This window comes from Phaseolus vulgaris, chromosome 10 (assembly GCF_051622355.1).
Source record: "Phaseolus vulgaris cultivar YP4 chromosome 10, ASM5162235v1, whole genome shotgun sequence".
NCBI lineage: Eukaryota > Viridiplantae > Streptophyta > Magnoliopsida > Fabales > Fabaceae > Phaseolus > Phaseolus vulgaris.
The window spans coordinates 23,058,177-23,202,355 of record NC_143507.1 but is presented as its reverse complement, the minus strand read 5'-3'; the positions used below and the strand labels follow the sequence as shown (position 1 = coordinate 23,202,355).

At 36.3% G+C, this 144,179-nt stretch overlaps 1 protein-coding gene across 1 annotated transcript; it reads right to left on the bottom strand.

Annotated features, from left to right (window-relative positions):
- Positions 1–28,986: 28,986 nt before the first annotated feature.
- On the bottom strand, positions 28,987–29,475 carry LOC137817870 (uncharacterized). The gene has a single exon (XM_068621096.1). The coding sequence runs from the start codon at positions 29,473–29,475 to the stop codon at positions 28,987–28,989; it is 489 nt and encodes a 162-aa protein (XP_068477197.1).
- Between the last annotated feature and the right edge of the window lie 114,704 nt (positions 29,476–144,179).

The window sequence follows — 144,179 nt, the reverse complement described above, 5'->3', positions numbered from 1 at the left end:
AAAGAAGTGGAAAAACAACCTGTTATTTTATCGTTTCAACCAGTTGTTTTACACTTACAGTTTTTAAAACAGGTTTTGACAAAGTTTGAAATTTGTTCACCTTGTTGTCAAACCAATTCAATCGGTTCTTTCGACATTTCAACCAATTGTTTTTTGAAAATCCTTAACAAAATTTATTAAGTTTGGTAAATTTGTTTTAATTGATTCAAAACTGATTTGGCTCCTGCATTAAATGTTTTTAACAGCCTTTTGGAGTTTAAATAATTTGTTTTACGCTTCTGGTAGTGATGATATAAGATTAAATCTTTCAAATAAGTTTTCTCCAAGATAGCTTCAAGCTTTGGATTTTTCAAAGAGTGGAATAAGATTACTTTGTAACTTTTGAATTCAATCTGTATCGGGTGTGATCATTCCTTTTCTCTCTTGAATACTGTAATTATGTGTAAACGTGTTATGTGCAGATTCAGAGGGTGTTCTTTGATTTGTGGTTTGTTGTTTGCCAAAGGTGGTGTGAGTTCTTGAAGGATTCAAGATCATCTCTTTGGTGTGTGGTTTGTAGTCAAGGTGATTTGATTGCTTAGTGGAATACCAGTGGTTTCTGGGGACTGGATGTAGCTCTTGGATAAGAGTGAACCGGTATAAATATGTTGTGTGATTCTTTCTATCCTTAATCTCATTTATATCTATTTTGGTTTGTTTTTATTAAATACTAATAAAAAAAATCGGTAGAATCGCATAAACAGCCGGTTGATTTTCTAGAAACATAATAAAACATATTTGTTTCTTGGATATCTGGGTTTCTTTCTCTTTGATTCTTCATTGGATTTTTCTATGCCTTCAATATTTGCGAAAATCTTTTATAAACAATTCACGCCCCCTCTTGTTTAAGGTCTAGAATTCTAACAATGGGCATCAAGAGCTAGGTTCTAGAAAGTCAGTCAAGTTTTGATCCAAAAATCTTTTTTCATGGTTGATAAACTATCCTTTGGGAAGGGTGCATCTATCAATAGACCACCTCTGTTTTGTGGTGTAAATTACTAGTTCTAGAAGATAAGGATGAAGATCTTTGTAGAATCAATTGATATAGGAATTTGGGATGCAATTAAAAATGGTCCTTTTATTCCTATGCTTGAAAATGATAAAGTGATTTCTGAAAAACCTTGGTCCCAATGGACTGAGCATGAAAGCAAAAAGACTCAATATGATTGTATTGCAAAGATTATTATTACATCTACCTTAAGTTCTAATGAGTTTTTCAGGGTGTCACAATCTAAATCAGCAAAGGAAATGTGGGATACTCTAGACGTCACTCATGAAAGAACAAATGATGTGAAAGCATGCTCTCATTCAAGAATATGAGATGTTTAGGATGTATAAAGGGGAGACAATTGCTAAAGTACAAAAGAGGTTTATCCATATTGTCAACTACCTCATGAGTCTTGGGAAGATGTTTGAAAAAAAGGAACCCAACATCAAAATCCTCCTCAAGTGCCTTGACAGATCTTGGCAGCCTAAGGTCACAACTATCTCTGGGTTTAAGGATTTAACATCTAGACCACAACCTTAATGTTTGGAAACCTCAGAGAACATGAATTAGAGATGATCAGGCTGAATGTTCAAGAAAATAAGGATAAGCATGTGAGGAACATTGCCCTAAAGGCTGTTGGACACAAAAACTGTCAAGACTTCAGTGATGACAATGAAGGAGAACACTAAGCTTGTTGACCAGAAAATTCAGCAAATTCCTGAAGAAAAACATCAACAATAATCAATCTTTCAACAGGTATAATAGCAAGAAACTCAATGATTTTAACTCTAACAAATATACCTGCTTTGATTGTGGTGAACAGGGACATATTAAAGCTAATTTCCCCAACAATGAGAATAAATAAAGAGGAGCAAGAAAGAAAGACAAAGCCAATAAATCCTACACTGCTTGGCAAGATAAGGAAGGTTCTTCCTCTAACTCATCTTCAGGAGATGAAGAAGCAAATCTTTGCTTGATGGCAAAAGAAGAAACTGATGTAAGTAGTGTAAGCTCCAACACTTCAATTAATTTTGGAAACTACAACCAACTTCTTGATGTTTTCAAAGAAACTCACGAAGAAGCTAATAAGTTGGCCCTTTCAAATAACCGGTTGAAAGGCTTGAATAATTGGATGGAAAATAGAGTCCAAGCATTGGAAGAAGAGCTGGATAACTTAAAAAATGATTTTGAAAATCTGGAACTGATTTACAAAAACTCTTCTTGCAAATGTGACTCAAGTGTTTGTGAAAATTGTGAATCTCTTGAAAAGAAGGTTTATTATCTTGTGAAAACTGTGGACAAGCTTTCTAACGGCAAATCTAACTTTGAAACTATTCTTTCTTCTAAAAAATTTGTCTTTGGTATAGCTAGTTTGGGTTTCAATCCACAAAGTAAGAAAAGTGGTGTTTCAAAGCCTTTTTCAACCTTCTTTGAAAAACAACCGATTGAAAAGTCGAAACAACCGATTGTTTCATGCTTCTATTGTATGAAAAAGGGTCACTCTGTCAGATTTTGCAGAGTTAGGAAGTTTTCTATTCCCAAAGGTATTCTTAAATAAGTTCCTAAGAATTCTAAGAATTCTAAGGATTCAAGTGATCCAATTAATGCCAATGAACCCAAATTTGTAAGGGGACCAAACCTTGCTACTTGATCTTGTCTCTTGCAAGGCTCTTTGATGGAAAATCAGCACATGTGGTACATGGATAGTGGCTGTTCTAAGCATATGACAGGGGATAAAACTATTTTTTTTAATCTTCTCCTCAAGCATGAAGGTCATGTGAGTTATGGTGATAACAACAAAGGGAAAATTCTTGGAAGAGGAACCATTGGTGACAAGAACTCCTTCTTGATTCATGATGTACTGTTTGTGGAAGGACTGAAGCATAATCTTCTTAGCATAAGCCAACTGTGTGACAAAGGTTATCAATTAACCTTCAAGCCTAACATGTGTGATATACGGTTGCCCAAATCATAGGAAGTATTGTTGATTGGTAAAAGAATCAATAATGTTTATCTTCTTGATATCTCACATTTTGCATCTATTGGCTGCCTTCTCACCAAACATAAGGAATCATGGTTATGGCATAGAAGGATAGCACATATTCGCATGCATCATCTAAATAAGCTGATCTCTAAAGATCTTGTGGTGGGTTTATCTAAACTCAAGTTTGAGAAAGACCATATATGTGAAGCATGTTAAAAGGGGAAGGAAATCAAACATTCTTTCAAAGTGAAAAATGTTGTTTCGACTTCAAAACCCCTTGATCTGCTGCACATGGATTTATTTGGTCCTTCAAGAACCATGAGTCTTAATGGAAACTACTATGCTCTTGTCATTATTGATGATTTCTCTAAGTTCACGTGGACATTATTCTTGGAATCCAAGAGTGATGCATATTTTGCATTCAAAAAGCTTGCCAAGAGATTACAAAATGTGAAAAACAGTAACATTTGTTCCATTCTAAGTGATCATGGAGGTGAATTTCAAAATGAAAAATTCAGTGTTTTTTGGTGAAAAATTTGGAATCTTTCATAACTTCTCTACTCTTAGAACTCCCTAACAAAATGGGGTTGTGGAAAGGAAGAATAGGTCTCTTGAGGAACTTGCTAGAACCATTTTAAGTGAGTCCCCTTTTCCAAAATATTTTTGGGTTGATGATGTTAGCACAACGTATTATGTGATGAATAGGGTCCTAATTAGACCAATTTTTAAGAAAACTCCTGATAAACTGTTTAATGGGAGAAAACCCAGCATTGGTCATTAAAAGTCTTTGGCTGCATGTGGTACATTTTAAACAATGGAAAAGAAAACCTTGGCAAGTTTGATGAAAAAGCGGATGATGGTATTTTTTCTTGGTTATTCCTTAACTAGCCATGCATATAAAATGAATAACAAAAGGCTTATGATTGTAGAAGAGTATGTTCATGTTGTATATGATGAGACTAACCACGCAGAACAGAATCTATGAAGAATTATATAGAAGAAGATTATCGGAACATCACTCTGTAGAAACTGGAATCCTGCCCAGAAAAACAACCGACTGATTCTACGAAACAACCGGTTGAAATTCTGCAACAGAGTGATCTTCTCAAAGATCTTTTTGTGGAGGATATTATTGGGCAGATTAATAATGGAGTTTCTACTAGAACCTCTGTCTCTAATTACTGCAATCATATGGCATTTGTGTCTCACATCGAACCTAAATTTGTAGGTGAAGCACTCAAGGATGAGAGCTAGATTGTTGTTATGCAAGAAGAGCTGAATCAGTTCACCAGAAATGAAATATGGACTTTGGTTTCTCAATCTGATAGCATGAATGTAATTGGAACCAAGTGGGTATTCAGAAACAAACTAGATGAAGTTGGAGTGATTACAAGAAACAAAGCTAGGTTGGTTGTCAAAGGTTACAATCAAGAGGAAGGCATAAACTATGATGAAACCTTTGCACCTGTGGCCATATTGGAAGTTGTGAGATTGTTACTTGCCTTTGCCTACATGAGTGCTTTCAAACTATTCAAAATGGATGTGAAAAGTGCCTATTGAAATGGGTTCATTAATGAGAAGGTTTATGTCTCACAACCACCCGGTTTTGAGGATCATCAACATCCCAACCATGTTTATAAGCTAAAGAAGGCTTTGTATGGGTTCAAACAAGTTCCACGACAATTGTATGAGAGACTTGGCAATTTCCTCTTGTCTCATAGCTATGAGAGAGAAAAAATTGATAAGACTCTTTTCATTAAAAAGTCTAAATCTGCTATCATTTTAATTCAAATTTATGTTGATGATATCATATTTGGTGCGACTAATGATAGTTTATGTGAAGAATTTGTGGCAGCAATGCAGGGGGAGTTTGAAATGTCTATGATAGGAGAATTATCCTTCTTCTTAGGGTTGCAAGTTAAGTAATCAAAGGATGACATCTTCCTTAGCCAAACCAAGTATTACAAGGAGATTCTTAAGAAGTTTGAAATGGAAAACTGCAAAGAAACATCCACACCAATGTGCACAAGCTGTTATATGGATGTTGACTTGGCTAGAACAGTAGTAGATCAAACCAAATTCCGAGGATTGGTTGGTTCTTTTCTTTATCTTACTGCAAGCAGGACAAACATCATGTTTGTAGTTTGTCTTTGTGCTAGATTTCAATCCAATCCAAAAGAATTTCACTTCAAAGCTGCAAAACAAATTCTAAAATATCTCAAGAGCACAACCACTATTGGACTATGGTATCCCTCTCACTCTTTGATGAAGAACAGATAAGAGAGGCTTTTACCAAAGGAGGAAGAGGTCATTCACCCACACATTTGAAGTTCTTCCTTCTAGTCTTCTCATATATTAAATAAGAATTATAATAAAGAGAGGACCAAGCCTAAAGCCAAAAGAAGACTCAAGAATAGGCTTCAATTAATATCTCTCTTTATAGTTTCTTTTAAATTTGTAAATAATAGAATAGTTTTTAGGAAGGTGCTTAGAGGGAAACATTAGATACCTCTTTTGTAAAGCATCTTTAGGCTTTAGTTTAGAATTTTCTAGAAAGTGACTCTTCATGAGTTACTATAGGCGTTAGCTTAGGAGACTCTTGGGTAGCTTGTGGTACAAGCTTTGTAGTATCATGACCGGCCCTTGCTCCTATAAAAGGAGGGCTTGGGTCCTTCTAAATTCAGAATTGGAATTTGTAGTATCAAAACTCTCCCAAATTGGTGATTGAGTGTAGTGAGAACTTGTCTTCTCCTCTTCCTAGTCTCATCTTGAGAGCCTTGGTTCCCTCAAGTGGCGGCAAATCACACTTATCTTGGAGCTTTCACACTTCAAGTGGCGTGTTCATCAACCAAGAACTACAACCACATAAGTCTTCTTTCTTCTCCATCTTCTCCTTCCATTTTCGTGCTTATATGAACTCCTAAACATGTCTTAGGTTCCTTTCTTGCTTTCTATTCGGTGTTCTAGCTTAGTTTCATGTTTCAATCGGTTCATCTTCTTTCTTCCTTGTTTTGTTCGGTGCATTTCATTTGTGAAGCATTTCAATCGGTTCCTTTCATTTCTTAAGCAATTTAATAAGTTCATTTGCATTCTTGCACATTTTAATCGGTTCAATTGACAAGAAATGGAACTTCCATGAGATTTGGTGTTTGGTGCAAGTTTTGGTGAGTTCTTGAAACATAGAACATTGATCCATTTCTATAAAAGTGCCTATTCAATCTCCAACTCAAGTCGATTCCATAAAATGTCAAAGAATCATCTATATCTTGCTATTGGAATCATATCATGTGGTATCTAGAGTTTAGGTTTGTTCTTGTTTGTGTTTTGAGTTGTTTGTAAGCTCTTTAATTCAAGAACTCTATATTCTTGTTGTTTCCTTTCTGTTTTTAGGTTGTTTTTTAGTTTTCTTGCTGTTTTCTTTTGATATTACATTGTGTTTGTGTCATTTTAATTTTTGAATTCTTACAAGTTTTGTCATAGTCATGTTTTTCCAAGAATGTTATCAATTCCTTGTGTTCCTTTTGTTGTAATTTTTTGTTTCTTCCTTTTGTGTAATGCAGTTTTCTGAGTTTGTTTCTTGTTCCTTTGGTGCATTTTCTTTTTAGTATTGAGTTCATAATTGTATTTTAGATCTATACAAGTTCTTACACATCATTTCCATTATGTCTTTGCTAGTTCTTAATTCTGTTTTTCATTCCTGTTAGGATTCCTCTGTTTTCCTGCAAATGTGCTGTTTGTTTCGCCTTATTGCAATTGATTTACTTGCTGGAAATTTCTGAAATTCTGGATTTAAGTTCTTCAAAGTGTTATAAAAAATTAGAAAAAAGAATTACTTCAAAATTCAAAGTACAAAAAATATGATAAATAAAATACGAACAGTGTGTAATTCTGCCGCGAAAAATACGGTAATCTGGCAGTGATTTTAGAAAATTTATCACAATTAATTGGCTTACTGTTTTTGAGTAATTCCAGTGCCATTATTGAGATAAGATCTTGAACTTTCTGTGGTTACAATTTCATAATCCAGTTCGCTTTATATCATTCCAGATAAATCTGTAAACATCACGCACAGTTTGCACAAATTTTTTTCCAGTAGTTCTGTTTTTGTTTTATTCATCTACTCTAGTGCTTTTCTTTAGGTCTCTTTTGTGTGCCTTCTTTTTCATTGAGTACCTTATTTTCTTGCTTGTCTTTTCTTCATTAATCTTTGAGTTTGTCATACATCTTGTATTCCTTTTGTTATAGCCTTTTATTGTTTATACCTTTTTCTTGTTTGTCCTTCATTGTTTCTTTGGTTTTGTGGTGATTTGGCTTTGAGATAAGAGTGCTTATGCTTTGACATCTTTCATTTGAGGTTACTAAAGGCCTCAAGATCAGATTGGTAAAGAGGAGTATTCTTCTTTTGGAGTGCTTTAAGTGACACTTCACTTCGGCAGTTTGTTCTATTTGGTTGTTCCTAACTTTGTTTTTCTTAACATTGTTTGTTCTTGTGTTTGCTGTTTTTTTTTCTTTTCTAATGGATACCTATTCAAGTGTTGAATCTTCAAAGCCACGCTCTACTCATAGAGCTTATGTTCTTAATGAGTTGAAAGAGGCAAAAAAGGCTCTTGCTCAAAAGGATGAAGAATTGCAAAGATTAGAAGCACGTTTGGCCAAAATTGAAATGAAGCAAGAAGGAGTTGCCAATTCTTTGCATAGTAGACACATTTCTCCTCGGCATTCTTCCAAGAGCTCTTCAAATGTTCATGGCAATGGAGAGGATACTAGAAGAAGGAGGCATCATCATCCTTCCAATGGGGGAAGCCACCACTGTGATCAAAGACATCATCAAGAGACCAAGCCCCAAGTTCCTTTTATGAAAATTCCTAGCTTTAATGGGGATAGTGATCCAAATGTGTACTTAGATTGGGAGGCTAAATGTGAACAAATTTTTTATTTCCATGAGGTCAAAGAAGACCAAAAGGTTAAGCTAGCCTCCTTAGAGTTCATTGATTATGCCATGAAATGGTGGCATAGTGTTGTAAAGGACATTATCTATAACAAGAGCCCTCTCGTGGACTCTTGGGACATTTTAAAGGAACGTATGCGCCTTAGATTTGTGCCACCACACTTTAGGAAAGACCTCATGTTGAAGCTCCAACGGTTTCAACAAGGCACGCTGAGTGTGGATGCTTATTTTAAGGAGTTAGAAACGCTTTTACTTAAAGTTAATTTGAAAGAAAGTGAGGAAGCTATGATAGCTAGGTTTGTGAGTGGTCTAAGAAGGGATATTCAAGATATTGTTGAGCTTCAAGAGTATTCATCCTTGGGTTCTTTGATTCATCTTGCAATGAAGGTGGAAGCCCAACTTGCAAAGAAAAATGCTTTTAAAAATGATCCCAATGATGGTTACTACAACAACTCTTGGAAAAATAAAAAGTCTTTTTAAAAAATTCTTTCTAAAGATTCTTCTTTCACACCTAAGGAATCTAAGCCTTCTACTTCTACGCCTAGATCACCAATTAAATCGTCTAGTAAAAAATGTTTTAAATGTTTGGGATATGGTCACATAGCTTCTAATTGCCCTTCTAAAAGGAATATGTTTGTGCATAATGGGGTAGTCGTTAGTGAGCATGACTCCAATTCATCTAGGCATTCTTCACCTTCTAAGCCATCAAGTGAGATTGAGAGCGAAAGTCCTTGTGAAGGTGACTTATTGATGATAAGGCGTATGTTGGGAACAATTCCAAAATCTTTGAATGATATCCAAAGGGAAAATATTTTTCACACCCGCTGTCTTATCAACAACAAGTTATGTTCCTTGATTATTGATGGGGGTAGTTGCACTAATGTGGCTAGTACAAGAGTTGTGGAGAAGTTAGCCTTACCCACTATCTCTCATACCAAGCCTTATAAATTGCAATGGTTAAGTACCAAAGGTGAAATAATGGTTAACAAACAAGTCCTCATTAACTTTGCAATAGGAAAGTATAAAGATGAGGTTTTATGTGATGTTGTACCCATGGAAGCAACTCATCTTCTTTTAGGAAGGCCTTGGCAATTTGATAGACATGTTTTACATGATGGCCTATCCAATACAATGTCTTTTTCCTTCCAAGGGTGCAAGGTTATCTTTAAACCCCTCTCTTCCAAAGAGGTTCGTGAGGACCAAATAAAAATGAAAACTAAAAGAGAAAATGAGAAAGAAAAAGAAGTAAGTACTAAACCGAGTCACACCACTTTCTCCACTAAATCCATCATGTTGACTCGTGCTATGCCTCAAGTTGAACCTCCAAGGTCTTCTTCTTCTTTATCTTTTTCATTACCCAAGGTTCCTATTTCAACACCAACTTGGTTAAAGAATGTTAGGGATGATTTTTTCATATCTCCTAATGGTTTTCACCATTTAAGAGGACTTTTTCCAAAAAATATCATCATTCCCAAACAAATTTTTCCAACTTGGTCTGTTTTTAGGACTTCCTTTTCTAAACTCCCACAGCTTCCAACTTCTAAGTCATGTTTGCCTTTTTCTTCAACTTTTAATTGTAAAATTAAACTGACTTTGTTATATGCAGGAATTCAGAATTCGCGGTCGAATTCTCTCCAACTCGAGGAGTATGATGAAGAACAGATAAGAGAGGCTTTTACAAATGGAGGAAGAGGTCATTCACCCACACATTTGAAGTTCTTCCTTCTAGTCTTCTCAAATATTAAATAAGAATTATAATAAAGAGAGGACCAAGCCTAAAGCCAAAAGAAGACTCAAGAATAGGCTTCAATTAAAATCTCTCTTTATAGTTTCTTTTAAATTTGAAAATAATAGAATAGTTTTTAGGAAGGTGCTTAGAGGGAAAAATTAGATACCTCTTTTGTAAAGCATCTTTAGAATTTAGTTTAGAATTTTCTAGAAAGTGACTCTTCATGAGTTACTATAGGTGTTAGCTTAGGAGACTCTTGGGTAGCTTGTGGTACAAGCTTTGTAGCATCATGACCGGCCCTTGCTCCTATAAAAGGAGGGCTTGGGTCCTTCTAAATTCAGAATTGGAATTTGTAGTATCAAAACTCTCCCAAATTGGTGATTGAGTGTAGTGAGAACTTGTCTTCTCCTCTTCCTAGTCTCATCTTGAGAGCCTTGGTTCCCTCAAGTGGCGACAAATCACACTTATCTTGGAGCTTTCACACTTAAAGTGGCGTCTTCATCAACCAAGAACTACAACCACATAAGTCTTCTTTCTTCTCCATCTTCTCCTTCCATTTTCGTGCTTATATGAACTCCTAAACATGTCTTAGGTTCCTTTCTTGCTTTCTATTCGTTGTTCTAGCTTAGTTTCATGTTTCAATCGGTTCATCTTCTTTCTTCCTTGTTTTTGTTCGGTGCATTTCATTTGTGAAGCATTTCAATCGGTTCCTTTCATTTCTTAAGCAATTTAATCGGTTCATTTGCGTTCTTGCACATTTTAATCGGTTCAATTGACAAGAAATGGAACTTCCATATGAGATTTGGTGTTTGGTGCAAGTTTTGGTGAGTTCTTGAAACATAGAACATTGATCCATTTCTATAAAAGTGCCTATTCAATCTCCAACTCAAGTTGATTCCATAAAATGTCAAAGAATCATCTATATCTTGCTATTGGAATCATATCACTCTTCTATTCATTTGGTTGGATATTCTAATTCTGATTTTGTAAGGTGTAAACTAGATACAAAAAGCACAAGTGAGACTTGTCATCTTTTTGGTTCAAGTCTCATATCTTGGCATAACAAGAAGCAAGCGTGTGTGGCACTTTCCACTGCAGAAGCTGAATATATATCTACTGGTAGCTGTTGTGCTCAAATTCTCTGGATCAAACAACAATTATAGGACTTTAGTTTGAAGGTTAACAAGGTGTCTTTGCTTTCTGATAACACAAGTACTATTACTCTCACAAAAAATCATATTCAGCATTCAAGGACAAAGCACATTGAGATTCGCCATCATTTTATAAGAGATCATGTGAGTAACGGGATTGTGAAGTTCAATTTATTGAAACTGGAAGACAACTTGCAGATATCTTCACTAAGCCACTGCCCAGATAGTTTTTTCTTTATAAGAAATGAGTTGGATATTCTTGATTCTCATATTCTTACTTAATTATGTTCTTATCAACTTGTCTCACTCTATTTGAGAAGACAAATAGGGAAAGAATTATCTGGTTTGTATGTTGCTACATATCTGTTTGAATCTGGTTTAAACTGGTTTAGTATGTTGCTGTAAAAACTCTAATTATGTACCTAATTCACACTAGTTTTTCACACTGATTTTTCTGGTTTTCTTTATGAAAATCACATGGTGAAATCTGGTTCATTGGTGCAAATGAAACCTGGATATGAGTGCTCTCTGGTACATGAACATTTATTATTTTGCAGGTGCTTTACAATTCAAACATAACAACACAAGCAAACCAGAGATTTGTCTTCATCAAATAGGGGGAGATTGTTGAAGATAGGCTTTGATGTCTCCATTATTGGTTGAAGGTTTTGTAGCTGTTTATGTGTGTGGGTTCTGGGTAGTTTGAATTTTTAATCCACTCTTAGTTAGGATCCAAAGTTGGTTTAAATCAAATTCTTTTGAAAAAAAGTGTTTTCCAAAGAAGTGGAAAGACAACCTGTTGTTTTATTGTTTCAACCTGTTGTTTTACACTTAGTGTTTTTGAAACAGGTTTTGACAAAGCTTGAAATTGGTTGACCTTGCTGTCAAAACAATTCAATCGGTTATTTCGACATTTCAACCGATTTTTTTTTAAAAATCCTTAACAGAATTTGTTAAGTTTGGCAAATCTGTTTTAATTGATTCAAAACTGATTTGGGTCTTGCATTAAATGTTTTTAACAGCCTTTTAGAGTTTAAATAATTTGTTTTATGCTCCTCGTAGTGATGATATAAGATTAAATCTTTCAAATAAGTTTTCTCCAAGATTGCTTCAAGCTTTGGATTTTTCAGAGTGGAATAGAATTGCTTTGTAACTTTTGAATTCAATCTGTATCAGGTGTGATCATTCCTTTTCTCTCTTGAATACTGTAATTCTGTGTAAACGTGTTCTGTGCAGATCTAGAGGGTGTTTTGTGATCTATGGTGTGTTGTTTGCCAAAGGAGGTGTGTGTTCTTGAAGGTTCAAGATCATCTCTTTGGTGTGTGGTTTGTAATCAAGGTTATTTGATTGCTTAGTGGAATACCCAGTGCTTTCTGGGGATTGGATGTAGCTCTTGGATAAGAGTAAACTAGTATAAATCTGTTTTGTGATTCTTTCTATCCTTAATCTCATTTAAATCTGTTTTGGTTTGATTTTATTAACTGCTGATATAAACAACCGGTTGAATGCATAAACAACCGGTTGATTTTCTAGAAACATAATAAAACATATTTGTTTCTTGAATAATTGAGTTTCTTTCTCATTGATTCTTCATTGACTTTTCTATACCTTCAATATTTGCAAACATATTTTATAAACAATTCACCCCTCTTCTTTAAGACCTACAATTCTAATAACCTTGAGTAGGATTTTTATTTTGATTAGGATTAAGGTTTTTCCTTCGATGAAGGTTTTCACCGGCCATTGAAAATAGAACTTCAACACTGCAAAAACCTTGTCAATGAAAAAGAAAAGAAGATCAGAAATTATAAAAGGACAATATATAAAAAAACGCAAAAAGAACAAAAAGAGTGTGGAAGAAAGAATCAGAGCGCGCGCAAAGAACAGTGACAACAATGACAATTTGCAATAAAGAAGAGAGAATAGCTTTAAAATCAAAGAAGTACCCAAAAATTAATTATTTTAGAGATAAAATAGGACATACGATGAAAATTCTTAACAAAATAGTCATTGCTTTCCTTATTTGACTACTACTCCTAATAAAATTGTTGTTGTTTCAAAATACTGTGTCAAAATGTTATATTTATTTATAAAAATTGTCACGGTACTCTTTTTTTTTGACAAGAGGACTATAAATCGTGCTATTAAGAATTGTCGTAAATAGTTTAAATTGAACTAGTGAAAGGGGTAATTTGAATTGTATTAAAAAAACATTTGAAATGGAAAGAAAACTTATTAAGTTCAATTAATAATCCAACTAAATTGTAATTTTCACATATATTGTTTAAATAATTAGGGTATCTTGAGCAAGTTTCAAACAGTTCTATGATAAAATATTTTGTTCAAACGTTTATTTTGATATTGAGGAATATAATTTCTCATTGAAATCCTAATTTTTAAGTGAAGAGGAAAGAAAAAAAAAAATATTTTTTATTCCAACATTTGGTTACAAATACTATAATATATAGGTTTTGAAAAAGAAATTTCATATTGAGTGTTTTAAGATTTTATATTAAGTAACTAAACTATTTTTCTTACCAATTTACTCATGAAAAAATTAAATAATTTTATTGTTTTGGACGCAACTTACTTTTATTTTTCATTTTCTAAAGTGTTCCAAGACACTTTAGTGAACTAGTTGTCTTTCTTAAGACAGAACTCATATTTATTTATTTGTGGTGCATATTATTTTTGTATTTATGTTAAAACGAATATGCCCCCATATTCTTTTCCCTCAAATACACACTTTAATTCGTTGATTATAATAGGATAAAAATAATACATAACTTCCTGACTCATCAAAGAAGAAAAAAAATTGCATACATGAAAGTTACAATGCATCGACATGGATAATAATATATTGCTTATAATCATATGTAACTCATTATATCATTTTTATTCTCTCCCGTAATTTAATAATAATAAGGTTCAAATATTATTATTGACTTTGCAATGCCTCCCATAGACCCTTTAACACTTGTTCTTTGTGTATTTTTTTGTGAACGCAAACCTTATTATTTAACTTTTAAGGTGCCACCATATATAACTATAAAATAAGCAAACAACCAAAATTTATATAATATTGTCAGAATATAAAATGTGCTGTTAGCAAAGTTAATAAAACTGTGCTAAACAAATTTAAGTCAAAATAAATGTAAGAGCGTGATGTTGACTACAACCCTATATAAATTTTATTTTTTAAGATAATTTTACTTGCAATGTTAAAAATTCAAATATGGAAAGCTTTGTGAAATAAACGTTGCTGCTTAATTTGTGAAAAATAATTAAGCCAATTATATTTATGAACAAAAACTGATAGAATTTTGTAGTTTTAGCCATGTGGATCACACAACTTACTTATAATCTATTTAGATATATTTTTTTCATAAAGATTTTAAAAGAAAAGAAAATAATTAAAAAAAAATATCCGTATAGAGTATTTGTGTCTTCCATATAACTTTCTTAAAATTTTAAATTTTATAAAAAGTTAATTTCAATGTTTATTTCTTTTGAAAGTCCTTTTATACAAGTTCTCCTAAACAATACAATTTTTTTTATAAAAAACTTTTAGAAAAGAATAAAATAAAAGGAAAATTTAAACAAATTAAAAATAAAAATTTAGAAAAGTCATATAAGAGAATTTATATAAGTTAGTTTATAAATAAACTAATTTTAACTTTTGACATTTCATTTCTTTTTTCGAGAAGTCTTTATGAAGAAGTTTGTTCTAACATGCTTTTAATTTAATATTTGAGAGGATGAAATAATCCTTTTGACAATAAATATTTTCATTTAAAAATTATTCTGAATCTTCTTAATTCTTTTCTTAATTATGTTTCTAAATAAAAAATTAAACCGAATCAATTTGTAAAGTAATTAAATCTTTATGTTTTTTATTCAATTTTGTTTGAACATCCGTTTTAAATTTGTGTGATTCGATTTTTCTAAGGACCGAACTCATATAAACCAAATTGTTTTATAAAATTGATTTTATATTTACTAGGTCGTTTTCAAAATGTGAGTTGATTCAGCCTTTTTTAATAATTCAATTTTTTTACTATTGATTACTTCAATAAAGAAATAATTTATTTTGGTGTTTATTCACACTCTTATACTTACAATATTTTATATTGTCATTTAACTAAATTATCAAATTTAATAATTATCACAAAAAATATACCAATAACTTATGATTTTAAATGCTTAATATCGTTCAAACGAATTAGTAGGACTGAATTGACACCTAACAAAAAAAACATTAAACTTAAAAAATAGATCAAGCAAACCAAGTTCACATATTGATCCATATTAAAATTTTATGTTATTCGTACATAATCACAATAATTATCTTATTTTATGGTCTCGATAAAATTCAATTTTTTTATGACAATCATGGGAAAGGAAAATCCTAAACACCCATCCATATAAAGTTTTTATGTCCTATATATTAACCAATCTTGTGTAGTTGGCAATTGGTAAAAAATATTTATTTATTAATGAATATTTGATTATTACCTACGAATTTTCCAGTCAGAAATTACATTTTATTTTTTGTAGTATATATTAAATATCTTAGGTAAAAATTTAAATTCTAACAATTTATTACTATCATTGTATATTATTTAAAATATGAAGCTCTTGAGTAGATTTGTGTAGAATGAATGTAAAAGAAACAAATTTTGAATTTGTAGAATGAATGTAGAAGATCTTCTTTGATATGCTAAAGTTTTGAATTAATTTAATGTCTGATTTTTTAACATTAAACAGTTCATTTTTTATTATAAACTTTTCTTCTCTTCATTGAAGGAAATCACTATAATAATTTTACATATAATCTTAATTATCTTCCTAATATTGATAAAAGATTGGACTTTGTGGTTTTCTTTTGTAACGAGTATAGAGTTTTTTAATAATAGATTCCTTTTACTTATTTTGTATATTTTTTAGTAAATTTGATTTGGTTCCTATTTTTTGTTTTTTTTAATAGATTATTTATGTTATAACATGTGATTATTGAAGTTTGAGATGTAAACTTAGTTGACATGTCATAATTTATAATTAACTCATAATGATATCTAAGATGATTTTTTTTAAATATAGCTCTGAATTACTTGGAAATTAAAAAAATACTAATAAATACAAGAACTATATATTTTTTAATTTATGTTATCATCTAAATATAGACAAATAAATCATTGAGTCGAAAATCAATTGAATCAAGATTATTTTAATTTATTTTTAATCTAAGCTTTAAACCTTTGTATACAAATACTAAAGGTTTTGATAAAAAACTTTTTCATGAAATATATGATTTCCTGAATAAAAAAACGAAGAAACTTAATGTTTTAAATTTATTTGACAACAACATATATTGTGATATTGGATTGAATAATTCACACACACACACATATATATATATATATATATATATATATAATCTTTTGAAGACGTTGATAAAGACGTTAAAATGATATATACTGAGCAAGGCTACTTAGAAATAGTCTCATGCACTATATATTTGATTCTTATCATTGTTCTGTTTGTAATTGTTGGTCACGAAATGCAACCACTTTTTCAAGAATCTTAAATTGATGACATATATAGTAAAATTTACTCAACGGGTTTGAAAGGAAAAAAAATAATTACTTAGTTTGTTCAGCTGATTACTTAAACTATTTTTTTTCTCTCTTTTTATCTTGTTACACTATTTTAATTTAAAATAACTTGATAAGATTACACTTTAAGAAATGCTATTTTAATGTAAAATAATTTAATATATTTGTCATGATTATTAAATTATTGAATTTATTTATGATAATAAAAAAAATGAGATGATTGATATGATGTAAAGATTGATGTAAGAGTTATTATGAATTATTAAGTTACGAGTGAGATATTTAAATTTTTATTAATAATCTTATTGAGAAAAATATCAGGATATGAAAAGTTAATAAAAAATACTACATGTTAAAGATTATGTTATATTTAAAAATATATATATATTTTGTTCTTGTCGGTTGAACTAGTCGTCGGTTGACTCCAATTCCAAGCTCTGTCTCCGTCTATCTCTAGTGGAATTTGTTATTCCCTTTCTAATGCTAGAACGCGGTTCCGTTGAGACAGAGGGTGATGGAAACCGTCCAGCCTCACACAACCATATAATAAGGAGGATGAAAACCTAGAGGTTGTGTATTGATTTAATTGCAAATATGGGTCTAATTGAGCTTTTGTTTATTTTTGTAGGCCCAATCAAGAGGACAACCCTAGGTTGAAGGAATGTACAAACATATCCAAAAAGACATCCAACTGATCAAAACATAAACAACTACTAGAAGAGGCCCAAGCACAAGCCCAAGTGCAAGCCCAACAACTAGAAGATCAAGGCCCACACCTAGGTCTATGGTAAAGGAGATACAAGAGGACTAGGATGTTGCTACTGATGGTAGAGAAACATTTCTCCATATGTTTGAAGAAGCCTAGATCCTAGTTTAAATAGTGCAAAGTAGATCCTAGATCCTTGTTAAAATTACATTAGGAACTTTATTTGTAATGTTTTTAAATTGAAGTTCGGTACCTAAACACCAACCTAGATTGAATTAGGGTTTCTAAAACACCTAATTTAATCAAGGTCGGTCATGAGAAGGCCCATTAGGAAGTGAACATCCAAAAGCTTCATCATGCCTTCCATGTGCTTCATTTAGGTGCCAACTTCAAAGCTAGGATTGATTTGAATTTGCCTCCAATTCTCTTGTTCAAATCCAGCTCTCACTAGCTATATAATGAGGTGCTTGGGTCATGTAAATTGAAGATTAATGAATGAGTGAATTGCTGATCAAATTGCTAGCCAATTTCACTCTTGTCTCTACCTCTTTAGGATAGAAACTTAGTCTTCAAATTTCCACTAGATCAAGTGATTAGGCCTCACCTATCACTCTCCATACTTAGCCTTCACCTTCAAGGAATCCACAAGCTCTACGTGAGCTCCTTGTACATTTCAATCCATGAAGCTTTCGCATCTCTCCACCAAGAAAATCCAATCGGAATGAAGGCACAACTCCATCAAGTGGTATCTAGAGCCAAGGTTCTTCAAGAGCTAAGTGTGCCTTCTTCTTTTCATTTTAATTTTTGTGTTTGATTCTGGATTCCGTGTTGTTCTTAATCTCCATATTGTCTTGTTGTTTTTGAATTTCTAATTTGATTTGGTGTGCTGTTTGGAAATTCCAATCGGTGCATTGTGCGTAATTGTTCTTGAGCATTCCTTGTGCAATTTTGTTTAAGATTCCATATAGTTTTGTGTTGCTGTTTTAATTTTGCTTTATTTAAGTCTTTCTTGATGTTTTAATTGGTTCATATTGTGTTGATTTGAGTCATTTTGATTTTTAAATCCAATTCTGTTTTGTCAAGTCATGTGCATCCTAAAATGTCATCAATTCTATGTAGTCCTTTTATTGATAATTTTGGTTGTTTGATTTTAAAATTGAGAACAGTTTTGTAATCCTGTTTTTTAGCCTTTGGTGCATTTTAAATTTAGATTTGAGTTCATACTTGTGTGCTAGATCCATACAAGTTCCTATACATCCATTCTATTGTGTCTTTGAAGTTTATTAGTATAGTTTTTTAATTCCAGATTAGGTTTCTTGAAATTGTGTTGGCTGAGTTTGTTTATGAAAATTAATTTCGTTGAAAAAAAATTGTGAAACTCTGGATCTGAATAGATTGAAGTGTTAGAAGAAAAGTGAAACAAAATTCCAAATACAGAAAAAATGATAAATAAAAAACAAACAGTGTGCAATCTGGCATGAACAGAAACGGTGAAGTGGCAACAGATTTGAAAAATTTATTACAATTAATTGGTGCATTGTTTTGGTGTGATTCCAACGCCAAAATTGAGCTAAGATCTTGAACAGTTTGTCATTTAAATTTCAATTTCAGTTTTGAATTTTACAACTCAGCATATATTGTTTAAGTCTCGCATTTTATACCTCAAAATTCCAGTAGTACTGTTTTGGTTTTATTAATCCAATTCTAGTGTCATTCTTTAGGTTCAATTTGTGTGCCATCTTTTGTTGAGTGCCTTATAATGTTTGTTTGTCATATTCATTCAATTACTCTTTCAAGTTATGTCATATACCTACTCTCCTTGTTGTAGTCCTATTACAAATTGAATTTTTGCTGCTTTAAATTTTGTTGACCTCTTTCTTGGTGGGATAATTTTAAAGGTGCCTTGATAAGTTTGGGAGCTAACATGATGAAAGAAGTGCCTTCATGTGTCACGAAAGTTGAATGATGGTGGCGGAAGCATATGAAAGAGGCGCGCAAGGATCTCCTAAGAGGTGTGGTATCCTTGAAGGTGCATGAGATGTATGGTGAGTGATAGGTGAGCCTAATCACTTGGAGGGTGAAAATTGAAAGATCAAACGTCTATCCTAGGGAGAGTAGGAGACAAGAGTGTAATTGGCACAAATTTGGCAGCAATTCACTCATATGATTAATCTTGCAAATACATGAACCAAGCCACTCATTATAAAGCAAAGGAGGGCCGGTTTGAATCAAATGAAAAGGAGGGAAATTCAAACTATCATAGCTTTGAAGTTGGCGCCTAAATGAAGCACATGGAAAGCATGCTTCCTTGCTTGGAACGTGCACTTCCTAATGGGCTTACCTAGGACCAGCCTAGGTTAAATTAGGAGTTTTAGAAACCATAATTTAATCTAGGTTGGTATTTAGGTACCAAACTTCATTTTAACAAAAATTACAAATAAAGTTCCTATGCTAATTTTAACAAGAAATTAAATTCTAATCTACACTAAAGCTTGCGGCATTTTGAACATGTATAAGAAGGTTTCCCTGCCATCAGTAGCAGCATTCCAATCTTCTTGGCCATGGCTCTAGTGGTTGGCCCAAATATACTCTTTGGTGGGCTTGCATTTGGGCTTGTGCTTGGGCCTCTTCCATCATCCCCTCTCTCTTGAAAAGGATTTGTCCTCAAATCCAATGCTTCTTCTTCTTCATTATTACCTACAAAAGGAGTTAAATCAATGACATTAAAGGTATCATGTACTCCATACTCCACGGGTAAATCAAGTTTATATGCATTGTTATTGATTCTTTTGAGGACTTGGAAAGGTCCATCACCTCGGAGACTAAGTTTGGACTTTCTCTTAGTCGGAAACCTATCTTTTCTAAGATGAAGCCAAACTAAGTCTCCTTCCTCAAAGATGATCCCTTTCTTTCTCTTATTGCTATGTTTTATATATTCTCTATTTGTTGTTGTATTTGTTCTTTAACCCTGTCATGCATTTTCTTAACAAATTCAGCTTTTGTAGCTCCTTCCTTATGCACAAAGGTATGTGGATTAGGAAGGGGCAACAAATCCAAAGGAGTAAGAGGATTAAACCCATATACAACTTCAAATGGAGAAATATTAGTAGTCTTGTGGACGACCCTATTGTATGCAAACTCAATATGGGAACAAACTCATCCCAAGATCTATGGCTACCCTTCATGACCGCCCTAAGCACAGTAGAAAGAGATCTATTGACTACTTCCATTTGACCATCCGTTTGAGGATGACAAGAAATTTAAAACTGTATTTTAGTGCCAAGTTTTTCCCAAAGGGTTCTCCAAACATGACTTATAAACTTTGGATCTCTATCCGAAACTATACTTCTAGGTAACCCATGAAGTCTTACCACTTCTTTAAAGAAGAGTTTAGAAACATTTTGAGCATCATCCACCTGTGGCATGGAATGAAATGTGCCATTTTACTAAATCTATCCACAACCACAAAGATTGAATCAAAACCTCTTGCGGTCCTAGGGAGTCCTAGAATAAAATCCATGCTAATGTCTTCCCATAGAGCACTTGCAAAAGGTAAAGGAGTATAGAGTCCATGAGGCATGGTTTTAGACTTAGCTTTTAAACATGATATACATCTAAAACAATGTCTTTTGACGTCTCTTCTCATATGTGGCCAAAAAGAATTCCCCTTTTAAAAGCTCAAGAGTTTTATCAACTCCAAAATGGCCCATGAGACCTCCTTCATGAGATTCCTTTACAAGGAGTTTTCTATAGGTTCCTTGGGGTATACAAAGTTTTCCTTCTTTAAAAAGATACCCCTCAGACACATAAAATCCTCCTTGTGCTCTATGTTCACACTTAGCAAAGATGGATGCAAAATCATGATCTTCTTTGTAAAGTTCAATTATGTTGTCAAATCCAAGAACTTGGGCTCCCAATTTCGAAAAGAGGGCATGTCTCTTTGAGAGAGCACCAACCACAATGTTTGTACTACCCTTCTAGTATTTGATAACATAAGGAAATTGTTCAAGGAATTCCATCCATTTTGCATTGTGTTTGTTCAACTTATGTTGACCTTTCAAATATTTTAAAGACTCATGATCACTATGAATGACAAATTCTTTAGAAACTAGATAGTGCTCCCAAGTCTTTAAGGCCCTCACAAGTGCATAAAGCTCTTTGTCATAGGTGGGATAGTTGAGGGTGGCTCCATGAAGTTTTTCACTAAAGTAAGCAATTGGATGTCCACCTTGCAACAATACAACACCTATGCCCACTCCCGATGCATCACACTCTAGCTCAAAAGTTTTTGCAAAATTTGGTAAAGCTAGAATGGGTGCATTAGTGATTTGAGCTTTTAGCCTCTTGAAGGCTTGATCTTGCTTCTCAGTCCAACAAAATGGAGTGTCCTTCTTCACTAACTCATTGAGTGGTGAAGCTAGACTTGAGAAGTTAGGCACAAATCTTTTATAAAAACTTGCTAAACCATGAAAGGTCCTAACATCTCCTACATTTTGTGGTGTTGGCCATTCTTAGATGGCTTTGATTTTCTTGGGGTCAAAATGTACCCCACTTTTGTTAGCTATAAAACCCAAAAACACTACACTATCAACACAAAAGGTACATTTATCACTATTAGCAAACAAACTATTAACTTTAAGCACTAAGAGAAATTCCCTAAGGTGTCTTAGGTGGTCTTCTAAGACACCTTAGGGAATTTCTGTTCGTGCCAGAATGCACACTTTTTGAATTTGATTTATCATTTTTTTCTATTTTGAATTTTGATTCACTTTTTTTTCACTTTTTTTTAACACTTCAAACTATTCAGATCCAGAATTTCATAATTTTTCTCCAACGAATTTTTAATTTCATAAGCTAAAACAGTCAGCACAAAACAAAAAATGGGGGAAGCCTAATTCTGGAATTAAAAATAGTTTTAAGAAACTTCAAAAGCACAATGGAAGTGATGGTGAAAGCACATGGTGGAATTAAGGATGGTACTCTTCGATCTTAAGAAATCTTTTTAAATGTCTGGCCTGGATTAACTCTTCGATCTTGTCCTTTAGCACGTAACACTCTTCGATTGTATGACCGAAGTTACGATGGTGCCTACATTCCTTTCGGGTGTCAACATTTGGTGGGGTAGGAACGTTACGTGGGATCGAAATGAGCTCGGTGCTCAATGTCTTTTCCAATATGAAACCCCGATTGGCGTTTAGTGGTGTGTACCGGGAAAACTTGGGGAGTCTATGTTTTGTTTTAGGTGTGGGTGGGGGCCTAGGGAACTTATCGGGCTCCCTTTTTTTAGGTGCTGCCTTTGTTCGATCTTTGTTTCTGAATTCACACAACTCTTCTAACTACATGAACTTTGCAACTTTCTTCTATAGCTCATCTAGGCCTGTTGTGGGTTTCTTGCATAAATTGTCTGCAAATGGTCACGGTCTCAGTGTCGTGACCATATAATGTAAAGCCACTTTGGGGCTTAAACTTCGAATATTGAGGGCTACCTTCTCGTATCTTTCCATAAAGGTTCAGAGAGATTCTTCCCTCTCTTAGCAAATGTTGACCAAAGCGATGGACGTCAGGTGATGAGACCAACTGAGTGCCAAACTTAGCGACTAGTGTGTCAAAATATTTGATTAATTGGGTCATTATGTGAGTAAACCAACTAAGTGCCCCATCTTTTAAGGAGGTATGATCATTTGTTCCATCATATTTGTCAATGCTCAGCCCTTTCCAACTCGACGGTAGTTGGACTTTGATGATTTCATCAATAAAAAGGTGTCGGTGCGCTCCAACGACTATTCTAGACGTATATATCGTGACATAGGGGCTTGGACTTATTGTTTTGACTGACGACTTCCATTGGTCAGGTCGTTGTATACGAGAACAAAATCGGTGTGGTCTTGGGAATTTCTTCCTGTTTGACTTCGTTCCTTTGAGGTGTTAGTGATATTTTGGTTAATCTTCTTCTCCTTTCCATGTTCTCGTTTTGGAGGACTCAAATTTCCTCTTCACTCCTCCTTTGTATCACGACCACTTCGTTTTAGAGGGTCGTGAGCAGGGCTACATGCTTGTGTTTTCATTGCTCCTTCTGGTCTGTTGGCTCGACTTCTCATAGTTACCATAACATTTTCTTTGCTCCCTTTCGGTCCCACGGTGGACGTCAATTGTTTTTGTATGGGCCGGAAGGCGTACTTTTGCGGCTGCTAACTGCACTTGTCGTTCTCTATAGCACTGTATTCAGTCTTGGACAACCCGGGTGTAGTGTATATTTATAGGGTCGTAACGTGCCTTCAGTTTTGGGCCTGTATTAGAGTAGGTCGCAAAGCTAATCTCGGTGTTAAAATACGATTTTGTACCTTTGATGAGGTTAATTGCATCCTGCAAAAAAATAGTTGTTGGTTCCCTAATCATCAAATTAGACCATATTATCCGTGTAGTTCGATCTTCCAATCAAGTGGACATTCGCCAACGTCGCCTAATAATGTCATTTGGTCATTGGTACCGATGATACAACTTTCTTTCATTATTTTCAGTTATTAATACATTTAATTTTATTTTTTTTACGTAAGCCTACCGTTGCTTCGAATTTAATTCACAATCGTATGTTCAATCTTGCATACTTAAGTTCTTTCCACTCCTCAATTGCTATGTCTATAGATATTAGAGTAATAATAGTTGTAACAACTTTCTTAAAACATTCCATCCCCATAGAGATTTTAGAATCCCTTACATCTCATATACGTCCTTCCATTTCCAAAACTAGTATGTTTGTTCCATGTTGTAATTGAGTCAAACATGTTTGACATCCATCCTTGATTTTCATTTATATCCTTTTCAATACTTTGTTTCCCTTCATTCGTTAACAACATTGCATTGTCTCCCACATACCTTAGGAATACAGAATTCAAAACCATCGAGAATGAAGTTTTCTCTAATATTGTCTATTTTTTGTTCATCCTCCCAATATAACTTGGTGTAAGCACATTCTTTCTCCTCCTCCTTCACGAGTATTTTCATACCATTACACCTTTTCCTTATTATTTTCACTATCTTTTCCTCCCTTCACCACTTAAGCATACATTTGATCTTTTTTTCTCTACACTTTGTTATAGGAACATATGAAGAAGTGGACTTTAAGCCTAAGTCAACCTCATAAAATCGACTTATAAGGTGAGGTTTGCAATCACTTATATACTATGAAATATCATAATCTCTAGTCTATGTGAGATTTCCAGCACACCCCTCTCATGCCGAGAGTGACAGCTCGTGCCGGAAGAAATGATGGCTTAAACAAGAGGGGGGGGGGGTGAATTTTTTTATAAAATATTTTCGCAAATACTTGGTTTAGAATGAATCTTTAACAAACAACTCAGATAAGCACTTAAGGAAGGCAATCAAACAATCCAACAAAAATAGATATCAGAATTTTAATCGGTTAAAACAGAATTATCAAACAGTTTGAGAGAAAGAGAGATTTACACAATGGTTTTATACTGGTTCACTCAATCCCTGAGCTACATATAGTTCTCAGACAATCCTCTGAGTTTCCACTAGCAATCAACACAAATTACAACACACACCACAAAGAGGTGACTTTGAATCCCAGAAAGCCTACTCACCCCCTTTACAACACTTAACACCTTAAGACAGATCAACCTCTGTCTTTACAGGATTTCAATCACAAACAGTATGTAAACAAAGTACAATTACAAGATACTAAGCAAGGATAGAAAACACCTAGATTTACAGAACCAAAGATCCTATGATCAGCACTTGTCACCACAACTCTTTTTGAAAACACTTTCAAAAACCAAATCTCTTTCTCAAATCGGAATGAATACTTGTTGTATTTGTTATATATTTTGATTTGAACGCAAGCTTTATTTATAGCCTTTGAAAAGCAGTCGTTGTAGGCAGTTTTGAACAACCAAATCAATTAAAACAAGTTTTCAAAAAACTATTATGAAAACACACATTTAACCATTTGAAACCACGATTTAACCAGTTGAATGAGTCAATCAGTTACACAACTGATTCAAAAAACAGTTTCAAAACTTCCAGCCAGCTAAGTGACAAACAACTGATTATTTCGACAAATTATTTAGTTGTTTTCCCTTTGCTTGGAGAAACACATAGTGTAGGCTTCAAGGACTGATCTTAACAAAGATTCTAAACATCCTAATCTAAACCAAACCTAGAAAGCAGCACAGCTTCAGACTTCATGTGGATTTGAAACATCAAAGCTCTCATGTTCAACAATCTCTCCTTATTTGATGGAGACAAATCCTTGTGATGCTTTTAGGAATGTTTTTTGTTAGAATTTGTTCAACCTGCATTCATTAAACAAACACAGAAACACAGGGTGATCTAATCCAAAACAAATAAGCACCAGAAACCAAATCTCTCTTGGTGATTTCCAAAACAGCAACATCAGCCAAATCAGTTGAGAAACCAGCAACACACATACATAGGTGCAGAACAGATAAACAATCGGTTATATCACAGGAATAACCGGTTGAAAAAATATGTATATCAGAAATAACAATTTAACATACTTCAAATTTAAACCAGTTAAAGTAGTTTATAATAACAATGTTCAAACCAGAATAAGTGCTAAACATTATAGAACATTATAGACCAATACTTCTCCCCCTATTTGTCTCATCAAATAGACAAATGGTAGGATTAAAAAACAACATAAGGAAAAAGAAATTTGAAAGCAATGAACTAGAATGAAGTACTATCCTCCCTTTTAAATTGTAGTTCCAAAATCTGTCTCTGGACTTCTTCAATTTGCTCATCCATTGTTGAAAAGCGTGTATCCATGTTGCTAAACCTTGATTCACAAATGTCACAGAGGTTCATTTGATTCTCAGCAAAGGTGTCCATACAATTGATCATAAACCTTTCAAAAGGTGACATTGTAGTCATCCTTTCTCCCATGTTGGTGTCATTATGATCATCCTCTTTAGTCGAAGCAGCTGGTTCATATTACATTGCTGCCTCCTCAGGTTCATCACCCTCATTCGTTCCACTTGGGCCAGTTTGGTCACCATCCTTGCTTACCCAACTTCCACCAATTTTAGTAAATCCCATCTTACATAGGGATCCACTATTGATCTCACTAGAGGGCTTGATTACCTCAGCTAGCTTTCCTTCTATATTCACTTCAAAATAATGAAGAAACTTAAAGATCAAAATAGCATAGGGATAATGAAAATCACATAACCTCGTGGACTTTTGAATGTTCTCTTTGATTGTGTGGATCCAATTGATCTTCACTTTGTTCATGATACCGTAGATCAGCAAGAAATCTTCTTTAGAGAGAGTGGAGTGATTGCTCCCCCTAGGTGTGAGAATCCATGAAATTATGAAGGCTACAAGCCTTTCATCAAGCTTTAGTCCACCAACAGAAAAATTCCTCACTTTGGAGTGGGGATTCTTGAGACAACCTTTGTAGAACTGTATTTTGTTGAACTCTTCAACAACTCCAAGGTTTCCTCTATTGATCCTCAGTCCAGAGGATTTCAGCCTAGTCACAACAGCCCATACATCACTTGTGATGACCATATTTATACCTTTTACATGTGAAACAAGTGAGTCACCATTAAATTGAAGGTTTGTGTAAAATACCTTCACCAAATTTGGATATATGTTGCTAGTGAGCTCTATGAGTCTTTTCAGTCTTCGCTCCTTGAGGATACTTCTCATAGAGCCCAACTTTTGCTGCTTCATCCAAGTGAAGGAGACCACCTTGGGTGTGTTGACACTCTTTCTACTTGTTTCAATTAGATACTTGTTTATGAGATCAACATCACTTGAAAACCACCCTTCAAGTTTTACACTACTCTTAACACCCCTGGATTTCATTCTCTTAGCTAAGGGAGGAGTTCCAGCCATTGCTCAATTCAGAAGAAATTTTTGTGTGTGTGAGAAACTGCAGCTGAATGCACTTATTTTTATAACTAAAAAACCTGGTCAAAGCTGGCTGTTTTCAACATAAAAAATGAATCAAATCTGAACCATAAAGCTGACATTGTCAATCAAATTAGAAAGGTACAGATTCACATGTGATTTTGATCAAACATTAAAGGCAATTTTGATTTTCAAGATTTGAGGAATCTGATTCATTAAACGCAAATGTGGCAGAGGTGAATTGTGTTTAAACAGGCAATTAAAGAAATGTTGACCATAGTTATTACTGGGTTGAACAAAATCTCAAATCAGAATTTAAAATTTAAAAACAGATTTGCCCAGTGTTTGTTATAGAGAAAACAATCTATTGTTTCGAAGAAACAATCTATTGTTTCAAAGAAACAATCAGTTGAATTTTTGTACTGATGAAAACAAATAGTTTTTCAATTTCTCATGTTGTATACAATCATTATTGCTTACAACGTTCACAAGATATCAATTTTATAAGAGACAGATGAAGTACAGAGTAATTACAATCCAGACAAAAGAGTATAATCAGTGAATTGGATTTAAGAACATTTTTTTTTAACAATGAAAAGAATAAGAGCTACATTCTCAGATTTTAGAATACACAAATACAGGTAGTTCATGAAATCAACACTAGACTTTGATATTTACAGAAATCCTCTTGAGGTCTTATCCTTACTGAACCTTCAAGCAAAGTCAAAATTCTTCAAAACAAAACTTTGTCAAATTACAAGATTTGATCCCTTAAAAAATTTGGGACCTTCTGTGTTAGATTTGTCTTTTGAACCAACAATACATCTAGGAATCCATTTAAAGATGCCTTTAGGCACAAGGGATTTATAAAACCTGCAGTACTTGACAAAGTGACCTTTCTTCATGCAATAGAAGCATGTAACAATCGGTTACAACCGGTTGAAATGTCTTTTTAACCAATTGTTTTTGTGGAACATGCGAAAAAGGTTTTGAAATCTTATTTTTCTTGCTCTGATGATAGAAGCCTAAACCAACTTTTCCAAAAACACATTTTTGAGATGCAAGAACATCTTTAAAATTGGACTTTCCAGTTGTTATTTTGTCCAAGGTTTTCAAAAGATAGTGAATATTTTTCTCAACAATTTCACAATTTTCACAAATATTTGACTCACAATTGCAAGAAGAATTTTTGTAAACTAAATCAAGGTTTTCAAAATCTTCTTTTGATTTTCTCAGCTCTTCCTCTAAAGATTTAACTTTGTCTTCCAACCAGTTATTCAGACCTTTCAACTGGTTGAGAAAAAGTGCCAATCAGTTGGCTTCATCATGGGTTTCATTAAAAGCATCAAGCAATTGATAGTAAGTGTTACCTTTACTCGATGAAGTAAAAATCATGTTACTTGTTACTGAAGCTTGAAGGCACAGATTAGCTTCCTCATCATCTGAAGAACTTGAAGATGAGACATCATTGTCATCCCATGCTACACAGGCCTTCTTAGCTTTTCCCTTTTTTCTCCTTCTTGAAGTCTCCATTTTCTTTGACATCATTGTTGGGACATTAAGCCTTGATATGACCCTGTTCTCCACAGCCATAACAAGTATATTTATTTGAATTAAATTCACTAGGTTTCTTTTAACCATACCTTTTAGAAGCTTGTCTTTTCTTCAAGAATTTGCTAAATTTTCTTGATAACAAACTTATGTTTTCCTTATCACTTCCACTGGAATCTGGTTGTTGTTTGCAAGCCTTAAGAGTTATGCTCTTGTTGTGCTTGTCTTCACTCTCTTAGATAGCAAGCCTATTTATTTCAAGCTCATGTTCTCTAAGCTTACCAAAAAGAGATGCAACAGACACTGAGGTGAGATCCTTTGATTCAGAGATGGCAGTGAGTTTTGGCTGCCATGTTCTATCAAGACACTTTAGTATCAAGACGTCTTAACAAGACTTATAAGATGGTTAACAATATGAGAAAACCTTTTATGCACATCATAGATGGATTCTCCCTTTTGCATCCTGAAGAGTTCATACTCTTGAATCAGAGCATGCTTCCTAGCTCGCTTGACATCAGTTGTACCTTCATGTGTGACTTCTAAGATGTCCCACATTTCCTTGGCAGAGCTGCACTGTGAGACCTTGAAAAATTCATCATAGCTTAAAGCGTATATTATTATGTTCTTGGAAATCCAATCAAACTTAGATCTTTTGCTTTCAGCCATAGTCCATTCAGATGAAGGTTTATCAATTAAAACCTCATCTCTTTTGACTTGAGGTATAAACGAACCATTTTCAATTGATTCCCAAATACCCTTATCAGTTGAGTGCACAAAGATTTTCATTCTTACCTTCCAAAACTGGTAATTAACCCCACAAAACAGTGGTGGTCTGTTTATGGAAGCACCTTCCTCAAAAGGCATTTTGTCAGCCATCAAAAAGATTTTTCATAAAAACAGAAACAAAAACTTGAGTAATTTTCTAGAACCTAGCTCTTGATGCCAATTGTAAGAAATTATGGCTTAAACAAGAGGGGGGGGATGAATTGTTTTATAAAAGATTTTCGCAAATACTTGGTTTAGAATGAATCTTTAACAAACAACTCAGATAAACACTTAAGGAAGGCAATCAAACAATCCAACAAAAACTGATATCAAAATTTTAATTGATTAAAACTGTGTTTTAATCGGTTGTTTATAGCAACAAAATTATCAAACAGTTAGAGAGTTTGAGAGAAAGAGAGATTTACACAATGGTTTTATACTGGTTCACTCAATCCTTGACCTACATTCAGTTCTCAAACAATCCTCTGAGTTTCCACTAGCAATGAACACAAATTACAACACACACTACAAAGAGGTGACTTTGAATCCCACAAAGCCTACTCACCCCCTTTGCAACACTTAACACGTCAAGACAGATCAACCTCTGTCTTTACAGAATTTCAATCACTAACAGTATGTAAACAAAGTACAATTACAAGATACTAAGCAAGGATAGAAAACACCTGGATTTACAAAACCAGGGATCCTATGGCCAACATTTGTCACCACAACAAAGTTTGAAAAGCACTCTTTCTCTTTTTGAAAACACGTTCAAAAACCAAATCTCTTTCTCAAATCTGAATGAATACTTGTTGTATTTATTATATATTTTGATTTGAACAAAAGCTTTATTTATAGCCTTAGAAAAGCAGCCGTTGTAGGCAGTTTTGAACAACCAAATCAATTAAAACAAGTTTTCAAAAAACTGTTATGAAAACACATATTTAACCGGTTAAAACCACGATAACCGGTTGAATGAGTCAATCAGATACACAACTGATTCAAAAAATAGTTTCAAAACTTCCATCTAGCTAAGTGACAAACAACCGATTATTTCGACAAATCAATCGATTGTTTTCCCTTTGCTTGGAAAAACACTTAGCTTAAAACAGTTTTGATCAAGCTTTGTGTGAGCTTCAAGGACTAATCTTAACAAAGATTCTAAACATCCTAATCTAAAACCAAACCCTGAAAGCAGCACAGCTTCAGGCATCATGTGGATTTGAAACATCAAAGCTCCCATGTTCAACACGTGTGTTGGACAATATACTTATTGGTGTTCCGATAACGACCCGATAGTGAGTGGCACAATAGGCCCAACAAACTCTCGCTAGGATAGGCTTTAAATGGCTCTGATAACATATTAAGAAGTGGACTTTAAGCCTAACTCAACCTCATAAAATTGGCTTATAAGGTAAGGTTTGCACCCACTTATATACTATGAAATATCCTAATATCTATACGATGTGGGATCTCCAACACTCCACGGTTCCTTGATTTTAACTCTTCCATTCTCTCTACTTTCCCTTCTTACTCATTATGATTCCTTTGCATTCTTTGATATTTTGGCTTCTTACATGAATCTTCGTATTTCATATCTAAATGTTATTCAATTGTTTTCAAGGAATTCTGAATCATTCATTTTCACAAACTTTACAAAACCAAATATTTAACCTGTTTGTGCAGAAATAGTATTTTACATCGGTTTTATGAGGCATTTTACACCAGTCCTGCTACCGGTGTTGATGTGGGTGTTGTGAAATGTGAATTACATATAGCACCGACTCCTCAACCGGTGTTATATGTGGTCATATATTACACCGGTTACTCGAGCCAATCAGTGTAATATAGGGGTTTATTTGTGCAGTTGGTAAGCCCCTCTATTACACCGGTTGACTCGAGTAACCGATGTAATATAAAGCCAGTTCTGATTGATAAGTGAGGCCAATAATACACCGGTTATTCATAACCGGTGTAATATGGGCCTCTGGAGCTCATTTTTAAGTGAAATATTCTTTTACCCAAATTTATAACCTGTAAATATAATAAAACCAAAATACCAGGCAAATTGATTTGTATATGTAGAGAAATATAAATATTTCTATTGAAACTAATCAAAATTGTATAACTTACATCTAATGAAAATGTACATATGTTAGAAAGTAACAAATCATTGCATGCTTTGATTACTAATTTGTAGAAAGTACTTGGCCCATTCCATATGGATTTTTTCAAGATTTTGAGTGCTCAGTGGCTCAGAATCTTCAAAAGGCTGAGAAATATAAGAATATATATTAGTGTTCGTACTAACTTTAAATATCTTGAATGGGAAGTTAAAGCATTTATAATCACATAACACCTACTCCCAAGACTCTATAATCCTCGCACGTGGTATGGTCCACAATGCATCACATAGTAACCACATTCAAAGTTCCCTTGTTGCTTATTGCACTATTATGAAATATAAGTAACAATTAATTTAATTGAACTAAAAAAAAGTAAAACTTAATAGTTTTAATGAAGAAGTGAATAACCTTAGGATAAATCCAACATAGATTTTGTGATGATGAAATGGACCTACCATGTAAGACATTGCATACATTGATTGCACTAAAAAGAGAAAAATCATTAGTAATTCACAATAAATTATATAATTTACATTAACATACCTTTGTACTAAACAATCTTTATATCTTGACCCGACTTCCTATGCAGTGAACAAAACCAGATAACAATGTTGTCTATGGGGGAAATAAGCATCAATTGTCAGTGAGACCTAGTATAAAACATTTCATTAGTCATTTTTATAATTATGTAAACTTTAAATGTAACAAGTTTTACTTACCCATTTATAAAAGGAGCAAAATAAATGCTTCTTTTATGATTGAATCCATCTTTGAATGTAAGTATGACAATCAAGTTTTCAATTCTCAGACTTCTATATGGATTGAGGCTCAAGGAAACAATAAGTATCAAAATTTTCCATGTTGATAATTATTTGATTTACATTGTTAATATAAATATGAGTGACATGATTCATGAAACATCATTCGAATAAATAACATGTAATTATTAAGGTACTTACATCATCCATAGTTGAATAACTGTGATGTTCAATAATTGATTACCTTGGATGATTTTGAAGACATCTTGCATGGTTTTGTACAATGGTATACCACCATTATCAACCCCAAATAATGTGGCATCCTGATGTGAGTTGATTTTTAGATGTTTTCATTTATGGTGACACTTTTACTTAAGGTTGAGATTTTAACAATTAGAGGTGAGGACCTAAGGAAGATTCCCACTGGACACGAACTTAACCAAGTGGTTAAGTAAGTGTGAAGGTTCACTTTACAGAGGCAAATATGAAAAACAAGATATGGTGAGAATGAAATGCAGTTGCGAAATTGAAAATGTGGGCAAGGTTAACATCAATGGTGGACATAGCCTCCCAAATGATGCACCATACTTATATTCATGAGGCAAAAATCGAGAACAACAATTAAGAGAAAAAGAGAGAAGAACATAAATGAAATGGAGAAGTGGAAGGAGAATGGAATGAGTGTGGGTGAGAAATATCACGCCACTTGGAGGGTGCTCCAAGATGAATGTGTGTTGGGCGCCACTTGGAGGGTGATGTGCTCCAAGATGAATGTGTGTTGGGCGCCACTGGAGCTTCCTAATCACTCAAGATAGGACCACAAACCTACGAGGGCATAAGCCTCACTAAGAGCTCACACAATTTGTGCAGAGTTTCTTTACTTCATTGAAATTCAACTTGTAAAATACAATGGGTAGACCTCCTATTTATAGGTGAAAGAGCCTTGGAAAACAAGCAAGAGGGGTAGGATGGGAAAAGGGAAAAAATGGGCAGCCCTAGGGTTTGACTAAGTCAAACCCGTACCCTAGGCTTGTCCTTCTAGAAACTAGGTCAAATTGTTTTCCTAAAGGGCTAGGAACAAGCTAAAATGATGCCTACACCCCCTATTATGCTAAAGGAACTTTATTCTAGCCTATCTCTGCTATTTGGACCCCTAAAGAGAGTCCAAATTATTTAGAACATATTTGTATCTTATAAGAAGACCAAAAGGAAGAATAGTTGGTGTGTTGGTTTATGCTTAGCTCCTCTGGTGAGGTCCATGTGATCCTTGGTGGGGTTATGAATTGTTCGCTGAGATGACTTTTCACCATGTGCTTTGTCTTTTTATGTGAAATAAACTAGGTGTGGCACAATAAGTACCAAAATAAGGAGGCTTAAGGAAACATCAATAAAGTTCAATGCCTTCCAAATGATGAACCAAACTCTTGAACATGAGTGTCATCTCCTTACACAACAAAATACCGAATAGGAAACTATAATAGAATGCAGAATTTGAAAGGAAAGCAAGAACAACACATTAAACCGAATAGAAACACAATATAAAATAAATGAACTGATTGAAATGAAGAATTAAGTGTAGAATTGAAAAGGAAACACAAGAACAACAAGAACAGTCGGTAGAATTGAAGAACAAGACAACACAAGATATTTTGGAATTGAATGGAATGGAAAAACAGAATTAGAAGATGAATGGTAGGAAGAACTTATGTGAATGAAGCCATGGAATGGAATAACACCCCACTTGGATGGTGATTGATCCAAGATAAGTGCAAGATGCCGCCACTTGAGAGCTTCCAAAACTCATAAGATAAGACTAGTAGAAGGAGAACAATTCTCACAACTCACACAGTTTGTGTATAGTAACTGATCCTGCCTGTTGACCGGAGCGCTGGAGAATGCCTCGTCAAAGGATCGACGTGCGCGCCGCTTCCCACCTCCGTTCCTCCCCTGGATCTGTCTCAAGAACCTGCAAAGAAATGATACGGCGCCGCTGCGGCCGATCGCACTCCGACGCTCAAGTCAGTGGCGGTATCACCAAATACTAAGAACTGGAACCGTGCAAATCTCTCTCACAAACAGCTCTGTCTCTCGCAAGCGTAAAGTGTATGAACTGAACGCGCGTACCTTAGGAAATCTGTTAGGAACTCTTATATACCTGGTGATTTTCTCTCTCCTGGCAGTTACTGACTTGGACACGTGGCTCGTATCCAACCGTACACGTGCCATCATCTGGAGGCTCCCTGACTTGGCGCTACTTCTACTCTCATTTTGGCTAAGTTACCTATGCATGGTGCTGCCCAGTGCATAGCTAACTCAGGAGTGCGATCCCTACTGAAACTGGCGAGGTAGGGCCTTCATACACCTTCCCTGTGGTCTCGCCGGCCGCCTTCATAATCTGCTTCTCCTTTAACTTCGGCGATGTGCTTGTTCTGGCGATCTCCGACTGCCTGGTCGCCCGAGTCTGCATCCGGCGACTTCGTTCTCAACCTGGCGATCGCCTACTCGGGTAAGCTGGAGATCAGAACACGCCAACTAAACTATCGACGACTACACGTGCCTCCCGACTTCCTTCCCAACTGTCAACCTGGCGCCTTGTCGACACGCCTACACTGTAATAGGATGCCACGTCATCGCATCCGACCACCAGGGCGGTACACAAGCCCCCCAGTCTTAAGCGAAGACTTGTCTAGCGAAAAGACTGAAAAAACCTTCGTTAACACCGGTCTACGTGGCATGGGCGCAGAATTCCAAGTGGTGGTACTTTCTGCTGCTCTGACGCTCCACCAAACTCTTCGCGCATCACTCGACACGTGGCTCTCATCAACGGCCATATTCATCTGCCGTTAGCGCTTCCCAAAACCGTTCGAAAACCCTTAAACCCCTTACGCTCCTACTGTTCCATCACTTTCTTCACACTTGCATACACTCTCCTTCTTTTCTGCGAAAGCTCTCGACGTTCCTCGACGCTCTAGATCACCAACTCCCCTTAACATTCTCCCGATCATCGAAAGGTAACTACTTTCCTTTATCTGCTGGGTTTTCTTGCATTTTCACCGATTTGCATCATCCTATAACTGTCTGGTGCATACGTTGTGGTCTGTTTTTCCATTTCTCCTTCTGCGTGACTTAGGGCTTTGCCGATTGTCGCAACGAACTCGCATTCGTTCGTCTTTCACCTTCCATTCATGATTGAGTCAGCCTTCGTAACCCTCCTGATCATTTTTCCTTCCTCCTTCGTTTGCAGTTGCTACCATGACTCGCACGAAGATCACCCCGAACCCCCCTCCGTCAGCGCGAAACCCCCCTTCACAAGCACACGACTCTTCGCAAGTTCGTGGTGCTCCCTCTTCGCAGGTTGTGAGGCCCGTGTCTTGTCAAACCACTCTGGCCCAGGCGACTCCACCAAACGCTGGAGGAGCCCCCACCCCACTGCCAGACTTCAAGACGTTATACTCATGGGCTAACTCAACCCTCTTAAAGGAAACGTCGTCGGTGAACACCGCGGGAGCGGTTCTGCGATTGACCAATGGGGACGAGGCCCACCAATCATTCCACAAGGAGCACGATGAGAGAATGATGGTGCTACCTTGCCCAGCCACTCTGCCAGTGTGCGTAGATGATAAAGTGAGCGCCGACGGGCCCTTCTGCTTCGTCTACACCACTCTCTTCAAGAAAGTTAAACTCAGGTTCCCTCTCACTCGATTTGAGAGGGAACTCTTAACCGAGCTCAATATCGCTGCCGCCCAGCTTCATCCCAACAGCTGGGCGTTCGTCTGAGCTTTTGAGGTAACGTGCGCCCACCTGGGGTTGCCTGCGTCAGTGGACGTATTTTTATTTCTGTTTGAGGCCAAACACCCAGGCGATCGCCTGTGGGTCAGTCTGAACGCCATTGCTGGGAGATCCATCTTCACCATCTTCCAGCAGTCGTATAAGGATTGGAAGGGGAAGTTCATCCAGGTCCGCGCAAACGACAAAGACCCTTCCCTTCTCGACGGTTTCCCCTTGTACTGGGTGGACAAGGGGAAAAAAGAGTCCAAGAGCTGCTTCAGGAGGCCCAGAAGTCCTGATAGCACGGGAGCTTTGGACAGAGACCTTTGTCTCTTCTGGAAGAGGGTGGCGGATGCCCACATAACATTCTTGACCCCCACCCTGATTTCCTTCGAGTTCTTTGAGGACCAGTTGGAATTTCAAATAGGTTAGGACGCTACATCTTTGTCTTGTCATTGCTTCCGATATTGTTTCTGGGCGTCTTGTGCAATACACACAAGACTTTGGTTTTATCTTTTCTGCATATGCCTGCTTTGCTGTCTTATTGTCTTGTATACTTACCCCTTTCTCCTTTGAGCTAACTTATGCACTTTCATTTCATGCAGACACCATGTTGGGTAAGAACATGCTCGCCGATTTAAAGGCGCTCGCCCGCAATCATGGGTTGGCGACCGGCTCCCAGACGGTTCCCAACTCAGCGGTCGAGAAGGCCATCATCCAGGGGCGATCACCGCCTAAGGCGCCCGCCCAACGAAAGAAACTGGTCCTTAAGAGGCCAAAGCGGAAGGCCCCCCAAGTTGTCCAAGAGGATGAGGAAGAGGACGACGAGGTCACGGAGGACGGCCTTGTCACAAAAAGGAAGAGGGTGGCAACATCTTCTCCACCTGCCCCGCCCCCTCTTCCATCTTCAACACCACCATCAACACCCGCTCCTCCTCCTTCACCACCAGCACCACAAGCCCCTTCACCACCAGTCCAAGCAGTTCCATTGGCCACTACGCCACCTGCAACTGGGGCTCAAGAGCCAAACTTCTTAGAGGACCCCCCGAGCGCCTCTACTCCACATATATCAGCAGGAGGGGGCCCTCCTTCCAACGCCTCAGCTGCAGGAGTCGTTCCAATCGGGGATGAGGTCGCTCACACCTCTCCAATCCTAATCACCGAGTCCCCGATTGCGTCGCCACGCCAAGAAGCAACCACTGAAAATATCGCTAAGGAAGGCGGCGACGAGAACCCTCAACAAGCCCCCCTGGCGCCTCTCCAAGCTGCAAATCTATCCCTCGAGGTCACGAGGATGTGGGAACCTCTGACTGCTAAACTCAAAACCATTGCAGAGGATATCCCATCAATCATAACGAAAGCTGTGGAGAGCTCCACCAGGCGGCTACAGGATGACATCTACAACCTCAAGACCGAGAACAGCACAATGAAGGTCGAGGTGGAGAAGGTGTCATTCAGCCTAACGCTCGCGGAAATGGAACATTCTCGAGTGGAGGATGCCCTAAACACCGAGCTTAGGCTTGCGCGCAAGGAAGCTGTTGACCTTCGCCGCAAAGTCCATGAACTTGCCCAAGAAAAAGTCGAGCTTGAAAGCAGAATCGTGCCTCTACGTACCAAGGCGAGCGACCTGGAGGCTCAAATTCAAGCCAACGCCGATAAGGTACAGAAGTTGGAGCAAAGGTCGATCGACCGTGAGAAGCTGCTTGGGCAAGTAGAGAAAGCACGAGATGACGCCATGGCTGATCTCTCCGAGGCCAACAGAGAGAAGGTGAAGATGGCTGCCGAGTTGGCTCAAGCCCAAACAGAATCCAAGAAGGTGGCTGACGACCTTCTTGAAGCTCAAGAGACCAACAAACAACTCCGAAAACAGGTCGAAGAGCTGGAGCAGCAGAACAAGGAGCTTAAGCAGCAGGTCGAAGGATCTCAGAAGCAAATTGAAGAACTTAAGCTAAGCTTCGCTCAGATTCTGGTTGCCGGGTTTGATGCCGCTCGAGAACAGTTCGCATGCCTATTCCCTGATCTCGACCTCAGCATGGTGTCATTAAACAATGAAGTAGTAGATGGAAAGGTCGTTCCCGCCGAAGGCTCAACCAATTCTACCCCATCTGCTTCTTTATAAATTCACTTGTATTTACTTTGTAAAAAACTCTCGCACACGTATTTTGAACAGCTTCTTATTTCAATAGCGAAACTTGGACATTTCTTCCGACTCCTTTTGAGCGCTTTACTTTCTTTGTATGTTTAACTCTGCTGCGTTTAACTTAGCGATTTTGCAAACATGACCTTTGGCGTAACTGCTTCGAGCCAATTCAAACTTAAGCAATAATCGCTTTAAACAACTTGTACCCCTGAGGCACTAACCTGATCGTAAGAAAAGTTCTAAGCAACGAACTGTGGTTCGATCATTGGTTCAAACAACGTCCCACTTGACCCGCTTTAACAAACAAGTCTTCCAACCTTCTCGCCGTGTTTGAAATTTTCGTGATCACCTAGACCTCTTGGCAACACCAGCTTTCCTTAGCCTCAGGCTTTGGCAGTCATTTCTTTATCTGAGGCAGAAATGCCTTTTGGGATCTTCCTTTGCCTCCCTGAACCCTAGAGCTTAAAGACTGGCTGGCTAGGCGTTCTCTTCGAACCTACCTTAGCCACCTTTCAAGCTTCTTCCACCCTTTTCGCCATACCTGAACTCGTTCAGGACGAGAAGGATTTTATCTTGCCCATACTCGCGCACAGGCGAGAAGGTCTTTAAACTCGCCTGAACTCGCTCATCGGCGAGAAGGACTTTTACTCGCCTGAACTCGCTCATCGGCGAGAAGGACTTTAAACGGCCTTAACTCGCTCGACGGCGAGAAGGACTTTGTCAGGTGCCTCAACTTGCCCAGGGTGTACATCTCCTCCCCCCTGGATGCACTGAGGACCTTTTCTTTCTCACGCCTGCACTCGCTCGACGGCGAGGAGGTCTTTGATGGGCCTTAGTTCGCACAACGGCGATAAGGACTTTATTCGGTGCCTCAACTTGCCCAGGGCGTACATCTCCTCCCCCCTGGATGCACTGAGGACCTTTCTCGCCTGCGCCCGCACAACGGCGGGGAGGTCTTTAACTTGCCTCTACGTTGCCCGGGAGTTACATCTTCTCGCTCCCAGAAACACGGAGGACCTTTTCTCTTTCTCGCCTGCACTCGCTCAACGGCGAGGAGGTCTTTAACTTGCCTCAAAACGCGCGAGGGCGTTGAGGTCTTCCATCTGATGCCTCCGATCGCCTAAATACGATGAGGACTTTAAAACTTTAACTGGTGCCTCTAATCGCCGAAAAACGATGAGGACTTCAAAACTTAACTGGTGCCTCTAATCGCCGAAAAACGATGAGGTCTTTAAAACTTTAGAAAATACGCGACATATCTTTTCGTGCCTTGAATCATGTACAAATGACAAGGTCTTTCTTCGAAACTTTTGGAAATAACACATATGCAATCTGAAAACACCTTATACTTTCGAAAACTCTTCTTTTACTGGGTGGCCTCATTAAAAACCCTCTTTAGGGAAAAAAGAGTGCCCCCTTGAAACTGTTTTAACAGAGACATTGTAATATAACATTTGTGTTTGTCTTTACTTACAAAGCTCTCAACTATAGTACAACTTCAGGTGTGTGGCGTTCCAGGTACGAGGGATCGCCCCTCCTTCCAGCGTCTCCAAGCGATAGGCTCCGTTCCCGAGTGCCTCGGTTATTCTGAACGGTCCAGTCCACTTGGGTGAAAGTTTGTTCTCCATCTCGTACTGGTGGGCCTTCCTCATCACCAGATCGCCTTCTCCAAACTGCCTTGGCATCACCTTAGAATTGTACCTCCGCTCGACCCTTCTCTTCACCGCCTCAGCCTTCAGCCTTGGCTCCTCCCTGACTTCGTCCAGCAGATCCAGGTTCAGTCTTCTCTCTTCATTCGAGTCTTCCTCTACAAAGTTCTGGAATCTCGGCGAGCTCTCCTGAATCTCAACTGGAATCATGGCATCACACCCATAGACCAAGCTAAACGGGGTCTCATGGGTTCCTGACTGCTCGGTGGTGTGGTACGCCCAAACTATACGGGGTACCTCCTCAGCCCAACCTCCCTTGGCTTTCTCGAGCCTTCTCTTCAAACCTCTCAACAACACTCGGTTAGCTGATTCCACCTGGCCATTAGTCTGAGGGTGCTCGACGGATGCAAACACTTGCTGAATTCCGACCTCTTCGCAAAGCTTCTTCAACAGGTGGCTCGCAAACTGAGTCCCATTATCTAATACCAGGCGCTTAGGCACTCCAAACCGGCACACAATATTCTTCCATACAAAGCCTTCGATCTTGTGCGCGGTGATCTGGGCCACTGGTTCTGCTTCAATCCACTTGGTGAAATACTCAATCGCAACCACCAAGTACTTCATCTGCCTGACCGCCAGTGGAAAAGGTCCCAGGATGTCGATTCCCCAAGTATGAAACGGCCAAGGGCTATAGATCGACTTCAACTCCTCGGGAGGTGCCTTGTGCCAATCGGCGTGCTGCTGGCATTGTTTGCAGCACTGGGCATACTTCTTGCAATCTTCTCTCATGGATGGCCAATAGTAGCCTGCACGGAGAGTTCTTGCGGCCAGAGCTCGACCCCCGACGTGACTTCCACATATTCCTTCGTGGAGCTCTGCCATAATCCTCGTGCACTTCTCGCCGTGTATACATTCCAGGAGTGGGTGAGTGAATCCAAACCTGTACAGATCGCCATCAATCAATGTATACTTGCTGGAATTTTTCTTTACCTTCCTAGCTTCTGTTGGATCTAGCGGGAGGAGGCCGTCCGCCAGGCACCGCTTGTACTGTGTTATCCACGTGTCTGGCTCATGGGTGGCGCAGACCTGCATCACGTCCACCTTCTTTCCTCGACATGCTCTAATCCTTGGCGATCTCAGAGTTTCTTGCGTCAAAGATTTATGGCTTCTCGCTGCTCTCTCCGTCGACCTGCTTATCTGAAGGACCAGGTGATCTGCTACAAATGCCCTCGGCGTCTTCAAAGTTTCTTGAATCACTGTCCTCTGCCTACCCCCCTTGCCTGAGCTAGCGAGCTTAGCAAGCAGGTCAGCTCGGGCATTCTGTTCTCGGGGCACATGCACCACTTCGAAAGAGGCAAAGGAACTCTTCAATTCCTGCACATACACCAAGTAAGCCGCCATTTGTGGATCTTTAGCCTGGAACTCGCCTGTTACTTGCCCTGTGACTAGCAGCGAGTCACTCTTAGCCATCAGCACTCTGGCTCCCATTTCTTTAGCCAGCAGAATCCCGGCGATCAGCGCCTCATACTCTGCTTGATTGTTGCTGGCTTTGAAGGCGAATCTCAACGATTGTTCGATCAGCACGCCGTTGGGTCCTTCCAATATGACTCCAGCACCGCTACCCTGCTGGTTTGACGATCCATCCACCGAGAGTACCCAACGGAAATCATCTCCCTCAACCCGCGTCGCCTCTGAAGAGAGCTCGACTACAAAATCTGCAAAGATTTGCCCTTTGATCGGGCCTCGAGGCTCATATTTAATGTCAAACTCCGACAACTCGACTGCCCACTTCACCATTCTTCCTGCAACGTCAGGTTTCTTCAAGACCTTCTGGATGGGCAGGTCAGTCATCACCAATATCGTGAAACTGTGGAAATAGTGGCGCAACCTCCTCGCCCGAAAACACCACAGCCAATGCAGCCTTCTCCAGGGCCTGATATCTCGTTTCTGGGCCCTGCAACACTTTACTCACGAAATAAATAGGCTTCTGAGCCTGATCCTGGTCCTGGGCGAGCACCGCACTCACCGCCCTCTCAGTCACAGCGAAATACAACCTGAGAGGGATTCCCGCCAATGGTCTGCACAGAACCGGCGGGCTCGCCAAATATTCCTTCAGCTTGACGAAAGCTTCCTCGCACTCTTTCGTCCAAGCGAACTTGTTATTGCGCCGCAGACACTGGAAATAGGGATGTCCCTTTTCTCCGCTCGCCGACACGAAGCGGGATAGGGCCGCCATCCGACCCGTCAGCTGCTGGACTTCTTTCACTGTAGTCGGGCTTCTCATCGCCAAGATGGCGGCACACTTGTCCGGGTTGGCCTCTATCCCTCTTTCAGTCAAGAGAAAACCCAAAAATTTTCCAGCCTCCACGCCGAAAATGCATTTCTCCGGGTTGAGCTTCAACTTGAACTTGGCGATCGTTGTGAACAATTCTTCCAAGTCTGCAACGTGCTTGCTTTTCTCCTGCGAGGTCACGGCCATGTCATCGACGTAAGCTTGCACGTTCCTTCCCAGCATTGGTGCAAGTACTCGGTCCATCAGCCTCTGGTACGTGGCCCCCGCATTCTTCAGCCCAAACGGCATCACCTTATAGCAGTAGCACGACCTCTCCGTCATGAAGGCTGTTTTTTCTTCATCCATGGGATGCATCTTGATCTGATTATAGCCCGAGAAGGCGTCCAGGAAACTCAGCAGCTTGCACCCTGCAGCACTATCAACCAGGGCATCAATGCTTGGTAAAGGATACGAATCCTTTGGGCAAGCCTTATTCAGATCGGTGAAATCGACGCACATGCGCCATTTCCCGTTGCTCTTCTTCACCAGCACGACATTCGCCAACCACTCAGGGTACTGGACTTCCCTGATGTGTCCGCGGCGAGGAGTTTCTGGGTCTCATCCTTGATCGCCTGCCTCCTCTCTTCATTAAATTTCCTCCTTCTTTGCCGCACCGGTCTCACCATGTTGTCCATCGCCAGATGATGGCACAAGAAGTCGGGATCGATCCCGGGCATGTCCGAAGCGGACCAGGCAAACGCGTCCAGATGCCGTTCAATCACCTTGGTGATCTGGTCCTGGAGATCGACCTCCAGAGATCTTCCGAGCTTGAAAACTTTCCCCCCGATCTCCTTCTCGAGCCACTGCTCGACAGGCTTGGGCCTTGATTCTCTGGCGATCACCGCCTTGGTGATTCCCAGCTCCCTGGCTTCCTCCGGTCGATTCCGCGCCTCTTCTTCCTCCAGGCCAGCATTCCTCTCCCCCAGCTCAGCATCTACCATCTCCACGTCCCTTCCGGCGGCCTCCTCCATCACCGGCGGTCTGGGCTTCACACCGGGAGGTGGGGTGGTTGTAACATAGCTGACTGATCTTTTGTTTTTCAGGCTATTTTCATAGCACTTTTTCGCTTCCTTCTGATCAGACTTTATCGTGATCACCACCCCTTCCATGGACGGCAGCTTCACCTTCATGTGCCGAGTCGATGGAATTGCGCCTATCCTGTTAAGGGTGGGCCTTCCCAGCAGGATGTTATATGCTGAAGGGGCGTTTACGATGAGGTACTTGATTTTCTCCGTCCTTGACCCAGCCTCATCGGTAAACGTGGTTCTCAGCTCAATGTACCCCCTGACCTCCACCTGGTCGCCAGCGAACCCATACAAGCATCCTCCATAGGGCCTTAGCTGGTCAAGGGGCAATTCTAGCTGCGTGAAAGTCGGCCAGAACATCACGTCTGCCGAACTTCCTTGGTCCACCAGAACTCGGTGAACCTTCCTCCCCGCCGTGATCAACGAAATAACAATGGGATCGTTGTCGTGAGGCACAACGTCCCGAAGATCCTGCTTGGTGAACGTAATGTCCACTTCGGGCGAGTGATCTTCAAACATGTCTACTGACATCACCGATCGCGCGTACCTTTTCCTCTGCGATGCGGTGCATCCACCACCCGAGAAACCCCCTGCAATGGTGTGGATCTCCCCATGGATAGGCATCTCGTGCTGCTGGGCTTCTCCCCCTGCCGGCTGGGAACTCGACGCTCCTCCGGTCCTTCTGTCCAGCAGATAGTCGTTTAGGAACCCGCTCTTAACCAGATCGTCGAGCTGGTACCCTAAAGACAAACACGAGTCCAGGTTGTGGCCAAAGCACTGGTGGAACTCGCACCAGACATCCGGCTTCGACCCTAGCACCTTGTCGCCCACCTTCTCGGGCGCCTTCAATCTAGCAGATATGTTAGGGATAGCGATCAGGTCCGCTAGTCCCATGACGAATTTGTGCTTAGGCGGGCGGTTGTATTCCCGGCGTGCTGGTTGTTGGCGTGCTGGCGGTTGGCGCGCTTGGCTTCTTCCCTTGTTTCTCCTATCGTAAGGATAGCGAGTCCTTTGATCCTTTCTGGCCGTCGCTGCCGTTTCCAGCACCCTCTGTGGCTGGATCCTGGTCTGGGCGCGTGGCCTGACGGGAGCCACACTGCCTCTCTTCTCGACGACCTCACTCTCGTCGGCGATGTGAGCCACCGCAAGTCGCCTGACCTCAGCGAACGTCGCTGGATGAGCCCTGATCAAGGCTTCGCAGAATGGCCCTGGCTGCACGCCCTTCTTGAAGGCATAAACCAGCATTTCTTCATCCTTGGCCGGCGATCTGACCATCTGTGCTCCGAAGCGATTGAGGTAGTCTCTGAGGGACTCCCCCTGGTACTGCCTTATATCAAACAGATCATAGGACACCCTGGGCGGTGCCTTGTTCACAATATACTGCTCGACGAAGATTTTCGAGAATTGCTGAAAATTAGTTATGTGGCCATTAGGCAGGCTCACAAACCACTCCATCGCCGTTCCCTGGAGCGTGCTCACGAACATCTTACAATAGACAGCATCCGACCCCCCTGACAGCATCATCTGTGTGTGGAACGTGGTCAGATGAGCCTCTGGATCTTCCACGCCAGTAAAAACAGCTTTAACCGGGACCACGCTCATAGGAATTGGCGTGTCGGTAATCGCCTGAATGAAAGGCATTGGGAAAACACGAGGCGGCGTTGACGGTGCCACCTCCTCAGCGGAAGAACGAACCTGCTGCTCCTGAAGAGCTCGACGTAGCTCCTCAGCTACCTTGCTGAGCTCCTCGTTTCTGGCGCGAGAGGCGACCAGGTCTTCATGTATCCTGGCCTGCTCGACGCGCGAGGCTTCTACAGTAGCCTGCAATGAGCGCATCATTTCTGCCATCTGCGTCATGGTCATGGCGGCGTCGCCTTCAGCTGCGACGGGAGCCACGGGACTGGAACGATTGCTCCTCATCTTTCTCATCAACTTCAGCGAACCACAGAAATACAGCAAATAACACTTCAACCACGAACGAATCAGCGACCGAACGGAGAAGATTCAAGAAACTGCGTAAGAACTTCAAGAACACCGCAAACCTTCGAAGAAAACCGCAGCTTCACCAAAAACCACCGTTTCCCCGCGAACCAAACAACCACTCGAAAGAACTCGAATCCACCGATCGAAAAACCAAACGAACGGTTTAAAACACAAACTTCACCGAACGAAACTCAAAGAAGCCAAGAACGACGGTCGCACCAGCACACAATACGCGCAGAAAACCTCAAAACCTCCACGAACTCACGCAGTGGATGGGAGCACGTTTTACACGGCCCCACGGTGGGCGCCTGATGATCCTGCCTGTTGACCGGAGCGCTGGAGAATGCCTCGTCAAAGGATCGACGTGCGCGCCGCTTCCCACCTCCGTTCCTCCCCTGGATCTGTCTCAAGAACCTGCAAAGAAACGATACGGCGCCGCTGCGGCCGATCGCACTCCGACGCTCAAGTCAGTGGCGGTATCACCAAATACTAAGAACTGGAACCGTGCAAATCTCTCTCACAAACAGCTCTGTCTCTCGCAAGCGTAAAGTGTATGAACTGAACGCGCGTACCTTAGGAAATCTGTTAGGAACTCTTATATACCTGGTGATTTTCTCTCTCCTGGCAGTTACTGACTTGGACACGTGGCTCGTATCCAACCGTACACGTGCCATCATCTGGAGGCTCCCTGACTTGGCGCTACTTCTACTCTCATTTTGGCTAAGTTACCTATGCATGGTGCTGCCCAGTGCATAGCTAACTCAGGAGTGCGATCCCTACTGAAACTGGCGAGGTAGGGCCTTCATACACCTTCCCTGTGGTCTCGCCGGCCGCCTTCATAATCTGCTTCTCCTTTAACTTCGGCGATGTGCTTGTTCTGGCGATCTCCGACTGCCTGGTCGCCCGAGTCAGCATCCGGCGACTTCGTTCTCAACCTGGCGATCGCCTACTCGGGTAAGCTGGAGATCAGAACACGCCAACTAAACTATCAACGACTACACGTGCCTCCCGACTTCCTTCCCAACTGTCAACCTGGCGCCTTGTCGACACGCCTACACTGTAATAGGATGCCACGTCATCGCATCCGACCACCAGGGCGGTACAGTAACTTTTCTTTGAATTCCAAATCTGCATTTACATGAGCATGACACGTCTATTTATAATGTAAGAGTGCTGAAATTAAAGTGGGAAAATTCAAATGAGAAGCATTTGAATTTGGCGCCAATTACATGTCACAAGGGAGGTGTGACTTAGTTTCTTTCTTTGGCACCTCCTAAAACTACACCCACACCTTCTTTTTATGTCACATGGAAGGTGTGACTTATCTTTGTACATTAGCACCCCTTACATCTATATCTACACCTTCCTTTTATGTTCTACTAAAAAACTATTCTACTTTTGTTTATTCTTTTCTATTTGGACCCTTTATGTGAGCCCACTTATTTACAACATTTTGCTAATTATTTTAAGAAGACTAATAGGAACAACTTCAAGTGCTTTGGCCCTTGTCCATTCCTCCTTGTGATGAAGTCATTCTTTGCTTGTTGAGATGACCCTTCAAGTATAACATCCTTGGTCATCTTCATGTATTTTTGGTTCTCATTACTTTTGCTTTCGTGGTCATCTTTGTAGCAACTTGGGTTGTATCACATCCCAAGGAATCACATAAGAATTTTGAAACATTTGAATTGAAACCTTGACCAACTCTTGGATTGGGTTCACATATGTTTGGACTTGTGGTTGGATTTGAGGGATTAAAGGAACACCAATTGGTGCATTCTATCTCATAGCAGAGTCTTGTAAAACATAATAATAAATATAAAGTATAAATCTAAAAATCACTCGAACACTAATAGCCCTTAAAGAAATATACCTGATAATTTTTTGAAATGGTCTTTATCTGATGTGTAGGACATGCAATAAATGTTCCAAGTGCCTCTCCCACTATATTAACCTCTGACGTGGGCACTGGAACTGCAGCATATGCATCTCTAACTATTTCAACCACCACTCTAGAAAAATCACTTTGCATGGGCACGGTGTGGATGGTTGAACCTCCTGGATACACTCTGCCAATGACCACTACACGAGGAAGATTCCCATAATTTGGGATTTGTCCAACTCTGAACAAATTGAGACCATGTCTCTTTATCTATTGAATATTTTCCACAAGGAGACTTGTCCTTGTATTGAGCACATATGTAATGGATTTTCATATTTGTCTTGAATTGCCTCCATTTTGTAGTTACTGAGGACATTATTTTGATCTAAACCAAATTCGAAGACTCTAACTCAAAGTTTGCCTACAAATTATAATAAATAAATCATTAAAATGTAAATTGAATAGACAAATTATTTAATAACAATTAAATAAATAACTTACACAAATATCCCTCCAGATCAGATTCTTATCTACTTATGATACATGGTCTCAGTCAAGGGTCAAGCTAGAGACCTTAAATCAAGCTAAACCTCCCAAATAACTTACAAATTGAGCCTGATTAGGGCCTGATGCCCTGCCCGTCTGAGGATCTATTTGAACTGGAACCTTACTACTACACATACACCTAATCACAAGATTTCTGAGTCATGTAGGGCCCCTAGTCTTCCTTGATGACTTAGCCATGTGATCGACCTACAAAGAATAAAAACATATTTAAGATATATCTTTAAATTAAATAAAAAAAATTAATTTTAAATAGAAAAGCTAATAAAAAATACTTGATTTCTATTGTGGAAGTGTTAAAATATTCTCCCATATTCCTTCATTATGATCATGGTGTGTAACATGTACTTCATCTACATCATTTTCGTCATTGAAAGGAGGTATTTGCCCTGAGAATGAAGATTTCTCTATAGAATGGACCCTTGAGTCATCCTGTGGATTAACATCATGTTCAGTTCTCCCATGTATGACAACTGACAAACTTTCATTAGAAGGATCTTTCACATAGACAACTTGTTTTGCTTGGTAAGCCATAATGAAAGGATATTCCTTCCACGCTATCTTTGTAAGATCAACCAAAGTAAAACCCAAGTCATCTACATGCATTCATGTGTTACAACCAACCCATTTACACTTAAATATAGGCACTCTAAATTTGGCATAGTCAACCTCCCAGATTTCTTCAATTACTCCAAAGTAGCTTAGAGTAGTCACAATAGGATTATTGTATTTTGAACTAGCAAAGTGCATAAAATCTGCCTCAAAGGTAACATTGCTATTCTGCATAGTACTTTTATTAGTCTTTGTATGAAAAGACATCATATTAATATCGTACCCACTACATGTTATGACATCAAAGTTAGGTCTCATGCTAACCATTCCAATTCCTCAATATCAGAATCTTCTTGACCAATTTTATCTTTAAACCATTTCAAGAAGGTCTTGTTATGCTCAGTCAACAACCATTTCTCATTTGCACAAGGGTTCATTGACTTTAACACCATCTTGTGTACATCTATATAAGGAAGAACGTCATCGATGTCGTTCAAAATATACAAATGTGCTTAAAGAACTTCGTGTTGATCTTTTTGAACCACCCTCACACCTTGTGTGCCTTTACCTTCACACATTTCTTCATGCTTGAACTTTGGAACTCCTATGGCTTCTACTTCTGACATATACGTTGTACAAAACTTAATTGCTTCCTCGACAATGTATCTATCAACAATAGATGCTCCTGGACAGTACAAATTCTTCACATACCCTTTGAATATCTTCATGCATCGCTCAACTGGGTACATCCAACGTAAAAAAAAGGACCACATATTCTAATTTCCCTCACTAAATGAACAATTAGATGAACCATGATGTCAAAGAATGAATGAGGAAAATACATCTCTACTTGACACAAGATAATGATAGCTTGATTTTCTAATTCAACCAAGCTATTAGGATCAATAACTTTTGATGTGATTCCAATAGCCACATAGAACAAGATTCTTGACATTTTTAGGAATCACCTTGAGCTGGAAAATATAGAGGCACTTTCTTAGAAGTTGGATCATGGTTCTAAGTCAAGAACTCACCAATAACAAGTACCAAATCCCAAACTCATTTGGATGAACCAAATATTGTCAAATTGAATCAACAAAGGAATTATAAAATGGATTGACCGAACAGAATTAGGCAAGAACACATATGAACCGAACATAAAAGGAATTGAAAACAAAAACAGAACATAGGTGCTGGAAAATGGAATAGCCGAACCAAAACAAATCAAAAACACAAGGCAACATGAACAATTGAAAAAGAGGAAAGGAAGGAGAAGAGAATGCTCATGAAGATGGAAGAATGGTTGGATGATCACGCCACTAGAAGTATGGATGCTCCTAGATGAGTGTGCAAGCCGCCACTTGAGGAAACCATGGTCCTTCAAGATAAGACTAGAGTAGAAGCTCAAAAGCTCTCCAAATGCTCACTCCAATTTTGAGTATAGTTTCTTTAGATGAATTCAAATCTGAAAAATACAAGGAGAGCACCTCTATTTATAGCCTAAGGTGCTGAAAAACAAAGCTAAGAGAATTCAAAATTCCCTCCTAAACTTACTCAAAACCGGCGCCTAAACCTATGCATGAGGAAGGTGTGATCCCTTCCTTCACTTTGGCACCTCCTATTCTACTCCTACACCTACCTACTAATACACCCCCCTAAAGCTCCTAACTAAAGCCTAAAAGATGCTATAACAAAAGAGGTTTCTAAAGTTTCCCTCTAAGCACCTTTAACTAAAGAAACTACAAAAAGAGAAAATAAATGTCCTCTAGCTCCCAAAGCTTTGAACATGCTTCTTGTAATCCTTTGAGGTGGACTTTGACCTCCATGGGCGTCCTCCATTTGTGCCTCCACCTCTTCTTGAGCTTGATGAGTGGCCTCCATGTTCTCTTGAGCTTGATCTCCATCAACTTTTCTACAAATAGCATTGAAGAATATGCATAGGCGAGTGATCACTTGTCTAACATTTTTTGGTAAAATTCCATTAAGAAACTGGGAGAAGGTCTTGCATGAGAACATGACAATCATGAGATTTTAGGCCCATAAGTTTCAAATCTTGTATCAACACAAGACTTTTAATATTTCAAGAGTATCCTTGTGGTACTTTAATGTTAAAGCTAAGTGAAGATTCTACTCAACTTTCATGAAGAAGTGTTTGATGAAGACAACATGTTTGAAGGTGTATGAAAATTATATTTCTTGGTCTTAGTTAGGTTAGAGTTGTTTAAGTGGACTTTTGCACTTTGATTCAACCTCATATCTCGTAGTTATGGTGATGAACTTAAGCAAAAGAGTCTCTTAAAAAGAGTTTTTAGAATCTGCTCAAAGTTTTTCAAAACTATTTTACTGCACTAAAAATTTAATGTGTTGTTTGATAAAATAATTGATTCATTTGCACAACATCAAAACTGTTTAGGTATTTTTAAAATTCTGTTTTCTCTTCAAAATCAATTTTGCTCACATATTCAGTTTTTAATTGACCATAGGTTGGTTATGTTACCACCAAGTGTTTTTTCAAAATACAGCCTGTTCTTTCAAAATTAAAATTGTTGTTTTATAAAAGTTTTCAAAATAGTTTTCAAAAATTGTTTTGGTATGCATCCTATAAAAAAGGAGCTTTATCTCAGTTCAAATTATCCCTAGCAATTACAAAGTGCTTACATTTTTCAAGTGATTTTCATTGAGGTTTTAATGTGAGCTTAGTTTTTTTTTGAAGTTTTTCTTAAAAAGTTTAAGAGTTCTTATGTTGATTTCTTTTGCTTGGGAGTTGAAGTTCTATCAAAATTCTGTAGCAGTGAGGATTTGGGTTGGAGTTCCTTAGTCTGCAAATAAGGTGTTCTCTTTCTTAAATTATTTTTCCTTGTAAAAGTGTTTTTGTATGTACTTCTTGATAGGTTTCTAGAAGTATAGCGCTGCTAAAATAGTGTTTTGCATCCTATGTTATTGGTTCTTGAAGGGTTAAAGAACTGAGTTGTTTGTAAAGAATGCTTTATTTTCAGTGGATTCCATCTTGGTGTAACATGGAACTAGATTTAGCTCTTCTTGAGTGAACCAATATAAAACTGTGTGTGCCTTTCTTCTTCCTTAATCACTATCTCTAAAACTAAAATCAGGAGATCCGTGATAAAATAAATATGTTGTTTTAGAATTTTATCTGTTGTTTCTAACTACAGTAGTGCTCTAAATCATATTTTGTTTTCAATTTTTTTATAAGATTTTAATCAAACTTAAAACTCATGGAATCCTTAATCACTATCTCTAAAACTAAAATTTGGAGATCTGTCATGAAAGAAATACGTTGTTTCATAATTTTATCTGTTGTTTCTACCTGCAGTAGTAGTCTAAATCATATTCTATTTTCATGTTTTTTTTATAAGATTTTAATCAATTTTAAAACTCAAGGAATCCTTAATCTTTGACAAATTTACTCTTAAAATTTGTCACCTGTAATCAATCTTGATTTAGGAACTAGTTTAGAAATCATCATACCAAATCAGTTTTTAAAAGGAAAGTGTTTACCGATTTAAATTGATTTGTTCTTAATTAATCTTTTGCAGAACTGGTTTGAATATTTTTTTAGAACTGTGTGTTTCAAAGCTTGTGTTTTTAAATCTGAAATAAATATCTTAATCTCATTTGATTCAAGATCTTGGTTTTAAAACTAAATTGAATCCTTGATAACTCATTTTATTCAAAAAATTTATTCTTGATTCAGTTTTGAGCATTCCCTGTGTATAAAGATAAAAACTGGTTTAGATAGAATACTTAAGTCAGAAATAAAATCTGTTATTCTTTAAATTAATATGTTGCATTTCTGATTTACACTCTGAACAGAAAATCAATACTCTTGAACTTAGACTCCCATAAACTCAACAGTTGGTATCAAGAGCTAGGACTTGTATTTTAATAAAGTTTTATTTCAATATGGCTGAGTTTAAGTTGCCTTTTGCTGAGCGTGCGTCTATTAATAGACCTCCTATGTTTGGTGGTATGAATTATGCATTTTGGAAAATTAAAATGAAAATCTTTATGGAATCAATTGATATGGGAATTCGGGATGATGTTGTGAATGGACCTTTTGTACCTATGCATGTTGTTAAAGATTAAACTGTAAAAAAAGGCTTCTGAATGGAATGACAGTGAAAAGAAAAAAGCACAATATGATTCTCTAGCAAAAAATGTTATCACTTCTGCCTTGAATATGGATGAATTTTTCAGGGTATCTCAGTGCAACTCTGCTAAAGAAATGTGGGAGATATTAGAAGTTACTCATGAAGGCACAAATGATGTGAAGAGGGCAAGAAAGCATGCATTCATTCAAGAATATGAGATCTTTAGAACACATCCAGAAAAGACCATTGTTGATGTACATAAGACATTTACACATATTGTAAATAATCTAATAGGTCTTAGAAAAGTTTTTGATGAAGAAGATTTAAATATCAAGATTCTAAAGTGCCTTGATAGAAGCTGGCAGCCCAAGGTGACTACAATCTCTGAGTCCAGAGATTTATCAAAGCTCTCCACTACTGCATTGTTCGGGAAACTCGAAGAACATGAGTTAGAGCTCAACAAATTGAAAAAGCAAGAATCAGTGGAAAGGAAAACTAAAAACATTGCTCTGAAGACCAATGTGCAAAATGAACTAAGTGAAGAAGAATAGAATTCATGACAAGATGAAACTTTAAGTCTTCTCACCAGAAAATTCAGCAGATTCCTAAAGAAGAAAAGTCGGGAAAGAACACAACCAAAGAAGAGGTACTCTGAATATAATTCCTCTAACTACATTTGCTTTGACTGTGACAAACCAGGTCATATAAAAATTGATTGTTCAAACAACCAAAACAAAGACAAACAAGTCAACAAGAAGGTTGAAGCAGAGGCAATAGGGCATATATCTCCTAGGAAGAGAATGAAGTATCTTTATCAAGTGACTTGATAAGTGCCTAATTTCAATAATATTTCATATTAAAATATAGGCACTTATGAGTATTAATTTCTAAAATATATATAAAACAATCCTTAATTTATGAATTTATACATTTTTATGTATTTTATGATCTTTATTTGAATAAGAACATTCTATTGCCAAATTTGGTGTTAATTTCAGGTTTTTAGGGAAGAATGGAGATGACTAGGCTAAAGAGGAATAAAAGGAGAAAGTTGGAAGGCCCCAGAACACACAAAAGCACAGAAAGCCCAAATCAGCATCAGAGCATCTCGCTCAAGCGAGCTATATCTCGCTTAAGCGAGAAAACGCCAGAACCATTGGGCCATTTTATGTTTTAATGAACAAGCCCATTAACACGACGTAAGAAGTCACCTAAACTTAGAAAATTAGGTTAAATAAGGGGCTTGATGCTCGATCCTAGTGTGCACGATTGAGAGGAAAACACCATTGAGTGAATTGTAATCCAATTGGGAGAATTGAAGGTGTTAGGAGATGTGTGGTAATTTTACCCTTTAGGGACTAATCTGTTCAAACTCTTATGTATTGAGGTGATCCCAGAACATAATATTATGTTCTTGATTTATTATTGGTATTGTTGTTTTGTTTCTAATTTTTCATCATAGAATCTTAAATTTGAATGGAAAGTATTTTTATGGTTATGACCTTAAGAATAATACTTAACATATTTGAGTGTTAGGAATAGACTTGAAATGTTAATTGCTATTAACATTTGAGTGTGACTCTAAGTTGTTTTTATAAATATGCGAGGAATCGATATTTAGGAGGCATCTTAAAAATTTTATATGCGAGGAATCGATGTAAATGGTTTTTATACGGGCATCAATATTAATCAAAGGACAGATTATTATCAAGCTAATCTAAATACAAAAGAGTGGGAAAGATAAAACCCAATTTCGATTTTTCCAATTGAAGCAAAAACTCTTTGATTTGTTTTCTTGTTAATTCTTTCCATCATAACAATTCACAAACCAACTTTTATTTTGTTTTATATTTAGTGAATGTTGTACTTGAATATTCAACTGTTCCTTGTGGGTTCGATATCCGTCCTTAGGGACACATTATTACTTCTGAAAATGCGGTGCACTTGCCGTAAAAAGTCATCATGAGTCATCAACTGAAAGTGAAGAAGCAAACCTATGCTTTATATTGAACAATGAAGTATCAAGCTATGATTCAGTTAGTAATTACTGAACTGATTCATAAAGCTATGATCAACTGTTAATTGCTTTTAAAGAAACACATGATGAAGCAAATAGGTTGGCTATTATATGCAATAAACTAAGAAGTGCAAATAATCAATTTGAACCAAAGGTTAAATGATTAGAAAAGGGATTGTATGAAGCTAAAACAAAGTTGGTTAACCTTGGATTAACATGTTTGCATGCTTCTATTAAAACCTGTGAAAATTGTAAGGGTTTAGAAAAGAAGGTTGAGTATCTGTTAAAAACTTAATCTAATTTCACTAAGGGTAGGGAAAACCTTGAAACACTTTTAGGGTCATAAGAATGGAATAAGATACAATCAAGGAAGAAAGACCAATTTAAAAAGTTGTCAAGTTTTATTTTCCAGCAAAAACAGTGATGAAAACCCATCTAGCCTCGAAACATTTGGCTTAGAAGATTGGAAGTAGAAAGAGAATCTCAGAAGACTCTCATATCAGGGAGAATTATTTGTTGTCTGCTTTACCATTTTTTTAATCTAGTTTTATAAACATTATACAAAGTAGTATAGGATTTATTTTGGGTCATGTATTGGGCCAATTAGAGTTGCGTGCAAATAGAAAAAGTCTAGCTAGAGTTACAATTTGGCCTCCTTGGACCCAATGCAACTCTAGACCATATGAAGAGTTTTTAGGGTTAAAGCTTGCACCGTGGCTGCCCATAGCACTATAAATACAGGTGTTAGTCGCCATGTAAATCAGATTGGAATTGATAAAGAAAGGTTGCCCAAGTTGCTAGCTCGTTTGTCTTCCAATTGTCACTCTCAAGTTTGCACTAGTGTTTTGCTTGAATCTTCTTAGAAGTTGGCCTAACCTCTCTTAAGTTTCATTATCATTCTCTATACACCATTACTTCATAGTTTCTTTCACCCATTTTAACCACCCAATCCCACCAAATTTCGCACCCCAAAATACAAAACAAAAGTCTCATAACAATGCAAGCTAGGATTGCATCATTTGGTATCAAGAGCTTAGGTCTTCAAGAGATAAGTTGTTCTAACTTTTGTTCTTCTACTTCCATTTTGTTCCTCATTTTTTAGAATGTCTTGAATCTGTTTTAAATGTGTTTCCACCATTTAAATGTGTTTTTGTTTAGTTTAATCGGTTCAAATAGCTTGTTCTTTCTTGAACCATCTATATTGATGTTTAGAAGTTCTTTTTGAGTTTATCTTGTGTGCTTTTGAATTTTGTTGAGTCTTCTTTCTTTTTCTTTCTGTAAAAATAGTTTATGTGGGTTTCATTTTTATTTTATGATCTATTTCTAGTTGTCTAAAGTCATGTTGTTTCAATATATGTCATAAAATCAAGTAGTCCTTTGTTTGATTTTTTTGTTTCTTGTTTTTACAATGAATATCCATGTGGTTTGAGTCTTTTTTGTGCCTTGTGCTCTTCTTATATTTTGAGTCTCTTATATTGTTACTAGATCATTAACAAGTTCATTAGAGTTAGGTTTCTATTATGTCTTGAGTTTCAATTTTTTTTTTCAAATCCCTTATGTTTCTTCTTTTCCAGTTTTTGTGAAATTTTGTCTTTGTTGGGAGAATTTATTGTGGGTTTTTTTTTGGTAAAAAATATGAAAAAATTCATAGAACCCTATTGATATTTTTTTGGTATCCAATTAAATCAGAACGTCCACAAAAAAAATAGAAAAAAAAAGTTATAAACAATAAATGTCAAGATGTTTTCAACCCAGAAAAAACAATTTCAGTATGGTGTTGCTCTCAGTACAAAATTTACTGCACCTTATTCCTTGGGCTTTTTGACTTGAAAATTTTACCACACCTTTCTTGATGTGTTGTGGAGTTGGGATAAAAGTTTAAGATTCAAATTCATTATAATGTTTCCCTAGTAAAGTTTTGAATCATACATGTCAGTGCTGAAAAACAATTTCAATCTCTGAATATTGATACTGCAGTGTTTGATTTATTTCTTTCATAATACACATCCGTTTGACCTAAAAATTGTTTCGTTTGATCAAATATTGTGTTTCGATTCTCACGTAAAAGGCTCATACAAAAAATGTTTCTAGATGAAGTTTAACAAATTTTGGAAGTTTCAGTGTCGGTTTCATTCTAGAATTTTTCTTTTGAAATCTATTCTAGTGTTATTGTTAGGTTTCCTATTTGAATGCTCACTATTTTTGTTAGCTTTAAATGTTGATTTGTGTCTTAAAATAATCCTTGCAGTTTTCAAACTAAATCCATTTGAGTTTAGCAATTTTAATTGAGCTTTTCTTGATTTTTTACTTGTTGGCCTCATAAGGTGAAATTCATATTGAGTGGAAGTTTGGTTTTGAAGTTGTGAAGCTAATTTATACTTGATGATTCATAGCTAAAGGCTAAAAACATTGATTATTTGGAGAGGGTAGCAATTGAAGACAAGAATCAAGTTCATATAAAGAGAAGGAAGATTTGACAACTCGAAGAAAAGAAATTCATAAAAAAAATTATTTTATTTTTAGCTTTGTATCTCGGAACCTTTGTGTTCAAGTTTATTTTCCTTGCTTAATTTTGCTTACATTAGTTGGTGGTAAAAATTCTTTCAAAGAAATCCCATTAAAAACTTTGTAATAGTTAAATTTGTTCATTAGTAGTGAAAGTGTGTCAAGGGGCTCCAAGTGTCACTTGCACTTTCACATAGGACACGTCTAGTTTACTTTTCCTCCTTTCCTTCTTTATTTTCTTTGTCTCTAATTCCTTCTTGTTTAATTTCTTGCTTTCCTTTATTTTTCTAAGTCTATGTGATACCTAAGTGATTGCTCTTCGTTTGTATTTGATCTTCCTTTGATCACTAGGACGCCTTGCATACATCACATTTAGGGAAAATTTGTTTTCAAGTTTCTTTTGAGGAAAAAATTTGTTAAGACTATCTGAGGTAAGCTCTGTCTAAGGGAAGACTCGGTACTTAAGTAGTCCTAGTGACTCACCTCTCTTTCCTGGGAGTGAACTTGGAGATAGTTTGACTAGTTGACCTTGATTGAAACTTCACCAACTTTAAAACCTATTTGTGAAAATATTTTTATCACTCATTTGAAATAAATTTTTTGTGAAAATCATTTATTTTTAATTTCAAAATGAGTGATCATTTACATGCATCAAGTACAAGGAAGTAATAGGGAACAAGAAGATGTCTATGGATGGATAGAGAAGAATAGAACTTTGAAAGAAGATAAAGATAGAAAATGGGATGAGATAAAAAGAAATGTTTGGCAAAATGGTTCTCAACCAAAATAAGGACAAAAGGTTTGGAAAAGAAATACCTATTCATAGAAGAAAGATTTATAACTCCATTATCAAAGAATTGTAGGGGTGTGTTTTGAGCCTAGAAGTTTATATTATTTTATAGAGCTTGAAGTATACATTTCATACTTTGATGGAAACAAAAATGTTGAAGAATATTTAGACTGGAGATTAAGCTTGATCAAACTTTTAAGAAATACATATTGGATGAACATATTGGAATGCTCATTCTTCTTCACAAAAATCTCAAAAGCAACACTTTGTGATGTTATTGCCTAATCCGGGCAATAAACAACACAAAGTGAACAAAAATATTTTTGAAAAAGGCATTATTTTTTTACTTTCAAAATATTTTTAAAAGACCTTATTTCTGTTCTATTTTTTTTCTTTTAATAAAGAAAATGATCTCATATTTTTTTATTTCTATTGTAGAATGACATTTGATCATAGAGGTTGATGTAATTGAGCATCATTTAGATTTCAGGACAGATCTTTCTCCAGAGGGAGGGAATGATGAAAACCCATCCAACCTCGAAACATTTGGCTAAGAAGATTGGAAGCAAAAAAAGGATCTCAGAAGACATATCAGGGAGAAATAATTGTTGTCTGCTCTTCCATTTTTTTAATCTAGTTTTATAAACATTATACAAATTAGTATAGGTTTTATTTTGGGCTTGTATTTGGGTCATGTATGGGGCCAATTAGAGTAGGGTGTAAATGGAAAAAGAAAGAGTCTAGCTAGAGTTACAATTGGGCCTCCTTGGACCCAATGCAACTCTAGACCATATGAATAGTTTTTAGGGTTAAAGCTTGGACCTTGGCTGCCCATAGCACTATAACTACAAGTATTAGCCCCCTTGTAAATCAGATTGGAATTGATAAAGAAAGGTTGCCCAAGTTTCTAGCTCATTTTGTTAGAACTAATGACCTTAACAAGAGAGGGGTGAATTGTTTAAGGAAAGATTTTCACAAATACTGGCTAAGAATGAAGATTAATGATGATTTACAGATCAAAGAATCAGATCAACCAAGAAAACAAACTGATTAAATATTTTTAGAAAAAAACAATCGGTTGAAAATACAATTTAATCGATTATTTTTGGCAATAGAGATAAAATCACAAGACAAACAGTTTTTAAATGAGTGAGAGAGAGAAGATAACACAAACAATTATACTGGTTCACTCCTTACCAGAGCTACATCCAGTCCCTAGAAAACCACTAGGTATTTCACTAGGTAATCAAAAACAGATTACAACACACCACAACCTCAAAAGAGGTGATCTTAACCACTCAAGAACACACTCCCTATTTCAGTTCTTACACACACAGTCAGAACAACCCTCTAACTTTACAGATACACAGATTACAAGTATTCAAACAGAAAAACAATTACAAGAGAATATGGAACAGATTACACCTGATTACAAAAAAATCACAGTTGCTCCTAATCCACTTTTTAACCAAAGCACAACCCAAGACAATCTTGCTTTCTTGAATTCAAACTTTCACAAAAATGTATTCTGAATCACTTTTTTTCTCTCTTCAAATAGGGAGGGTAATCCCAGCTTTATAACTCTTTAATCTAATTGTTTTAAGCAGTTAAACATGAGCCAAAACAACTGAAAATAGATATAACAGATTTATGAAAAGCTGTTAGGAAATTCAAAAATTAACCAGTTGAAATGTCGATTTAACCGGTTGAATTGGTTTGACAATTAAGTCAACCAAAGTCAAAACAGTTCAAAAAACTTTTCACATAGGTTGAGGGAAAAACAACCGATTAAAATAAGAAATCAACATGTTGTTTTTTCACTTAGCTTTGAAAAACACTTTTCTTTTTAAAACCAGATTGATTTAGTTGTGAAATTGATTAAGAGTGGATCTAGCAAATTCTAAACTACCTAGAACTAAACCCTAAACTCAAGAATAAAGTCTTCAAGCTGTTTTCATGGATTTGGAGGCATCAAAGATTCATTTTCAACATTCTCCCTTTATTTGATGAAGACAAATCCCTAGGTTTCTTTGGGAAGTTTTGTTTAGAATTTGGCACAACCTACAATCACAAAAAATGCAAGTACAAGAGGTAATCTATTCCAGATATATCAAGCATCCCAGAACCAGTTTTCACTAGGTGATTTCCAAAGAGGAAGATCAACCAAATCAGTGTGAAAACCAGTTACAAGCATAGATGCAGCGGCAGAAAAACAACTTGTTAAAAAACAGGATTAACCGGTTAAAATATTTAGAGTGCAGGAATTTAACATTTATCTAAGCAGTTATCAAACAGAATAAGTGCGGGAATTAGATTATTACAACCCCAAATCTACTTTTCCCCCTATCTGTCTTCACAAATAGAGTGTAAGAAGGGATAAAAACAGCATAGATTAAGGTAAACCTTGTGAATCAATGATTCCTAACTCATTCCTTAAGGAGAAAAACCTGTCTTTCAGTGGCAATGAATTGTACTTCACAATCACCATTATTTACACGATCTTAGATAAAGTGATGTCGGATCTCAATGTGTTTCGTTCTAGAGAGCTGAACTCTATTTTTTGTGAGATTGATTGCACTTGTATTGTCACAGAATAAAGGAACCTTGTTGACTTTTAACCCAAAGTCTTCCAGTTGTTGCTTGATCCACAAAATCTGAGCACAACAGCTCCCTGCAGTTATGTACTCTGCTTCAGTTGTTGCTTCTTGCTATGCAATGATATCAAACTTGAGCCAAGAAGATGACAGGCTCCACTAGTATTCTTCCTGTCTAGCTTGCAACCTGCAAAGTCAGAATAAGAATACCTAACAAGTTGTATAGGGGAATGAGAGGGATACCATAACCCAACAGTAGATGTTCCCTTCAAATATTTTAGAATCCTTTTGGAAGCTTTTAGATGTGATTCCTTTGGATTTGACTGGAATCTAGCGCAAAGGCACACACCAAACATTATGTTTGGCCTGCTAGTTGTAAGGTAAAGCAAGGATCCTATTAACCCTCTATATTTTGTTTTATCTACAGCAACTCCAGCCGCATCAACATCCATATAGTAGTTGGTAGGCATTGGTGTTGAGGCTTCTTTGCAGTTCTCCATTTCAAATCGTTTGAGTATCTCCTTGCAATACTTTGATTGATTTAAGAAGATGCCCTCTTTGGATTGCTTGACCTACAGTCCAAAAAAGAAAGAGAGTTCCCCCATCATCGACATCTCAAACTCCCCATGCATTGCTGTCACAAATTCTACACACAATCTATCATTAGTTGATCCAAAAATAATATCATCAATATATATTTGTACTAAGATAACAACAGAATTTGACTTTTTAATAAAAAGGCTTTTGTCAATCTTCCCTCTTTCATAATTGTCAGATAGAAGAAAGTTTCTTAACCTTTTATACCACTGTCTAGGTGCTTGATTGAGACCATACAAAGCTTTTTTCAATTTGTATACATGATTGGGATATAGATGGTCTTCAAATCCAGGTGGTTGTGATACAAATATTTCCTCAGAGATGGTCTTCACGTCCATTTGGACCAGCTTGAAACCACTCATGCAGGCAAAGGCTAGTAATAATCTCGTAGCCTCTAATCTTGCCACTGGTGTGAAAGTTTTGTCATAGTCTATCCCTTCTTCTTGATTGTACCCTTTTGCAACAAGTCTTGCCTTGTTCCATGTGATTATTCTTGTATCATCTTACTTGTTTCTGAATACCCATTTTGTCCTAGGAACCAAAAGCAACACATTATTCCTTATGAATTGGTTAAGTTTCTCATGCATGGCTGTTATCCAGTGTTCATCCTTGAGTACTTCATTGATTGACTTGGGTTCAACTTTGGAGACAAAACCCATATGGTTGCAGAAGTTTAATATTGTCCTCCTTGTAGATACACCTTTATTCATTTTCCAAATGATGTTTTCTACTGAGATATCTCTGGGAATCCTCCACTCTTTCAATCGGTTGTTTTGCAGAATCAACCGATTGATTTTCTAGACAGTTTTCCAGATTCTTCAAAAAGATATTTTGTTCTTTTGCATTAAACTTCACTGAACCTTATTCTACATTGTTAGTTTCATGAAAAAAATATGTATAGATTCTTCTACAGTCATAAGTCTCTTATTATAAACTCTATAGACATGACTAGTTAAGGAGTAACCAAGAAAAATACCATTATCGGTTTTATCATCAAACTTACCAAGTTTGTCTTTACCATTGTTCAGAATATAGCATTTACACCTGAATACCTTTAAATGTCCTATGTGAGGCTTCCTTCCATTGAAAAGTTCATATGGAGTCTTTTTAAGAATGAGCCTGATAAGAACTCGGTTCATTACATAGCATTTTGTGCTTACTGCATCTGCCCAAAAGTACTTTAGTAAGGAGAATTCATTCAAGATTGTTCTTGTCAGCTCTTCAAACGATCTGTTCTTCCTTTCCACCACACCATTCTGCTGATATGTCCTTGGTGCAGAGAAATTGTGAAAGATGCCTAGCTTATCACAAAAGGTGTTGAACTTCTCATTTTGGAATTCTCCACCATGACCACTCTGGATGGAACCAATGTTACTGCAGCAGGAGTTTTATAGCCTCTTGGCTAGTTTCTTAAATGCAGAGTAGGCCTCACTTTATGAATGCAGAAACATTGTCCATGTAAACCTGGAAAAGTCACCAACCACAACAAAAGCATAATAGTTCCCTCCAAGGCTCATAATTCTTGAAGGAACAAACAAATCCATATGTAGCAGCTCAAGGGGTTTTGAAGTGGAAACTATGTTTTACAGTTTAAAAGACCGTTTTGTTTGTTTCCCCTTTTGACAAGCTTCACAAACATGATCCTTCTTAAACTTGAGTTTGGGTAAGCCAATAACAAGATCATTTGAAATCAATTTGTTCAAGTGATGCATATGAATGTGTGCAACTTGATTGTTTGAAAGGGTTAATCTATGAGTTTCTTCATAAGTCACTTTAAAAGCCTCAAGAAGTTGATAATAACTATCACATTTAGTAGAGGAGGACGTACTTACGCTTTTTGATGCAAAATCTTCTTTTTCCATTAGACATATGTTTATTTTGGAAGATGCAGAGGATGATCCAGAAGGGAACTTGTCACTGTCCAGACAAGCATTTCTTGAATCTTTGTGAATTCTTTCAAGAGTGTCCCACATATCTTTAGCTGAAACACACTATGAAACTCTAAGAAACTCATTAGAATCAAGAGCATATACAATGATATTTTTAGCAACAGAGTCAAGATGATATTTTTCACTTTCAGAGAAAATTGTATTAGTTTCAAGCAAAGGTATGAAATAACTCTTTGAAAAACACTTTTCTTTTTAAAACCAGATTGATTCAGTTGTGAATTTGATTAAGAATGGATCTAGAAAATTCTAAACTACCTATAACTAAACCCTAAACTCAGCAACAAACTCTTCAAGTTATCTTCATGGATTTGGAGGCATCAAAGCTTCATTTTCAACACATTTGTCTTCCAATTCTCACTCTAAAGTTTGCATAGTGTTTTGCTTGAATCTTCTTAGGAGTTGGCCTAACCTCTCTTAAGCTTCACTATCACTCTCCATACACCATTACTTCATAGTTTCTTTCACCCATTTTAACCACCCAAGCCCACCAAATTCTGTACCCCAAAATACAAAAAAAAAACTCATAGCAACACAAGCTAGGATTGCATCAAATAGAGTTTTCTTCTTTCAACAATTTCAAATCAAAATATTTTATCTCTTTCTTTTATTGCATAAAATCCGGTCACACATCTAGAACATGTAAGTTTAGGAATTATCTTGTTCCAAAAGGTTTAGTCAAATGGCTTCCTAAGGAAATGTGATAATCCGATTGGACCTAATACTAAAGGGTACCATATGTATTGACTTTTATTTTGCAGAAAAAATATAAAGAAATCAAATCAGTGGTACTTGGACAGTGATTGATCCAAACATATGACTGGTGATCATACTCAATTCACATATTTGAAGCTTAAAGCAGAAGGGCATGTAACCTATGGGGACAACAACCGTGGAAGGATCCTTGGAAGAGGAAATGTTGGAACTAAAGGATCAACAATAATAGAGAATGTGTTATATGTGGAAGGACTAAAACATAACCTTCTAAGCATTAGCCAATTATGTGACAAAGGTTACAAAGTTAACTTTGAAACCAATAAGCGTACAATTTCAATTGAAGTCACTGGTAAGGTGATCTTCACAAGTAAAAGGGTTAATAAAATCTATCTCCTAGATATCATGCATAATTGTTCTGTAAATGAATGTCTTTTGTCAAAAGATTATGAGTCATGGTTATGGCATAAGAGATTATCCCACATCCATACAAATCATTTGAACAAATTAAAACTAAAGAGCTTATTTCTGGTTTACCGAATATAAAAAACCAAGATAATAGACTGTATGATGCATGTGTGAAGGGTAAGCAAACAAGAACCTCTTTCAAACCAAAGGATGTAATTTCTTCAAATAAAAGATTGGATGTCTAACATATGGATTTGTTTGGGCCTTCTAGAAATGCTAATTTAACTGGAAACTTTTATCCCTTGGTGATTGTGGATGATATCTCGAGATATACTTGGACTCTATTTCTAGTCTCTAAGAATGATGCTTTCAAGAAACTGGCTAAAATTTTTGCAAAATAAAAATGCTTGCAGCATAAAATCCATTCGAAATGATCAGGGGGGATTTCAAAATGCTAGATTTGATTGGTTTTGTGAAATCAGACATTGTTTTTTAGCCCCTAGGACTCCCTAACAACATGGTGTGGTAGAAAGGAAAAATATATCACTTGAGGAACTCGCTATAACTATGTTAGACGAATCAAATCTCCCCAAATACTTTTGGGTTGATGTTGTATATACTGCCTCATATGTGTTAAACAGAACTTTCATTAAGCCAATTCTAAAGAAAACTCCTTATGAACTTTATAAAGGTAGAAAGCCTAATATAAATCATCTTAGAGTTTTCGGATGCAAATGTTTTGTTTTGAATAATGAAAAAGATAATTTGGGAAAATTTGATCCAAAATCTAATGAAGGTATCCATATTGGTTATGCTATAAATGGGCATGCTTACAAAGTTTACAATAAAAGATTGCTAATTGTGGAGGAATATATTCATGTAGTGTTTGATGAGTCTGATAATTACTTGCTTAAATCTATTGTGGATGAACTTGAAGAAGATGATTTAAGAACTATACGTCAAAATAATAATTTGATTGATTCAAATACAACTAATTTGAGTACTGCCAAAGAACCTGTTGTATCTACAGAATTGCCCAGAGAATGGAGAACTCCTAAAGACTTGACACTTGAGAATATGATAGGAAACATCGAGAAAGGAGTTTCAACCACGAATTCTATAAATAATTTCAGTGAAATGATGGTTTTTGTCTCACAAGTGGAGCCAAAAAATATGAGTGAAGCTCTACAAGACAACAATTGGATCTTGGCCATGCAAGAAGAGTTAAATCAGTTTACAAGGAATGAGGTATGGTCTCAAGTTCCAAGAACATCTGAGATGAATATCATAGGTACTAAGTGGGTATATAGAAACAAAATGGATGAACATGGGATTTTCACAAGAAACAAAGCAAGGTTGGTGGCCAAGGGATATAACTTGGAAGAAGGAATCGATTATGATGAAACCTATGCTCCAGTGACAAGGTTAGAGGCTTTCAGACTTTTCCTAGCCTTCTCATGCATAAAGGGATTCAAACTATTACAATTGGATGTCGAAAGTGCCTTCCTGAATGGTTTCACAAATGAAGAAGTCTTTATTTCACAATCCCTTGGATTTGAAGACCATATGTTCAAACTCAAAAAGGCTCTATATGGACTCAAGCAAGCACCTAGGCAATGGTATGAAAGACTGCGTGATTTTATACTATCACAAGGCTATAACCTTGGTACATTCGACAAGACTTTATTCATGAAGAAAAAGGGTGAAGACATTATACTTGTACAAGTATATGTGGATGATATCAATTTTGGTTCAACAAATAAAGATTTATGTGAAACCTTTGTAAACTTCATAAAGAGCGAATTTGAGATGTCTATGATGGGGGAGCTGGATTATTTTCTTGGCCTGCAAGTTAAATAGCTAAAAGATGGGATTTTTATAAACCAAGCCAAATACTGCAAAGATCTTTTGAAGAAATTTGAGATGGATCAATGCAAAGCAATCAACACTCCTATTTCTACGAGTTTTCATCTTGATGAAGACCCTGTTGAAAAATCAATTGATCAAACTAAGTATAGAGGTTTAATTGGTTCTTTATTGTATCTAACAACTAGTAGATCTAATATCATGTTTGATGTTTGTATGTATGTTAGGTTTCAATCTGCACCCAAGGAATCTCATTTCAATGCTGCTAAAAGAATTATGAAGTACTTACAAGGAACTAAAGAATTTGGTCTATGGTATCCTTGTAATGTGTCTTTAAGTTTGATTGGTTTTTCTGACTCAAATTTTCCAGGTTCTAAAATTGACAAAAAAAAGCACAAGTGGAACGTGTCATATGCTTGGGTCAAGTTTAATATCTTGGCATTGCAAAAAATAAGCGTGTGTAGCACTATCCAAAGCTGAGGAAGAATACATAGCAGCAGGAAGTTGTTGTGCCCAAACTCTATGGTTAAAACAACATCTTAGTGACTTTGGTATTGTGTTAAGTAAAATACCTCTCTTATGTGATAATACTAGTGCTATAAACTTCACAAAAAAAACCTAATTATGCACTCTAGAACTAAATACATAATGATAAGGCACCATTTTCTACATGAACACGTTGCCAATTCCCATTGTGAAATAAAATTCAGAGGAACAAAACTTCAGCTGGTTGATTTATTCACAAAACCCCTTGCAAAAGAAAGGTTTAATTTCTTAAGAAATGAATTAAGCATAATAAGCTTAAACAGCTCTCAACAGTAAAATATAATTTGTTATTTGGTGCATTAACATGTTTTTTCTCTGTTCCAGTTGTTAGAATTGTAGGCCTTACACAAGAGGGGGGTGAATTGTTAATAAAAGATTTTTGCAAATATTGAAGGTATAGAGAAAGCCAATAAAGAATCAAAGAGAAAGATACCAAGTTAGCCAAGAAACAAATATGTTTTATTATGTTTCCAGAAAATCAATCGGTTGTTTATGTGAATCAACTGATTACTTTTATTCGCAGATAATAAAAACAAACCAAAATAGATTTAAATGAGATTAAGGATAGAAAGAATAACACAAAAAATTTATACTAGTTCACTCTTATCCAAGAGCTACATCCAGTCCCTAGAAACCATTGGGTATTCCACTGAGCAATCAAATAACCTTGATTTCAAATCACACACCAAAGAGGTGATCTTGAACCCTTCAAGAACACACACCTCCTTTGACAAACAACACACCATAGATCACAGAACACCCTCTGGATCTGCATAGAACACGTTTACACATAATTACAGTATTCAATAGAGAAAAGGAATTATCACACCTGATAAAATCACATATTGAATTCAAAAGTTACAAAGCAATCCTATGCCACTCTTTGAAAAATCCAAAGCTTGAAGCAAATCTTGGAGAAAACTGATTTGAAAGATTTAATCTGATATCATAACCACCAAGAGCGTAAAACAGATTATTTAAACTCCAAAGGGCTGTTAAAAACATTTAAGGCAAGAACCAAATTAGTTTTGAATCAATTAAAACATATTTACCAAACTTAAAAAAATTCAATTACGGATTTTCAAAACGTAATTGGTTGAAATGTCGAAATAACCGATTGAATTTGTTTGATAGCAAGGTCAACCAATTTCAAGCTTTGTTAAAACCTGTTTCAAAAACACTAAGGGTAAAACAACCGGTTGAAACGAGAAAACAACAAGTTGTTTTTCCACTTCTTAGGAAAACACTCTTTTTCAAAATAATTTGGTTTAAACCAACTTTGTATCCTAACTAAGAGTGGATCTACAAATTCAAACTACCTATAACCCACACACACAAGTAGCAGCAAGGCCTTCAAGCAATTCACACAGATTTGGAGACATCAAAGTGTTAGAATCAATGGCCTAAACAAGAGGGGGTGAATTGTTTTTCAAAATATTTTCTCAAAGATTGACTAAGAATGAAGATTTATCAACAACCACAGAAGGAGTAATCAGGGAAGCCAAACAATCAAAGCAATTAAAACTGTTTGCAGAAAAAAAAATTTGGTTGAAATGTTGTTTTAACTTGTTGTTTATAGTAGCATAGACAAAAATCAAATCAAACAGTTTGTAATGAGTAAGACAGAGAGAGAGAGAGAGAGAGAGAGATTACATAATCTAATTATATTGGTTCACTCAACACCTGATGATGGAAGAGGCCCCAGCACCAACTCTATTGAAAGGCCACCAACATGTCAAATGGAGTCAACCACTAGAGTTATGGTCAAGATGAACCAAGAGGACGCATTTTTACATACCATAAACTCTAGTATAGAGTTGCATTTTATTTCTTGTCAAAAATTAGCATAGGAACTTTATTTTTAATTTTCTTCGAATTAATTTTGGCACCTAAAACACCAAACTAGGTAAACTTAGAGTTTCTAAACACCTCTAAATTTACCTAGGTCGGTCTAGAAAGCCCATAGAGGGGGTGAGCATACAAACTAGACACACCCCTCCCCATGTGCCCATTTAGGCTCCACTTTTGGGAGGGAACTCATTTGAATTTCCCTCCACTTTCTTTTGAATTTCCATCCCTCTAAACACTATAAATAAGAGGGCTTGGCTCATGTATTTGCAAGATTAGTATACTTAGTGAATTGCTGCCAATTTGTGCCAATTTCACTTCTTGCCCAAAAACCTTTTAGGTTAGGCTATTGATCTTCACAAATCCCCCTTACCAAGGAGAGTTGGCCTCACCACTCTCAATCCCTACCTTTCATGCACCTTCAAGGTCACCATCACTCTTAGGAGGACCTTGCACGCTTACACGCCATAGAGCTTCCGCCAACCACCAACAATTTCTACAAATCATGAAGGCACTTTTCCATCATTTGGTATCTAGAGCCCTGGTCTTCAAGAGATAAATGCCTTATTTCGTTTTTTCTTTTGTGTTCATCCTTATTCCGTGTTGTTCTTCAAGTTTTCCATATTGTCTTTATGTTTTTTACATTTTAATTTGATTTAGGTGTTGTTTGGAGAAATCCAATTAGTGCATTGTGTTCAAATTGTTCTTGAGCTTCCAATTTTCAGAATTGTGTAGGATTCCATATAGGTTTGTGTGGTTGTTCTGTTTTTGGTTTATTTGAATCGGTATATATTGTGTAGTTTTGAGTCATTTTGATTTTTGAATCCAATTGTGTTTTGTCTAGTCATGCTTCTCCTAAATTGTCATCAATTCAATGTAGTGTTGTTTTTGATAATTTGGTTTCTTGATTTGCTTTGAGTCCATTTTTTTTAATCTGAATTTGTTTGATCCTTTGGTGCTTTTTTCTTTTAGATTTGAGTTCATATTTGTGTGTTAGATCCATACAAATTCTATACATCAGTTCTATTGTGTTCTTGAAGTTTCTTCAAACTGTTTTTAATTCCAAGATTAGGATCACTCTGTTTTCAATTCTGTGCTAGCTGATTTTACTTATCAAATTAAAATCCGTTGAAGAAAAATTGTGAAATTCAGGATTTATACAGACTGATGTGTTAGAAAAACAAGAAAAAAATAATCAAGTCAAAATACAAAATAGAAAAAAAATGATAAATCAAATGAAAAAAGTGTCATCCTGGCATGAACAAAGACGGTAATTTGACAACATATTTGAAAAATTTATCACAATTATTTGGTGCATTTTTTTGGTGTGATTCCAGCGCCAAAATTTTGCTAAAATCTTGAATTATTTGTGGTTAAAATTTCAGATTCAAATTTCAAATAGCCAGCTTAGCATAAATTTTCTAAGTCACGCTTTTTGTGCCTAAAATTTCCAGTAGTACTGTTTTGGTTTTTTTTAATCAATTCTAGTGCCATTCTCTAGGTTCAATTTGTGTGCCACCTTTAATTGAGTGTTTATTTGATTGCTTGTCAAATTTATTCAACATTCTTTCAAGTTATGTCATACAAATTACTCCATTTGTTGTTGTCCTATTCTAAATTTGAATTGTTCTTTGCTTTAATTTGTTGACCTCTAATTGTTGGTGAAAGAATTGCAAAGTGGTGCTTGTTAAGTTGGAATTAACCTTTGTGGTGAGTCCATCCCTTCTTAGTAGGTACTGTTTTGGAGATTTTAATTGACTAACCATAAGAGGTTAAGGAAAGGAGCTGCAACAAATAAGATTACAAAAACATACAAAGTGTGGGACACAATAAGAAGGAGTACCAAAAGCAAAGGAGTGCATAGTATAGGAAATCTGAATTTTACTTTTGTAATTCAAGTTCTATTATATTTCATTTGAATTTTAATTACATTCAACTTTGATTAGTTAGTGAAATAATTACGGTGAGTGTGTCTTCAATGGCTCTAAGCGTTTAGAAGCCTCACCTTAGGATACGCCTAGTTTTAAAAGCTTTTTAGTTAGTAATCTTTAATTGTGTTTTAGTTAATTGTTTTGCTTTGTTACTTGCCTTGTATTGATTAATTGCTTTGCATTTTTCTTACATTAAATAGTGTTTTTCATTCTTAATTGTGATCTAAGTAAATTACTTAGAAAAAGATTTGTGAAAAGTCTTGAGGGATAGATTTTGGCAAGGAAAGACTTGGTACTTAAGAGATCCTAGTGATCCATCTCTCTTTCCTGGAAAGCTACCTTCATTACTCTCCTTGTCTTTTTTTTTGGGTAAATTACTTTTAACACAAATCTTTAACCATGTCAGCCCATTCTTCTAAATCTAGTCAAAGTGATCTAAAGTCCATTAAAACTCTTTTAAAACAAATAGCAAGGGACTTTCAATAACTTTCATATAGACATTTGGAACATGAGGAACAAATCAAAGAGCTGAAAATGGTTAAAGAAAAGGATGAATACAACAAATCAAAAATAAGTTCTTATGCATCTAGCTCTAGGGTAGATAATTCTTTTGGGGAAAAAAGCCTTAGAATTAAAGAATACTATCAACCATCCCCTAGGAAAGCTAGAAAGGAAAGAAAAGAAAATCCAAAGGAGGTTAGGGTAGAGCTACCTCATTTCTATGGAAAAGAAGATGTAGAAACATATCTAGATTGGGAGATGAAGGTCGAACAATTTTTTGCTTGCAACCATGTGAGTGAAGAAAAGAAAGTACCCTTAGCCACCTTAAGTTTTCAAGGAAATGCTATGAATTGGTGGACTGCCCTAAAAAGAGAGAGACATCTCCATAAGGACCCTCCCATTACATATTGGAATGACCTTAGGGGAGCCTTGAGATGTCGCTATATTCCCTCACATTACAATAGGAAGTTGATGAACAAGCTCCATTGACTTCATCAAAGAAATCTGAGTGTAGAAGAATATTGGCAAAAGATGGTGTTATATATAAAAAGGGCAGGGATTAATGAAGACAACCATACCACCATATCTAGGTTTTTAAGTGGTCTCAAACTTGAGATAAGAAACAAAGTTGAACTTTTACCGTATAAAGATTTAAATGACTTGATTCAACTTAGCATTAAAGTTGAAAAACAAATTTTGAGAAAACAATCAAGTCAAAAACAAAGTTCATACTCTGTATCTTATGACAAGGAAGAGGTCCAAAGTGGGGAAGAGCATATAAAAGAAACATCTATAGAACTTTCCCGAAACCTATCCGAGCATATCTCACATACTCAAGCTAGAGAAATTCAATGTTTAGAATGTCTTGGTAAGGGTCATCTAGCATCTCATTGTTCCAATGAAAGATCTATGATCTTAAGGAACAAAGATGAATATAGTAGCCAAGAAAAAGAAACTAGTGAGAGTGAAGAAAATGAGAAAGAAATAGAAAAGCCAAGTGAGGGGTTGTGTGAATCTAGAAAGAATAAGGAATATCTCACAACACCCCTTACAAGCATAGTGAAAAAAGAACCTTTAAAGAGGGATTGCACAGGCAAATATGTAGTAGTTTATTTTGATGACTACCTAAGACACCTTAGGGAAGTTTTCTTAGTGTTTAATAGTTTGTTTGCTAATAGTGATAAATTTACTTTTTGTGTTGATAATGTAGTGTCTTTGGGTTTTATAGCTAACAAAAATGGGGTACATGTTGACCCCGAGAAAATCAAAGTCATCCAAGAATGGCCAACACAACAAAATGTAGGAGATGTTAGGAGTTTTAATGGTGTAACAAGTTATTATAGGAGATTTGATCTTAACTTCTCAAGTCTAGCTTCACCACTCAATGAGTTAGTGAAGAAAGACACTCCATTTTGTTGGATGGAGAAGCATGAGCAAGCCTTTCAAAGGTTGAAAGCTCAACTCACCAATGCATCTATTCTAGCTTTACCAAACTCTGTACAAACTTTTGAGCTAGCGTATGATGCATCGGGAGTAGGAATAGGTGTTGTGTTGTTGCAAGGTGGGCACCCAATCGCATATTTTAGTGAAAAACTTCATGGTGCAACCCTCAACTACCCCATCTATAACAAAGAACTTTATGCACATGTGAGGGCCCTGCATGAGTCTTTAAAATATTTCAAGAGCCAACACAAGTTAAAAATACATGCAAAGTGGATGGGATTTTTTGAGCAAATTCCATATGTTATCAAATACAAGAAGGGAAATAAAAATATTGTGGTGGATGCTCTATCAAGGAGACATGCGCTCTTTTTAAAACTTGGAGCCCAAATTCTTGGATTTGAAAACATACCTAAACTTTATAAAGAAGATAAAGATTTTGCACTCACTTTTGCTAAGTACCAACATAAAGCACATGGTGGGTTTTATGTTTATGAGGGATACTTATTTAAAGAAGAAAAACTTTGTATACCCCAAATAACACATAGAAAACTCCTTGTAAATGAGTCACATGAAGGAGGATTCATAAGTCATTTTGGAGTTGATAAAACTTTTTGAGCTTTTGAAAGAAAAGAAAATTATGAACTCCTCCCTAAAGAAATTTTGTAAAAAGTTGCCAAAAACAATAGAAAAACAAAAAGAATGGCAACTTCATAAAACTGATTTTTATATTGTTGAAACTAACACATTTGCTTTGTTTGATGATTCCCATAGATGGACATTTGATCCGGGAGGATGAACATAGTTGTCAAAGCAAGAGGCTATTATCTGAGATCGACCCTGTACATTTGAGGATAGATTTTCTCAAAGAAGGAGGAGATGATGGACACCATCCAGCCACATACATTCCCCTATTAATGACGAGGACGAAGCCTTGGATTTGAGGACAAATCCTTTTCAAGAGGGAGGGGATGATGGAAGAGGCCCCAACACCAACTCTATTGAAAGGCCACCAACATGTCAAATGGGGTCAACCACTAGAGTTATGGTCAAGATGAACCAAGAGGATGCATTTTTACATACCATAAACTCTAGTATAGAGTTGCATTTTATTTCTTGTCAAAAATTAGCATAGGAACTTTATTTGTAATTTTCTTAGAATTAATTTTGGCACCTAAAACACCAACCTAGGTAAACTTAAAGTTTCTAAAATCCTCTAAATTTACCTAGGCCGGTCTAGAAAGCCCATGGAGGGGGTGAGCATACAAACTAGACACACCCCTCCCCATGTGCTCATTTAGGCTCCACTTTTGGGAGGGAATTCATTTGAATTTCCCTCCACTTTCTTTTGAATTTCCAGCCCTCTAAACACTATAAATAAGAGGGTTTGGCTCATGTATTTGCAAGATTAATATACTTAGTGAATTGCTGCCAATTTGTGCCAATTTCACTTCTTGCCCAAAATCCTCTTAGGTTAGGCTATCTTCACAAATCCCCCTTACCAAGGAGAGTTGGCCTCACCACTCTCAATCCCTACCTTTCATGCACCTTCAAGGTCACCATCACTCTTAGGAGGACCTTGCACGCTTACACGCCATAGAGCTTCCGCCAACCACCAACAATTTCTACAAATCATGAAGGCACTTCTCCATCACCTGAGCTACATCCAATCCCCAGAAAACCACTCGGTATCTACTAGTAATCAATCACATATTACAAACACTCAACACCACAAAGAGGTGATCTTGACAACACAAGAACACTCACTCTTTTTGCTTTTCACACAACCATAGTCAGAACAACATTTGACCTTACAGATTAACAAACTTACAAGTATAGAAAGAAAAACAATTACAAGAATCAAAAGGAACAAATTACACCTGGTAATCAGGAAACCACAGAGCTCCTAAGATCAGTTTTGAACCAATGCACAACCTTTAGGCAATCTTGCAAAACTTTGAATCAAATATATTCTCAAAAACATTTTCAATCTTACTTTCTGTGTGTTTTTTAATAGAGAGAGAAACCATATTTATAGCTCTTAAATTTATCCAGTTTAGGCAGTTAGTCATGAGCCAAAACAGTTTTAATTCAACTAAAAACAGATTTAACAGGTTTTTGAAAAACTGTTAAGAAATGTGGCAATCAACCGATTGAATTGGTTTTGACAGTTAGTCAACCAAGTCAAAATCAATTTTTAATACCTTCAAACAGCTGGGTGTAAAACAACTGAATAAACCGTGAAATCAACCGGTTGTTTTTCACTTGGCTTAGAAAAACATTTTTCTCTTTCAAAACAAATTGATTCAGCTTGTACATAGGATTAAGAATGAACTTTACACAAATTCTAAACACCCTAGAACTAAGCTTCAATCAAAGCAACAAAGCATCAAGCTCTTATCACAGATTTGGTTTCATCAAAGCTTCCATGTTCTACACAAAGCTCATGTTCAACACCAATATCACATGCATGACTAGGAAAGAGAAACAGATTAGCTTTTACCATTGAGTGATACTAAGGGGTGGTTATTGACCAGCAGATTTATGACAACATTATCTAGGAAATCTTAACTGAAAAATGCATTGATTGTTTCATGTGTTAATTGATTGTAAAAACATTTTTCCAATATATTCTTTGCTCTTACCGAAACTGTACTACACTGCACATAACAAAATAAAATGTGTACCACTCCTCTTCCATGATATTTTCTCAAGCATCAGACTCCACCTTCTAAACCTATTCTTTTTTATATAAATTTGTGTTTGAACAACATGTTCTATGCACTTAACTACACTTAAAACTTTCTCTTACTGTCCAGGTTTTTTTTTCTTCTCTATGTATCCTTTATCAACACTGCATCGATAGTTTTTTCTTTCTTTTTTTCTTCTCTAACATAGTTTCTAGCATTTTTCTTTATTTTGTGCAGAACAACATCCTCAAAATGGCCTTTTCCTCACACAAAAAAAGAAGGTCTGAGAGCAATTCAGTAATAATCATAGTGTGTTAGAGAACTGATTTGTCGGTGATGAAGAAGCAATGACAACCTTCATGCATGAGATGAGTAGGAAGCAAATAAACATTCCTAAGGTACTAGAATTTTCATGGCTGAAAACTTGGAAGAACCAAGAGTTGTGCTGAAACATCAAAGGCTGAAACATTTCTTGGAAATGGTTGGGAACATATATCCTGATTTGCTAAAAGTTTTCTACACCAATCTCACTCTAGATGGACGGAATATGGTCTCTTATGTCAAGGGTGTCAAGCTGACCATCACAAATGATGTATGAACCAATATAACATGAATAAAATATTTTGGCTTGAAGGTAAGCAGAGGAATACTGTTGGAATCCAGGAATTCAACAAACTCTAGTTTTACAGAAGGTGTGAAGGAACCCTGCTCTACCTATAAATAAGTTCCATGTAGGTAATTTGAATCTTACTCCTCATTTTCTGGCTTACATCATTGCATGGCAACTCACACCAAGAGGTAGTAATCATGTTGTTCTTCATGAGGAAGATTTAATCATCATGAATTGCATAATGAATCGAATCAAAATTAATTGGGTCTGCATTATGATGGAACATATGTTGAAATCCAAAAGACTTACTGATTATAAATTTCCTTATGCTATTTCCATTTCCAAACTTATTGATTATTTTGAGGGGGACACTTCTGAAGAGAGGAATGAAACTGTGAAGTCTATTAGTGAGATTGACTGTTCCACTCTCACCAAAATGGGTTTTCAAAAGGAGGAAAATGTATGGGTGTATAGGCAGAATGGTGTACCAAGATTTGAACATGAAGGATTTAATCATGGCAATCAAGATGAAGGAAGGTAACGATGTACTTCCAAATGCAAAAGATGATACAGTGGAAGCTACAGAAACATCATATTATGAGATGCACAACTTCTCTCCTCCTGGATGAACCAAGGAACTCCAGCTTAGTCCATGCATGAGGAATTTGATGCAAAATGATATGATGCTCTCATTGCATATCGAGAACCTGTATACTGTGGTGAGCCATTATCTAGCTTTGAAAGGCAAGTTCTTTATCGAATGGATACTCTATCATCATATCAAAGAGCATACTTTGAGATTACACAAGCAAGGTTTCGGAACCTGGACCATCAGATTAAAGGTTTCCAAGAACAGCTGTCAAAACTTTAATATAGGGAGAAATGATATTGTTCACTGCCCATTTGAGTAGAATGTACTTTGTTTAATTCTGAACACTGTTTAACTTTTTTGCACTATGTTTATTTTTGCCTTGGCCTAGACTGTAATGTGCTTAAGATGGCCTAAAATGTATTATAGCTGTCGTTTTACTGTCAAATTACGATGATTCTAGCGTAGACTTGTCTAATGCTAGAGAGATGACAATATAGATGTGGTCAGATGATCCCAAGTCGTCTCGCAACGAATCCAATAGTGATTCTAATGAACAGAATTCAAAACCTATGTGCAAACAATGAAAATTAGCAATAGCATAAAAAGGAGTTAAGATAGTTATGTAGAAAATAAAAGAAGATTGGAACAACAAATGAAAAGCGGTTGATCCCCAAGTTCTTCCACCATTGAATTCTTCACAGGTTCTCTAAAGATTAATTCGTTCTCAATCCTGCAACAAAGCTAAACCAGATTGAACATGCACCAATCTTATTTAACTGAAACTCATCAGTAAAGCATGTGTCTACTGGTTTAATCACTACCCACTTTGTTCCATGCGTATACTCCATGGGAATGCTTATCTCCTCTCTCTTGAATCAAATTAATTAGAACAATGCGAACTAACTAAGAAACCAAAGTTTAAGATAAGGAAGACTCTCAATCATGCATTCAAGTACAACCTCTCACAAAAACCAATTTTCCAGGAGATTAGAATATTAAAACAACTGCTATAAAGAATTAAAAAACGAAACTTTTATTGACCAAAACCTCATAACTCAATGGGAAATTACAAAGGAATCAACCAAAAAGGTTTAGCCTTCCATGCGGAGGCAAAACGAAAGAATTACAAAGAAGAAAAAGAAACTAAGAAAACCGTATGAAACTCCCTTTTTCTCCTTGATGCTTGTATCCTTTTATAGGCTTTTCTGCTCCAAGGATCTTGGGAAAATATTGTAATTTATATTTTATTGAGTAATTTTTATATAAACACCCTAAACCTTCCCTGTCTCTAAAAATTATCCATATTTTGTATTCTTCATAATTAGGAGAAAATTAGAGAAGAAAAAGATGTTAAACCCAAAAGTTATTCTGATGTTATTATGTATCACTAGTGTATGAGATTACTAGATATGGAAGTTATTCTGAAGGAGAAACTCGGCGTAGGCACATGGGTAAGTTATTATAAAAGGGAGGGCTAGCTCAATTTGCGAAGCAAGGTAAATAATAATTAAATCAAATGTAGCAATTGGATTAAAAAAAATCCACTTTTCTTAGTAAGAACAGTAAAGAAATCGCATGCCCCGAAGAAAAATTGAATCAAAACAAGGTAACACGAGCATCCCAAATTTCTTAGCAAGAACCCTAAATAAAACATCAATGTATTATTTGATTAATGTCTGATATTATGTATTGATGGATATTATAAACTCATCATATTTTAAATTGGATGAGCATGTGCACTGTAAATATACCAAACCTGGCCCCGGAATGAATATCTAGGAATTATAATTATAAAGTTTTAAATAAAGTATTATTAATTAGAAGTACTATTCAGTACTTTTAGACATAATAAATTGAGAAGTGGAGTGACGAGGATATATAATCAAATGATTTAAAAGTCATTCACCATTTCTATAAATAGAAGTCTTTATAGAATGAAGAGAAATCCAAGTTTAAGAGAGAATCATCTATCTTAAACAAGACATGTGGGTCTAAGTCTGCGTTTGACATTCTTTATATATATATATATATATATATATATATATATATATATATATATATATATATATATATATATATATATATATATATATATCATCCTCTTTTAAAATTAAACTAACTTATATGAAACAATAAATAAAATTTTAGTTTTCAAATGATTTTTTAAGTTAACCTCTCAGATAAAAAAATTTATATGATTTTATGCAATTTGAAATTATTTTTTTTAGTGTTCAAATCGGTGAGAACATGTTTACAAATATACTCCACCAGTTAGACAAGAAGCAATTGAGGTAGTAATTATATAATAAATACAAATCATATATCTTAATATTGTTACCCATTTATATTTATATAGGTTTTGATTAAGTGTTCATGACTTGATTAGTATCCTAAATATTTTATTATAATTGAGATGTGCTAGACTTTTATAAAATTTACTAAAAAAAATATTAAATAAAAAATAATTTTAAAGATAAAAAATAATTTTAAAGATAAAAAATAATTAATTATTTTATTGACTAAATTAGATATTACTTTAAATATTAAAAAAATTATTAATATCTAAAATAGTTTTTAATGTTAATAAATAGTTTATATGTAAATAAATTACTAAAATTTGAACTATTAACTTTAAAATTTAAAGTAATTAATAACTAATTAGATATCAAAAACTATTTATTAATAATAAAAATTATTTTAGATATCAATAAATTTTTAGTATCTAAATTAATATCTAATTTAGTACATACAATAACTATTCTTTTTTATTTTTTAAAATAATATTTAATTTTAGTTAGTATAGTAATTAATTATTTTTTTTCTAAAATTAATTTGTATTTAATGATTTTTTAATAGTGTTTATTTTTATTAGAAAAGAAAAATCTAGTAGTGTTAGAAAATACACTCCATAATCTAAAATGTAATGCCTATATCTAGGTAGTAATATGGATATTCTGAGGCTATATTTGTTCATATAATTTCTACTTTATTTTAAAATTTATAATTTAAGCTTTAAAATGTTATTAGTGAGACATTCAGGGTCAACTGTTAGGCTGAGAAATATACATGACATAAACAGCATATACTTGTGTTTGACACGTGGTTGGTGAGAAATTAATAATGCATATCTTCAACCTCCATTTGCATTCCTCAAACCCTAAACGAAAATGTCATTTACATTTTTAATTACAATGATTGAAAGTTGAAACACATATTTAAGCAACATGCTCTATGATAATGCCAAGTTTTCAAGATGATTACGTACCAGGGAGAAACGTGGCCCCTCACTATGCAACCTGATGCATGCACTTATTTACTTATATAATTCTTACTTTTTTATTCAGTTAAGAAATAAAATACTTTCATCATATGAGGATTTTATATCACTAAACAAAATAAATATTGCAGTATTTGGACTTTCACTTTTGAAAAAAAATATCTGTTAATCTGAAAAATAACGGCAACCATTTTAAAAAAAAAATAATATAAGTGTAAATTAACATACATTCATGTATAATATGCATAATTTTATAATGACAAATTTAAAAAACCATTTGTAATCGATTAATAATGTAAAAATTGTATACTAAAAATGCATGTTAATTAAAACCAATAATATATTGATGATGACCAAAGGTTGTGATAGAAATAAATAAAATTAAAACCTTATATATTTTATTAATTTTGAGATTATCTAAGGTGACGTCATCGTTTTTGTTTTGTGTGTGGACGGTTCTAATGGACTGAGTTATTTATCTGTAGCTGAGTTGGGCCTTTCCATGTTTAATTAACCTTTCAATTTAATCATTAGGATATTTTAATTTGAGAAGTATTAGTAATACATTGTGTCACAAACTCTCCACCTCACAATCTATCCATGTTTAATCAAAAGTTAAATTATACTCTTTTATTTTAAAGATCTTATAAAAATTGAAAAAGCTATAGTAAATAATTGAAGAATTTAATTATTGTAGGTTACAAATTAAAATTTTATATTTTCACCCACTTATAAATATATAATCTTATGATAAAATTGTTTGAATATAAAATTAATAAACATTTACAAAATATATAGACAAGTATTGTTATATTTCCGTATGTAATTAGCGTAAGTTTAAATAAAGTAAGAGGATGAACCGTATTTTATTAAAAAAATAGAAGACAAATGTGTATTTAAATATTAAAGGAGTATTAAGAAGTGATCAAGGAAATTAAATGCATTTTAAATTTATTTAAGTAATGTATGTCTCACTTATTTAATGTCACACATATATATAACATAAAAATAATATTTTATCTTGCATTTGCATGAATAACTAGTGTGATTTCATACATTATAACACTATTGTGATCATTGTAAAATAGTAAAAGAAATCTTACTTTCCACGCCAACTACTTGTAGTTGGACCGTGATCAAAATCTTAATGGGCTGATCCAGAGAGTAATTTTCCAAAGATCCAAAGAGTAAGATTAGGTAGCTTCTTCCACCACCCCATGACTTTTCCAGGCACTGTCATAATAAAGACGAATTTACTATTAGGCCCTTCAGTAAATCATTTAAAGAATTAAACCTTAACTTTCCCTTTACTCTCTCTCTGCTTTATTCATTCACACCGTTTTCACTCCAGCTCCCAATCCACGCACCTCCAAGATTCTCTTTATTCCGGTGGTCTCCTTCATTCTAATGGTCTTTTTTATTCCGGTGCACCTTTAAACTGGTCTCCTTCATTTTTACGCACCTCTAAGATTATTTGTGGTAGTTCTTTGTAATTTTTTAAAGATTTTCGTCTGTCACTTGTGATTTTCTGATAGTAGAGGTGACTATTTGCATTTTTGGAATGTTTTGTTGCAATGTTTGTAGGTTGCTAATTTTTTTTTCCATTCAAAAGTCTTGAATTACATAAACCATAAATCGTATGTATAAAATGAGAGCAGATTAAAACCGGATTATGTAATTTGAAACAAATGGAATAATTACTTAATATGGAAGCTATTTTTCATCTGGAATTATCTTTCAGATTACGTAATTTAGAATATGTTGTTTAGATTGCAATATTGCGAATTATGTAATTTGGTATGTAAACCTGGTGCAATTTTTTGGATTATGTAATTTGGTAATTTTATTTTAAAATTTTATTTCGATTTACGTAATCTGATAGTATTTTTGTAATATTGATGTTATACTTGCTCTTGTAAATAATTGAAATTAGCATGTTGTTGTGGATAAATATGGCTAAAATAAGAGGCATTAGATCTCAGGAACATGGCCGCACATGATCGACGACATCAGTTTGAAGAAGAGATTGGGGTGATGCTTAGGAGTAGGGAACACTTAAATTGGTATCCCACGATAGGAAATTTCGTAAATTTAGGATGCCTTATGTTGATATTGTTCTTCTTTTACAGAATTCTAGATTCTTTAGTTTGTACAACATAAGCTATGAGGTGTGATGAGAATCAAATAAAGGAGGCTTTTATTAATGAAGAAAGAGGTCATTCACCTTCACATTTGAAGTTCTTCCTTCTAGTCTTCTCAAAATTAAAAGAAGACATAAAATAAAGAAAGGATCAAGCCTAAAGCCAAAGAAGTCTACAAGCTTTCAAGAATGGGCTTCAATTAAATATCTCTCTTTATAGTTTCTTTTAAATTGTAAATAATATAGAAAAGTGTTTAGAAAGGTGCTTAGAGGGAAACATAAGACACCACTTTTGTAAAAGCATCTTTAGGTTTTTAGTTTAGGAAAATTATAGGAAGCTTGGAGGGTGTGAGCTTAGTAAAGGAGTGTAGACGTAATAGGGAGGTGCCAAACTAAGAAAGGAAGTCACACCTTCCTCATGCTCTAAGTTGGCGCCACTTTTATGTCATTTAGGGGGTAATTTGAGTTTAATTAGCTTTTCATTTCAGCACCTCTTAGGCTATAAATAAAGGTGCTTGCCTTTGTAAAAATCAGATTGGAAATTAGTAATAGAGAAACTCTACTCAATTTGAGAGAGAATTTGTGAGAGCTTGCTTCTCCTTCACCTTGTCTTATCTTGAGTGCATTTGGTTCTCTCAAGTGGCGGCACTAGCTCACTCATCTTGGAGTCTTCATCCTCTAAGTGGCGTGATCATCAAACCAAAGCATCCATCTCCATAAGTTCTTCTTCCTTTCATCTCCATTATCATACAAAGCATAAACATGTCTTAGCTTCTTTTGTTCGGTTCATCTTCCTTTTCTTGCACTTATGTTCGGTTGTTTTCATTTGTTTCTGTTTTGATTCGGTTCTGTAGCTTCTATTCATATTCTGTTCGGTTCTTATGCTTTCTTAAGAGTTTCAATCGGTGCAATTGCATTTTTACACAATTTGTTCGGTTCAATTGACAATAGATGGCTCCTCCATATGAGTTTGGTGTTTGGTGCAAGTCTTGGTGAGTTCTTGAAACATAGAACCTTGATCCAATTCTATTATAAGTGCCTAAGCTATCTCCAACTCAAGTTGAGTCCATAGAATGTCAAAGAATCATCTCTTCTTTGCTATTGGATTCATATCATGATGGGAGACAAGGGGCCGATTTTAGCCTTTGTCAAGAGGTGGCATGGGAGACAAACTCCTTCCACCTTCCCAAAGGTGAGATGACCATCACACTTGATGATGTGTCATTTGTTAAAATATATGGCTGAAACAATAAGGGGTGAATTGTTTTCACAAAGACTAGAGTTAGATTGCAAAGATCAATTAAATCAATTAATTGATTTACATGTTCAACTAGTTATTTAAAAAATTACAATTCTGTGAAAAATATAAATCTATTGTTTTACCAATCAACTGATTATTTTATGCAGAACAGACAATACAGAATATAAAACAGTTTATCAGAGTAAGGAAGAGAGAATCGCACAGAGAAATTTATAATGGTTCACTCTTAACCAAGAGCTACATCCAGTCCTCATCACACCACTGATAATTCACTAAGTAATCAAAATCAGATTAAAAAACAGCCAAAAGTGTTGATCTTGAACCCTTCCAGAACACACCACACTCTCAACAAAAACACAATTTCAAAATACACTATCTAAAACTGTTTTACAACACAATACTTATTAAAATAATGAATTAGAATAACCTGGGCTTTACATATTTAAAGAATAGAAGATGAAATAACCCAGAATCCTATTTCACATAGAAGCAATGATCCAAGATGACAATATGATTCTCAAAGCTCTTTGATCTTCTCTCTTGAAAAACGTTTTCATTAAACTTTTTTCTTGTTTGTAAAATGTTCAGAAAATAATCTTTATATAGTCTTTAAAAGATGGTTAAAACATTTTGAAAATCATAACAATATTCTATTAAAATTACTTAATTGATTTTAAAAAAAAAAACTGATTGTTTTCATTTTTTTTACAAAACTCAATATAAAATACTAGTTTATTTCTAGAAATAATAAACTGATTTTTCTTTACACAAAAAACAAAAGAAAAAAAAATCATTTTTAAATCCTTAAGTGTTATTCAATCTTCTGTCGCGATAAATCAACATGTTGAAAAACTTGTTGTAGTCATTAGACTTGACCATAAGTTTTTTCTATTGATTTAAAGTACTAAACAACTAACTAAAATTAACACATATTTGAAAAAAAAAAACTTTCAAAAGAGATTTCAAATCATATGAACTTGAATCATAAGTAAGTGCAAATTAACAACTCAAAATCTACCTAACTATACACACACAACAACAGATTCTTCAAGCTAGATTTTGAAATCATCAAAGTCATCTTGTTCAACATCATATCTCTTAGACCTCCCCATTTTGGGACAATTTGCTACATATGCGCCCTTAGAATACAACAAAACTACGACAATTTTAGCAAAGTTACTAAGGGTGGAGGATGGTCGTGCGAAGGCTGAGATGAAACAATGTTAAGGCGTCCACGTACGATTGAACTAGCTTCAAGTATATATGAGGAGTGTTGTGTTCATGACGCTTACGAGTGTGCTTCCAAGGCTTACTTGTTTCATCTGGTTAGATATATTATATTTGCAGATAAGAGTGTCACCTATGTATCTATTTCGTACTTATTGTTGTTCAACAATCTATGTATGTACGATGGATACGCGTGGGGAGCAACAACACTAACATTTATATGAGCAGTTAGGGGAAGCCTGTTACTTCAACACAAAGTAGTTGGGTAGTTATATGAAACTGGTTCATGTATGAAACCATACAAATAATTAGCAATCACATGTTATATTCCACAATGTCGTATTAAATATTTTATAATTAATATGATTGAATTACTCGAGCATGGATTTATGAGTACTTCTCGGGCATGGGAATGAGAGATATTAATCACTCATATGACGAGGTACACCTGCGGACAACACGATACATAGTTGCCCATCAAATTTGCGTTGTGAGTGATGTACGGGTGCAATTGGATGGGATAACACATGATGAAATCATTTAGACTCCGTATGAGGACCACAAATTGAGTAGGCCATTTGAGACAATTTATTTATTCTTGGGTCACCTGCGATTGAGCAGCTTATCGCAGAGACATATGCTCGAGCATGTGTTGCATCATTTGGCTACAAGCAGAGCATTCCACGACCACTGATGTTGGCTGAGGGTCCTTGTGCACATGTCATTGACCAGAGGTGGTTGTAGTTTGCAGATCACTTGGTGACAAGTTTTACTATTGTTTCTTCCATCTGTGTGTGTTCCTGAGTACATGTCTTGATTTATGACGGTGTCACACCTATATATTTGCAAAGGTGAACTTGGAGATCGGCGCAAAGTTGTCCACGTTGTCGCCTTCGTAGTTTAGATGCTGATAAGCCAAGTACCTCATCCCAAGAGGAGCATGCAAATTCGGTAAGATTTTTTATTTTTATATGTGATTAAATAATATATTAATTTTAATTTTTGACAATTATTTGAACTTGGTGTAGGGTATATTTAGGCACATTGTCACTATCCTCCACCGCATGATAGATTGTCGTTATGTCAATGAAGACACTACAACATATGAGAGTATGGAGTCAGCGTTGCAATTAGTCCGGAGAATCACAGATGACAAAGTGATGTATACTAGCCGATCACGTTTAGTCCGTGGATGTCGTTGATATTTTTTTATTACATGATTATAATAACTTTGTATTTGTACAATTTGGTTTAATTAATTTATATTATAATATTGGATATTTTGTTTTTATCTGACATAAGCATGAATAAGTTATGAATCACAACTCAAGTAATAAATTATGTTTACATCAATCATCTCTGAGATTGACATATGTCGTACTAATACCAATTAATTGGGTAAAAGATTGTATCCGAGTAATGTAGTATGATGACCATAACCTTGCCTCTGGGTAACAATGTGTATACCATAAAATGTCAATGGTAGGTATGGGACAATCATCATGCATTTCTACCCGCAGCACAAATGGAAATTAGTAAACAACAGAATATAAGTAATGTGTTGAGTAATTATCATACTTGCACAAAGTGTGAATCATACCCATGACCAATACATATTAATCGATGTAGACTAACATTGGTAGGAGATGTAGTATGCAATGGTAATGTTTTGTTTCAACGAAAAATAGACTAAGATAACATTGTATTTGCTTGTTATTAAGTATCCATCTATGGTATTGTCATCCATTTCCCAACACTAGACTATAAATACAACAATGTCAATTAGATAACATACACATTGAATTAATTAATGTAAATGACTATTATGATTATTCACTTACGACTGACAACCCATCCACCAGTAGGGACCTCTTGGTATCTTACCATCTAACAATGTCACATATTCTTCACGCCACCGAGATATTTCTTTGAATAAATCCATTCTGACGAGTGACCATGACTCTCCACTCATCCCCAACAATGAAGCAATAATACGAAACCCACAATGTCCATCAACTTTGACATCTATTACATCCAACATATAAGGGTGACATTTCGGATAAAATTGATCAAGCATGGGAATTGCATTGGTGTCGGTGGTCATCTTAAACTTTCCCTCTCCCTTTGGGGTTTTCAAAGATGATGAGTTATTATGTACAAAATGAATGCAACCTACATGCTCAAAATATGGAGGTTCATGTTTTGTGGACCTCTGAAATTTGTTTGTTGGACTCTTTTGGGATCTTTTGTCTTAATTGCATTAAGTGGTGCACATATTGTTGTCATGTTCAGGTAAGCAATTTCACGCAACTTGTTCTTAATTGTCACTTTACCACAAATATCAACCTGTTTGAACCGGAATATAATGACATCTCATTCTTGTTGAATTGGCAACTCAGATGATGAATCACATTTAGATGAATCTAAAAAAATCAGTCTGGTTCACATAACATGAACTTCATTAAGTGGAACGACACTCATAACATATCTAACTAACTCACAAACACATGGTAACACGTGAGTCCATCTAAGCACACATCCACAATGTTTAGTATCAAAACAGATAAGATTGACCGATCAAACTTTTTAGCAATTTTAATCAAAATATGTTTAGATTCAAATCTGGAATGCATTTTATATGTTTTGGACAGCTTGTTCCAAAAATCCTGCTCCAAAATTCTGCACCAAAAATTTTGTTTTGAAAATTTTGAAAAGCTTGTTATAAATAGATTTTGAAAAGATTTCAGAAATAGATATTCTAAAAGTCATCTTTACAGAAAGTAAAATGTTATTTTAATAATTGTAGGGTGCAGTTAGAAGATATAGGGATGTAGAAGAAAAAGCCGAGGAACACTCACAATTTTCTTGGGCCAAACTCCAAACATGTGAGGGTCAACGGACATTATTAATCTTTTATTATTGTATAATATTATTTATATATTGTATGTGACTAAAAATTGTCATTTTCTAAGGCAGAAATAATAATATATTTATAAATATAAATCTAGATTTCATTTCATGATTTATTTTAATATATTTTTTCATATTCTTTATTTACTTGTAGTGAACAATAAATGATTAATCTTTAAACTTTTTTTGTAATTATTTATAGTTTACTACATTTTTTTATTTATTTTAAGCATGAATAATATGCAGACACTTTTTATTTATTATGTGTGATAGCTATTAAACTCAATATTTTAAATATTATTACGTGAATGTAAATAGGTTTACTAAATAAAGAAACCGAACTCAATTTTTGTCCAGTTCATGCTTTGCTAACTGTATCAATCCTTAAAAACAACTTTATTTGACAAAGCATTAGATGATAATATAAAAACCTCTATTCTATTAGTGCATTTTAACTCACTATTATAATGACTTTATGAGTATCAGTTATGAAAAATTTAAACTCTAATACATTTAACCACAAATTTCAAGTGAAGTTCATTGAAGTGTGAGTTTAACTTGATGAGTTATTAATCAAAAGTTGCATACAATTGTAAACCAGAGGGAAAATATTCTATAACTATTAGTTGATTATGAGCAATAATAATGGGAAGTATTTTATTATTAAGATTATTTTTCAATAGCATCAGAAACTAAATTAATATTTTTTTAATTATTTTAAGAACTTATTTGGATAAATTTTTCTTAAAACCTTCTAAAAAAACTTTTTTCCCAATTTAAAACTAATTCATTCATACTAAATAAAGAAGACATAAACAAGTAGGTTCAGGTGAATTTTTAAAACTTTTACTTTTAAAACATTTTCTTTTAGTTTAAAGAAATATTAGGCTATAAAGAAATTTAGAAAAATAGTACAAAAGAGAGTTAAAATAGTCCATCTTTTACAAGGAACTTTAAGAGAAAATATAACACTTTATGACATGACTTTATTTTTAAATAAATATTCATGCAATTTTCTTTTCTCATTTTGAGTACTTAAATATGAAAATTTCAAAAAATAGTAATTGTAGACATTGAATGTGTTCCTTATAAAATATAGTATGGTATTTTATGATAAAGAATATGATCATAGGACCTTAAATGTCATTTAATACACTTCACCAATTGACTTGATAAGAGATGTAATTTGCTTATCCTTTTGTAGTTAGTAGACTCTTTTTTTATTTTGCATAGAGAATAATTTTGTTTTTCTCCTTACTTTTATGCTAAAACACGCCTTTTGATTGTCTTTGATCCTACATCTTTATATTAAATTTTGGAAACAAACTCCTTTTTTGTAAGTGTTGAAAGGACAACATAGGAAAAATAAAAATAAATAAAATATAGTCATAAAAGTTTGAATCTTAAATCAAATTGTGTTTAGTTTTTTTTATAGACAATGCTGTATTTGATGAAAACACAATAGATGTATGGTCTTTGAAACTATATTCCTTAAAACATGTTTATTTGATGTTATTAGTTAATATGAGTCTTTATTATTTTTTTATAACAACGCACAAATTAAAAAATATATATTAAAGACTTGATATAAGAGAACTTGTTCAAATTAACTTGTACATAAATTGATTATAACTTAAAAATAAATTTATTTTATTTATTTTCTTATGTTTTTCTTTTACAAATTTTTATGGAGAAGTTTTCTTAATAGACCCTAAATTTAGGTCTTAAAAGCAAAAAAAAAAAACAAAAAACTAACCTCTTAAAATAATGCATAGGAGAATTTACACACAATTTTAATCAACTCTACATTTTTCAAGAATGACACATGAAATCACATTTCAAAAATATTATTAAGAAAGTTAATTTGGTTCAAGACAAGCACAATTATTATAAGAAAAGAAAGTTGTGTATTTAAGACATGAATATTTAAGATTTTTTTTATAAAAGCTTTCATGTTAAGCATTATTATACAACTTGACATCTCAGCTAGGCTGACACCTCAAGTAACAACAATCATCTGCCATCACATGAAAAATGTATTATTAAAAAAAATACAAAAAAATATATGGGGAGACTAAACCAAAATCCATATGTTAACAAAAACAATACATAGGTGGATTGTTATACCTATTCATAAAGAATTCTAAGAACATACTAGATGGAAGCCTATTATACCAATGAAATGATTATGTATGAATTAATCCTAAATTAGCCAACTTAACAACACACACATTCCCTTCACGAAAAATATGAGTAACCCTAAACCTGATTTTCCTACAGTAATTAAGACAAGTATTCAATCGATAAAGAAGCAACCACAAAACATTAGTCTTAGTAGTAAACGTAGCACAAAATAAGGCAGAATCACATTCAAGCCATACATTAGTACGTCCCATCTTGTGAGCTTCCTCCACAGCATGTATAACTTCATAAAACTCAGCAACCATAGCAACTTCAACTTCAAGTAACGCAGAGAAAATACCAATAAACTTCCCCATACTCCCACGAAAAATACATCCACAAGTAACAAGACCAGGATATCCCCTAGCAGTCGCATCAATGTTAATTTTAACCCAGCCTGGTGAAGGGACATCCCATTTAACAGGAAGAGGACGAAGAACTTTACCAGTATACGAGTATTAATACGAAAAAACTTAATCACGTTGAAATCCAACATATCATTCTTCATTGAAGTTTTAGAAGAATTTCCCACTAGACAAGTTAAATCTTTAATTACCATAATAGCCCTAAAAACACCAATCTTATCCTGAAATCTAGCATAATTCCTCACACACCATATCATCCAAATAGAAAAATTTATCACATCGAGCTTAATCAATTTAACCAAATGACTACCATCACTCTAAATAAAACAAAGAAGATCATCTTTATTAGAGAAATGAGAAGTAAGAAAAAACTGTCAACCCAACTCCAAATATGAAAAGCATTAAAACATTAAAAAAATAAATATTGAATAGATTCGTCGTGCTTTTCACAAAGTGTACACACAAAACATATATGCAAACCTTTATTTTGAATATGATGATCTGTAAGAATCCACCCATGAAAAACTTTCCAAAGTACTATAGTTTTGGAAGGTAGAATAAATGAAGACCAAATGAATTTACCTTAACCACAGGGAACTCCTAGTTCAAAGAAAAAAGTCATAGCCGATTTAAGAGTGAAACGACCAGACTCATCTAGAATCCAATTAGGAACATCCTGTTCCTTCCTAACCATGATATGATTAAAAAAATGAAGCATTTGTTGTAAAGACAAAGGAATATTCCAATCACAACCTATCTAAAACTGAGATACTGTATTCAGAATGCTAGCACCGTCAAATAACCCTGCAATATTTATTAAAGAAGTAGTAAAACACCATTTATCATTCCAGAAATTAATAAAAGTACCTGTAACAAGAGTCCAAGAAGTGTAATCAAGTATAATAGAATAAAACTGCTTAATTCCAGGCCAAAGAGATGAGGATCTATAAATCATTCTAAACTCGTATTTTGATTTAAGAACCCTGGCTTTCAGGAGAAAAGACCAATATCTGTTGCTATAAACAAAGTTCCAAGCAAGCTTAAGAAGATATGCATTATTTTCATGACGAAGATTAATAATCTTCCAACCTCCATTCTCAAAAGAAGAACAAATCGTATCCCAATTCACAATAACTATGCCTTTTTTTCGAATATCACCAATTCAAATAAAATTTCGACACCACTGCTCAACTTGCTTAAGAAGTGAAACAAGCCATTTATACATATTAAAACTATAAGTTAGAAATCCAGTAATCACCGTATTGACCAACTGAATCTGACCCATCATGCTAAGAGATTTACCTTTCCAAGATGCTAGCTTCAATTTGACTTTATTGGCCAAAGGTTGAAGAATTGACACTTTGGAGCTCCAACAAAGATAGACACTCCTAAATAATTGAAAGAAAAACAACCATGACTATAAGAAAAATACGTTGAATTTTGGTAACAAATCTTGCAGAATTATCCATGGTGAAAAAACTACTATTAGAATTATTAACATATTGACCAGAAAAATCACCATATGTTTTAAGAAAAATACTCAAAATTCTAAGAGACTTATTATCCCCCCTACAGAAAACAAATATGTCATCAACATATAAAATATGAGAAGGAGTGAGATAACCTTGCGGACTAGTCATATGTAGAATTTTATTATCATTCACAAGCTTAGAGATACCTCTACTAAGAATTTCCTCTACAAGGCAAAAAAGTAAAGGAGACAAAGGATCACCTTGTCTGACACCTCTACTGTAAGGAAAAAAAATCCACCAAACTGCCATTTATTCTGATAGAAAGCATAGATAAATAGAGAATTGTACTAATCCAACTGACAAACGAGGGGTGAAAACCAAAGCGTGTCAAAACTAATAATAAGAACTTCAAACTCAGAGTGTCAAAGACTTTATAAATATCAACTTTGTAAGCCACATTACCTCCTCTAACCTTTTCAGAAAACATGTTAATAGCTTCAGAAGCAATACCAATGCAATCCTGAATCTGTCTACCCTGCACAAACCCATATTGATTAGGAGAAATTATTCTAGCAGCCATAAGTACAAGCCTATCTGTCAGTATCTTGGAAATAATCTTAAATTTGAAATTAGCAACAACAATTGACATGTAATATTTAAGATTTGATATTTTTATTATTAAGTAAATGAAATAATATTATGTTAATTATACGTGTAATATATTTGATATACATTACAATCCTTCAAACAATATGTGTGTGATTCGATATATATTGAGTGTAATTCAATATATTTAGTCAATTTGTGTCCCACTATCTTTTAACATAAACATTATAAGACTAGTCAAAATAGTCATTTAAAAGGCTAACATGTATCTTTGAAATTGTCTAAGATAAAGTACATCATAGGTAATATCACAACAAAATCAACATTGATTAACAAAAGCAGTAAAGGAGTATGGTAATCTTTTTCAGAGCACAACTACATACTTGATTGATCCAACATGCCTTGTACATAAAAGTGGTGAGCGAAAACCAAGTTACAAAGGAATAAATTTTACAAAGGAATAAAGATGACAAGTCAAAACAACTACAAGAATAGAGGAAGAAAACTAGAAAGAAATGGTCATCAACAAATTTTTGGAAAATAAAAGTTGGATTGGAAAGTTGTCAACCTTTCAATGTTTGATAAGCTACACACAATAAAAGGTGAAGGTAGAGTGAGGCGAACAAAGACATTAAATTGTCATATCTTAGGGATGATATGATTCTTATTTTGGGGGCACATGAGGATAAGATTCGAGAACTATTTATGGGTAGTAAGAGCAACAAAATGATTTTTACCGACATAGAAAATGGAAACCTTTTTTTTATATTGAGGAATAGGATGACTTGCGTAAGATGTTACATAGTACCGATATTTGCAAGAAGTGTGACTAGTATTACAAAGGTGGTAAGCCTCTATGAAATATTGGTGTTATTTAAAGAGAAAGTAGGAATAATAGAGAGTGACTATAAATAAGAATATCACTACATTAATGTGTAACACATATTCAATAAATTAGTTTTAACTAATTGGTAGTATAGGTATGGATTTTAGAAGATAATAGAAGGAAATTTTGTGTGTAATGTGGAAGTATGACACACCCTCAAGTGAGTACTTACCAGTGAACAATGTTGGAAGGGGATTAAAGTCACACTAGATGTATTTTGATGAAGAATGGGGTTTAATGCAATATCGGGCTTTCCATACCTTAAGATGGAGTTTACAAACAACCAATAGTTGAAGATGATGCAATGGCCCAAAAGAGATGAACCCATATAAACCATTAACATAATAAAATTCTAGCCCATTAAGTGTCCTACAAGAGGGTGAGAATGGAAAAATGATTTCAGGAACAAAAGTATACAACTTGGAACAACACGGAGGAAAATAAGCCTACAAAAGATGTGGAAAATTTGGAAGAGGAATTAGGTGAAGATCAAAAGGAAGGGTAATGAAGGGATAAGGAATTTGTAGAGGGTTTAAGTAAAAAACTACATTAGCAAATTTATTGGTCTTTCACAATCTGAACAATGTGTTACTAGAGGTTATCTCGCTCGTACCAACAATGATTTCCAATGGGGATCATCACAAGGTAATAATCTCTATTTTTTATTTACCTAAATAACAATAACTTACTAGAGGAAAATATTAAAAAAGGTAATAATTTTTTTGGGAGAACAATGTCTATTGAATTGGACACTTACCATTGGGTCAAAAGCTATAGCTTATAGTTGTTAATTATTCAAATTTTATTATTATTAATTCTGATTTTATTACCCTTAAACTATTTTACGTTTATATTGCATTAATGGTTAGTTTACATGCCTGTTAGTTTTCCTATTTTATAGCTTCCAATAATTGTAATTTTATTATATATATGATTGAGTAAATCAAAATGAATAAGATAAGTTTTGCAATTTTGTGCAATTACGTTCAATCAGTTGCTACAACCTTTTGTCTTCTCTTATTTCCTTCAGTTAGTTCCTACAACTGGTATCAAGAGCTAGTCTGTTATCATGAACTCTACCCAATTATCAGTCTCTATCCTTGATGGAAAAAATTACAATCGGTGGTGTGTGCAAATGAAAGTTTTGTTTGATTATCATGAGTTATGGGATGTCGTTGAAATGGAGTGTTTGCATTAGCTGCTAATGCAACTGAGGCGCAACGAGTAGCGCATCGTGACCAGAAGAAGAAGGACAATAAGGCTTTGTATCTCATTCATCAAGGGATGAATGACGAGACGTTTGAGCAGATAGAAGGAGCAACAATTGCCAGTGAGGCTTGGACAATTTTGTCAACCTATTATAAAGGTGGTGATAAGATCAAGAGGGTGCGTCTTCAAACCCTAAGACGCCAATATGAATTGCTGCAGATGGAAACCACAGAGACTATTGATGTCTATATAAATAAAGTTATTGCCTTGACAAATCAAATGAAGATCAATGGTGAAACACATTCGGAGCAGGCAAAGGTGGAAAAGATTTTGAGGTCTTTAACTCCCGGATTTGAACATGTTGTTGCCACAATTGAAGAGGCCAGTGACATTTCAAAAATGATAGTAAGGTTATTGTCTGGTTCTCTACGAGCGCATGAGCAGCGGATGAATGACAATAAGATTGAAAAACCAATTGAACAGACTTTACAAGCACAAGCCTCAATTGGTAGCTCCTATCATAAATATGGTAGCTATTTCAGCAAAGGTCGTGGTGGCCAGAATCATGGAGGCGCTTGGCACGGGGAACGTGGTCGTGGAGGACGAGGAGACATTTATAATAAATCAAATGTTGAGTGTTATAATTGCCATAAACGTGGCCATTATGCAAATGAGTGCAGATCAAAAGGTGATAATCATGCTACCAATTGTGCTCAAGAAGACAGTAATCATGTACAAGATGAAGAGGATCATACAGTACTAATGACAGCCACATCAAATGAAACTCCAAACAATCAGGCTTGGTATTTGGATACAGGTTGCACAAATCATATGTGTGGTTAGAAGGAGTTGTTTGCAGATTTGGATGACTCATTTCACACAAAAGTGAAATTCGGTGATGGCAGGTTCGTTCCGGTGTCTGGAAAAGGGCGAATTCTTATCACATTGAAGAATGGTGATCACAGGTACATCTATGATGTTTTCTATGTACCTGATATGAAAAGTAATTTGTTGAGTATGGGACAACTGACTGAGAAGGGTTATGAGATGCACATAGTTGAAAATAAATTATCAATTTTTGATAAAAAAGGTAATTTTATTCTTAAAACCTTTTTATCAAAAAAACCGCATGTTTCCATTAGATATTCAAATGGGTGATTTCAAGTGCTTGAATGCAATAGTGAATAATGAATCGTGGTCATGGCATTTACGCTTTGGGCACTTAAATTTCCAGAGTTTGGAAAATCTTTCCAAAAGAAATTTAGTGAATGGTTTACCCCATATTCATCACCCTGATCAATTGTGTGAGGCTTGCATTTTTGGAAAGAATAATAGGACACCATTTGTTAAGGAGCCTTGGCGTGCAAAATTTCCTTTGGAGCTTGTTCATACAGATGTTTGTGGCCCGATAAACATATCATCAGTTGGAGGTAATAAGTATTTTTTAACCTTTATTGATGATTTTTCAAGGAAAACCTGGATTTATGTATTGAAAAGCAAGGATGAGGTATTCCACTGCTTTAAAATATTTAAAGCATTTGTTGAAAGAGAGAGTGGCAGACAAATTAAAATGGTGCATAGTGATGGAGGAGGTGAATACAAGTCTAATGAATTCAAGAGGCACTGTGAAGAACTTAGGTTGCAACATAACATAACTTGCCCCTACACACCTCAACATAACGGAGTTGCTGAGAGAAAGAATAGAACAATCATGGACATGGCGAGGAGCATGCTTAAAGTGAAAGGTATGCCAAATTATTTTTGGGCTGAGGCCGTAACATGTGCGGTATATTTGATAAACAGATCACCCACTCGGAGTGTTCCTAACACAACTCCGATTGAGGCATGGAGTGGATTCAAACCCAATGTGAAACACTTGAAGGTATTTGGGTCAATTACTTATGCTTATGTTCCCAATGCAACAAGATCAAAGTTGGATGATAAGGCAGTGAAGACCATTTTCATTGGATATAAGCATGGGGGATACAAATTGTACAATCCAATGACAAAGAAGGTGATTGTTAGTCGTGATGTTACATTTGCCGAAGATGAGGAATGGCAATGGAATGCAACAGCTAAAATGGATTCGAAAAAATGATATATTTACGTTTTGAACGATGATGTGGAAGATAGAGTCACTCTTGAAGCACCTGCAGTTCAACCTAAAGTTGTAATTCAACCTGAAGTTGTAATTCAACCTGAAGTTGCAACTCCAATTGCAACTATGATGGAGCGACCAAGAAGGCAACAGCGACAACCTGTACATCTTCAAGATTGCGAAGTAAATCTTGATGATGAAGTTGATGACAATGGAGATTTGGTTCACTTTGCTTTTCTTGCAGAATCAGAACCTGTGAGACTTGCCGATGCCATTCAACACCCCAAATGGCAAAAGGATATGAATGAAGAATTGATGGCGATTGAGAAAAACAATATCATAACTCAAATTGGGAAGGTTGTTCCAAATCAGAATTAAGGGAGAATGTTGGTTATTCAGATTTTATTATTATTAATTTTGATTTTATTACCCTTAAACTATTTTATGTTTATATTGCATTAATGGTTAGTTTACAGGCTTGTTAGTATTTCTATTTTATAGCTTCCAATAATTGTAATTTATTATATATATGATTGAGTAAATCAAAATTAATAAGATAAGTTTTGCAATTTTGTGCAATTACGTTCAATCAGTTGCTACAACCTTTTGTCTTCTCTTATTTCCTTCAATTAGTTCCTAAAATAGTCACAACATAACTCTTTCTACTTAATAATATAGCAACCAAAGTTTCATGATTCAATTGTGACATGACTCACTTGCCAACATGACAATTGATGCATCATGAAAAGATATTCCCTTAGTAATTGTCTTATTAAGAAACAAACTCTTTGATTATAACCTAATACACTAGACTTTTGTCATGGGACCATTGTTGCAATTGAAAATAATGCCCCCATCAACAAATTCCCTACTGAGAATCAAACTTGTTATACTGGTCATGATAACAATTGTTGGATCAAGCGTTTATCCCTAGGAAAACAAAAGTTAGCTTATAGGTAGGGCTATAAGCACCATAATTCAATTGTAACTTGGTTTACTTAGACATGAGAGAATTGTACCATGCAAAAATCTCCCTCATTAATCGTCCTGTACAGAATCAAATATTTTAATTATGACTTGGTGCACCTAAGCTTGTCATGGAAAAATTATTACAACTTGTAGCAATCATGGTAAAGGCAAAAAATATTTTGGAAAATAGGAAACTTTTTGGGTGTGTGAGGGGTGGAGGAGGACATATAGTTGATCAATAGATTGGTTAACATGAAAAAAAAGGATAAAAGGGATTTAATTAGGGCGAATAAATATAACAAGAAAGGAGAGTGAGATGTTGAATGATGATAATCTCATTTAATATAAGAGAGATGAAATAGGCATCAAGATAAATAACATGACATAAAAGGTTTTAAAAGAACAAGTTTAGTTATTTTTTCTACAAGAAACAAATTGGAGCATATAGATGTTGGGTTGTGTCAATAATTATGGGAAGACACAAAAATTGGGTGGAATGTAGAGCAAACTATAAACTCATCTCGGGGTTTTACTCTACATGTGGTATAAAATGGTGTTGGATGTTACAAATTTATTGATATGTTGGGATATTAGGGGAATTGAAGGAGAAAAGTTTAAAGCTAGTTTTGTAAATATTTACTTGTCTAGTGAGTTAGATTTGAATGTTCGGATGTGGGATGAATAGAAAAGGAGAAAGGCATCTTGCAACATTGGTATATGTTGTTTACTAGGAGACTTCAACTATACTAGAATCAACAATGAAATAAAATGGTAAGGGGTGGGGGAATATGATAGGAGGGAAAGGTTAAGATTTAATGAGTTCATTAGGGAAGTGGAAGCATAAGACTTACCTTTGATTGGAAGGTCTTTCACTTGCCTTCAACCAAATGGGAAGACTAAAATTAAGATTGACAAGGGTTGATGACCAACGAGTTTATTAGTACATGGCTTGGTAGTGTTTTCTTTTACTAGACAAAACAATCTTAGATCATTGCCTAATCCTCTTGAAGTACAAGGAAATGGATTGGGACCCAAAATTATTTAAGGTTCTAGATTCATGGCTAAAAAAGAAAAAATAGTCAAGTCTGTAGTTAAGAAGAATTGGGGTAACCCGCAAATACAAGGAAGGAAATCATATGTATCAAAGAAAAATTAAAAAGATTCAATTTTTTTTCTTAAAAGGTGGAATAAAGATTGGTTTGAAAATATACAAGACAATAAAAAAAGTACATAGTGAAAAAGAATGAATGAACTAGACAAAGTAAAATAGTAACACAACTTAAAAGGAGGAGAATGTTTGGGAAAAGATGAAACTCCAACAAGATTTATGACAAGTAACTATGTATAAATAGTCTTTGCATAGGTGAAGTCTAGATCCAGGTGGTTAAGGCAATGAGATTGTAATAACAAATTCTTTCATACCACTATTAATTGGAAAAGAAGGAAAAATTGAATGATGGATCAAAATATTGATGCAAATTGGATTAATGAACTCGCTAGGATAAAGGAAAAAATATTGAAACTATTTTAAGAAAAGGTTTAATGAGAAATCATGGTGCAAAATAAACATAGATAAGGTTAAATTTAAAGGATCTTGATAATGACTTTCTCGCCTATAAATTTGAGCCTTTAACAATTAAATACATGGTTTTTAGAAGTGGGACAATCATAAAATTCCGAGGCTAGATGAGTATAACTTTGGTTTATATTCTAGTAGTTGATTAGGGAGAATTTTTAGTTTTTTTGGAGGAATTTCACAAGCATGGTAAATTTCTAAGAGGAGAAAAATTCTCCTTCATCACTCTCATCCCCAAAAAAGAAAGGTTAATACATCTAGGAGAAATTAGACCAATATATGTGATAGGTAACATATTTAAAATAATAACTATGATATTGTCTAGAAGGTTAAAATCAGGATTGTCAAAGGTCATTAATGAAGTTTAAAATGTGTTCTTGGAAAATAGGAATTTATTACAAAAAGTGTGTTTGTGACAACTGAGGTGATATATGAGAATAAAATGAAGAAGAGATGAGGTTTAATATTTAAAGTGGATTATGAAATGGTGAATGACATAATTAATGAGAACTTTCTAGTTTATATACTGAGAATACTAAAGTTATATAACAAACAAATCTCTTGTACCAAGAGTTTTTTAAAGTTAAACACGATATCAATCTTAGTAAATAAGAGTTTGAGAAAAGATTTCTCAATGAAATTAGGCTTGAGATAAGGAAACCCTCTAGTCCATCTCATTTTCACAACCGTAACAGGAGATTGAGTGGGTTTATGATAAAAGCTATTAACAAGAACTTACTCTTTAGTTTTATTTTTTAGAGGAACAAGATTGAAGTGGGTATCTTACAATATATTGATGACACGATTTAGAAGAGTTTGCGATAAAAAATGTTATGGTTGTCAAGTCTATCATAAGGAGCTTTGAATTGGTGCCATAGGTGAATGTTAACTTCTTTAAGTGTAGTTTTTGAGCATTTGGCATGGATGAAATGAATTTAGAAAGAATGGTACAAAAACTAAAGTACAAACTATTTAATTTTCCATTTATTTATTTATTTATTTAGGGTTACCTATTGGAGATACTCCCCATGGGAAGGAAGCCCATTATCTAAAAGTTGTTAAGAAGTTATATCCTTAAAAACATAAGTTGTTGTTATTTATTGAGAGGTTATGTTTGATATTATAGGAGTGAAGGACAATAATTGATGGAGGGATGTGAAAAGGATTTATGGAAGGTAAAACCAAAACAGGTTGTTTGATAACATTATAAGTAGTGGAAAGGAGATAAGACAAAAACTAAATTTTGTTTGGATAAGTGGAAAGGGTGAAAATAGTTGTTCGATTGGACGACATAATTGCTTGAATGGGAAAATTTCCTCTTACAAAATATATTATTTACAATTACAACAAGAAACATTACACAAAAATAAAGAGGATAAATGATCTTCGAAAGATAAATTGAACGAAGTTTACTCTATTAAATTTGCTTATAACTATATAAAGAAGTTGAAAAGACTGACACTATCTAACATATATAATAAGATAATTTGTAATTAAAATATAAAGTAATTTCTAGCGAAAATTGATAATAAATATTAATACTAATTTAGAAAATATTTTATAAATTTTTATTAATAATAGAAATTATTTTAGATCCTAATAGTTTTTTAGTTTATAAAATAATCTCTAACTTAATTAATATAATAATTAATTATACTTTGTCTTAAAATTAATTGTTATTTTAATGATATTTTTATAATATTATAAGAGGTATTTATAATTTTATTTTTATTTATTAATCTTATAACTATCTTTATTAAGTGGGATATCCCTAACCTCGTCTTATTTATTAATATATTTATTTATTAATTTTATAACTATTTTTAATCACTAGGATGCCCTTAACCTCATCTTATTTGTTTAGTTACTTTATAATTATATTTGCTTAATGAGAAATCTCTAACCTCATTTTATTTAGTTAAAAATTATCATTACTTAGTAGGGGTTTTCTAACCCATCTTGTTTAATAATTGTTTTGTTATTTAATTTATTATATATATTATATTATTTTACTTGATATTTATTTTCACTTTCTTATTTTTGTCTGTTGTCAAAATAAAAATATCAATTTAAATAGATGAAAATATCAAACTTTCCAAATATATTCTCTCGACAGTTTTTCCAAATACTTGTTGGAATTAGGACATTGAAACTTCGATATTTTAAAAGATCAATAATTTTCACTTTTTATCTAGCACTCATCATCCACACCAATTCTTTAATAAATATGTCTCCATTAACAATATATATATGAATGTGTGAATTTTTATCTTATTTCTTCGTTTTATTAAAAAAATATAAAAAATAATTATATATACGAAAAATTAATATAGTATATTACTTCTTAAAATGTAATTAGATTAACAAACTATATTAAAAAATTACAAATGTAGTTTATTAGTGTAGAAAATTACAAGTAAATATAACCAATGTGCACTAATATTACATCTGAAACATTTTCAAAAGCTTGATTAGAATGAGGCATGAAAAAATGGAAAAGGGGAAGCAAAAGAAAGTGATAATGAACCAAAATTTGATGACAGGGACATGTAATTAATGTTGTGTGATCTATGGACAGCCTGAGTCTTAACATTTCCCACCAATATCTCCATCACTGTGACCCTCTCAACATAAAATATCCCAACAAATCTTTCTTTTTCTCTTCTTTGATCCGCACTACTCACTGATAATCGAACTAACAGATAATTAAATTAAGTTACAGATTAATAAAAATAATAAGCCTTGTTGATTCCCACCACGATTTCATAGTACAAACGAAATGATCAGAACGGTTGCTTCAGATGGAACTATCTTTTTATATCTTATGTAGACACTATTATTGGAGCCATTATGATTATTACTTCTCAATACTCAGTTTTATTATAGTGATTAGGTTTTTGCTCAAAAGTAATAATACCTTAAAAGATGGCAGAGAAGTTGAGACCTCAATTAATCCTTTCTTAGCCAATAAACGAGTTTAGCTGGAATGGTAGTTTATTCATTAGAATGAATAATTCAGTAACATAAAGTTATATAATGTATTCTTACAAATCCTCTTACTTATTATTAAATAGATTTTATATAATATGTTATATACATTTTACTTTTTTCATTAATACTTATAAAAATATTATAATAATGCAAAACAAATCTCATATTCCAATTGTGATTTGCCACTTCATAAAGACTAATCTTAAATTCGATTCCAATGGTTACGGTTTAGGGTAACATGTTTAACAGAAAAGATAATAAAAGAATATATAATAAAAAAATAATATTATATTTAAGTTAAATATAGTTTTCATCTTTATATTACAATACAAAATTCATTTTATTCTTATTCCAAATTTTAGATATATTAAATTGTAGTAAAAAAACTATTGCAATCATATCAAACGAATTTTCATATATTATAATATTAAAACATTCACGTCAATAATAAATTAAAATAAAATATTTTTACATTTTAGTACAGAATTTTCATTTGTTATGTTAAAAAGAAACTAGCAAAAACTTATTATAATAGTTTGTTTTACCACAAATATTAAATAGATATAAAGTTTGAAAATAAATTTAACGTAAAAGTATTGAACCAAAAAATATACTTAACAAATATTGGATATCCAAAACAAAATTAAACCACAACAAAAGTATATATACATCATAGTTATTATTAAGAGAGAAAAATGTTACATTTTTAAAAGACATGTTATGATTCATTTAAAAATGTCAAAAGGACAAACAAAGACAAATGGTTGAAAATGTAATTAAGAGGGGTTGCAAAAGATGAAGCAAATTTCAAATTAATAAATTTGAAAATCTCGATCATTTCAACAAACCTAATCTTGTCATCATTCCTCTAACATGAGGAAGGGGATTTTGTGAGATAGAAAATTAGTTCTCGGGCTATGTTTTACATTAATAAGGTTTGAGTTCTCTAAGTGATAAGATATATATATAAAGTATTAGATGCCATTATTATAGCATATCCTTTTCTCCTCGGCATTTTGTAAGGAAAACACTAACCAAAGTACTTACGACTAATTAACCTAATCATGCCATTCTCTTGCAATTATTTTTTTATGTTCGAACGTGTTTGCCACCTTTATGAACAACAAAACACTACGATGAATTCTTTGCTGAAAAGTACCAGGAACAAAGTTAATTAATTGTGCAAAACGCGCAATGGATTGTAAAATAAATGATCAAAAGCAGAACCAGTTCAACTTTTTTTTTGTTTTTTTTGTAAATTAAGAAACTGTTTGGAAGTAAACTAAATCTTTGTCCCAAAGGGCATTGAAAGCATTTTAAATTAAGAGTGTGCAGAGAGGCAGAGATTGTGTAGTAAATTTGAGTGTTAGCATATGCTGAAGATGTGGTTGGTGATATTAGGCATCTTCGTACAGTGGCAGTGCTGTCTGATGAACTGGTCCCAACAAATTAAATGCTAATTAACATGAGGATGTTATATTCTCATGTATACGCATGCATAACTAAAGTACGGTCAATACCATTATTTGAAGAAAGTACACATAAAAACATCACTTAACAACATTTCCACATTAATTAATTAAACTACTAATTAAAAGGATTGTGTATAATACCTAAATCATGAATGCTACTCTTTTAGTGGATTACATTATTCCCACTAGATTTTCCCATCATTATGATGACCTTCCTCCTCTAAAAACTAATTCCAACTGTAAACTCTATTGTAATAAATAACAAAAAATTGGTAATTAAACATAAAAATTAGGTTTCTTCACACATTATATCATTCATCTATTATCGAATTTAACTGAAAGTCAGAATTTTGATGCATATAGGGTTGATGTGTACATGTTTTTTTTTTTTATGATTTTCAGGTTTTTTGAGTTATGAATGTACATAACCCGTAGTAGATAACTCGTAATAGAGTTGGAATATCCTATAATGTTTCCTATTTATTTATTTTCTTGCTTATAAAAAAAAAATTCAATTATCGATTTAAGAATTTTATACATTTTTAAATTTCTTTTCTTACACATTTTACTAAGGTATATTTTTTATTTTCTCATACATTTTACTAATATTTTGTTAGTGCATTTTAACGATATGTTAAATATATGACAAAATCTTAAATATAACAAAGTATTCCTATGGAATGAGGTTGTTTCATAATAATGTTTACAAAACAACGTCATTTTATTATCAATATGACATTAAAATGTGTAAAAAATTGGAAAATACGAAAGTAAAAATATGGGGAAAAAATGATAAAATGCAGAAAATATTTAGAATTTTAGGGTAAAAATGTACCAAAAGAATTTGAAAATTATTATTTTTTATCTGTAAAAATGAAATTTGAAAATTAATGATATAGTTAAATGGTAAAATGTGTAATTAAATAATAAAAATTACTATTAGAAGAGCTGAGAAAAAGTTTAGTAAAAGTTTCAAGTATACAATAAGTATCATTAATTTATATAATTTTTGTTTATAAGTAATAAATCTTTTTTAGGGTTTATGTTTATAAAAACCTTTGTATAAATTAATGTGAAGTAAGAGTCCTGGAATCACCAACTAATCCAGTCAAATAAATTTAGTCAGTAAGAGCAACTAGAACGTGAGTGTCCTTAATTATTTGCGCATGTTTACTAAACACCATTCTTAATAAAAACTTGTCATTGAACTGTTGTACTCAAAACAAAAGCTAAATAGACACGGTTGTGTTGTTTAAAATGGAACATAAAAAAAACCAGTAAGCAAAGGTTTAGACAGCTTCAAATCAGAATAAACAACTTGTGATCTTTTGATAAAATCTAATTGTAATGATGAAGTGTAGACTTTTTTTTTAAGTTTGTTTAGCGGATAAAGATCATATGTTGCAACTTTACACGTCGCTAAAAACTTGAAAAAGTTTCTCTTCAAAAACTTCTTAGAACTCTGAAAAAAAAAACTTATGTAATTGAGTTCTCTTTGAACATCTTAATTACTTGTTTTTTTATGTTAATTTGTTGAATTTATTTAGGTTTAAACTATTCTCCTAGTCACACAATTGTTGAGAATGAAACTGAACGGTGTGGCTATAAGAGATAACTTTAGTCACAGATCAATTTATATTATGTAAGGAATCAGTTAACCATCTTTTCTTTGATTGTAAATTACCCGTATACTATAAAACTTATCCAACAAATGAGAAGGTATAGTAACCGTGCGTCTCAAAACCAAACAGTGTAGAAATTTAATCAAATTTTGCTTGTCATATTTTAGCAGAATAGAAAATATGATTTGGAAAGTAATGTTGGTTGCAGTGGTGAGGGAGCACAAAAATAAGTTCTTGTTCAACAATGATTAATTACCACAAACTTTACAATTAAATATGAAAAATAAAAAAATTATAACATTTATGTTTATCTATGAATAACATTTGCTGGTTATACAACGCAAATCAATATTTATAAATTTATAACTAGACGCTAGTATTATTTGTCCGTATAATATCCGTTGATAATATCCATTGTTAAATCTCACAATATTAATAATTATAACAATACTATTAGTTAAGATAATAATAGTAATAATATTAATGATAATAATAAAATTAATTATGATATATAATATTAATTTTCTTAATCTTAAAAATAATTTTTTATAATAATAATACTAATAATTTTATATAAAATTTTATATAGAAATGGATATAAATTGATGTAATAATAATAAAGATAATAATAATATAAAAATAATTATGATAATAATTACAATAATAATATTAATAATAATTTACGATAATTTTAATTTTAATTATTTTATTTCATATTAATATATTAAAATAAAAATATTAATATAATAATTTGTAATAATAAGAAAGATAATAATATTAATAAAAATAATTATGGTAATAATATTCATAATTTTATTATTAATAATAATTTATGAAAATAATAATACTAAAAATTTATTTTATATTAATATTTATCAAACTGAAAATACTAATTTAATATTATTAATAATAATAATAATAATAAAAATAACACAAAAATATTAATTCAATAAATTGATGTAATAATAATGATGACTGTGATGATAATAATAATAATAATAATTTTTTATTATTAAAAATAATTTATTATAAAACTAATATTAATAATTTTATTTATATTAATATATATTAAAATGAAAATATTAATATTATTAATTGGATTTGAGTTTGATTCCTTTCATAAATATATGTTTATGTATGTTGATAATTACCGACAAATTATTGACTATTGTTTTTTCATTATTAATGTTCATATAGTGATAAAATTTTGATATTATTGATAGATTTTGATTGTCGGTAAAACCGGTTTGTAGTGTTTTTGTCCTAGAATGTGCATTTAAAGTGTAAAGAAAAGATAGGACGAATTGTTGATATAACATTTCACATTTGATTCTTTAATGTTATATGCATGATAGTATAGGCTAGGTGATGTAATACAGGAACATGCATGAGTTATGTGATGCGTTATTAATATTATATATGGCAGTACACTGTTATGAATCTCATAGCCTAACATTTTACATATTCTTATCCATATTTCAATGTACCTGATTTGAAATGAGAGCAGTAAAGAGATTTCTTATGCCTGATAGTGAAGCTAATGCGGGTAGAGTGCCTCCCAAATAATGGAATTTGTGGTATATCTAATTTATTTTATTTATTATTTACTGATAAAAAAAATATGAGATAATAAAATTGACCTTTGCTGATTGAAGGTTGTAATATGCTGCAGTGGGACTATCCAGAAGAAATCAGAGCATGACCAACATCTAAGGACCATTTTGATCAACACGACACTTACATTAGAGGATTTGGGGATAACAAAAATCAAGTATGCAACCTAGTAACTTACCGAAGTTGTCATACAGGTGTAAAGAACCAAGTGATGGATAAAAATAAAGAGGAAATGGTACAAGCAAGGACACCGTAGGCTACAACACCAATCTTGCAATTGTATCAGATGTGGGTGTGAATAAATTTTTTGTTGGATGTTGTATATTTTGTTGATTCTAGAAAGAGTGATGGTAGAAATTTTTCTTTATTTATAGAATATGTGTGAACATAATTTCTGATGTAAGCCATTGATTCCTTCCATCTCTTAAAAATACAAATGCATCTCTCAAAAACACAAATGCAAGCTGCAACCTTGCAAGCATTTTTTATATGTGAGAAATAATACTGGTTACTGTTGAGGGTTCTCAAACTGAAAAATGAATCAAGGAGGAACACCTTTCTTCTTTTCTAACTTCTCTTTCGATCTCAAAGAATCAGATTTGTGGAAAATTTTCCGAAGATGAGGAAGGGTGAGCGATGTCTTCATATCTAATAGATTAAACATTAAGAAGCAAAGGTTTGGATTAGTAAGATTTCAGGGAGTACAAAATAATAGGGAGTTGGAAAATCATCTGAACACAATATGGATTGGGAGCTGGAAATTGAACGCTAATAGACCAAAACACAACAGGGCAGCAGAAACAAGAAACACTACAAAAAAAAATCAGTATTATTTACGGATTTTTACCCACGGATCTGAATCCGTAGGTAAATTCAGCATTACCTACGGATATTACCTATGAACAACATTACCTACGGACATTACCTACAGATTCTGAATTCGTAGGTAAATTCAGCATTACCTACCAACTATTACCCACGAATTTTGAATCCGTAGGTAAATTCAATATTACCTACCAACTATTACCTACGGATCTTATTACCTACCAACTTTTACCTACGGATCTCTATTACCTACCAACTATTATACATATTATTAATATTAATATAATAATTTAAATAATATAAATAGTATTATATTAATAATAATAATATTAATGATATTAGTAATATAATAAAATTAATAATATCAATAATAATAACATTAATAATATAAATAGTGTTAATAAAAATATATATAAAATTAACATTTTTCATAATATTAATAATATTAACATTATTTATAATATTAATAAATATTTAATAATATTAATAAATATTAATAATATTAATAATATTAATAATATTAATAATATTTAATAATATTAATAATAATAATAATAATAATATTAATAATATTTATTAATATTTAATAATATTAATAATATTTAATAATATTAATAATATTTAATAATATTAATAATATTTAATAATATTAATAATATTTAATAATATTAATAATATTTAATAATATTAATAATATTTAATAATATTAATAATATTTAATAATATTAATAATATTTAATAATATTAATAATATTTAATAATATTAATAATATTTAATAATATTAATAATATTTAATAATATTAATAATATTTAATAATATTAATAATATTTAATAATATTAATAATATTTAATAATATTTAATAATATTTAATAATATTAAGCAATATTAATAATAATGATGATATTAAATATATGAAGAATGTTATTAATTTTTATTTTATTAATTATATTAATATTGATAATCATACTTATAAATATAATAATAATCATAACATGACAACAAAACTTGACTGGTGTAATGGTTAAAGCTTCTATAGACATGTCTCAAGGGACTTGGCTTCGAGTCCCACCTGTTGCAGTTGAGTTCTAACATTAATTATAATAATTGTCATAGCATATATAATAATTATCAATAAAATTCATAAAAATTGGCAAAAAAAAATATTTGTAAATAATAATTAAAAATAAAAAAAAAAAGATTCAAATAATAATTATAATTTTAAAAATTAAGTATTTTAACATTACCTACGGACTTAGAGTCAGTGGGTATTACCTACGGATTGCAGTTGGTGGGTAATGCTGTTTTCGTTACCTACGGATTTTGGCTATTACATACGGATTTTGTCCGTAGATAAATTGGATTTTTCTTGTAGTGAAAGGAGTGGAATGTTAAGCTGAAAGAGAAGGCAATAGAGTCGGAGAAAGAGGGTGGAAGGCAAAAGGAACAAACACGTACGCAAACATTGTCAAGTATGGTTATAGAAATAGAGCACAAACGCAGAACAGAGAAAATTTGCATGCTATTCACTTTAGAGCAGAGGAAACTCCAAGAGAATGGCTAAACAAGTGTTATATTGGGAGAGTTTCGGATTTAAACAATGTATCAAACTTGAACGAAAGCTTTATTTTGGGAGGCCTTGGCTACATAAAGGTTAAATTTCTGGGGGGATTCCATGTGTTACTGAAGGGGGAAAATGAATTGAAGATCAAAGAAGCCATAGAGGAGAGAATAAAGAATGGTTTGAAGAAATGTTTGATACAATCATTCCATGGGAAGAACAATTTGTAGCGGTAGACAAATTGGTATGGGTGAGATGCAGGGGTGATGGAGATCAAGATCAAGAAGAGGTAGAAGCCGAAGCTGAAGGTGCTCATGAAGATATTAGCTTACCTCAAATAATTACAAGGAGCAAATTTAAAGAATTAGGAAGTAGTGGTAAAATGTTTTCTCTTTTTGTAGTATCTTTTGTATAGAATGTAGAATTGTTAAATATATAGTTTTTAGGAAGGTTCTTAGAGGGAAACCTATAGATACCTCTTTTGTAGAAGCATCTTTAGTTTAGAACATTCTAGAGTGTCCCTTCATACTTCACTATAGGCACTAGAGTGGGTAATGTAGAAAGGGACTTTTGGTTAGCTTCTTGTGTAAGCTTTATGTACTCTTTGACCGATCCTTCTCCTATATAAGGAGGGCTTGGGTTCTTCTAAATACAGAATTTGATATTGAACTACCGAAACTCTCCCAAATTGGTGATTGAGTGAGTGAAATTTGTCTTCTCCTCTTCTAGTCTCATCTTGAGTGCATCTTGGAACCTCAAGTGGCGGCATCTACACTCATCTTGAAGTCTTGCATCCTTCAAGTGGCGTGTTCATCTCGAAGAACTCCAACCTCATAAGTCTTCTTCTCTTTCCATCTTATTCCTCCATTGCCATGTCCATATGAATTCCAAAAACATGTTTTAGACCGTTCTAGTTTCTTTTAATCGGTTCATCTTCCTTTTCTTGCACTTTTGTTCGGTTCATTTCAATTCCTTACTGTTTTAATCGGTTCATTAGTTTCTTTTCATGTTTTTGTTCAGCTCATTTCAATTCCTTACAGTTTTAATCGGTTCATTAGTTTCTTTTCATGCTTTTGTTCGGTTGATTTACTTTCTTGTTCAATTTAATCGGTTCATTTGACAAGAAATGGATTTCTATATGAGTTTTGGCTTGGTTACTTAAGATTTGGTGAGTTCTTGAATGAAAGAACATTGATCCAATTCTAGAAAAGTGCCTAATCATATTCCAACCCAAGTTGATTCCATAATATGTCTATGAAATATCTCTATCTTGCTATTGGAATCATATCACGTGGTATCAGAGCCAGGTTTATTTTTGTTTGTGTTTTGAGTTGTTTGTAGGCTCTTTAATTCAAGAACTTTCTATTCTTGTTGTTTCCTTCCTGTTTTAGGTTATTTTTGAGTTTTCTTGCTGTTTTCTTTTTGATATTACATTGTCTTTGTGTCTTTTTGATTTGTGAATCCTTATAAAGTTTTGTCAAGTCATGTTTCTTCCAACAATGTTATCAATTCTTTGTGGTCCTTTTGTTGTAATTTTTGTTTCTTGATTTTGTGTGGTACAGTTTTATGTGTTTGTTTCTTGATCCTTTGGAGCATTTTCTTTTTAGTATTGAGTTCATACTTGTGTATTAGACCTATACAAGTTCTTAAACATCATTTCTATTATGTCTTTGTTAGTTCTTAATTCTGTTTTTCATTCCTGTTAGGTTTCCTCTGTTTTATGAAAATGTGCTAACTGTTTCAATTTATTGCAATTGATTTGCTTACTAGAAATTTCTGAAATTCTGGATTTGAGTTCTTCAAAGTGTTATAAAAGAATAGAAAAAAGAAGTACTTCAAAATTCAAAGTACAAAAAATATGATAAATAAAATACGAACAGTGTGTAATTCTGCTGAAAAAAAAAATACAGTAATCTAGCAGTGATTTTACAAAATTTATCACAATTAATTGGCTTACTGTTTTTGTGTAATTCCAGTGCCATTGTTGAGATAAGATCTTGAACTTCCTGTGGTTACAATTTCATAATCCAGTTCACTTTATATCATTCCAGATAAATCTGTAAACATCACGCACAGTTTGCACAAAAATATTTTCTAGTAGTTCTGTTTTTGTTTTCTTCATCTAATCTAGTGCTTTTCTCTAGGTCTCTTTTGTGTGCCTTCTTTTTCATTGAGTACCTTATTTTCTTTCTTGTCTTTTCCTCATTAATCTTTGAGTTTGTCATAATTCTTGTATTCCTTTTGTTCTAGCCTTTTATTGTTTACACCTTTTTCTTGATTGTCTTTTATTGTTCTTTGGTTTTGTGGTGCTTAGCTTTGAGATTGAGTGTTGCTGCTTTGACATCTTTCATTTGAGGTTACTAAGGCCTCAAGATCAGATTGGATAAGGGAAGTTTTCTTTCTTGGAGTGAATTGAGTGACTCTTCCCTTCGGCACTTTGATATATTTGTTGTTGCTAACCTTGTTTTCTTAACTTTGGTTGTTTTTGTGTTTGCTATTTTCTTTTATCATGGATACATATTCAAGTGCTGAATCTTCTAAGCCACGCTCTACTCATAGAGCTTATGTTCTTAATGAATTGAAAGAAGCAAGGAAGGCTCTTGCTCAAAAGGATGAAGCATTGCAAAGATTGGAAGAACGTATGGCCAAGATTGAATTGAAGCAAGAAGGAGTTGTCCATTCTTTGCATGAGAGAAAACCTTCTCCAAGACATTCTTCTAAGGGTTCTGCATCTGCTCACGGTCATAGAGATGAGCCTAGACGAAGGAGACATCATCATCATTCCAATGGGGGAAGCCATTACCGTGACCAAAGACCTCACCAAGAGTCAAAGCCACAAGTTCCTTTTGTTAAAGTTCCTAGTTTTAATGGTGATAGTGATCCTAATATGTATTTAGATTGAGAGGCTAAATGTGAACAAATCTTTAACACCTATGAGGTTGAGGAAGATCAAAAGGTGAAGATAGCCACCCTAGAATTTGTTGATTATGCCATGAAATGGTGGCATAGCTATGTAACAGACATTTGTTATAACAAGAGACCTCTCGTGGTCTCTTGGAACTATTTGATTGAGTGTATGCGCTTTAGGTTTGTACCACCACACTTTAGGAAAGACCTCATGTTGAAGCTCCAACGGTTTCAACAAGGCACGCTAAGTGTGGATGCATATTTCAAGGAGTTGGAAACGCTTTTACTTCAAGTTAATTTGAGAGAGAGTGAGGAAGCCTTGATAGCTAGGTTTGTAAGTGGTCTAAGGAGGGATATTCAAGATGTTGTTGAGCTTCAAGAGTATTCATCTTTGGGATCTTTGGTTCATCTTGCAATGAAGGTTGAGGCCTAAATTGCTAAACGAAATGCTTTTAAAAATTCTCCCAATGATGGTTACTACAACAACTCTTGGAAAAATAAAAAATCTTTTTCCAAACTTCCTTCTAAGGATTCTTCTTTCAAACCCAAGGAATCTAGGCCTTCAACTTCTACTACTAAATCTCCAATCAAATCATCTAGTAAGAAATGCTTTAAGTGTATGGGTTATGGTCATATTGCGGCTAATTGTCCTTCTAAAAGGAATATGTTTGTGCATAATGGCATTGTAGTTAGTGAGCATGATTCGGATTCACCTAAGCATTCTTCGCATTCTAGATCATCTAGTGAGCATGAGAGTGAGAGTCCACTTGAAGGAGATTTGTTGGTTGTGAGAAGACTTCTTGGCCAAGTTTTACAACCTTTTGATGAAAGTCAAAGGGAAAATATTTTTCATACAAGATGTCTTATTCAAAACAACATTTGTTCTTTAATAGTGGATGGAGGTAGTTGTGCTAATGTGGCTAGTACAAGAGTAGTAGATAAGCTTGGATTGCCTACTATCTCTCATACAAAGCCCTACAAATTGCAATGGTTGAGTGAAGTAGGCAAAATTATTGTGAATAAACAAGTCCTCATTCATTTCTCTATTGGAAAAATACAAAGATGAGGTCATGTGTGATGTTGTGCCCATGGAAGCTACACATGTTCTTTTGGGAAGGCCTTGGCAATTTGATAGAAAAGTTTTTCATGATGGCTTTACCAATAAACTCTCTTTTGATTTCCATGGTCACAAGGTCATTTTAAAATCTCTCTCTCCAAGAGAAGTCCATGAGGACCAAATTCTTATGAAGAAAAAGAGGGAGAATGAAAAAGAAAAGAGTCTTAAGCATTCGCTTCTTATTTCTAGACATGAGGTTCAAAGGGATATAGTTTCTCACACTCCTATCTTCTTAGCTATTCCTAGACCTCTTAAGTTAGAATCACTTGTGGATAATTCCCATTGTTTGGATAATTTGGTAAAGGAGTTTCAAGATGTGTTTCAAGATCCTCCTAAAGGCCTTCCACCTTTGAGAGGGATTGAGCACCAAATTGATTTAATTCTGGGATCTTCTTTACCTAATCGTCCGGCCTATAGGACTAATCCAAGTGAGACTAGGGAAATTCGCCAACAAATTGAGGAATTGATTGCTAAAGGGTGGGTTTAAGATAGCATGAGCCCTTGTGCTATGCCTATTATACTTGTCCCTAAAAAGGACAACACATGGAGGATGTGTTCGGATTGTAGGGCTATAAACAACATTACAATTAAGTATAGGCATCCCATACCTAGGCTTGATGATTTGTTGGATGAATTGCATGGTTCCCAAATTTTTACAAAGATTGATCTTAAGAGCGACTACAATCAAATCCGTATCAAACTGGGTGATGAATGGAAGACGGCTTTTAAGACCAACTTTGGTCTATATGAGTGGTTAGTTATGCCATTTGGTTTAACTAATGCTCCAAGTACTTTCATGCGTCTCATGCATCATGTTTTAAGACCATTCATTGGCAAGTTTGTTGTTGTTTATTTTGATGATATCCTCATTTATAGCTTGTCTTTGTATGACCATAGGGACATGTTAGACAAGTCTTAGAAACCCTTAGGAAAGAACATTTGTATGTTAACCTTGCTAAATGTATGTTTGCACTTGATCATATAGAATTCCTAGGGTTCGTTGTGAGTAATAAAGGGGTTCATGTCGACCAATCTAAGGTCATAGCCATTCAAAATTGGCCAACCCCTACCAATGTGAATGATGGCCGAAGTTTTCATGGCCTAGCTTCTTTTTATAGAAGGTTTGTGCCCAACTTCGGTTCCATAGCTGCACCTCTCAATGATATAGTAAAAAAGGATGTGGTTTTTAAATGGGGAGAAGCACAACAACATGCTTTTGATGTTTTAAAAGAAAAATTGACTAAAGCTCCCATTTTAGCACTTCCTAATTTTGCTAAAACATTTGAGATTGAATGTGATGCTTCAAGTATAGGCATTGGGGCTGTTCTCCTTCAAGAGGGCCACCCCATAGCTTACTTTAGTGACAAATTGAAAGGTAGTCATCTCAACTATTCCACTTATGATAAAGAATTATATGCACTTGTTAGAGCTTTGTTTACTTGGCAACATTATCTTTTTCCTAAAGAGTTTGTGATTCATAGTGATCATGAATCTCTTAAATATTTGAAAAGCCAAAACAAACTCAATAAGAGGCATGCTAAGTGGGTGGAATTCCTTGAGCAATTTCCTTATGTGATCAAACATAAGCAAGGAAAAAATAATGTTGTGGCCGATGCTCTTTCTAGACACTATGCCTTGCTCAATCTTTTGGGTTCTCAATTTCTTGGCTTTGATCACATTAAGGATCTTTATCATGATGACTTTGATTTTTCTCTTATCTATCAAGAGTGCATCAAAGGTGGACACAAAGATTTTTTTTATACAAGATGGCTTTCTTTTTAAAGGAAAACGTCTTTGTATTCCCCAAAGCTCCATTAGATTATCTCTTGTTAGGGAAGCACATGAGAGAGGATTAATGGGCCATTTTGGGGTTGCAAACACTTTGGATGTGTTACATGAGCATTTCTTTTGGCCTCATATGCATAAACATGTTCATAGTTTGTGTGAAAAATGCATAGCTTGCCGTAAAGCTAAATCTAGAATGCATCCCCATGGTTTATATACTCCTCTACCTATCCCTTCAATGCCTTGGGTTGATATTTCTATGGATTTCATCTTAGGATTACCCAAGACATCTAAGGGTAAGGATTCCATTTTTGTGGTAGTGGATCGTTTTTCAAAGATGGCTCACTTTATTCCTTGCCACAAGGTGGATGATGCATGTCATATTGCAAACCTCTTCTTCAAAGAAGTGGTTCGTTTAGATGGAATTCCTAGAACTATTGTGTCCGATAGAGATTCCAAGTTCTTGAGTCACTTTTGGAAGACCTTGTGGGGTAAACTTGGTTCTAACTTTTTTTTTCTACTACTTGTCACCCACAAACCGATGGTCAAACCGAAGTGGTAAATAGAATTTTGGGACAAATATTGAGATGCTTTATTTCCGAGAATCCTAGAGTTTGGGAGGATTTACTACCACATGTTGAATTTGCTTATAATCGTGTATTAAATTCTACCACTTCACATTCTCCTTTTGAGGTTGTCTATGGGTTTAATCCCTTAACACCTCTTGATCTTCTTCCTATTCCCATACTTGAGGATGTCTTGTGCAAAGATGGTGATGACAAAGCTTCTTTTATTAAAATTTTGCATAAAGACATCAAGTTGAGAATTTTGAAGAAGGTTGGCAAGTATGTTGAACTTGCCAACAAAAGGAGAAAAACATTATTATTTGATGAAGGTGATTGGGTTTGGCTTCATTTGAGGAAATATCGTTTTCCTACTCAAAGGAAGTCCAAACTTATGCCTCGTGGAGATGGACCTTTTCAAGTCCTAAAGAGGATTAATGATAGTGCTTATGAGTTAGATTTGCCTGATACATTCCTTGGTAGTCATACATTTAATATCAATGGTCTAACTCCTTTTTCTGTAGGTCTCCAGAATTCGTGATCGAATTCTCTCCAACTCCGGGAGTATGATGGAGATCAAGATCAAGAAGAGGTAGAAGCCGAAGTTGAAGGTGCTCATGAAGATATTAGCTTACCTCAAAGAATTACAAGGAGCAAATTTAAAGAATTAGGAAGTAGTGGTAAAATGTTTTATCTTTTTGTAGTATCTTTTGTATAGAATGTAGAATTGTTAAATATATAGTTTTTAGGAAGGTGCTTACAGGGAAACCTATAGATACCTCTTTTGTAAAAGCATCTTTAGTTTAGAACATTCTAGAGTGTCCCTTCATACTTCACTATAGGCGCTAGAGTGGGTAATGTAGAAAGGGACTTTTGGTTAGCTTCTTATGTAAGCTTTATGTACTCTTTGACCGATCCTTCTCCTATATAAGGAGGGCTTGGGTTCTTCTAAATACAAATTTTGATATTGAACTACCGAAACTCTCCCAAATTGGTGATTGAGTGAGTGACATTTGTCTTCTCCTCTTCTAGTCTCATCTTGAGTGCATCTTGGAACCTCAAGTGGCGGCATCTACACTCATTGTGAAGTCTTGTATCCTTCAAGTGGCGTGTTCATCTCCAACAACTCCAACCACATAAGTCTTCTTCTCTTTCCATCTTATTCCTCCATTGCCATGTCCATATGAATTCCAAAAACATGTTTTAGACCGTTCTAGTTTCTTTTAATCGGTTCATCTTCCTTTTCTTGCACTTTTGTTTGGTTCTTTTCAATTCCTTACTGTTTTAATGGGGTCATTAGTTTCTTTTCATGCTTTTGTTCGGTTGATTTACTTTCTTGTTCAATTTAATCGGTTCATTTGACAAGAAATGGATTTCTATATGAGTTTTGGCTTGGTTACTTAAGATTTGGTGAGTTCTTGAATGAAAGAACATTGATCCAATTCTAGAAAAGTGCCTAATCATATTCCAACTCAAGTTGATTCCATAATACGTCTATGAAATATCTCTATCTTGCTATTGGAATCATATCAAGGGGCTTACCATTGAAGTTATGGAATACAAATTTTTTCAAGCACATTGCAGTGTTACTGGGAATCCTTATCGAGGTTGACGAGGCATCTTTGGCATTGGAAGAGCTCGAGTATGCAAGGTTCAAAAGTAGAGTGTCAGTGGGTTGTGAGGCAAAGATTACCAGTTATATGAAAATGAACGAAGTGTTGTATCAAGTATCGGTGGAGGAAGAATGCACAGTCCCAGATTATAAACTTTGTCAATGCCAATGGAGCGAAGAATCTGAAAGCATGGAAACAGAGGCTAACTCATTTGCGTCTAATGCATCAGTGCGATCGGGGAGCAGGGATTTCGAGGAGGGTAGAAAGGTAGTTGAGGAGAAATCGATGGCGGTAATGGGTAATGCTCAGTCACTGTCGGTACAAGGCCATCGGAGATCGGAACCTAACGCACCATTTCGCTGTGGCGAGTCTTTTTTGGATAGACCCATAGGTCCTTTCTCTGCACCTATTTTCAGTACAATCATAGGAAAGGAAAACCTAGGGTCTAGAACCCCAACGACTCTTAGCAGGGCTGATGTGGAAAAACGGTTTGGGCCTTTAGAAATGGCCCAAGATGGGGAGACTATTGCAATCTATGTGACAAAGGAAGGGAGGTGTAGAGGTAGAAATCACAATGAGGCTTTGTTGAAACCTGACCCAGTTGTTTGTAGAGAGGAGACGTTATGGAACGGGTCGCCTGGAGGCCCGTTCATCTCAGAAAAATTTCACGATCTCGACGAATCAGAACAGGGAGGACAAATTGGGAAAGACAAAGCCACCGCACACCATGAGAAAACCAGAAACGGCGCAGTCACCGCTCTTCCCTCTAAGTTGCTTGAGGTTACGCAGGAGAGAAGGAGGAAATCTCCATGTATGTCGGTGGAAGAGGATAGGGGGGGAGCACGAATCAATTAAGTCAGTATCGAGGGTGGAAGACTCTTTACGCGTGTCACAAGAGGCGGAGGCCTACCAATCATCTACACAACAGTCTTTCGACGTTACGAAGAACAAACATACGCAAAGCCAAATTCAATCCGGATCGAGATCAAGTAGAATTAAAGACACATATTTTCTGTTTGGCAAGCAAAGAAAAAAGAGGTCTCAACTGCTCGCGGATGAAATGGACAACCAAAAAAAGCAAGTCAACAAATCGATCACTACTAATTCATTCGCTACAATGGAAAGGAGAGTGTTCTGGGTGGGTGAATCAAGCAAAATAGTAAGCGGGAAGAACTCAAGAATATAAGGTCAGTTCTATCTCAAATTAGTAATTCTGTTTCCGATACAACCATTAACAACTGTAATCGCTTATTCTGGTTAAAACATGGAAGTTTAGAAATGATTAAAGTATGAGAATTGGGTAAACAGTTAGGGCCTACATGCGGGGAAGAAGGAAAAGTTATGGTAAACCTAGAAGAACTAGAAAAAAGGGTCAAGATAATGAAATTCAAAAGGGAAGTGGGTGAGGATCTGGGTTGTTAATGAGAATTCTTACTTTAAATGTGAGAGGGTTTGGAAGCCCTGTGAAGTGGAGGTATATTAAGGAAACGATTAGAAAGGAAGGTGTCAGAATGTTGTGTTTGTAAGAAGTAAGAATGGCTAATTTCAGTTTAAATTACTGCTGTAAGTTATGGGGAGATAACGACATTGATTATTTTTTAGTGAAACAACTAATGGGTCAGGGGGTATTCTCATGACTTGGCACAATAAGTTCTTCCAGTGTTCTAATAACATAATTAATAGACGGTTCATAGTGTTTTCTGGATTTTCTAAGGAGAAAAATATTCCTGTTGTTATTGTAAATGTGTATTCTTCTTGTAATCTGCACGAGAAAACGCAAATGTGGACAGAGTTATTAGAGATTAGGCAAAGGGATCCTTGTAACTCTTGGTGCATATTGGGGGACTTCAACTCCATCAGAAACGAAAGGGAACGTATGGGGGTTAATAGAGCAAGTGGTAATAAGAGAGAAATGCAAGGTTATAATAACTTCATTGATAATATGGAAATGGTGGATATACCATGTATTGGAAGAAAATATACTTGTTATAGACCTAATGGTAAAGCAAAGAGCAGGCTTGATAGGTTTTTAATGACTTTTGAATGGTTACAACACTGGCCAGGAAGTAAGCAATATGTTTTTTATAGACAAATATCTGACCACTGTGCATTAGTGCTAAAATCAAATGTGCCAGATTGGGGTCCAAAACCTTTTAGGTTTCTTGACATTTGGCAGGAAGATAAGGAGTTTGAAAATTTTGTTAAAAGCAAGTGCGAAAGTTACTTGGTTCATGGAAATGAAATTTTAGTGTTAAAAGAGAAACTGAAAATGTTAAAGAGCAACCTGAAATGATGGAATAAGGATGTTTTTTAGCATACTGACAAGATCAAACTTGATATCTTGAGGAAAATACAAGAGTTGGATATGAGAGATGATGTAGACGGCTTGGATGAAAACAAGATCAGGGAAAGAAGAGAAGTCTTGAGCCAGTTACAGGACATAAATGAGAGAAACGAATCTTTATTACAACAAAAGTTAAGAGCATTATGGATTAAGCAAGGGGATTCAAACTCAAAATTCTTTCACACTTCTATCAAATGGAGGAGGATGAGGAATGAGATAAAAGGAGTACATTGTAATCAATCTGGTAACTGGGTGGAAGAACCAAACAAGGTAAAGGAGTTGGTTAAGGAGTTCTACAAAAACAAGATGTCGACTATCGATGATATTGGAGTTAGGCTGGATAATGTGGTATTCAAGGAGATATCCGAATCTGATAACAAATTCTTGACAAATCCGTTCGAAGAAAAAGAAATAAAGGAAGCCATCTGGAATTGTGATAGTCATAAAAGTCCTGACCCAGATGGAGTAACCTTCAGCTTCATTAAAAACAATTGGAATTTTTTAGAAAATGACGTGTTGGGAGCCGTAAAATTCTTTCACAGAGAGGGGAAGATCCCGAAGGGTTGTAATGCTTCATTCTTAACGTTGATCCCAAAGTCAGAGAATCCTTAATCCCTTGAAGAGTACATACCTATATCACTTGTTGGTTGTTTGTACAAGATTTTGACGAAAGTGCTATCTAATAGGATCAAAAATGTTATTGAGAAGGTGATAGATGGATCACAATCATCTTTTCTGTCTAATAGAGGTTTGTTAGACAGTGTCCTCATTGTGAATGAGGTTGTGGACGACTTGAAAAAAAGGAGGAAAAGCGGGGTGATTGTGAAACTTGACTCTGAGAAAGCGTATTATTCAGTAAGTTGGGAGTTCTTATTTTAAATGATGGGAAGACTAGGGTTTTGCGAAAAATGGGTTCAGTGGATTAGAGCATTCCTTGAATCAGCTACAGTCTCGGTTTTGGTAAATGGTAGTCCGACAAAAGAATTTAAACCAACTAGAGGCCTTGGACAAGGGGATCTGATGGCACCGTTTTTGTTTATGATTGTCGCACAAGGATTAGCTGGGCTAGTAAAACAAGCGAAAAGAAAAAACTTGCTCTCGGGTATTAAAGTAGGGGATAAGAAGGTGGAGGTGAATTTACTACAATTTGTGGACGATTGTATGTGAATCAAATGTGCATAACATCATGTATATTAAGGTTATTTTAAGATGTTTTGAATTAATCTCAGGCCTCAGAGTAAACTTTTATAAGAGCAAGATCGGCGCAATCGGAGTAGATAGGTATGAGGTGAAAATGTATTCGGAAATACTCCATTGCAGTCTAATGGATATACCGTTCAAATACTTAGGCCTACCTATAGGCGGCAACCCATCTAGGTGTTCTCTTTGGGAACCTGTGTTATCAAAGATAAGAAAGAAACTGTCTGTATGGAAGGGAAGGAATTTGTCATTCGCGGGAAGAGTTTGTCTTATAAAATCTGTTACCAATGTCGTACCACTCTTTCTTCTACCCTTTTTTAAAGCACCAATTGCAGATGGGCACTAGTACAAAAATAAGAAAAGAACGCTCCTTATTTAATGCGGTTCAGCGCTTAAACGTATTCGTAAACAACGCGGTGGCATTTTTGAAATTATTTTGATTTACAAATGCGGTTATTTAAATAACCGCATTTGTAAATCAAGAGCTTCCATTTACAAATGCGGTTATTTAAATAACCGCATTTGTAAATCAAAACGCTTGATTTACAAATGCGGTTATTTGAATAACCGCATTTGTAAATCAAAAAGCTTGATTTACAAATGCGGTTTTTAAGTTTAGCCGCATTTCTAAATGGTTTTTACCCTAAAAATTTTAGGCGCTCAACAGTTTCGTTCATTCTTCGTTTGCGAATCTGTTCTTCGTTTTCTCTGGTTGCGAAGTTCTTCATTTTCGAAGGTACGTAACTGCATTGCCCCTTATTCTCTTGTTTCCATTGCTCCTAACAACTGCATTGAACTCCAATGGCTTTCGCTTTCCATATTGCTTTCGTTTTTAATGGGTTTCGCTCTGCATTTTGAATGTGTACTCTTCCATTGTTTCTGCCGCTGTCGCATTTCGCTCTCGCCGCTCCGCCACTGCTTCCGCCGCCGCTACCGTGTTTCCTCTTCTCCCCTTCCACTCTTCACCAACAACGTGCCCCTAAAACCCCAGCTCATTCAGAAGAATATACAAATGCGAGCTCATTCAGAATAATATACAAATGCGGTTATTTGAAATAACCGCATTCGTAAATCGCATTTACAAATGCGCTCTATAGCCGCATTTGTATTTCTCTTATTTACAACTGCGTGCTGATCAAATGCGGCTCTATAACCGCATTTGTAAATGTAAAATAGCCGCATTTGATTAGCATTTCTGCGCTAGTGGGGTGGGAGTGGAAATTCAGCTGGAGAAGAGAATGGTTTGAATGGGAAAATACTATGGTAGAGGATTTTATGTCAATAATATCACTGGTGTCACTACAACCTGATAATGAGGATTTAAGGACATGGAACGACCCTCCATCATACACATTCTCGGTAAAATCTGCTTATAATAAGTTAGTAAATTATAGGCTGGGGGGGGGGGGTATCAGTGTTTGGTTCTCTCTGGAATCTGAAGGTTATGCCCTCAGCCTAATTCTATGTGTGGAGGGCTCTCTCGAATAGGATAGCGACAAAACAGAATCTGCATAAAATGGGAGTGTCATTAGGGGATACTTTATGTGTTTTATGTGGAAGGGAAGACGAGACAATTGCACACATTCTCCTTTCATGTAGGGAATCAAGTAAAGTATGGAATAAGTGCTTTAGCTGGATGGGAATTAGTTCGGTGAACCACAACGAGTTGAATTATCATTTTGAACAATTCTCTTGCATTTGCTTTAATCAGGATGGCAATAGATTATGGAAAAGCCTCTGGGTCTCAATAGTATGGAGTATATGGAAGCATAGAAATAGGGTTATCTTTAACCAAGCAAAGGTAGATGCAGAAGAAATTTTCACTATGACACAAGTACAATCATGGGTATGGATGAAACATAAAGAAAAGAAAGTTAAATTCTCCTTTTCTGATTGGATTTTATCACCTTTAACCTGTGTTAATATGGTAACAAGGTAAGCGCATTAATGTGTAATCAACTTTTTCCATAATCCACTGAATGTATATCAAAGGAGTCATTACAACTTTTTATATATGCTGTATGTACGGTTGGATGTTTTAATAAGTTTGCAGAAGTTATTTGTCTTGTCTCTTTGTATTAGTTTGAGTGGTGGGGAAGGTTGTTTTCCTGGTGCAGGTTAAGCTGTGGGTTGCAGGGAATTACTTCGGTAAAAGGAGTATGAAGAGAGAAAAGTTCTCAGAGGGATGATGGAAGTTTCATGTACATAACACTACATAAGGTCCTGGAATAGAGAGTTATCATTTTTTGGGGAGTTCATGGAATGATTCTGAAGATAAAGCTGGAAGCAGAACTAAGCAGAGGTTCTAAGAAGAATGCTATTGAAGCGGAAGTAGATCATGAAGGATAATTGTATAAGCACGCTTTGGTGGTTTTGTTGTATATCAGACTTTTTCTAAGCAGATTGCTGGCTCTTTAGGGTGTATTGGACAACCAACAACATTAGACCATTGGCGTGTATTGCAGCAACCATTTTAAACTGACTAAAATAGGATGTTGGCCTTATTGTTCTGCAGTTTTGAGTTTTGTGATGCAGTCCAGTAGTAAGCTTCTTGAGCTGTCTATGGTAATGTGTGTGTGTCTTGCAATTTGCAGCTAAGCTCCTTAGTTGGGTTGTTAAAGCATCATATTTTCAGGAGTAGTTAAAAGAGGATGGTATAGGAAGAATGCGTGAAATTTTAAGGTTATACTGGGCAACATTGTACTCATCATGAAGAGTGGTTTGTGGGTTTTATGTTGAGAGGAGTTTGTCATGACTATTGTAGAGTTTGTTCTTTTTGGAAGCCTAGGCTTGTTTTGTTAAGTCTGTTAGTTTAAACTAGCTGGTAGGTTTGAGTTTTTTATTTTTTGTATAAGGGTTGGGACACCCCTGACGTGTCCCTCAATTTAATTTAATTAATTCTTTGCTGAAAAAAAAAATGTGAGAAAGAATGACATAATGTTGCCATGTGATACACTCTAACTATGTTTAGATGTTGTATTGAGATTGTTTGGTCATTTTAAGGTGATTGAAATTATTTTACCATTAACTTTCACACGATAACATTTTTTCTTTAATTTTTGTGAACAAATTAAAAAAAATGATACAAATTTGTGAAAAGAGTTATATATATTATTTTTTGTTTTGCTAAAACTTTTCTCTACAATGAAAAATATAAATTTATAGAATATTTTTTTCTTTAAAAATATGGTAATAATTTATTTTGAAAAAAAGAAAGAGAAAAGACAGATAGAAGTAAAAGGTTTAAAGGCATAAGTATTGTTGGTCATTTACTATTGCATTTGGGAAAAAGCTACACTACAATAAAATCATGAAATAAAAATCAATTTTATAGAAAAAAATAATTAGTTGTTATAGTGACTAAATTAGAGACCATTTTAGGGACTAAATAAATTTTTGGTTTCTAAATTAGTTTCTATTATTATTAAATGGTTTATAAATTGGTATCTAATTAGCAACCAAGGTTTTTGCTACCAAATTTAGAATCTAAATAATTGGTAGTTAAAACATTGGTAGCTAATTAGATACCATTTTAGAAACTATTTAACAATAATAGAAACTAATTTAGAAATCATTTTTTTTAGTTTCTAAAATGGTCTCTAATTTAGTTACTATTGCAACTAATTATTTTGGTATCTAAAAATTGGTTTCTATTTGATGATTTTCTTGTAGTGCTATAACCAATAGTCAATGCATAACTCTTTCAACTTAATAGTGTATAGTAGTCCAAGCGTCATGATTCGATTGTGACTTGACTGACATGTTTATGTATGAGACAATTGATGTACCATGCAACCTTTACAACGTTTCACTTTGGTTGGGCATGAAACACAAATATGTCATGTTATCTAAGATGATTTCAAATCCTAGACAACTAAAAAATGTTATAGATGTTTATTTAAACCTCTTGATAAATGACTTAAGGCTTTTGTGAGAGAAAGCAATTGACGTGTTTGCTTGGACATGAACAATTACAACAATGAGAAAGTCTTTGGGCATGGATTGCATGCATTTTATTTCCACATGTTTGGTAGTGTTATCGAGTCATTCCAATATCTCACACAAGAGGAGTATATATGTTGATCATGTTGTGTGATCAACCGACATTGAGGACCAAATTACACAAATGGCATATCAAGTTACAACTGAATCCTCAAGCTTTTATACTAACTCTACTTTTGAGAATGATAATAACAATATAATCAACAACACTAAATAGAACAACAATAATGTTCTTTAATTTTTTATTTAGATTATTTTAATTCATATACACAATTTAAATAAAATATAATTATTATATTTATATGCACATCTTTCTACATTTCTTTTTTATGCCTTAAAAGTATTATATAACACACACTATATTACATATTTATCCTTGTTGATAAAAAAACTATATTACATATTTAAAAAAACATTACATTTTAAAATTAAAAAAAATACTCAATTTAATAATAATTTAATTAATATTTTTAATGAACTTGTATTCATAATTATTAAAACTAAATGTAATCCAAAAAAGTGGATAATGTAATTATTCTTTCATAGTTTAAATACATCACTTTTTATTCAAAAATAAAAAATAAATTATCTTTAACAAATAAAACTAAAATGAGATTCTAAATTTCATATATTTTCAAATATTTCTTTAAATTAAAATAAACTAAAATAAAAATAAATCATATTGAATGACATTACTTAAATGAAATTATGGATGTCTAAGTATTCTTACTTAAATGTACATTCCATATTGATTTAAATAAACCTATTTAAGAGTACAATTACATGTTTAACTGTAGCATAATGTTCACTTTAGTACAATACAATGTTTGTTTGTCTTATTTTTTGTCTTTTTTATAAAAGTTTTTATGTTAGGCATCACTATGCAACTTGATATCTCAGCTAGGCTGACAAGTCAAGTAACAACAATCCTCTACCATTACATGAAAAGAATATCATTAAAAAAAGAAAAAAAAGAAAGAAAATACAAAAAAATATGGGGGACTAGACCAAAACCCATATGTTAAAAAACACGATACATAGGTAGACTATACGTATTCATAAAGAATTTTAAGAACAAACTAGATGGAAGCCTACTATATCAATGAAATGATTCTCTATGAGTAAATCCTAAATTATCCAACTTATCAACACACACATTCCATTCACAAAAAGTATAAGTAATCCTAAACGTGATTTCCCACAGTAATTAAGACAAGTATTTCATCGATTATGAAGCATCCACGGAACATTAGTCCTAGCAGTAAACGCAACACAAACCAAGGTAGAATCACATTCAAGTCATACATTAGTAAGCCCCATCTTTTGAGATTCCTCCATAGCATATATAATTCCATAAAACTCAGCAACCATAGCAGCCTCAACTTCAAGAAACTCAAAGAAAGAACCAATAAACTCCCACACACTCCCACAAAAAATACCTCCACAAGTAGCAAGATCAAAACCTAACAACCGCATCAGTGTTAATTTTAACCCAACCTAGTGAAGGGAACTCCCATCTAAGAGGAAAAGGACGAAGAACTTTACCAGTACGATTATTAATACAAAAAAACTTAATCACGTTGAAATCCAACATATCATTCTTCATTGAAGCTTTAGACAAATTTTTCACTAAACAAGTTAAATCTTTAATTATCGAAATAGCCCTAGAAACATCAATCTTGTCCTGAAATCTAGTATAATTCCTCATACGCCATATCATCCAAATAGAAAAAGTTACCAGAGCAAGCTTAAGCAATTTAACCAAAGGACTACTACCACTCTTAATAAAATAAAGAAGATCCTTCTTATTAGAGAAATGAGAAGCAAGAAAAATTTGCGAACCCAACTCCAAATATGCAAAGCATTAGAACATTCACAAAATAAATGTTGAATAGATTCCTCGTGCTTTTCACAAAGCGTACACATAGAATTATATGCAAACCTTTATTCTGAATATGCTGATCTATAGGAAGCCGCTCATTAAAAACTTTCTAGAGTACTAGAGTTTTGGAAGGCGGAATAGATGAAAACCAAATGAATTTACCCCAACCACAGGGAACTCTTGGTTCCAAGAAAAAAGACCTAACTGATTTAAGAGTGAAACGACCAGACTCATCTAGAATCCAATTAGGAATATCTTGTTCCTCCCTAACCATGATATGATTAAAAAAATGAGGCATATGTTGTAAAGAGAATGGAATATTCTAATCACAACCTATCCAAAACTGAGAGATTATATGCGAAATGCTAGCACTATCAGATAACCCTGCAATATTTGCTAAAGAAGTAGTATAACACCATTTATCATTCCAGAAATTAATAAAAGTACCTATACCAACATTCCAAGAAGTATAATCCAGTATAATAGAATAAAACTGCTTAATTCCAAGCCAAAGAGATGAGACCAAAGAACACCATTTTATTTAAGAACCCTGGCTTTTAGGAGAAAAAACCAAGGCATGTTGCTATAAGCAAAGTTTCAAGCAAGCTTAAGAAGATATTCATTATTTTCATGATGAAGATTAATAATGTTCAAACCTCCATTCTCAAGAGGAGAACAAATCGTATCCTAATTAACGGTAACTCTGCCTTTTTTCAGAATATCACCAATCCAAATAAAATTTTGACACCACCGCTCAACTCGCTTAAGAAGTGAAACAGGCCATTTATACATATTAAAGCTATAAGCTAGAAATCCATTAATCATCGTATTGACCAATAGAATCCGACCCATCATGCTAAGAGATTTACCTTTCCAAGATGCTAGGTTCAATTTAACTTTATCAGCCAAAGGTTGAAGAAATAGACACTTTGGAGCACCAACAAAGATAGGCACTCCTAAATAATTGAAAGGCAAACAACCATGACTACAAAAAAGAATACGTTGAATTTCGGTGTCAAATCTTGCAGAATTATCCATGGTGAAAAAAATACTCTTAGAATTATTAACATATTGACCAAAAAAATCACCATATGTTTTAAGAAAAATACTCAAATTTTTAAGAGACTTATTATTCGCCCTACAGAAAACAAATATGTCATCAACTTATAAAATATGAGAGGGAGTGAGATAACGTTGCGAACTAGCCATATGTAGAATTTTCTTATCATTCACAAGCTTAGAGATACCTATACTATGAACTTCCTCTACAAGACAGAAAAGTAAATGAGACAAAGGATCACCTTGTCTGACACCTCTACTACAAGAAAAAAAACCTACCAAACTGTCATTTATTTTGATGGAAAGCATAGCTGAACGGAGAATTGTACTAATCCAACCGAAAAACGAAGGGTGAAAACCAAAGCGTGTCAAAACCAATAATAAGAACTTCCAACTCAGACTGCTAAAGGGTTTATGAATATCATCTTTGTAAGCCACATTACCTCCTCTAACCATTTTAGAAAGCATATTAATAGCTGTACAGGCCAGACCTCGGTCATCGGCCTGAGAGAAAGACATCAGACATCGGTGGTCTGATAGTAATGGTGGGCTACGTAAGCTGGGCCCCACAAATAGTATGAGTTAACATGAGTTAACACCCAGATACTAAAAAGACCTAAGTTACGAGAGGATCATGCATGAGGTGTGTATGGTACATTCGGGTACGACACAAGCAAGTGTTCCCTAAAGGCGCTAAGGCCCATTAGGGTTAGGGTTTCCAGGGAAAGACTATATGCATGACACGTGAATACTTAGGGCACCCACAAAATAGATGATGCCGCAACACTGGTACATGAGTAGGTACCCTGGCGGCTACGCTATTAGGTCTATGCACTCTAGAAAAGGGAAGTTATATGCGCTAACTTATGCTAAGATTGTGTAATAGCGACGCAAGGACAGTCTCCCAGGAACCCTAAGCCCACCAAGAGACGTGGGAACAACACAAAAGTAACCCTAGATGCAACCTATAAAGAGGGTGGTAAGAACCCTAGCAAGGTACGCCGCTTCTAGGACTGAAACTGCTTTACACACATTACTATTTCTTTAGCCCTTACTGACTTGAGCGTCAGAGTGCAAACGGCCGTAAGGGCACCCTTTGTCTTTACAGGTGGAGCGTTCTTCAACCCAGAGGAGTTCGAGGGAAGGAGGAGATAGGAGGGGCTTACGGCCGTCGATAGAGTCAACCGGAAACCAAGTCAACCGGCGAGAACAATAGCTTTAGAAGCAATACCAATGCAATCCTGAATCTGTCTACCCTGCACAAACCCATATTGATTAGGAGAAATGATTCTAGTAGCCATAAGTGCAAGCCTATCCGCAAAAATCTTGGAAATAATCTTAATTTTGAAATTAGCAACAACAATTGCCCTATAATCTTTACTGGAGTTAGCACCTTGAATCTTAGGAATAAGAGATACCACATTATTGTTCATTCCAGGGAGAACTCAAATTTGTTTAAAAAACTGTTGAATAGCGTTGCAAAGGTTTGTCCTAATAATTTCCCAACAAGAATGATAGGAAACACCACCAAAACCATAAAGACCAAGAGCATTATTATCATTAAGTTTAAAATTAGCATTCTTGATTTCCAAAAAATCAGGACATTTAATCAACATCATATTCTCCTTAGAGGAAACTAGCTCAGGAATATAAATACCAAGAAAACCCTCTCCTTCCATTACACCAAGTATAACAAGATCCAGTAAAAGGCATACAAGAAAGAGGGGAACAGGCCGGCGAGGGAGGGGAATAGGCTGCTGAGACACAATTTTGTGGTAGAGTTGAAGGATCTCATTGTCGTGCCCAACATAGCAGATAGGCTGAGGCCACCAGTGAAGACTGACAAAATGCTGGGACCTCACAAAGATTCGTTGATGGAGATCAAGGCCAAGGACAAATAGAAGCCAATCAACAAGGACAAGAAGAGGAAGAGGATCAAGAGGTAGATGTGCAAGACGCCATTCATCCTCCTCAAAGGCTTACAAGAAGCAAGTTCAAGGCCTTAGGAAATAATGGACAATTGTTTTCTTTATTTGTAATATCTTTGGTAGATGGTGCTTAAGAGGGAAACATAAGAAACCTCTTTTGTAAAAGCATCCTTAGTTGTAGTTTAGAAATATTAGAAGCTTAGGGGGGTGTGAACTTAGTAAGGGATGCTAGGGGGAGTGTAGATATGAGTTAGGAGGTGCCAAACTAGGAAGGAAAGTCACACTTCCTTCATGCACTAGTTGGCGCCGAAGTTAAATGTCATTTAGGGGCACATTTGCATTTGATTAGCTTTGCATTTCAGCACCTTATAGGCTATAAATAGAGGTGCTTGGCTTGTACAAATCAGATTTGGAAATTGAAGTAAGAAAACTCTACTCAATTTGAGAGAGAAATTGGAAGAGCTTTGGTGCCTTCATAAAGTCTTATCTTGGGTGTTTATGGTGAACCTCAAGTGGCGGCAACACACTAATCTTGGAGTACCCACACTCTAAGTGGCGTGATCACTCACCTATTCTTCCATCTCCATAAGTTTTCTATTCTCAAGCTTTGTTTCTTCTTCATGTTCATGTTCTAGTTTACTTGTTCTTCAATTCTATTTCGGTGCCTTGCTATATTTTCAATTTCTGTTCGGTAGTTTCCTTTCTTTGGCTGAGTTCAATTGTTATTTCTTCAATTCTTGTGATTGTGATTCAATTTGACAATACATGGACTTCCATGTGAGCTATGGTTCGGTGCAAAGTCTTGGTGAGTTCTTGAAGTAGAACCTTGATCCAATTCTAACTAAAGTTTTCATGACCAACTCAAGTTGTTCCTAAGAATGTCAAAGAATCATGTATTCTTGCTATTGCATTCACATCATTCGTGGTGCGAGTTCCACCAGGCCTTTGGGCACCCCATCAACAACTGCTTGGCGTTGGGCCATCAGTTGGATGAGCTTGTGAAGAACGGTTTTCTGAAGGATTATTTGGCCGGGTCTTCTACGGCCGCGGCCTTGGCGGTACCAGAAGAGGATCAGGCACACGAGATGCCAATCCATGGAGAAGTCCACACCATCTCTGGTGGGTTCTCAGGAGGAAAGCCCATTGCCTCTCAACGCAAGAGGTACGCGAGGTCAGTTAATTCCGTTGCTGAGGAGGGTTCGGATGACCCGTGGGAGTCAGATCTTGTGTTCACGAAGGCTGACCTGCGCGATGTCGTCCTGCATGATAATGACCCCGTGGTCATTTCAGTCGTCACCGCTGGAAGGAGGGTGCACCGAGTTCTCGTGGACCAGGGCAGTTCAGCAGATGTCATGTTCTGGTCCACCTTCAACAAGCTGCAATTGTCCCCTAACCTGTTAATGCCCTACACCGGATGCTTGTATGGGTTCACAGGGGACCAAGTAGAGGTACGTGGCTACCTGGAGCTAAGGACGACGTTTACGGATGGAATGGCGTCACGTATCGAGAGCCTTCGATACTTGGTAGTGAATGCCAATTCAGCTTACAACATTCTGTTGGGTAGGCCTGCGCTGAATAGGCTAAGAGCAGTGGCCTCCACACGCCACATGAAGATGAAGCTGCCAGACCTTAGTGGCCGGGTGATCGTGATCAAGTCTGATCAGGAGGAGGCCCGAAAATGCTATGAGAATAGCTTAAAAACGAAGAGAGGAGTGGTGATGGTGATGGAACGCCCGCCCACTTCAGGCATGTCTATGGAAGTAGAGCTCCTGGAAGAGGTGATGCCCGTGGAGGAGACGCCAGTCGAGGCCTCACCCGCGGAGGAGGCGCCTAGGGAGGCCGCACCCTTGGAAGAGACACATGGTGAGGCCTCGCCCATGGAAGAAATATCCGATGAGGTCTCGCCCATGGAAGAAGCATCAGAGGAGGTTTCGCCTGAAGTAATCGACGAGGTGACGTCCAGGCGAGAGGGTCACAGAAGCGACTCTCGTGCAGAGAGCGTGTAAGATAGGCGACCACAGCCGGTAGATAATGTGGTGGAGAGGCAGATTGGTGGTAAGGTATTCAAGTTTGGGCGATTATTGAGCCAAGAAGAGTAGGATGAAGTGGCGGCGGTAATCTCGCGCCACCTAGACGCATTCGCATGGTCCGCCTCGGACATGCCAGACATCGACCTAGGTTTTCTATGCCACCATCTCACCATGGACACCAAGGTCCGCCCTGTACGATAGAGGAGGAGGAAGTTCAATGAGGAGAGGCGCCTCGTTGTGCAGGAGGAAACGAAGAAACTGTTAAGCGCTAGGCACATCAGGGAGATCCAGTACCCTGAGTGGCTGGCCAATGTCGTCTTAGTGAAGAAGGCGAATGGAAAGTGGAGAATGTGCGACGATTTCACAGATTTGAACAAGGCGTGCCCCAAAGATTCATATCTATTACCCAGCATCGACGCGTTGGTCGACAGCGCCTCAGGTTGCAAGATGATGAGTTTCTTGGACGCGTTTTCGGGGCACAATCATATAAAGATGCATCCACGTGATGAGAGCAAAACGACGTTCATGACCGAGACGTGTAGCTACTGCTACAAAGTCATACCGTTTGGGCTGAAGAATGCAGGCGCCACCTACCAGAGACTGATGGATAGGGTCCTCGCACCTATGCTGGGAAGAAACGTGCAGGCCTATCTTGATGATATGGTGGTGACCTCCCAGGAGAGAGGGTGACACACAGCTGACCTGAAGGAGCTATTCGCCACATTAGCCAAGTACCGCCTCAAGCTAAACCCGGAGAAGTGCGTTTTTGGGGTCGAGGCGGGGAAGTTCTTAGGATTCATGCTCATTGAGAGGGGGATAGAGGCGAACCCCGACACGTGTGCAGCGATCATCGCCATGCGAAGCCCAGCCTCGATAAAGGAAGTGCAGCAGCTAACGGGGCGCATGGCAGCATTGTCAAGGTTTGTATCAACTGATGAAGATAAAGACCACCCGTACTTTCAGTGCCTGAAGAGGAACAGTCGTTTCGTGTGGACAGAAGAGTGCGAAACAACTTTCCTCAAGCTTAAAGAGTACTTGGCGACGCCTCCCGTGCTGTGCAAGCCACGGGCAGGCGAGCCCCTCCGTTTGTACTTTGCAGTAACGAAGTGGGCCATCAGCTCTGTGTTGGTCCAAGAGCAAGACCAAGTGCAGAGGCCCATCTACTTCGTGAGAAAGGCCTTGCAAGGACCAGAGACGAGATACCAGTCGTTGGAGAAGGCGGCGCTGGCAGTGGTGTTCTCATCCTGGAGGCTCCATCACTATTTTCATAGCTTTACAGTGGTAGTGATGACGGACCTCTCCATTCAGAAGGTACTGCAGAAGCTAGATGTCGCTGGGAGGATGGTTTGCTGGGCAGCGGAGCTGTCAGAGTTCGATATTCAGTACGAGCCCATGGGATCCATCAAAGGGCAAGTCTATGTAGACTTCGTTGCAGAGCTCTCACCGGGAGGTGCCCCCTAGGAGGTGGAGTTAGGATCTCAGTGGATGCTTTTAGTGGATGGTTCATCCAATCAGCAGGGAAGTGGCGTTGGTATAGTCTTGGAGGGGCCTAACGGGGTGCTGATTGAGCAAGCCCTGCGTTTTGCCTTCAAGGCAAGCAACAACCAAGCTGAGTATGAAGCTTTGATCGCTGGAATGCTCTTAGCCAAGGAGATGGGTGCGCAGAGCCTCTTGGCAAAGAGTGACTCACAGCTGGTCATAGGGCAAGTGATCGGGGAGTATCAAGCAAAAGACTCGCAGATGGCGGCGTATTTGAGGTATGTCCAAGCGTTGAATGGAGCTTTCGCTACGTTTGAGTTGATGCATGTCCCGAGAGAGCAGAATGCCCGGCTGACCTGCTCGCCAAGCTAGCCAGCTCAGGCAAGGGGGGAAGGCAGAGGACAGTCATCCAGGAAACGCTCAAGACGCCGCGAAAGTTTGTGGCAGATAATAGGGTGGATGTCCTCCATATCAGCACGACGAGAGGAAAGCCGAGGAGTCATCGGTCCTTGGTTCAAGACACGGCGAGGGCCCCCAGCGTCAGCGTTTATGCTACCTCGCCTGAAGAGGAGGGTCGTATATAGGTGTGCGTTTTGGAAGAAGGGGGTACATGGATGACGCCTTATAGGCAATACCTTGCAGATGGGATCCTCCCAGCAAAGCCTGGAGAGGGTGAGAGGATAAAGGAAAACTCCGCAAGGTACACTCTCATTGATGGAGTGTTATTCAGGCATGGGTTCACGCACCCAGTTCTGACACGTGTGAGCGGCGACGAGTGCACGAGGATAATGTCAGAGCTCCACGAAGGGATCTGCGGAAGTCACGTAGGGGGGAGATCATTGGCATCCAAGGTGATCCGTGCGGGGTTTAACTGGCCGTCAGTAAGGGATGATTGCGTGAGATACGCCCAGCGATGCAAGCAATGTCAGATGCACGCTGATTGGCACAAGGTGCCTCCAGAAGAGTTGAGGTCGATTTATAGCCCCTGGCCTTTCCACACATGGGGAATCGACATTCTGGACCCTTTCCCTCTGGCGATAAGGCAGATGAAGTATTTGATAGTCGCCATCGAGTATTTCACGAAGTGGATAGAGGCAGAACCAGTGGCGCAGATCCCTGCACACAAGGTACAACATTTCGTATGGAAGGACATTGTGTGCCGCTTCGGCGTGCCGAGGCATCTTATTTCAGATAATGACACTCAGTTTGCTAGCTTGCAAATGAGTAAGCTATGCTCAGAGGTAGGCTTCAAGCAGGTGTTCGCATCTGTCGAACACCCCCAGACAAACGGACAGGTGGAGTCCGCGAACAGAATTTTGTTGAGGGGGTTGAAGCGATGACTTTAGAAAGCTAAGGAGGCGTGGGCAGAAGAGGTACCAAGGATCGTGTGGGCTTACCACACCACACCTCAATCTTCCACCATGGAAACGCCGTTCAACCTAGTGTATGGGTCGAACGCCATGATCCCAGTGGAGATTCATGAGAGCTCGCCCCGTTTTCTAAGCTTTGTGGCAGAATAGTCCAACGAGGAAAGAAGGGTGAATCTAGACCTGTTGGACGAGGCCAGAGAAGAGGCGAGTATAAAGGCTGAAGCTGTGAAGACAAGGGTGGAGCATCAGTACAGTTCTAAGGTGAAGCCGTGGCAATTTCAATTAGCTGATCTGGTCATACGCCAGGCTCATCCATATGAGTTGGAGAACAAGTTGTCTCCCAAGTGGACCAGACCCTTTAGAGTAACCGAGGCTAAGGGGAACGGTTCGTACAAACTTTGAGACTCTGGAAGGAGGCCCCATCCAACGCAACTGGAACGCGGCCAATTTAAAGTTTTATTTCAGCTAAAAACACTATGTAGTACACAGTTTAAAAGGGGACACTCTTTTTCCCTTTCGGGGGTTTTTTTAATGAGGTCACCCAAGTAAAAAATAAGTTGAAGAATACTTTGTCTCATCTCCCCTTACCCTTTTTTCTTGTAATGTAAGGAAACGCTAGAGGGAAAGGCCGACGCTTTGGGCGTCGCCAGGCGTGGGCGACGCCAGGTGTGGGTGTGAACGCCAAGCGTGCAAGCCAGTTGGGACGTGTCGCTAACCCAAAGGGAGTGGTGGGAGAGCACTCCTCAGGTGCGGGCGTCGAGGTTAGAAGGTACGCATAGCAAAGTTAAAAAATCCGGGCGTTTAGTCCCTAGGCAAGGGTTAACGGATTCCTTCGGGACACCCCCTCACCAGGTAAGAAAGGCTAGCCCCGGTGTCTGATGCCTCGACACCTCGCAAGGAAGTGACGGGGGGCGTTTCCTTTGAGTGTGGGTGTTAGGCATTAAGAAAGTTTGGAGCAGTGGAGAGCCAGGCGACGCTGGTGCAGATACACGCCATATAGGAGAAGCGTCATCCTTAGGGAAACCTTCTCCTTAGGCGTAATCACCAAAGTCCATGGTCATCTTGGTGTTTAGACACACCAGGGACGATACGGCACTGCTTTCAGCATGCCTCTCCCTGGGCGTGGGCACCAAGAACACTGATCGCCTTGGTGTTTTTAGACACCCTGAGGACGAAACGGTACTACCCCTGGGCAGGCCTCTCCTCAAGTGTGGGCACCAAGCGCGTAGACATATGGGCTAGTTGCCTTGGTGTTTAGACACCCCACGGACGATACGACGCTGCTTCGAGCAAGCCTCTCTGTGGGCGTGGGCACCTAAGCGCAACTTTGTCCCAAGTGTTTAGACATGCTGAGGACGATACGACTTTGCGTTCAGCAGATCGCTCCTCAAGCGTGGACACCCAATGCAGGTAAGCAGGCTTCGGCCAAGATATGCCCTCCTCGCCCTTGAGCGATGTCGAGGCCATAGAAGAGACGAGCACTCCTTCATCTTTAAACGATGGTTAAAGAGAAGTAAGTAAAGATCAAGTAGAAGTTATTACAAGCCAAAGAAGCAGAAGGGATTCAAAGAGTAAAAAGAAAGTGTAAACCAAGGCAGGAAGAAGCAATGGTGAGTAAAGCGTGAGCACAAGTCATCAAAGGTATTAAGAGCAGGAAAAAGTGTGCATGAGTATAAAGCCAGAGCAATCAATTATACCCTAAAGTATGCAGAAGAAAGAATTCACAACAATTACCAAGATCAAATTATATACAAAATACGGGGAAGAACGTGTTCACATCAGTTACAAAATGAAAAGAAGAACAATTATGTATACACGGTGAAAGTGTCGCAAAGTTAAAGAAAAGAGGCTAGTCCTCAGGAGCTGTCAAAGGCACGATCTTGCCTTCGACTACTTCGCTGAATGGGCTACACTCTGAGACGTTGATACCAGAGTTTGCGCAAGCCGCTTGGACAAGGGCCTCAACAAACCCATCGGCGAACGCAGTTGCAGCTTCTTGGACTAGCCTGTCAGAATATATGGCCTTAAACGAGAGGGGGGGGGGGTGAATTGTTTAAGGAAGATTTTCGTAAACTTTTAAGCCTAGAATGAAAATACTTCAAGAAAACCTTGATTAAGAAATCAGTTTTTCAAAACATAAAGCAAATGCACAATACTGGAAAAACAATCGGTTGTTTTACCGAAACAATCGGTTCTTTATACCAGTTATTAAATGACAAAACTGAATTTAAAGAGATAGGGATAGAGAGATTGTACACAATTGTTTATATTGGTTCACTCCAAACCCAGAGCTACATCCAGTCTTCTCTGAAACCCTGAGGAAATCCACTAAGCAATCACACCTTGATCACTTACACAACAACCAAGAGAATGACCTTGAACACCTCAAGAAACACACTCTCCTTGGTCAACACACCTACACCAAGATTTTATGATCTTGATCCCCTCAAGAACACACAACCAATCTTAGCAAACACAGAAACGAAACTTGTTTTACAGAGAGTACAAGGATTACACTTGTTACAGAAAATAATCTGAAATCAATACAAGCAGAATCCTATTCCACAAACTTTGATCAATCTCAGCTCTTTGAAAAACTCAAAACCTCTTAGCAAAAACTTGTCAAAGTTTTCTTGTCAAATTTGTTTTTCTGAATTTATTCAAAGATGTAGTTTGTTATCAAATCTTAACAAACTCTTAAATTGCATTAAAAGATTGGTCAAAGCATTTAATGACTGGAGCGTAAGCAGTTAAATCATTTAAAGCTCAGTCAAAGATAAAACAGTTTTTCTGTTATGGTCCCAAAACAAACAATCGGTTGTTTCCTCGAATCAATCGGTTGTTTTGGTTCTTAACAGTTCAACCATTTTAAAAACAGTTTTCAATCTTTTTCTTAAAACACCTAAGTATAAACAATCGGTTGTTTCGACAAAACAATCGGTTGTTTTAACTTAGTTTGAAAACATTTTACTTTCACAAAGATTGAAATGCTTATGCTTTAGATTTAATCAAAGGGTGGATTACAACATTCAAACTACCCCAGAACTAAGCTAAACTAGCACAGCAACACCAAGCACAAAAAAGGCTTCAACATCCTTCAAAGGATTTGGATTCTTCAAAGCTTGAACACCACTTGGTTCAACATAGCCTTTCCTCCGTTTCCTGGAAGTGTTTTGCTTGTGAGGCCAGCTCCTCATCCTTGGCCGCTACAGCTGCGACCCGCTCTTGATCCTTAACCTCCAGAGCCTTGGTCATCTCTGCCCGCAGTGTTGTGATTTCAACCTCCAAAAAGTGACAAGAGTTGATCTTGGCCTCGAGTGCAGCCTCAGTCTTGGCCAGCTTCTTCTCCCGATCGATGCTGTGGTCTTCAAGTTTCTTCTATTGTGCCTTAGAAGTCTCCACCGCGTCTTTGAGGTCCACAACTTGTACGTGAAGAGGCACCACCTGCCCCAAGAGTTCAGCATGGGCTTGCCCCGCCTCAGGCAGTCTTTTGCTAGCCTCTTCCTTGGCCTTTTGAGCTAGCTTTAGGGAATCGTTATAGGCTTCCTCTTGGCGGGCACAGCGACGTGCCAAGGTCTCCTTCTCCTCTTTCAGCGAGGAGTTTTCCTTCTCCAAAGCTTGGATAGCAGAGGCCTCGCTAGCTTTGGCCTTGGCTTTATCGCGCCAAGTGTTGGCACAAGCCATGAAGACGCCAAGGACTGGTGGAGGAAGCTCTGGTGCAGGTACAACTTGAGCAGGTATAGATTCGACCCCGCCTTCCAAGGCCATTTGTTGTGGAGGTGAAGTGGCGCTTGGAGGGTGCTCCCTTAGAGAATCAGCACCATGGTTTGAGGAGGAGGATGTGGAGGATACAGCTTGGGGACAACCTGGGTGGTCCTTCTTCTCTTGAAGACTTGTCCTTCAGCAGGCACCTCTTCATCTTCCGAAGGAACCACCACCACCCTTTTACCTTTGTCAAGGGGGGCTGGGGCAGCAGTAGTTTCGGCCAAGGCAAAGGGGATGGCCGCTATGGGGGGTGGTGATTTTTTGGGGTGGTTTGGAGAGGGAAAAGCTGGGGGAGGTGTTGTTGTAGGAGAGTTTTAGGGAGGAAGGTTTGGAGAGGTAGCAGCGGTTTCAGAGGTTGGGAGGATGGAATCCCCAACCCCCTTGGACGAAGCCTCGCCCTTAGACTTCAAGGCTTGGGTGAGTTTCCACCTCCTTTGCTTATCCACTTTCAAATATGCACCAAGAATACAAACATGGCAAGAGTTAGGCACAAGCTAAGTTGCTACATGAGAAGAGCAGATAATTCATGTACAAAGCAAAAACAAGCAGAAGCAGAGAATAGATAGTTAAAGAGGGTGGTTCTCGTACTTATGTAGCGGGTGAGGGTTTCAGCGTCGTATTCACGACTTATCAGAATGGAGGTGTCGAGGACCCCTACGCTGGTCAGGATTTGGAAAACCTCTCGATCAGTCGAGGGTAGCTCATCTAAGGATTTGGGCTTGGTCAGCTTGACTTCGTGAACCCAGTACAGGGGGAAGCCATCCAACGCAGCATGCTCGTGCTCAGAGCAACACACCTTGAAGAATTTCCCTTTCCAGCCTTTGTACGATTGCTGGAATAGGGAGAGGATGACCCTTCCGGTGATGCTGCTAAAGCTCACCCATAAGCGTTTACCCTGCTTCTTCACCTCGAAGAAGTGAAGGAAGATGTCCACTTAGGGGGGCTGGCCGAAGTACCCACAGAGAATCCCGAAGGCTTTAACGAAAGCGCAACTGTTGGGATGAAGCTGGGTAGGGGCGACATTGATCTCCGTGAGAAGCTCCCTTTCAAACCCAGAAAAAGGCAAGCGCATCCCAATGCGTTTGAAGACTGTTTGATAGAAGTAGAAAAAGGGTACCCCATTGTTGGACCTCTCATCCCCACAGACAGGCTCGCCTGGAGTACAGGGAAGCACAGCTATGTCCACGTCGTGCCTCCTAGCAAAAGCGCGATGGTGGTAGACGCTTGGTTCGCTAATGTGATCCCTCCAATCCTTCATGGAGGTTAGACTCGAGCACTCAGAGAGCAACTCGTCGGAGGCCCAAGGGTAAAGGGCTCTGTAGTTGACCCTTGGGGTTGGAGGATTGGTCGTCGTTTTAGTACGCGCCATTGAGGAAAGCTGAAGAATGAAGAAGGGAAAGGGTTTATCAAATGAGGTTTAAGGTGAAAGAAGGAAGAAACCCTAGGAAAAACCCTACCCACGCGAGAGATTGAGAAGAGAGGAAACAAAAATGAAGAAGAAAAGTGCAAATGCGAAGGAAATAAATAGACCCAGGCAGTGATATTAACACAAAAAGTCAAGAGAAAGAGCCATCGAAGGAGAAAAATCATACCTTTGGATGATCGAGTTGAGGAAAGTTTGAGGTTTGAAGAGAGAATGCAGAGGAAGCTTTGAGAAGATGAACAGTACAGGGGAATGCGAAAAGTGATGAAATAGTAACTGTGAGCGCGCATTTTTGAAAGATATAACGTAAACTTGAGGAGCGCGAGAGGTGTTAAGTTGTGGCCGTGCGATTGGGCCACGTGTCAAGAGATTAAGGCATGACTTAAGGTGTCGCATCACTAGCGCGGATAATTTCATATCTACTGCTCAGAGAATGTCACGTCATCAGAATGCCACGTGGATGGTAGGGCGAGGTCTTAGTCTTTTCGCTGAAAACAAGTGTCAGCTCAAGACTGGGGGCTTGTGTACCGACCCATCCCCGGGCGTTGACCAAAGTCAAAGTCAAACATATAGTGGGACCCACCAAGGGCCCCTAAGGGAGGAAGTCAATAGGTTGACCACGTTGGGCGTCGCCGGGTGTGGGCGTCGCCAGGTTGAGGCGTCGATAATGTCACCCCCGATACCCACGGGTAGGGAAGACCGTGGAGGGGGCGGCACAGTAAGAGGTCACGGTACGGGCGAGGAGTTCTCGGGCCCCGGTACCTCAGAATAGTAATAAAGAGAAGAGAAAGGTGGCTTCAAGGCCATAGTCCCAGTACCAGTAGGGGGTAGCCTGACTCGTGAAGTACCCACTCCACCTCTGGAGAATCCCTGGGACAAATACGACCCAAGAGAGGGCCACGCCCAAGGGTGAACCATATGCATGGTACGAGAGGAAGGCAGACACACTCCCAGGGCGAGTGACTAGAAGCTGGGGCGCATGAGTTGGCACCCAGGTAGTCACCCCTCGCGCCAGATGCACTTCGAGGAAGGAAGACTTACATGCTGGAATTTCCCTAAGTTGGGTTACAGCGTTGTAAGGCCTTCCATGTGGAGTTGCGGTTAAGTCAGAAGGCCACGTGGCAGTATGCACTGAAACCCAAGGTATATAAGCTTTTCTGAAAGCTTAGTAAGGTACGTTTTCACAGAGTTTACACACTTTCTAATCATTTGCTCGCTTACTCATTGTATGCACGAGTGGTTGGAGAGAGAGAGAGAGTTAGTTAAGATTCAGTTACACACCTTCAGAGCATTCAGTTACGGTGCTCCGAGACGGAGGTGTTTGGTGTTTCTTGCTTGCTGACTTGATCGTCGGAGTGCAAACAGCCGCGAGGGCGCCCTTTGCTCACTCCTTTTCAGGTACTCACGACGGAGTAGGGTGAAGATCTGAGTTGGAGACAAAGGAGTCCTTGTTCGCGAGTCAAAGCTACGCACGAAGTTCTTTTCGGAGGAACAGATTCTTTGGAAGGATTATCTTGTTTTGAAAATTTATTTTCACCCTTCCAAGATGAGTCATAGAAGCCATCATTATGAGTATGTTTGAAAGTTGTTTTCTTTAAAAGTTGTGATTCAACCTTGATGGCTAGCTGAACCATTTGTTCCAAAGATGTATACTCATAATGTTCTACAACATTTTGAATTGCTTTTCTTAATCCACTCACAAATCTAGCAATCTTTGACTCTTCAGTTTCATGCATATTAATCTTGGTCAAAGTTATTTCTGAATCTTTGAAGTATTCATCTACACTCCTAGGTCCTTGATGAAGCGGTTGGAGCATCAACAAGAGTTCCTTCCTATAATAAGGTGCAAACCGCGCGCTTATGCATTCCTTTAAATCATACCGAGAGATCATTATTGGCCTCTTGTTCAAACCAATGTCCTTTACAACTTGATGCCACCACTGCATAGCATAATCTACGAATTCTATGGAAGCTATTTTAACTTTTTGGTCATCTTCGATCTCATACACATTAAATATTTGTTCTATTTTAGCTTCGCATCCTAAATATACGTTTGGGTCACTATCCCCACTAAAACTAGGTAAATTTACAAAAGGAAAAGAAGGTTTTGGTGGTGGGTGTTTGTACCGCCCTGGTGGTCGGGTGTGATGACGTGGCATCCTGCTACAGTGTAGGCGTGTTGACAAGGCGCCAGGTTGGCAGAAGGGGAGGAAGTCGAGGGGCACGTGTAGTCGCCAGTTGTTAAGTTGGCGTGTTCCGATTTCCAGCTTACCAGAATAGGCGATCGCCAGGTTGAAGATGAAGTCGCCCGATGTAGATTCAGGCGACCTAGTCATTGGAGATCGCCAGAGAAAGCACATCGCCGAAGATGAAGGAGAAGCAGATTATGAAGGCGGCCGGCGAGACCACAGGGAAGGCGTATGAAGGCCCCTAACTCGCCAGTTCCAGTAGAGATCGCACTCCTAAGTTAGCTATGCACTGGGCAGTACCATGCATAAGTAACTTAGCCAAAATGAGAGTAGAAGCAGCGCCAAGTCAAGGAGCCTCCAGATGATGGCACGTGTACAGTTGGATGCGAGCCACGTGTCCGAGTCTGTAACTGCCAGGAGAGAGAAAGCCACCAGGTATATAAGAGTTCTTAACAAACTTTCTGAGGTACGCACATTCAGTTCATACACTTTACGCTTGCGAGTGATAGGGCTAACTGTGAGAGAGGATTTGCACGGTTCTTGTTCTCTTAGTATTTGGTGATACCGTCACTGACTTGAGCGTTGGAGTGCGATCGGCCGCAGCGGCGCCGTGCTGTTTCTTTGCAGGTTCTTGAGGTAGATCCCGAAGAGGAACGGAGGTGAGAAGCGGTGCGCACGTCGATCCTTTGACGAGGCAGTTTCCAGCGTTCCAGTCAACAGGCAGGATCATCAGGCGCCCACCGTGGGGCCGTGTAAAACTTGCTCCCATCCACAGCGTGAGTTCTTGGAAGTTTTCGAAGTTTTCTGCGTGGTTGTGTGCTGGTGCAACCGTCGTTCGCGGTCTCTTTGAGTTTCGTTCGGTGAATTTGCGTTTTGAACCGTTCGTTTGGCTTTTCGATCGGTGGAGTAAGGTTTTCTGCTGCTTACGCGTAATCTGTTTGGTGGAAGTTCGAGTTCTTTCGCTTGTTTGGTTGTTCGCGGGGAAGCGGTGGTTTCTGGCGAAGTTTTGGTTTTCTTTGAAGGCTTACGGTGTTCTTGAGTTTTCTTGCACAGTTTCGCACTGTTTTCTCCGATTGATCGCTAATTCGATCGAGGCTGAAGTGTTGTTCGCTGCATTCCTGTGATTCGCTGAAGTTAATGAGAAAAATGAGAAGCAATCGTTCCAGTCCCATGGCGCCTGTCGCTGCTGAAGGCGACGCCGCCATGACCATGGCGCAGATGGCAGAGATGATGCGCTCGTTGCAGGCAACTGTGGAAGCCTCGCGCGTAGAGCAGGCGAGGATACATGAGGACCTGGTCGCCTCTCGCGCCAGGAACGAAGAGCTCAGCAAGGTGACTGAGGAGCTGCGTCGAGCTCTTCAGGAGCAGCAAGGACGTTCTTCTGCTGAAGAGGTGGCGCCGTCGACGCCACCTCGTGTTTTCCCAATGCCTTTTGTTCAGGCGATTACCGACACGCCTATTCCCACGAGCGTGGTTCCGGTTAAGGCTGTCTTTACCGGCGTGGAGGATCCAGAAGCTCATCTGACCACGTTCCACACGCAGATGATGCTGTCGGGGGGGGTCAGACGCCGTCTACTGCAAGATGTTCGTGAGTACGCTCCAGGGAACGGCGATGGAGTGGTTTGTGAGCCTGCCTAACGGCCACATAACCAATTTTCAACAGTTCTCGAAAATCTTTGTCGAGCAGTACATTGTGAATAAGGCACCGCCCAGGGTGTCTTATGATCTGTTTGATATAAGGCAGTACCATGGGGAGTCCCTCAGAGACTACCTCAATCGCTTCGGAGCACAGATGGTCAGATCGCCGGCCAAGGATGAAGAAATGCTGGTTTATGCCTTCAAGAAGGGCGTGCATCCAGGGCCATTCTGCGAGGCCTTGATCAGGGCTCATCCAGCGACGTTTGCTGAAGTCAGGCGACTTGCGGTGGCCCACATCGCCGACGAGAGTGAAGTCGCCGAGAAGAGAGGCAGCGTGGCTCCCGCCAGGCCACGCGCCCAGACCAGGATCCAGCCGCAGAGGGTGCTGGAAACGGCGGCGGCGGCCAGAAAAGACCAGAGGACTCGCCATCCTTACGACAGGAGAAACAAGGGAAGAAGCCAAGCGCGCCAGCAACCAGCACGCCGGGAATACAATCGCCCGCCTAAGCACAAATTTGTCATGGGACTAGCGGACCTGATCGCCATCCCTAACATATCTGCTAGGTTGAAGGCGCCTGAGAAGGTGGGCGACAAGGTGCTGGGGTCAAAGCCGGACGCCTGGTGCGAGTTCCACCAATGTTTTGGCCACACCTTGGACTCGTGTTTGTCTTTGGGATATCAGCTCGACGATCTGGTTAAGAGCGGGTTCCTAAATGACTATCTGCTGGATAGGAGGACGGGGGGAGCGTCGAGTTCCCAGCCAGCAGGAGGAGAAGCCCAGCAACACGAGATGCCTATCCACGGGGAGATCCACACCATTGCAGGGGGTTTCTCAGGTGGTGGATGCACCGCATCGCAGAGGAAAAAGTATGCGCGATCGGTGATGACAGTGGACATGTTTGAAGATCACTCGCCGGAAGTGGACATTACGTTCACCAAGCAGGATCTTCGGGACGTTGTGCCTCATGACAACGATCCCATAGTTATCTCGTTGGTTACAGCGGGAAGGAAGGTCCACAGAGTTCTGGTGGACCAAGGAAGCTCGGCAGACGTGATGTTCTGGCCGACTTTCACGCAGCTGGAATTGCCCCTTGACCAGCTAAGGCCCTATGGAGGGTGCTTATATGGGTTCGCTGGTGACCAGGTGGAGGTCAGGGGGTACATTGAGCTGAGAACCACGTTTACAGATGAGGCTGGGTCGAGGACGGAGAAAATCAAGTACCTCGTCGTAAACGCCCCTTCAGCATATAACATCCTGTTGGGAAGGCCCACTCTTAACAGGATAGGCGCCATTCCGTCGACTCGGCACATGAAGGTGAAGTTGCCGTCCATGGAAGGGGTGGTGATCACGATCAAGTCTGATCAGATAGAAGCGAAAAGGTGCTATGAGAATAGCCTGAAAAACAAAAGATCAGTGAGTTATATAACAACCACCCCACCTCCCGGCGTGAAGCCCAGATCAACGGAAACAGAGGAGGCCGCCGGAAGAGACGTGGAAATGGTGGATGCCGAGCTGGGGGAGAGGAATGCTGGCCTGGAGGAGGAAGAGGCGCGAAATCGCCCCGAGGAAGCAAGAGAACAGGGAATCGCCAGGGCGGTGATCGCCAGAGAATCCAGGCCTAAACCTGTCGAGCAGTGGCTCGAAAAGGAGATCGGAGGAAAAGTCTTCAAGCTGGGAAGATCTCTGGAAGTCGATCTCCAGGACCAGATCGCCAAGGTGATTGAGCGGCATCTGGACGCATTTGCTTGGTCCGCTTCGGACAT

What these genes read in the sequence shown, in the direction of transcription:
- LOC137817870 (XM_068621096.1), bottom strand. Translation starts at nt 29,475, where the DNA reads ATGCCTTTTGAGGAAGGTGCTTCCATAAACAGACCACCACTGTTTTGT.